Source organism: Mauremys mutica, chromosome 1 (genome assembly GCF_020497125.1).
Source record: "Mauremys mutica isolate MM-2020 ecotype Southern chromosome 1, ASM2049712v1, whole genome shotgun sequence".
Taxonomy (NCBI): domain Eukaryota; kingdom Metazoa; phylum Chordata; order Testudines; family Geoemydidae; genus Mauremys; species Mauremys mutica.
In genome coordinates, this window is record NC_059072.1 from 225,305,235 (window position 1) to 225,427,130 (window position 121,896).

The following is a 121,896-nucleotide window of genomic DNA, read 5'->3' on the forward strand; positions in this document are numbered from 1 at the left end:
GTAAATGGCAGGGCCAAGAATAGAATTTATGAGTCTCAGCTTTCATGTACCTGCTCCGACCATTAAATACCCTGCAAATATTGTACCCTGGGCTCGTAGTGTCTCTAAATATGTGGAACCACAATAAAATGTATAGTGATGCTGAAGTCAGTGGAGCTGTGCCAGACCTATACTTTCAGCATGTGATGTTAATATATGGCTAAATTCTACCCTCTTTCACCAGTGCAACTCATCTCATTTCAGTTTATTTACCTAACTCATGGAGGTGTGAGTCTTAATTAGTATCTTGCACATTGCTATATTATGCTGATTTTAAATTTATACTGTAGCTTTAATTGCATTGCCTCCAGGCTTCTTGTGTAAGCACATTAGCCCCACGTACCTCTAGGTCAAAACTGAAAAGGGAGAATCTTGGTTTTAGACTTTGATTAACAAAGACACAGGAGCAACATTTTTCTCCTTTTCAAATATAAAATGTGGAATAACATGCACTGAATGTCATTCTGAGGAAAGTTGATCAGATAGTCACAAATATTTGCTTGACTACAAATTTTAGATTTGCAGTGGCAGCATTCATACCCTTCGTGTTTACTTTCCATAAATATTCTAGTGAACAATGTCAATGGAAAAAGACTTTTTTAAGTGAATTCACTAAAAGCAAATTTCAGTCATGAAATTCTAATATTTGCTCTGGGAACCTGATATTAAGAGTTATGTTCATCTATTCATGGAACAGAAACAGTCCTCAGTCACCACTCAGATATCTCAATGACCTTCCCATGAGTCATCATGACAATTATCATTGAACAATTAAAAATAATATAGATCTGAGCAACAATTTGTTTGCAGATAAGGATAAAATCTGATAAATTATTTAGTAAAAATGATTCACTCAGCACTACCTCTGAGTTGAGTGAGGCAAATATGTACTCATAACACGAATGACCATTTTTTTTTTAACTAAAATTATTCAATACATTTGTGTATATTTTAAATTTCAGAAAAGGCTGATATTTTTCTATTCCAACAAATACTTTAAATGGCTAAATAATTAAAAACAAAGCAGAGAGTTTAATGATCCTGTAGATTATGCACATACCATACATATTTACATATACGTATCTCCAGTATAATCACACATATAGTGAACACTGCATACAGTTTACACAAAAGGAGTGATTAACATCTCATGCATGTGTAAATCAGGAGGAACGTCAATGAAGTCAGTGCAGTTACACTAGTGTAAAGATGGAGTGAGACCAGAATCAGGGTGTTGAAGTATAAACTGTACAATATAAATACATGTATTTTAAGAGAGATATTAGACCTCCTTATAATCTGGTCAACTGTTAATGAAAAAATATCTACACACACAGTTTAAAAGTTTTATTTCTTTACTCAAGATAATTAAAAATTAAAATGTTACAATGTCAGAATGTAAGTTGGAAGCAAAGTCCAGGAAGCAAGTTCCTGTATTTTTGCACTATAATTACTTTTCCTGTTGCTAAGTTTACTAAATCTTAAGACTGGAGCTTTTGACTTTTTTTGTTTCCAGCTATCAAGTGTGAAAATAAACTCTAATTATTCAGAAGTTCTTAAACTTGAAAGTTTAGTTTGGTCACTCTAATCATATAACAATAGTATAAGGAAAGGAGCTGAAACATCTGCTACCGGGATTAGCAGCGTTACCAGGACCTAAAAAAACCTCTTCTATTATGCTGTCACTAATCCAGTTACTATATTCAAGTTCCTTTAGACTTCAATGGATATCTAATGTCTTTGAACTTCAATTATATTTCTAAGAGAACTCTAGAAACCAAGTACAAGTAAAAGAAACCACATGCATGAGCAAACTTAAAAAAGACTGATTGAACTAGAGAACAGTACCCCGGAGATTAAAGTAAAAGGGTCATGCATGCTTGCTGGTTTTATGAAAAAACCAAAACATTTTTTGGTTTTGAATAAAAATAAAAAGTGATTTTTGTTGACAAAAATGCAACAATTTTGTTTTGAAGAACTGGTTTCACAGCAAAACAACAAAGTTTAGGTGTAAAAATTACGACTTTTCACCTGGGACAAGATGGGAAAATGTGATTAATTCTAGTGTACAATTTCACTGTCATCGTCAGGTGTCTAATCCTGATCTGAATATGAATATACCAATTTTCTCAAAAATATCCCATGGCTTTTGTTTTTTGCTAAGCAGTAGGGCAGCACTCTATGCCCTGGTCAGGGTTTCTCTGTCAGGAAAACAAGTACTCTTCTTCTTTACAAGAGTTTTACATTGAAGTCAGTGTAGCTACACCAACGGACTTTTGACTTACATTGGCCTAAGGAGAAGAATTGAACCATAAGAGTTCCAGGTTGCATATATTATCAAGCACATAACAGTAGCTGCTTTCTTTACAATCACTTCCTTAATCATTTCTTTGTAAATTTTTTGGGGCACCTTTGGTCAAGTTCTTCCTTCACACTGGCACAACCTTACTGATTGCAATAGGGGTTCACTGGCATAAGTGAGGGAAATGTGCAAGGCACTAATCACTACATTTTTGAAGCATTGTGAAGAGTTTAAGTTGTGTCCCTCACTAAAGTCAGTATCAGTTGTATGCAATTAAAACCCACACCATACTTTTTGAAAATGTAGGGATTCCAGAAATTACTTTGTCAAAATAAAATGTTTTAGGAGAAAATTGAAATTAAAATATTAATATGAATACATTGAAAGTCAGAACCCTTGAAGATATGACCTTATTAAATTACTATTTTTAAAAACAAACATTAATTTAACATGACTGGTTATTTTGAACTGGAAGCACATTTCCTGAGCAACATCTCTGCATACTTTACAGAAAATAAAGAAACCACAGTGAACAAAGAAACCACAACTAATGCACAGAAGTTTTAACAAGAGTTATGACAATTTTTCTAATTTTGTATTTTTCCAATTTTATCCTACATAAAACAATACTCATTAAGGTATAAATGCTGCACAGAAAAATTTGACAAAAGATGACTAAGATTATGCAGTAAGAGTTTACAAATATGATTCTCCTGAAGTTAATCACAGGAGAAAGTAAGGTAGCTCTTGTGCTACTGGAGGGAGACTTCTGACATAGGGCAAGATTCAGCTATGTCACATCAAGGACAGTATAGGTAACCTATGGAAAACCAGAAGGAAGAAGAGGCAGGGTGTGGTGATGTCAGAACACAGCTACTAAACATAAAAGCTTTGATTCTATTGTCTCTTATGTCATTCCCTGCAAATCCCCATGCTCGGATTTATTTCTATCACTTTAATGACAACCCACTTGTATCTTGTCTTAAGATAGGAAGGCCACATCAATCTCTTCTTTTTGCAGTTTAAATCACTATCCTAGGAGCCTCACGTCATGCCCAGCAGAACCATTCCTAGCTGTATGTGTGTTCCAGGTGGCAGCTGACATGGTGACCGAACTAGTCACCAGCATTGGTTGGCATTGCAGTGTTTCAGATACACACTGTGTTAGCAATTTGCCCCATCTCACTACTCTTGAGGAGCGGGGCATAGGTATTGTGCTGTGCTAGGCACAATCAACAGTCACCTTTCCTGCTTACCCCTAACATTAGTCTATATCAATGGTCCCCAACCTTTTTGTGGCCAGTAGCACATTCATGTTTTCAGAAGAGTCTGGCGGGCGCCAACAATTTTTCAAGGCTTATTTTGTATTTGTACATTAAATAATACAAAACACATCATATTTAATATTACATAATATATGAATCCAGAGAGAAGTGGCGAGGACAGAGAACACCGGCGCCCGCAGCCCCAGAGTACTCTGTCTCCAGCAGGTGCGGGGCCCCGGCTTCTCTCCCCTGCTGGGCACGAGGTGGGCCCCGTACCTGCCGGGGACAGAGAACACCGGCGCCTGCAGCCCCGGAGTTTTCTGTCCCTGGCAGGTGCGGGGCTGCAACTTCTCTCCGGCTTAAGCGGCAGCCCCGCACCTGCCTGGGACTGAGAACACCAGCGCCTGCAGCCCTGGAGTTCTCTGTCCCCGGCAGGCGTGGGGTCACAGTTTCTCTCCCCTGCTGGGCACTAGGCTGGCGCACATAAATGCCCCGGTGGGTGCCATGGTGCCCACGGGCACCGCGTTGGGGACCACTGGTCTATATCTTTCCAAAGACGGAGGACTGTACAACACTTCTCTTAGAACCATACTGTTCCTTACCCAGCCTGAGGAGTAGATGCTGAATACTCTCAGCTCAGCTGGTATGTGAGTGAGAGACCCAGACTGAAAATCAAATCTGGGTCACCTGAATGGTGGTAAAGCATCTGATCATAACAAAGATGGTGCACACCAGGCAGGATTTAACCTGTAATCAGTAATCAAAGGGAAGAGGGTGATTTAGTGAAAACATTTTGTGATGCAGAAGTGCTTAGAAGAATTCTGTACAAATTGAAACGTTCAAAGAGATCTCTCTGTGTTTATAAAGAGAAACGCCATGTACTAATCTAGACTTGCAGTGCATGTATCACAACCTGAATGTCAGAAATGAGAGAGTAGAGAAAATTGAAGAGATTCCTGCCCCACTCCAGCAGAACAGGGGTTAAAAGCAGCCCTGGAGAGGGCTATGGCTAGGATAAAAGCAGTGAGAGCAGCTGAGAGAGTAGCTGACCACAGATGTGGCCAGCTCAATTAGGGCCCAGCTGGTCCTGATAAGAGGGCTGGGGGCCAGGAGTTGGAAGAGTTTCACTCTAGCCCTGGAGTGGGAAGGGCTGGCTGCCTCGGAGCAGGGTACCTGAAGTGGAGCAGTGCTGGGAAAGGGCAAAGGGAGCTGAGGTGCTCCTGCCTGGTAAACCTCAGGCTGCAGGCCTTGTTGAAGGTCTATGAAAGGTACTGGGGCTGCAGAGGGACAGCCCAGGGATAGGCAAAGGCAGCAGGTCCTACCCACTTGCCGGTGATGCGTGGCCAGTATAGACTGCAGTCTGCCCCAGGGAAAGGGGGCTAGATGATGACAGATAGTAGCCACTGAAGCAAGGTGGGCTTAGAGGGTTGGGGGTTCCCCTGGGAGGGGGGAGACAGAGCATGGGGTACTGCTGGGACAGAACCCTAGGGTAAAGGGCACTGGGGTCTGGGAGGGATATTGGGGCGGGGGGGCTGAGGCAGGTGAGACACTGACTGGCAGAGGTCACTCTAAGCTGGAAAAGTGAGTGTTTGACCTGTTACGTTACCCTGAACACTAAATAGGTGTACTGCAGGGCCGCCCGGGGGGGGGGGGGGGCAAGAGGGGCAATTTGCCCCAGGCCCCACAGGGGCCCCCATGAGAGTTTTTTGGGGGCCTTGGAGCGGGGTCCTTCACTCGCTCCGGGGGGCCTGGAAAACTCTTACTGTTCCAAGGGCAGGGCTGGGAAGCTTCCTAGGCAGCAGGCATCCAAGAAGGCCTGGTTTCAGCAGGCAGTTTCCCAGATACTGGCTGGAAGCCTGGCCTTGCCAAGGATCACCTGCCATCCCTGGAAGAGTTGCAGTGGCTGGACCTCTCTGGACCCTTGAATCCAGAGAAGGATCTTACTCAAATACAGGCAAGATGTCTAATACCAGGTGGCAGAGACTGGAACTGCCAGAGGGTGCTCCTTAGCATCTCACGATCTGGACCTGCTGATACCAGGGAGAGGGGAAAAATCAAGCAAGGGCTCAATCAAAACACCATGTTCACCTGCAAGGGGGCATGCTGGGTCAGCCTGGAATGATGACATCTACCCAGGACTGAAATGGTAGGCAGTTATCCTCAGTTTTGCTGTAGGTGTGAAAATGTTCACTTAGCTTTACCCAAGACTTTCTTTTTTGCTAGTGCCAAAGCTCAGGCAGATGTTTTTAATCATCTATCCATGATCACTTCCAAACTTTGTCTCGCTCAGGTTCAGAGCTGGATGTCACATAATTTTGAAATATAATACCTCCAAGCCTAAATTGATGCTGGTTAAGGAGCTAGGTTCTTAGAGTTTTTGCCCTCTTTTGCAATATTCAGATTGAGAGACATACAATTAATTATGCTAGTATAGTGAAATTCACACTTTGGTGGAAGTCCTATACACTATTTATTTGCCTATTTTGAGAGCTGAAGTAGTGCTTAAATGGTGCATATTCCTCAAAGTTTTCACACAAACATCTTTTTCTCTTACAGTGAGAGTGGCAAATTTCCTTATCAATGTTGTCTTGGAGTAATTCACGATTTTGCCATTTTTCACTGCAAACAGCTATGCTAACCAGCAAAATAAAAGATGGCTTTGCTGTGCATACATCCTGCACATTATCAGAACTAAGAAACTCAAACTGGGACACTCATAGTCCAAATATAGCAACTCCACCAAGTCAGGCAAAAGGAATTCTTTCTTTTCATAAGCTAGTAGGAATCAGCTAATGTTGGTTTCTGCATATCTAACTGTTGTAGCCTTGTAAACTGTTCGCTAGTAATGCTGTAGTTGTAAAATTCAATGGCCTATGACAGAACACCTGTGAAGGTAATGTTCAAAACATGACCCATAAGAATTCTTCTCATCTTTGAAAGGATGCCCCACGGATGCACTATGAAGCATTTCTTCTGCATGCAGTACACAAACAAGTCCTTTGCAAATACGTAACTGCAATGTTTTCACCACAGTGCAGGAGTTACAACACTAAGCTGGGACTCAATGTAAAATACGGAAATTTTACGAGACCTACTTTTTAAACAAGCTTATTTGGGAGCAATATGTGTGGTGCAAGCAATTATGAACTATTATCTTTGTTTTCTCTGTACTGAATCTGACTGTACTGACAGTAATTGTTCAGTGTTGCTGCAGCCAGATAAGTAAAATACACCTTCTGTGCTCTCATAAAGATTTTACTTTTATTCTTTCTTCTTGTTCAGTGCTTCAGAAATAAAGGTAATTCGAACTGAAAGCATATGGTTGCTCTATTATTCCATACTCAAAAAGCAACAATATTATCTTTTTGTAATGTATAGAATAGTCTGGTCATTGCACTATGGGAAGGATATTGCTAAGAATGGAAAGATGCTGTGGAAGACAAACAAAGGCTATTTTGCAAATGGATGTGCTGGTGTGGAAACTTACCCTCAATGTAGTGGCCCTCTGACTTCAATTAATGTGTTTGTTAGCATAAGGGCTACATTAGCTTATCTATTTGCAGACTGAGTTGGAAAGTGAAGTCCATTTAAGCAATGTTCCTTTCAAGCTGATTGCGGGGGAGTAAATCAATGACAGAATTCATGATCTTCCAACAGGTAGCCAATCAAATTATAGCTGTTCATATGAACAGCAATATTGGAAGTGGGAGAAAGTGGTGGTGGAACTGGGTGTGTTAGAAGTGGTCAGGAAATAGTATACAGCAAGCTATGCAATCAAGCCACGGGAGCTAGCAATGTTTCAGTAGTAGGACAGGTGTGCAGAAGAGAATCAGTGGAGCTACTCCCATTTACACCAGAGGAGGATCTGGACTGGACAATGGTATACAGTGAGTTTTTGAGAAACAATTCTAGTAGCAGAGCAATAAAGTCTGGAAGAGGAAAAGTCAAAGCCAAAAATACACAAAATGTAATGAGAATTATAAAAATGTTTTATTAAACAGTCATTTCTACTGGAAAAAGATATGCTTCTATAAAAGAATATTTCATGAAAAATCTAGAATTGTTTAAAGATGTCCCAAACTATTTTAGGTAATAGACACACTGGAAAAAAATTAAATGTTGGTTTCCTGGCATTTGAGGTATGCTCTTTTTCTTTTTTCAATCTCAACCAGCAAGTATTAGGTACTGTTTAAAAAATCAAATACATATTCAATAAATATTTAGAACTGCAAATTATTTGGGCAGAAACAGGGATTCCACACCTGGATTATCATAATTTATCATTCAGATAGACCATTTTTGGTAGCTTTAAATTGTCAATCATCATGAAGTCTGCGTAGGACATTGGTCAGCTGACAGCTAATGTGCAGCACTGAGGTTTATTAAAATTCCTGTGGTTCACTTAGCCAAAGAGCTTTCTGGCATCACAGAAAATGACACATTATGACTTTCAGTTAGGACCACCATCACTTCAAAACTTTAAATAATAAATGTATACAAAAAAGGTTGAAAAATTATCTTTAGATAGAAAATAATAAACAAAATATTTTTTATACCAGAAACTAACTGTTTTTCTTCACCAGATAATAGGCATCTCACTGGCAATCCTGATCCCTCGCACTCTAACACTGCTAGCAATATCTCATGTCAATGGGGGGGGGGCTCACACACAGCACAAGGTCCGCAGCCACTTATATTTAGGGGCACCAGAGCATTGCTGGAAACTAGGCTGACTTCAAAGTTCTACAATATGCTCTCCAGCCATACACAGCCTCACTGAACAAAACCTGCTCAGGAAGCAACCAATCTCCATTTTGAAGAGCGTTTATTTGTTAAATCTATATTAAATTATATGGAAAGCTTGATCTTTCTTTCATACTAGCTCTCTCATAATATAGCAATGTGGGGAGGGATAGCTCAGTGGTTTGAGCATTGGCCTGCTAAACCCAGGGTTGTGAGTTCAATCCTTGAGAGAGCAATTTGGGAATTAGTCCTTCTTTGAGCAGGGGGTTAGACTAGATGATCTCTTGAGGTCCCTTCCAACACTAATAATCTATGAATACTGCTAATGGGCTCTGTTGCCTCTGCTTCTTTCCTTTTCCTCCCTCACAGACCCCACAACTGGCACCAGGGAGTGCATAGGAAGCTACAAACTCTCTGAGCTGCAAACACTCGCAGACCCTTATTCTTCTCTCCCTTACTCTTGTGTAAATAAGGAGTCATTTCATGGGAATCAGTGGATTCACACTTATCGGTGGTAAGTGAAAGCATACCGTAATTACATCCACAATACACAACAGCTGATCTAGGCCCACTCTCCTTACTTCCAGACCACTCAAAGACTGCAAAAGGGATGGGGATGAAGAGGAAATTGTCCACAGGATCAAAGTTGCAGGGCATAGTTGGTCTGTTACAGCTGCAGCTGGAAATTCCCCTTACGCTACTACAAAGCAGGGGCGGCTCCAGGCCCCAGCACGCCAAGCGCGTGCTTGGGGCGGCATGCCATGGGGGGCGCTCTGCCGGCGCCGTGGGGGCGGCAGGCAGGGTGCCTTTGGTGGCATGCCTGCAGAGGGTCCGCTGGTCCCGCGGCTCCACCGAAGCCGCGGGACCAGTGGACCCTCCGCAGGCACACCTGTGGGAGGTCCACCGGAGCCGCGGGACCGGCAACCGGCAGAGCGGGGGACGTGCTTGGGGTGGCGAAATGTCTAGAGCCGCCCCTGCTACAAAGTTGTAAGATTTCTTTAGTTTGCTCTCAAGCGACACTGGCAGCCACTTATCCCAGCTAATGGACTGCTGAGAGGATTGGGGAATAAAAGGATCCTAAGAGAACATAAGTTGCTGCAGCATGTCAAGCTATCGTATATATCCAGATACCCCAGATAAATATTCTAAGGAGATCCTCAGAACAACTCAGCATACTCTCAGAGAAATGTCACCTGCAGCTCTTCCATTCCACTCAAAAGATTGCATAGAGCCAGGAACTCCTCCAGAGTACTTCCATCCCCTCAAAAGGACCATTTGGAGAATTAGGGGCCTAAACAATCATCTTGGATCAGTTGGGAGCTAAATGTGGCTGGATGAAAGCTTCACAATGAAGAAAGAAAGGTCACTTAGGAGTAACTGTGGGTCTTAAAGTAGGTTTTGTTTATAAATATATACTTCTGGATACACATACACCCTTGGCACCACTCTGAAAAGCTGTGAGCATTAGGGTCAGCTGCATGGTCCTATATGGGGCTGAATGTTTGATGCTAGGCTACATAAGAGCCCTGATTCCCTCAAATCCTTCTCTTACTTAACATTCCAGGGTGAGGAGTGAAAAAGTGGGAATGGAGAATGGGATGTGTGGATCTATACAACTTCCTCAAAGAACCACAGTTACTGGTAAGTAACCTTTCTTTCTCCTTCAAGTACTTTCTTTATATTATCTCCACTTTTGAGAGATTAACTAATACTAACTCTCAAAGGTATCAGTTAAATAAAGACTGCAGACTGATTGCTTCCCTGGTTGGAAATCAGTTTTAGCTGCCAAGTCAAGTAAGTAGTGCCGTGAAAAGATATGAATAGAATGCTAACCTTGTATATCTCTGTAACAGAGACATTTCTGGAATGTGTAGATGCTGGCTTGAACCTCATGGAACGGGTTCTAAGACCTCCAGGGGATGGGACTGCAGCAAGGTCTGAACCACTTTCATTGTTTCTGAGCAGAGATTGTCTTCCTCCTCGGATTTATCTCAATAAATGGGTTCAATGCATCTTAACTAGTATCTAACGGCTCTTTTTGCATCTAAACTAATAATCTTAGGCCTGGTCTACACTACGCGTCTAAACCGATTTTAGGAGCGTTAAACCGATTTAACGCCGCACCTGTCCACACTAAGAGGCCCTTTATATCAATATAAAGGGCTCTTTAAACCGATTTCTGTACTCCTCCCCAACGAGAGGAGTAGTGCTAATACCCGTATTACCATATCGGATTAGGGTTAGTATGGCTGCAAATCGACGGTATTGGCCTCCGGGCGGTATCCCACAGTGCACCACTGTGACCGCTCTGGACAGCAATCAGAACTCGGATGCAGTGGCCAGGTAGACAGGAAAAGCCCCGCGAACTTTTGAATTTCATTTCCTGCTTGCCCAGCGTGAAGCTCCGATCAGCACGGGTGGCGATGCAATCCCAAATCCAAAAAGGGCTCCAGCATGGACCATATGGATGTGATCGCTGTATGGGCAGACAAATCTGTTCTATCAGAGCTCCGTTACAGAAGACGAAATTCCAAAGCATTTTTAAAAAATCTCCAGACAGAGGCCACAGCAGGGACTCAGCACACTGCTGCGTGACAAGTGTAACGGAAAGCCAAAGAATCAAATGGACGCTCATGGAGGGAGGGAGGGGGGACTGAGGACTCCAGCTATCCCACAGTTCCTGCAGTCTTTGAAAAGCATTTGCATTCTTGGCTGAGCTCCCAATGCCTGTAGGGTCAAACACATTGTCCGGGGTGGTTCAGGGCATAGCTTGTCAATTTACTTCCCACCCCCACCCCCAGAAGGAAAAGGGAAAAAAATCGTCTCTTGACTCTTTTAAATGTCACCCTATGTCTACTGAATGCTGCTGGTAGACGCGATGCTGCGGCAGTGAACTGCAGCATCCTCGCCCCCACTCCTTGGTGGCTGATGGTACAATATGACTGCTATCCATCGTCATCATCAACCTGGTGGCAGATGGTACAGTACAGAAGGACTGGTATCCATCTGCATCATCAGCCCATGAGTGCTCCTGGCTGGCCTCCCGGTCATTCCCAATAGATGGTACAGAACGGCTGGTAACCGTCTTCATCATAGCAACAGGGGGCTGAGCTCCATCAGCCCCCGCCCTTCATGTGTAAAGAAAAGATTCTGTACTGCCTGGACTATCATAGCAGCGGGATGCTGGGCTCCTCTCCCCCACACTGTTTAATGTCCTGTCTGGACTATCATAGCAGCTGGAGGCTGCCTTCCCCTCATTTTATCTCACTAACAAGTCACTGTTTCTTATTCCTGCATTCTTTATTACTTCATCACACAAATGGGGGGGACGACACTGCAACGGTAGCCCAGGAAGGCTGGGGGAGGAGGGAAGCAACAGGTGGGGTTGTTGCAGGGGCACCCCCTGTGAATGGCATGCAGCTCATCATTCCTGCATGATCTGACACGGAGCGGCTGTGCTCTCTAGTTCTCTGATACACTGGTTCTCTAGTACACTTGCCCCATATTCTAGGCAGGACTGATTCTATTTTTAAATACCAAAAAGGAGGGATTGACTTGGGGAGTCATTCCCATTTTTGTCTTTTGCGCCCCCGGCCGACCTCAGCCAGGGGCACCCATGACAGCAGCAGACAGTACAGTACAGAAGGACTGGTAACCATCATCTCATTGCCAATTTACAATGGAAGCAGATGGTACAGAATGGCTGATAACCATCTCTGCTATCATGCAAAAGCAAATGAATGCTGCTGTGTAGCGCTGCTGAATCGCCTCTGTCAGCAGCATCTAGTACACATACGGTGACAGTGACAAAAGGCAAAACAGGCTCCATGGTTGCCATGCTATGGCGTCTGCCAGGGCAATCCAGGGAAAAAGGGTGTGAAATGATTGTCTGCCAGTGCTTTCCCAGAGGAAGGAGTGACTGACGACATTTACCCAGAACCACCCGTGACAATGATTTTTGCCCCATCAGGCACTGGGATCTCAACCCAGAATTCCAACGGGCGGGGGAGACTGCGGGAACTATGGGATAGCTATGGAATAGCTACCCACAGTGCAACGCTCCAGAAATCGATGCTAGCCTCAGACCGTGGACGCACACCACCGAATTAATGTGCTTAGTGTGGCCGCGTGCACGCGATTTTATACAATCTGTTTTACTAAACCGGTTTATGTAAAATCGGAATAATCCCGTAGTGTAGACGTACCCTTAGACTCCATTGCTAAAAGTGGAAAATACAGATAAGAGAATAGATTTGTTTAGATAGAATCTCTTTGACTGCTTTAGTAATGAGTCGAGGATGTGGGCTTTTAACCTCCTTATCCTCATGGGACACTATACAAAGAGGGTCAACAATTGGAGCTTGGATTTCACTGACTATCATTTCTTATTAGGCGTGCAGTCTTCACAGATTGATGGCATAATAAACAATCTCAGAAAAGTTCAGACAGGGAGTATATTAACTTGGTAAAAACTAAATTCAAGTCCCCAAAAGATTATGGTTCACCTGTGGAAAGACTGTCCTTTTCCTCCTCTGCAGCTCTTGATAGTCTACTTCATTGCAAATAAGTCTATCTGAGGTATTCCCCACATGGTAGAAATTGCTTTACTCACTGTGTTCTTCAGTGATCATCTATGCTGGAAACTGCAATACCTGTCTATTATCTTCCAAAACATTGTCCTTCCTTGGAAGATGGACAACTAAAGATTTGCTAAAAAGAAGGTCCACCACTTCCAAAACTGAATCACTTCCTGCCTCACAAGGCTGGACAGCATCCCACTCTGCCAACCAATGCAATAAATGCAAGGGTTGAATTGGAAAAAACAATAGTAGTGGTAAGTCTTAAACTCCTCCCACAAACAGAGCTCCACCCATCTGAGACACTATTCACAGTAAATCTTCATAATATGATTGTACCCCTCTTTTCTCTTTGCCCACCATTGTCTACCTCTTCTATATCACAGCAGGTTAGCACATAATTTGTTTGAAGGATGTTGCGAAGCACCGCAGCAATAGAGCTCAATAGGGGCAGCCTCTATCCCAGTCTTTTCCCACAGGGACAGAGAGAATTTTGTTGCTTCCAGATGGACCAGATATTCCAAAGGGATTGTGGGTGGAGCCATGGCACCCCTGTCATACTCTCAGGAAGAATGAAATAGGCACAATGGAAAGCACACTTTATACACTGAAAAAGTACCCACCACTGAACACATATGTGCCTGCCAGGACTCTGCAGCCCACATATGTCTAAGAACTGCCAGTGATGTAATGACCCATATGGCCTAGCTCCACAGCATGATTTATCTAAATGTTATGATAAATCCCTAGATATGAGATATGCACAAATATTTTACTGAAGCCATTGTTGTCAGTTTGTTGGCATTTTTGGAACTTAAAAATGGAAATTGTTTTGTTAAATTTAGTAAAAAACAAAGCAACAACCTCCTCCTGCCCCACCCCTCACACACATGTTCCCCTGGATGAGAAGCTGCATGCTAACATCCACCCTGAGTGGATTTTTATGGACAAGTTACAAGTCCTTGAAAATACATTTGTATAATGGAAATATAAGTGCTGATAGCATTTTAAAGAGAATTAATGCCCTAAGTAGGGACTTGAAAGATTTTACAATGCTTCCAAGGTGCTGTCTTCAAGGCTTCTTTTCCATGGCAGCTCTTCTTTTTAGCTTTCTTCAGTTTTAATTTGCACCTTACTTTGGGCTTTGGGTGATAGCCTTTTACTACCTCAGCAGTTGTACAGTTTTAGGAGCATTGCAATCTGCCTGGCAGAGAGCAAATAAATACACATTCATTTTGGGATGATGGGGAATTTAGCGGGTTTTAACTCCTTAGGTTACCTTCCCAAAGACAGTGTCTAAGGATCAAACTCCATAGGACAGAGCACATCTGTACAGCAGCTTGGGTATTGGCAGGTTGGTCATCCAACAGAGCGGGACAACTGTGTTGCCAGATGCAAACGAACATCCTCTGTATAGAAAGTTTAAAGCTGTTTTGCCGAAGACAAATAGCACTGAAGATTTCACTTTTGAAATCCCAGTATTCTGAGAAACAGCATCTCACTCTTTATTCCACTGTGGTACCTGCATTTAGCTGGGGTTCAACCTCATTATGGGTCTGAACAACTGGTGCCTCAGAGGACACTTGTCTATGGAATTTAATAGTGTCAACGATTAGAATGAACCAAAATCTTGCCACTTTAAGAACACCATGCAAGACTAATTTCTCTGAACAAGACTTCTCCTAAAATCTAGTGAAATGTATTTCCTTGGCAACTTGATACTTAGATACATATTATATCTAGGTGGCTTCTTGCTATCTTTTATCTGTTGCACAGAGGATGTGATCTCTGTTAGTTTTTCTTGAGGAAACTGATATATCGATATACTTCTAAAAGCAGTTCCTTCCTCTGAGTGCTGGATTTTGCATTTGTATCTCTGTGTCAACTGACACATAAAAATGACACATAGACGAAAGTTCCTTTTTTTCTTGACTACATATTTAAGGAAGCTCCTTTGCATTGTTGATTTCACCTAATACTTGGCAAATATTGTGCTCATGAAATGTACTCATATATGCCCGCTTCTGGTATTAATTGGGATAAACTCTGACTTTTAGGTAAACCTGTCCCCATACAGCAATCTTTGAGCACAGAAGCATTAGGTGTCTTTTATAGGATACCAGTGTCCTGGACAGGCAAGTTTCCTCTAGTTACTCAAATCAATTCTTGTTCAACTTTTTGGTGCTCAATATGCATGTTTCTAAAATCAGACTTGAGCCCTTACAGTTCAAGTCCTTCTTCTCTGAATGCGTTTAACTTCTGTCAACTTCAGTAGGAGTTACACACTCATACTTATAAAAGAATGGATCCTTTATGATGTGCATTCCCATAACTCCAGTTAGCAGGGCTAAAATAAAAACTTCTTGTCTCCTTAGTTGTAATCTTCAAGAGTCACCATCAACTAAAAATCACACTTTTGTCTGATTTTTTTTACCTAGTATCACTGTAAGTAAAACCTAAGATTATTATAATTTTCTCTATTTTAATTTGTTATATGTATGCTTTTGACAGTGCTTTATGTCTTGCCAATTTTACTGCTTTTTCTGATAGTCATTTGCAGTGTTGTAGCCATATTGGTCCCAGGATATGGGAGAGACAAGGTAGGTGAGGTAATATCTTTTATTGGACCAACTTCTGTTGGTGGAGAGTTCAAGCTTTTGAACTATAGAGAGCTCTTCTTCAGGTCTGGGGAAAGAAGCAGAGTGTCTGAGCTAAATACAACTGGGACACATTGTTAAGCAGAAGGAGGTAATGCATGTTGGAGGAGGTCACTTGAAATGAAGTGGGCAATTGGTGATTAGACTATTATGTGAACAAGTTATAGACAGTCCATTGGCTGTGTTGTTTACATGGTTCTTTCACACAGCAAAAGAAGAGAGGAAAAACCAGTAAAATGTCAAGCCACATAGCTTGTCAGGAGGACTATGGAGCAGATATATTACCTGAAATTATGTATAATTTTTAATTAGCTATTTTTTAAGAAAACTGATTCCTTTAACTTTTAGATATAGCGGTTTTTAAGTAGATAAAGAGTGGGGTGGCACAATAGATTATTTTTTCAGATTTTTATATTTGTTACAGCAGGGTTGTTGCAAACAGTGATTACACTGCCTTGAAACAGAACCACTTGGAGGAGCTAGCTTGTTATATCAACTACACCACTTCTAAGGCCATGTCTACACTTACTAGGATTCGACACTGCTGTGATGGATGCAGAGGGGGTCAATTTCTTGTGTCTAGCAAAGACCCCTAAATCAATGGCAGAGCCGCTCTGCAGTCAACTCTGGTACTCCACCAGAACGAGAGCAGTAATCTAAGTCGACAGGAGAGCATTTCCTGTCAACCATGCACGGTGTAGACACCACAATAGGTTGACCTAAGTTACATCGACTCCAGCTATGTTATTCACGCAGCTGGAGTAGCTTAACTTGGGTCGGCTTACCACGGTAGTGTAGACAAGACCTAAGACGCGAGCATTCAGCATAGAATCATAGAATATCAGGGTTGGAAGGGCTCACAGGAGCTCATCTAGTCCAACCCCCTGCTCAAAGCAGGACCAATCCCCAACTAAATCATCCCAGCCAGGGCTTTGTCAAGCCTGACCTTAAAAACCTCTAAGGAAGGAGATTCCACCACCTCCCTAGGTAACCCATTCCACTGCTTCACCACCCTCCTAGTGAAAAAGTTTTTCCTAATCGAAGGACATAAATCCACACCGTGTAGAGGTCAAGCATAGGAGTTTATTACATACAGCACTGGCAGAGTATTACCTTACTTAGGCTCAGAGACACTGTCAATCAATTGATTACAATGGAATATATAGATTTTCCATGGGTGCGAAAAAGTGATGGGGTAGGCAGTTCCACACCCCAGGATAGGTTTTGCAGCAAGACACCGCAGTAGCCAATGGTTAACAGGTTACAAAATGTCTCTACCCATGGTCTCAAGTTAGCAAGTTAACATTTAATTAATACTTTGATAAAATGTTGTTAGTATAAAATATATATGTTGAATTCTGATTTGGGGTCCATAGGAATGGAGAAACTCCTTTGATTGTCCAACAGGTACATTCCTAGGGGTTAAAGCAAAGAAACAGTGAAAGCATATGGCAATAAAGATTGTCTTCTTTGTGTCTTAAGGCAGACATTGGTCCCTTGGAAGGGGAGGTGGGAGGATGCCATATCTTATATTGATATGTGCCAACTTTTCATAAACTCAAGGTTGGATCTGTGGGAAGAATGTCTCCCTATAGAAGAAACTAACACAATAGGAACAGGGATTCTTTGTTCAATTTGCAACTCTGAATAAGACACAGTTATTTAGTTCTTAGCTCCAACACCTGGCAATTTGCTGACTAATCTTATTTTAGCAAAACAAGAGTATCTGTTTACCCCAGCTTTCTCTTAGCTGATCACTATTTGCTAGGCCTTCGGTCTCTTGACCAAACTCTGGACTTTGGGTCTGGAAAAGAGCTGGCACAATCCATATATCAGGTTGTTATATAAAATGCACATGGATTTTAACCCTTCACTAATATCCAACCTAAACCTCCCCACTGCAACTTGAGACCATTACTCCTTGTTCTGTCATTTGCTACCACTGAGAACAGTCTAGATCCATCCTCTATGGAACCCCCTTTCAGGTAGTTGAAAGCAACTATCAAACTCACCCTCATTCTTCTCTTCTGCAGACTAAACAATCCCAGTTTCCTCAGCCTCTCCTCGTAAGTCATGTGCTCCAGCCCCCTAATCATTTTTGTTGCCTTCCGCTGGACTCTTTCCAATTTTTCCACATCCTTCTTGTAGTGTGGAGCCCAAAACTGGACACAATACTCCAGATGAGGACTCATCAATGCCGAATAGAGGGGAATGATCACGTCCCTCGATCTGCTAGCAATGCTCCAACGTATACAGCCCAAAATGCCATTAGCCTTCTTGTCAAGAAGGGCACACTGTTGACTCATATCCAGCTTCTTGTCCACTGTAACTCCTAGGTCCTTTTCTGCAGAACTGCTGACTAGGCACTCAGTCCCTAGTCTGTAGCAGTTCATGGGATTCTTCCATCCTTAGTGCAGGACTGCACTTGTCCTTGTTGAACCTCATCAGATTTATTTTGGCCCAATCCTCTAATTTGTCTAGATCCCTCTGTATCCTATCCCTACCCTCCAACGTATCTACCACTCCTCCTAGTGTAGTGTCATCAGCAAACTTGCTGAGGATGCAATCCACACCATCCTCCAGATCATTAATGAGCATATACCTCAACAATTAAATGAGAAACAGAGACCTCATTCACATTAGACAATTGCTTTTTCTATTTTTCATTTCCTGAGGCTTGTATTTCATTGCTGGACTCTCTCACCTTTGAATGCACTGGTTACAAATGTGAGATGAATGCTGTAATTTGATAAATCATAGAAACTTTGTCTGGTTAGGAAATATAAAAAAGAGACAATTTTTTAAAAGAAATGCAGTTTAAAAAGCAACTCAAGACTTGTGAAAATACATGGTGTGAAATCTTGGCCTCATTGACGTTAATGAGTGTTTTGCCATTGACTTTACTGGAGCCAGGATTTCAATCATGGTGGTTATAAGTGCAATTTTATTTTCAGAGCATTGGTGAGAAATAAAAATGCTTGGAATATTGTCACATACTTGAAATCCAACATCTCTCTACTAGGAGAATATGTAAACTTCATAATAATAATACCAGTCTGATATGGATGTCACCCTTCTCAAACTTGTGGTCTTGTAATCTGCTGTTTGGGAGGAGGAGTTTTCTGAAGGTCCTCAGTCTCTAGGACTTAGCAGTTTTATTCTGCATATTATTATTGTGATAATGAAGAAAAGATATACTGTGACCATATGTTGCTTTCATCCTTTGTAGTATCACTTGTTAAGCATGAATGTAGCCCATTCCAAATTGGTTCATAAAGGCCCATGAGTGGCATGGCAAATCAAAGCTGGGTACACACTTGGTTGGGTCCATTATAAGAGACTGGTGTCTGATGTCAACTACAGACCATTCTTCATGCCACATCAACATTGTAGAGAAATCTGTCATAAGTTAGCAACCCTCAGACTGCTCTGATTTATGTGAGGGATTGCCCTTTGCACTTGTGTAAATGACTATACAAAGTAAAACTTGTGATGCTAGCAGACCAGGTGCCTGCTCTTGCCAAGACTTTAGGCCTCAGCTGAGCAATGACAAATTCATTACTGGAAACCAGTCTGTTTCACCTGTGTGTTAGTATGGTTAAGATGTGTTTAGGCTTTACAAAATGCTTTAACCTCACTTATAATATCTTTATGTAACTATAGCACCCTGGTGGCCAAGAAGGAGTCTGCTTTGCAGGCAGCTCTGGCCAAGAAAAGACACAAGCAGGAATGAATCAGGAAAACTTCCTTCCACCCCAGATGCACCTGTTCTAAACCCCCAGAGTAAAGACACACACACACTGGAATAGTACAATGAATATCATCATCATCATATTCTTATTACACATCGGGCGTTTAGGGCAGCGACGAAGCTCCTCCACTCCTATTTGTTTCTGGCAAGTCTTTCAATGGTTCTCCAGCTGTGCCCCAGGTTTTTCAGCTCAGCTTCCACAGATCTTTGCCATGTTGTTTTTTGGGCAGCCTTGTTTTCGCTTGCCTTCAGGTGTCCATCTTATTGCTACTCTAGTGATGGAATCAGTTTCCATCCAAAGCACATGACTGATCCATCTCCAACACCTCCTGGCAATGATGGTGCTCAGATCCTCTTGGCTGCACTGTGTCAACAGATTGTAAGTTGTATGGACTGAAGACAATTTGGATATGTCATACTTTCTCATTCCCCAGCATTCTGCACTATAAAGTAGTGTTGAAAGTACATATCTCTGATAAATCTTGAGTTTGGTTTTGGTGTTGTATTTTGATGATTTCCAGACTGTATTTAAGCTCCTGAAGGTGTTCCTGGCTTTATTGATTCTGTTCCAGATGCCCTGGCTTGTTCCACCATCCTGGCTGATGGTGCTGCCCAAGTATGTCAATGTTTCTACATTGTCGAGAACATAATCCTCTATCCCTACTGGTGATGGTGAGGCAATATTAAAGGTCATAATATCTGTCTTATTGCGGTTGATTTTCAGTCCAATTTTCTGGCTGAATATGTCGAGTCGATTGTTTTTTCTTGTATATGGTGTTGGGTATGTGATAGGAGAGCGACATCTGTGAAGTCCAGGTCTTCAAGGGATAAGAAGAGTGTCCATTTAATGCCTCATGGCATGTCTTCTGTTGTACACTGCATTACCCAGTCAATGGCAATGTTGAAGAGGATTGCAGACATGACACACCCCGACGTACTCCTGTTTTGACTTCAAAACTGAGCTCATTGTGATCAACACTGCATGTAAAGTTGAAATAGAAGCTTTTGATGACATTGATTATATGGAAAGGAATTCCATATGCCTGCAGAATGTACCATAGGCTGGTCCTCTGAATGCTATCAAAAACCTTCTCAAAGTCTATGAAATTTATGTAGAATTGCCGTTGCCATTGTAAGCACTGTTCTATTATGTTTCATAGAGTGAAGATCTGGTCTGTGCAGCCATGCCCTTTCTGAAAACCAGCTTGCTCTTTTCTGAGTACGCCATCAACTACCTCTGATATACGCAGGGCTATGATCTTACACAATACTTTGCTTGGCACCAATAAAAGTGTAATACCACACCAGTTATTACAATCACTGAGAGTTCCTTTCTTTGGTATCTTCACTATAACCCCATTGGTCCACTCACCTGGTACTTTTTCCCTTTACTAGACTGATGTAAATAGAGGGGCCAGGATAGATGCTGCTAATTTAGGATTTACCTTGAAGAATTCTGCATTCAAGTTATCCTTGCCAGGAGCTTTCCAGTGTTTTAAGGATTTGATGGCTTGGATGATCTCTTCCTTAGTTGGGGCGTCTGTGTTGGTATCAAGATCTTCTTCTGCCTCCTGGATATTAGCTTCCTCTTTAGGTGGCTCCCTGTTCAGCAATTCTTTGAAATATTCTGTCCAGCGCATTTCTTGTTCTTTTTCAGTTGTTAGTCAGTGTTCTTGTTTGTTCCTGATGAGAGTGTTTGTTGGTGTCTGCCGTTTCCCACTGATAAGCCCCGTCATTTTGTAGATGGTTCCTTGTTCACCACGAGCAGCTGCATCCTCTGCTTGTGTTGCCAGATTATCAATCTAATGCCATTTGTCTGCTCTCACAAGGCATTTGACCTCCCGGTGTGCCTTGCTATACTGCTCGTGGTATTTGTCCTTTAGCTTCTGGGATTTTGTGTCTAAAACTTTTTTTTTTTAGTGCTCGTCTGGTTTCTATGGTGTTCCATGTGCTAGGTGTAATCCATTCCTTCCTTCTTTTCTGCCTACAGCCTAGACAGGCTTCACTGCTCTGTTTATAAATTCCTGTTACTTTGTCTCACTTCTTGTTGATCTCATCTGCATTTCCCTCCCCAAATGAATACAGGAGAGGGAAATAGTTATTTACAGAGGGATGAATGGAGAAAAACAACAGGTGGGAATATAGGGGGAGCAGTAAGACAGGGTTACATCAACACAAGGCCCCACAGGCCCAGTGGTACCATAATATGAAAGGGCAGACACTGAGCGCTGCATCTGCACACAGAGTTCAGGAGGCCTGAGCACAGTTCCAGTCCAGTGGTGAGTCCTGGGTGCTCCTGGTCGTCTTTAGCACCAGTGAACTTTTTCCAACAAACCTCTCCATGCCCTCTTCTGCCGCTCTCTGCAAACCCACTCAGAGCGACCACCTCCCGACTTAGCTGGCTACAGCTTCCCTCTTCATTCCCAGTGCAAGGTCACAAGCCCCAGTACCCATGGCCCCATACAGCTCTGGGCAGCAGTGATCCTGGGTGCAGCTCCAGTTTGTTCTTCTGGGATTCCACCCTGGCACAGTGCTCCTCCTGGCTCCTCTCCTGGGACATCCCCAATCGGCCGCTCTGTTCCTCCCAGGCACTGGGCAGGTTCTTGGCTGCTTCACTATGGCCATGTCTACATAATGTTGACGTTGGCAACTTAGCAACTTTGTCACTAGATTTAGTGATGTTTTGATTTCCCTAGCAAGAAAATAAGTATCAAAGTGACCAGTGACATAAGAACATAAGAACGACCGTACTGGGTCAGACCAAAGGTCCATCTAGCCCAGTATCTGTCTACCGACAATGGCCAATGCCAGGTGCCCCAGAGGGAGTGAACCTAACAGGCAATGATCAAGTGACAAATCTAGAGACTTTCACTGCCAATTACAGTGACATTCAGAAAAAGAAGTCACCAATATGCATAGTCACAAGCAGCTCAGTAGCATTAATAAAATCCATTCCATGCTCTTCTTACTACATTTTGTTGCACACCAAGTTAATGTCATTATGTCTCAATTGAGCATGTCCTCAGAAGGAATCACATTCCAGGGCTTCTTGGGCTGAGATCACTATAATCTGCAGGCGAAGAAAAGAAGTTTGTGGGGGCTAATTAAATACTTTGCTAAAGCCAGGCGCACTTTGGAGAGAGCAGCACATTAGCCAAGGCTTGTTTTTATCCAGATGTGTTCTTTCTTGCTGTTCCATATTAAGTAGTACACCCGGTGATCAGGGAAAGATGGCTAATGAAGCGGGCTGGGCAGGGGAGGCAGGTTAGCCAGTGAGGCAAGCCACATAGATGGAAGGTCGGGTGGGATGAGACAGGGCCATGTGCCCCAAGGGGGTCAGGAGGGGGCACTATGCCTCCAGAAATGAAGCCCTTACTATAGGATCAAATGTGGGACTAGCTTGATTTCAATTCCCCTTTACTCCTTGGCCTGGGATTAGCTGCCAAGCTGTTTTCAGAAACAAAACCCTGGAAGTGTGGGGAAGGGGTCTGGCTAGTGGATTTTTGTTTTAAAATCTTCTTTCTTGGCTCCCTGCAGTGCTGAGCTCAGGTCAGGTGAATGCCCTCTTCCCCCTAGTTCTGGACTCTCCCTTTCACTACCCTGTCGGTTCAAATCCAGGCTGAAGGCTCAGCTGAAATTAACCAACCCCAGCCAACCAGGGCTGCAATGTACAGAATGCCCTTCCCAAGGAGCAGATGGCTGCAGTTTCCTTCCCAATGAGCAGAGGGCACCCTCCTGATACTGACAGTGTACTGGTGTAGTTGCTTCTGGTGCGCAGCAGAATGTAGTAAGAAGAGCATGGAATGGATTTTATTAACACTACTGAGCTTCTTGTGAATGATTTTGGCATTGTACTCGCCTGTGTGTGTGTGTATTTATGTGTATATATATGAGTGTGTATATATGTATGTATAATCTGTTGAATTCTCTGGAAATTTTGTTCGGTGACATTTTTGACTACTTTTGAGTGCTTAAACAACTACATCTAGTGACTTGTCACAGTTTGATGACTTCCTGCTATGTGGAGTCGGCAACACTGTCTACATTACACAGGTAAATTGACATAAGGCAGCTAATGGTGACCAAACTGTGGAGGTGTATACAGTGCAATGCTTCTCCTGCTGATTTAACTCTCCTGTTACGCTGACATAATAAAACCACCTTGACAAGAGGCGTAGCACTTAGGGCGACGTAGTTAAAGTGATGCAGCGTCAGGGTAGACATTGGTGCTTATGTCGCCCTAAGTGGCCTCCATGCAGTGGTGCAAGTAAGCCAGTAAGGTCAGATACGCCATACCATTAAGACATTTATTGCCAGTATGCCTTACCCGAAAGATACATTTTCAAGAATAAAATTGTAGAGCCCGGTGTGGATATAAATTTATACCTGCGGATGCGGATATCCACAGATAGAAATCGGTATCCGGTGAACCATAGAGCTCTCCTGGGAATCGCAACGGTGAAAGGAGCAGAACATGGGGCCACCACTTCCAGGATCCTGGCAAGGAGGAGACGGGGCACGAGAGGGACATGCAGCAGTGCTATGCTAAGATCAAGGAGCTGAAGCTGGCATACAAGAAGGTAAGGGAGGCCAATCATTGGTCTGGTGCATCACCGAAGACATGCCACTTCTACAAGGAGCTGCACACCATCCTCTGCAGAAAGCCTGCCTTCACCACCAAGTAGCCCATGGATACTTTCAGGGGACTGGAGACAGTGGCCAGCGGAGTGAACCCCAAGGAGGATGCAGTGGATGAGAAAATGGAGTTGGAGGAGGATGGGGGACAGGCAACAGGAACATCCCATGGCATAGTGAGGCAGGGCCTCTTTAACTCCAGAGGGGTCTAGCACTCCAGCTCTGGCATGCCTGATGCAGGAGAGGGAAGTTCCGGTAAGTACTCATTGTGCTTTGATACTGCAGGATTACATGAGGTAGTGCTCTGCTTTTTTTAATCAAGGTAGAAGAGAGATTGAAATAACCAACTCAGGTACAGTTTGTATCTTCTTCTCATTCCCCTTTCTGCAGCTGTGGAAAAGTTTGTTTATGCACACCGGAATGTCCCAGGAATCCTCTATAGAGATCTCTAAGAAACTTTCCTGGAGGTGCTCTGTAATCTTCTGCTGAAGGTTTCTTAGGAGGGCTGCCTTATTTCTTCCCTCCTGGTAGGAAACTTTTCTGCACCAATTAGCAATTATTTCTGCAGGCACCATAGCAGCACAGAGGTGAGCAGCATAAGGATCTAGTCTGCAGCTGCACTCATGCAGCACCAGCACCCTGGCATTAGGAGAGAGATATCAGCTACTATCACCCCTGCCTGTGGAAAATGGAGCCAGTATTCCGAATAGTGCTCCTAGGCACTGGTAGAGATACCCATCCCACCCTTTGTCCCATCTTGCCCCTTCCCCCCTGGACTGAGCTCACAATAACTGGGGCTCTCACTGGGCTCCGTGTGCATGCCAAGGAAAAGTGAGAAAGTGATGTCTCTAACTTGTTTGGATCAAGGCTGTGAGTGCCTTCCCAATAGTGTCTCTGTCTATTGTTTCTTTAGCTTTTGCAGATGTGTCCTGGAGCGTCTCCTCCTGCACACTGGCTGAGTGGCTCCATCTGATAAGAAAACGAAACAGGAGGAGTAAGGAAGAAATGTTCCAGGAGGTTCTGCAATCCTCTGATGCTTTGGATTGTGAGTACAGAGTATGGAGAGAGGCTATCAATGAGAGACTGGGAATGGAGAGCCAGGATAGGAAACAGGGGCAGGAGTGGAAGATACAGCTACTCCAGAACCAAACAGACATACTGAGGTTCCCTGAATGATCTTCAGGTGCAACATATCTGTGATCGCTTCCCCCTGAACCCCATACAGAATTGCCTTCCATGCCCACCCCACACTCTCCCCCCCCTCCATTTCTCGCATGTTCCCAGCCCGTCACAATACCCCATGCACTCCATCCCAAGGTACATGTTTCACAATGACAGCTGGACATACACCCAGCTGTGAGATCTTCATTGGCAAATGTTCTCTTGATTTTCATGTCCCTTGCAGAACATAGTAATGTTTGCATTAGTGTTTAATAAAATGTACATATAGAAAGAAAAGGCATCTTTATTTGTCTTCTACATATGGTGGTTGCTGTTGAAATTCATACACAGTGTTAATTGGTGTATTTGCATTGTAAAATTAATGCACACACAGTAATCATTACAAGATTGATACTTCCATGCAAGAAAACAATGCTTGGCTCAATGCATTACAGAAACCCACATTACTGAGGCTCATTGTCAAAATGCTCCTTTAAGGCCTCCCTGATTCGAATAGTTTCCCATTGAGCCTCTCTGGCAGCCCTGGTATCTGGCTGCTCAAAAGCAGCAGCCAGCTGATCCACCTCAGTGCTCCACTCCTACGGAAACTTCTCCCCCTTCGCTTCACAAATGTTATGCAGATCACAGCAGGCTGCTATTACCATGGGAATATTTTCCTCATTGAGGTCTAACCTGCCAAAAAGGTGGCACCAGCTACCCTTTAAGCAGCCAATGGCACATTCAATAGTTACTCTGTACTTGCTGTCCCTGTTGTTGAAGCGATCCTTGCTACAGTCAAGGTTGCTGGTGAGCCATGGGAGCAAGGGGTAAACTGGGTCTCCAAGGATCACTACTGGCATTTCCACATCCCCAATTGGAATCTTCTGGTGTGGAAAGAAAGTTCCTGTCTGCAGCTTTCAGTACAGGTCAGTGTTCCTGAAGATGCGTGCATCATGCACCTTCCCTGACCACCCCGTGTTGGTTTCAGTGAAATGACCTGGGTGATCCACCAGTGCTTGCAATACCATTGAAGAGTAGTCCTTTCTGTTGAGGTACTCCATCACAAGGTACTCTGGGGCCAAAATGGGGATATGCTTGCCATTTATTGTTCCGATGCAGTTAGGGAACCCCATTGCCACAAAGCCATCCACTATTTTCTGCACATTGCCCAGAGTCACAGTCCTTCATAGCAGGAGGCAATGAATGGCCCTGCACACTTGCATCACTGCAACTCCCATGGTGGACTTCCCCACTCCAAACTGATTCATGACTGACCAGTAGCAGTCTGGAGTTTCCAGCTTCCTCACAGTGATTCCCACTTACTTCTACACCATGAGTGCAGCTCACATTTTGGTGTCCTTACACCACAGGGCAGGGTGAACTCTGCACACAGTTCCAGAAGGTGGCTTTGTGCATCCGAAAGTTCTGCAGCCACCGCTCATCATCCCATACCTACATAATGATGCGATCCCACCCTAATCGCACTGTCTGCTGTGTGCAGCTGTTCCATGAATGCCAAGGAAAATCTTGAATTGTTTCTGTCCCTGGCACACAGCAGGGCAGACACCATGGTGTCATCATCAGATTTGAAGCTCATGAAGTACTGCAAGGTAGATATCCACGGTGCACTGCTCTCTTTGTTTATGTAAGAGCACCAACAGTGGACGCGTTCTGTTGTCAAAGGGAGCTTTGTGTGGAAGGTGCAAAAGTGTTTTAATTACAGTGGTGGTTGAATGTCGATGTAACTCACCATGTTCATGCACAGCACTTCCTGCAATTGTTGCAGGGTTTGTAGAGTGTTGCATGTATCCCACAATTTCCAGCACAGCTTCCAAAGATATATGCATATGTATGTGACATATAATGCACATTTTAGTTCACTGGCAGGATTAATTGTACCACTGCAACTGCACCACTTTCATTTCTTCTTCACAGGAAACTGGTCCTGCAACAGTGCAAGGTGATATAATGGTGCTTAGACTTGCTCATTTTATAAGCATTATAAGCATGCCAGGGCGTTGCAACAAGCTAAATGTTAGATCTAGTGCGAACAAGCCTTCAGAAACAATGAAGGCACACACCCCTTCCAAGCAGGTGAAAAAGTCATACTTCTATCTGTGCTTACCACCTGGCAGCCTCTGCACAGAATTGTTTAGGAGTCTGTGACACTCCTTCCAGTGCTCAGTGAATCAATCTCTCCCTTCTCCCAAACGTCTTGGCCCAGCTTGGTATCCAACCCACAACTGAATTCCCAATACAAAGGTGGATATCCTTTGCCTTAGTGCATCTCCATCAATCTCATGGGGGCCTTCCAGACTTATGTCCTGTTTGTCTCTCTCCTGGGGATTGTAGTTGTTTGGGGATTATCCCATCCCATATATTCATAGACTCCCTGCCCTTCTCCCTAAATGTACTGTTTTTATTTGGTACAAAACCCAAGCTTGTTACAGGCAGCAATCCAAAGAAGCAACAGAGCTGCTGCCCTGGCAACAAAATTCCTCACCAGTCTCAGTACAGTGCCATAGCTCCCCTTCCACTGCCTGCATACTAACTCCACCCACCTGCAGGAGGCCCAGAACTTACAAAAACAAAAGTAATTAAAAAAAAACTTTTAAAATTAAAATAATTCCCTTCCCAGTCCCTGTATATGATTGGTCATTCATTTCTCTCTCATTACATTGGCTGGAACATCAGGTTGATAGAATAATTTCTAAAAATCTGAGATTGCCAGGGCCAAACTTGTTAGATATTATCTAATTATGTCACTTTTGGAACTTCAGGGCGCCTGAGTCTACCAAATCCAACTGCATGGAGCAGTGTGGGGGTCATGGACTGGGAAAGGGAAAAGACATCAACACTGAACTGAACAAATACTTCAGTGAACTTTCTTCCACTCTGAATGGAAATGATCTATGAGGAAAAACTGAAAAAACTGGACATGTTTAGTCTAGAGAAAAGGTGGCTGAGGGGAGACATAACAATCTTCAAATATATTAATGGCTACTATAAAGAGGATGGTGATCAGTTATTCTTCATGTCCATCAAGGGTATGAGAAGAAGTAATCAGCTTAATTTGCAACAAGGGAGATTTAGGTTAAATATTAGGAAAAAAATTTAATGATAAAGATAGATAAGCAATGGAACAGGTTACCCAGGGGCGTTGTGGAATCCCCATCATTAGAAGTTTTTAAGAACTGTTGAGGGAAACATGTAAGAACATAAGAATGGCCATACTAGGTCAGACCAATAGTCCATTTAGCCCAGTATCCTGTCTTTCAACAGTGGCCAATGCCAGGTGCCCCAGAGAGAATGAACAGAACAGGTAATCATCAAGTGATCCATTCTCTGTCGCTCATTCCCAGCTTCTGGCAAACAGAGGCAAAGGACACCAGCCCTGCCCATCCTGGCTAATAGCCATTGATGGACCTATCCTCCATGAATTTATCTAGTTCTTTTTTGAACCCTGTTATAATCTTGGTCTTCACAACATCCTTTGGCAAAGAATTCCACAGGTTGACAATGTGTTGTGTGAAGAAACATTTTCCTTTTTTTTTTAAACCTGCTGCCTATTAATTTCATTTGGTGACCCCTAGTTCTTGTGTTATAAGAAGGAGTAAATAACACTTCCTTATTTACTTTCTCCACACCAGTAATGACTTTATAGATTTCAATCATATCCCCCCTCAGTCGTTTCTTTTCCAAGCTTAAAAATCCCAGTCTTATTAAATCTTATTAATCTTTTCTCATATGGAAGTTATTCCATATCCCTAATCATTTTTGTTGCCCTTTTCTGAACCTTTTCCAATCCCAATATAACTTTTTAGAGAAGGGGCGACCACATCTGAATGGGTGTACCATGGATTTATAGAGAGGCAGTATATTTCCCGGGTTATGCAAGCCCCGACTTATGCAAATTTGCACTTACGGAAAAAGTTCCCTAAACCAGATATAGGATTTTCGCATTGCGGAAATTTTTGTGTAACGTACGGGTATACATTTCCAACTTACTCAAAATTCAAGTTATGTAAGGCTTTCTGCAATGGAACGATTGCATAAGTTGGGGGGCGTCTGTATTATCTATCCCTTTCTTAATGATTCCCAACATTCTGTTCACTTTTTTGACTGCCGCTCCATATTGAGTGGATGTTTTCAGAGAACTCTCCACTATGACTCCAAGATCTCTTTCTTGAGTGGTAACAGCTAATTTAGACCCCATCATTTTATATGTATAGTTGGGATTATGTTTTCCAATGTGCATTACTTTGCATTTATCAACATTGAATTTCATCTGCCATTTTGTTGCCCAGTCACCAAGTTTTGAGAGATCCTTTTGTAGCTCTTCGTAGTCTGCCTGGGACTTAACTATCTTGCGTAGTTTTGTATCATCTGCAAATTTTGCCACCTCACTGTTCACCCTTTTTTCCAGATCATTTATAAATATGTTGAATAGGACAGGTCTCTTGGGGGACACCACTATTTACCTCTCTCCATTCTGAAAACTGACCATTTATTCCTACCCTTTGTTTCCTATCTTTTAACCAGTTACCAATCCATGAGAGGACCTTCCCTCTTATCCCATAACAGCTTACTTTGCTTAAGAGCCTTTGGTGAGGGACCTTGTCAAAATCTAAGTACACTATATCCACGGGATTCCCCTTGGTCCACATGCTTGTTGACACCCTCAAAGAATTCTAGTAGATTGGTGAGTCTAGGTAGTCTTAGTCCTGCCTCAGCATGAGGCGGCTGGACTAGATGACTTCTTAAGGTTCCTTCAACTCTACATTTTTATGATTCTATGACATGTGAGAATACCATCTTTCAATATCTCACATTGGAGGATGGATTTTTCAGCACCTTTTCTAATTGCCAGGTCCTTTTTGGCTGTACCAAATCACATCTCACATACCTCTTGACCTCCATGTATATCAAAGATAATATTCTCCCTACCCTTTCATCTAACTCTTGAGCTATAGAAAATACCATAATGCCATAAATTATGGAAACATTGATTTAACATGCTGACCTTGTTTCCTCATGACTTTAGATTTTTTTTCATTTTCATATGAACCTGAGCCATTTATTTAATAATGCTGATATGATTATATGTATGAGTCCAGTTTGGATACTTTTATATTATCAAAGCATCTGCCAGTTCAATGAAATAACATTTATGTATCAAATTTTCCTACATAATTTCCTTCCCTTAAAACAACAACAAAACTAAGGCTTACAGGGGAGACTGCCTTTATTTAGAAATGTTCATTAACATTAATATTCATGTTTTATATGATGCATATAACCTAACCCAGTATAAAACCAGTTCTTTTACACAGCTAAGATTTTTGCATGTTCATTACTTCAGCCTACACTAAATCACACAGGCATTTAATATATTGTATTGTGTCCCATGTGGTTTATTTGTAAGGATATTTCAATATCGTAAATTCAACGTTTACAGTAATGAGCGTCTAATTTTAAACTGGGTCATTAAGACTTTACTGGCTCTAGAGCTTTTTATTGCTGCCTCAAGCAAACTGACCTGCCAGCTTAAGTGTTGTAGCCCTGTGGGTCCCAGGATATTAGACAGACGAGGTGGGTGAAGTAATAACTTTTATTGCTCCAACTTCCCTTGGTAAGAGAGACCAGCTTTGGAGCTTATAAAGAGTGTTTCCCAGACCTAAAGAAGAGTTCTGTGTAAACCAGGTGTTCTTAAACTGCGGGTCAGGAGCCCTCGGGGGTCACGAGGTGTCAGCCTCCACCCCAAACGCCGCTTCCCCTCCAGCATTAATAATGGTGTTAAATATATTAGAAAGTATTTTTCATTTATAAAGGGGATCATGCTCAGAGGCTTGCTGTGTGAAAGTTTGAGAACCACGCCAAAGCTCGTCTCTCACCAACACAAGGTGATTCAATAAAAGATATTGTCTCTCACCCACCTTGTCCCACCAATATAAGGCACTTCTGGTGGGAGACTGGGAAGGGGGTATACAGATACCTCTCTTGCTATGCTCCTGTCAGAGCTTCTTTCCTGGCAGCAGCGGTCACTAAAGACCTGCCAGTGATTTAGGAGACCCTTGATCAAATTCCCTCAGAAAAAAATAAACAGGATTCTGCCTTGAGCTGCGCCCAAGAGAATTGGACCCTAAGGAATGAGCACCGCATCCTGATGAAGTGTTCCAGTGGGCACCGTGCTGTCCTGAGACCGGAGGCGCAAACTCCTTTGAGGGGAGTAGCCCCGCTGAGAAAGCCAGCCAGTGTCTTGGCTCTGCCCCTCACGTCGCCCCCCCCCCCCCCAGCTGGAATGGAAGCTGAGGTGGTTTGGCAGCCGCCTGTACACCCATGATTTGTGTTTCCTCGGCAGCTTTTCAAGTCAGCCAGATGCGGGGCTAACCGTGCGAGAGGCGGCGCCGCTGCTCTGGGGACAGAAACACAGAAGGGCCACAGCCTGCGGGCGCTGCCTGGCGAGGACTGAGGAGGGCAGCAGGGACTGAGCCGCCTGGGCGTGCAGCCGCCCGAAGAGCAGCGCCCCCAGGGAACCCGCGGCCACCGCCGCAGCCTCTGGCGCCCGCTGCTGGGTTTCCTCCTCCCACGGGCGGCGGCTGCTCCAGCTGCCGGGACTGGCCGCGCCGCCCGCTGCCTCTGGCTCAGAAGCGGCCCGGGCAGCAGAGCGGCCGCAGCGCGCAGCGAGGGCTCCCCCGCCGGCCGGCCGGGCCAGGTGAGTGCCCGTCGCCGGGGGCCGGAGGAGAGGCACAGGCGCTCGGTGACGGGCTGTCCAAGGGCTGCGAAGTTGGGAGTCTCCCGCCGGGGTCCGCCCCGAGCGGCTGGGCTGAGGTGGGCGAGGGGGGACTCGCTGGGGATGAAGGGACCTGGCTTCCTCCGTCTTGCCCCGTGCGGTGGCAGGGCAGTGGGGGAAAGCGGGTCCCGCCGGGTGGGCGGCGGAGAAGTACCTGGGGGAAAGTTGCCGGCTCAGGCCGGTGTTTGCAAGAGGAGGAGGCTGGTGCGATGTGTCTGGGGCTGGCCGGGCTGCGGCGGGGGATCACGTTTAGCAGCCCGGCTCCTAGTCCTAGGTGAACGGGGGAGACGTGCAGCCCCTTCCCGCGGGCAGCAGGCTGGATGTACTGTACATCTCTTCACCTGAGCTGGGAAAGAGCCTGGCTATTATCCTTGGGGCCAAAGCCCAAGGCTCCTCTTCAGCGTTTCCCTCACTTATTGCCTGGGAAATGTGACTTTTGCCAGGCTAAAGGAAGAGAAATTAAGTAAGAGCCCGGGGATCTGGCCCTGAGAAAAGAAAGACAAAGAAAGTCTTCTGCGAAAGAGGGCTCACAGGTGTAAACACTGACAAAGAGTCCTGTGGCACCGTATAGACTAACAGACATATTGGAGTATAAGCTTTTGTGGGTGAATACCCACATGTGTCTGAGGAAGTGGGTATTCACCCACGAAAGCTCATGCTCCAATACTACTGTTAGTCTATAAGGTGCCACAGGACTCTTTGTCGTTTTTTACAGATCCAGACTAACACGGCTACCCCTCTGATAAGGTGTAAACACAGCTCTCAACCTGCCAAGGACCCAGCTTTAAAATATGCCACTGACCCTCCCATAAGAAAAAAACAATCAAAATAGCAAAGGCAGAAAGTGTGGGGCCATTGATCTACCTGAGTTCAGTGGGGTTGCACAAGTGTAAGTACGGACAATGTCTTGCCCATGCCTTCAGTGGGACCAGGACTTGATCCAGTGTCTGTAATAGGCATCATGTTTGGTTTAACCACTGCTCCGGGGTTGTGTTTCTGATATCAGGAATAAACAGTGAGATGGCAGCAAGTTTCATTATGATGTGGACATAAATATTGGTTTTGAAATGAATGGCTCCCCATGTAATTGAGCATGTTTGAGAGGCACTGCTGCAAGGGGTTCTTTCTGACTTTCCGTCTAATCAAGAGTGATAAAATGATTAACTTCTCTGAAGTAGCCAGTGTGTTACACAGTAGCGCAGTGGTTCTCAACCAGCGGTCCAGGGGCCCCAGTTTCAGGGGGTCCACCAAACAGGACCAGCGTTAGACTCGCTGGGACCCAGGACAGAAAGCAGAAGTCACACCACATGGGGCTGAAATCTGGGGCCTTGAGCCCTGCCACCCGGGCCTGAAGCCAAAGTCTGAGCAACTTAGCTTTGCAGGGGCCCCAGGCAATTATCCTACTTGCTACCCCCTAACACTGGCCCTGGCTTTTTTATGCAGAAAACCAGTTGTTGTGGCACAAGTGGGCTGTGGAGTTTTTATAGCCTGTATCAGGGAGGCAGCAGGGACGGCTCAGGAAGAAAAAGGTTGAGAACTCCTGCAATAGAGAATGCCTTATTTCTGTAATGTTTTGACTGACAGGTTTTTAATGTTTCGGTAGATCATACTTTTTAATACCTGCATCATGGCCATGTTTCTGTATTAATCACAGTAGGCCAGTTTTGCTCTTAGTTCTACCTGTACTTGCTCATTGTTTTCTATGGGGATGAATGGGTGTAACTGAGAGCTGAATTTAGCCCAGATATTTTGAAAGTCATCTGTGTATGGTGAGTCATTTGATACCCTGAGGGCATTCTGTGCCAAATAAATAAATAAAAAATCCTCCACACAGTATTTTAAAATTCTGCAAATTTTATTTGTCAAATAAATCTGGTGGTTCCAGCATGGCATTGGGGAACACAGAACACTGACTGCAAGAGGTGAGAGATCACTGGGCAGCACCCCCCACCCCAGACATGGACTCAGTGATGAGGCTGCACCCAACCCTGACACAGTGCAAGGACCGGGCCTGTCCCAGAAACACCTCAGGGCCCTGCCCCTCTGTGCCAGGTGCACCAGGTGTGGGCAGGCAGGCTCAGCAAGGCAGGATCCAAGTGTGGAAGAGCTTAGTTTTAGGGGATCCAGGTGTGGGTTAAGAGGATTCTGTGTGGGCCAATCTGGGTGCAGGCGGCTCACTGAGGGATCCAGGTGTGGGTGGGTGGGGCTTGTTGGGAGTTCTGGGTACAATGATAATGGGGCTCTGCAGGGGGGATCAGGTGAAGGTGGTTGGGGCTCAGCAGGGTGGAGGGTCTGGGGGCAGGGGCAGCTCTAGACATTTTGCCACCCCAAGCACGGAGGGTCCGCTGAAGCCGCGGGACCAGTGGACCCTCCGCAGGCAAGCCACCGAAGGCACCCTGCCTGCCGCCCTAGCGGCGACCGGCAGAGCGCCCCCTGCAGCTTGCCGTCCCAGGCATGTGCTTGGAGCGCTGGTGCCTGGAGCCGTCCCTGTCTGGGGGAGAAAGAGCTTGGCAGGGAGATATGGGTGTGAGGGGCTCAGTGGGGGGATCCAGATGCAGCTGGTTGAGGCTTGGTGGGGTGGGGATCTGGGTGTGGGTGGCTTGTTGGGGTTGTCCAGGTGCAGCAGGAGTGGGGCTCGGCGGGGTTCTGAGTGTGGGGGGGGGGGAAGAGGCTCAGCAGGAGGGTCTGGGTATGAGGGGATCTGGATGCACAGGGGTTGGGTGGATGGGGGAGCAGCTCCCTGTAGAGGGATCCTTTCCCCTGCAGCTGAAGAGTGATGGGTGCTGAAAGCGGCAGGGGGTGGGGCCTTTGCAGAGCTTCCTTCAGCTGGGAGAGAAAACGGGGAGTGGATCTGACCTACCCCCAGATGCCATGCAAAGAAAGAGGAAGTCCCATCCTCCCAGTCCAGCTGGGACTAGCAGCTGAGCCTGGCACAGGGTAGGAGCCACCAGCTAGGTCTTCCCCAGTCCTGCCTACAGCCCCACAGTGATTTATCTCTCTGATGGGTGCCTTGGGCCCCTGAAACATACTGCTGGGGAGGGTCGCATGACTGCTCTTGTGGCTTCCCTTTGCTTCCCCATCAGAAAGTCATTTTTCTGTGGGGAAGCAAAGAAATTTGTGGGGGACATAAATTCTGTGCATGCCAAGTAGCGCAGAATTCCTCCAGGAGTAAAAATTTGAAACTGTATCTATTGTAGCCTATCCTCTTATGTTGCCTTTCATGAGGAATGATGTGCATGATAATTACTGAAACCATCTTTCCCTGAATTTAGAGAGAAAAGGTGTGTAAGTTCTTCAGGAACTTACACAGGTCCTGAAGAAGAGCTTTGTGTATGCTCAAAAGCTTGCCTCTTTCACTGGCAGAAGTTCATCCAATGAAAGACATTACCTCACCCACCTTGTCTCTCTAATATCCTGGGACTAACAAGGCTACAACATCACTGCATTTCCCTGATTTTGTCATTTTATTACACTGAATTCAAAGAAAATGTTTCTCTCTTTCATCAGAGACTGTATTTATAACTGGTTTTTATATACAATATTTTTCTTTAACTCTTTTTATAGTGCACAGTTTTACATTCATTGTTTACAGTTGCTGGCTGCTGTATGTATGGGGATGTTGTTTTGATTTGTGCAAAGAACATTAAACAAAACAATTGTAAATTAATTTCTTAGCTTTCTGTATGTCATCTTGCATATTCTTAAGGTGGCAGATCTGCTTAGATTCCCTTTACTGTTTTTATACCCTAAAATTATGGGCCAAATGCTGCCTGTCTTACTTTTGTCTTTAATGACATCACTGGAACTATCTGCATGAGTAAGGTATGCAGGATTTGGTTCTATGCAAGGTGACACTGGTGGTGTTTTTGTTTGTTTCTTTGTTTAAAATTTTTTGTCAATAAAGAGTTGGAAACAGTCATTGAACTAAACCAAAGATCAGAAACCGCTAACTTTGCCATGTTATAATTCAAATATTACACATTGCTAAGAAAGCACACATATTGTAATTTATGGCTGAAAGTCATTTAAAGAGTGAAACATTTGAAAGTGGTCATATAATTATAAATAATGTGTAAATCAAGTTTGCTTAGCTGTGAATTGTAGCCAATAAAATCTTTTCTCATACATGAAGTGGCAGTAAGATTCTAATATTAATATTTTAACTGGCTCTCTATAGGTCAAATGGAACCTATGAGCAAATTTTTCCTCCTAAGTACATTCCAAATAGAATTTCAGGATTTAATATTTAATACCTCAATATATGTGGCTCTGGTTGGGTGAGTGGAATGAAGAAGGGGCTCAATTCCCACTCTTAAATTAATTAGCTTCATTTATGCCACCTATACTGGGGGTTGTGGGGTTGTTGGCAGAACTCCCCTTGAATGCAGTAGTAATTTTGCCTGACTAAGAATAGAATGGCATGAGAGGAAATATAGGAAGAAGAGTTACCTTTAAGTTCTGACAGTTTTAGCATGTATGAGACATGAATAGTAGCCTCCACACATAAGTTGCTTTTAATATTAAACACCATATTTGAATTATGAATGTTGTATTTTCAGCTGAAAGCTAGACCAGAATGTATTTGAAGGGCAAAATCCTAATAAATAATTTTAATGTATAGAAATATGTCTAAGGGTTTCGCTCTTACCTCAAACACATGTACTCAAAAATATTGCTTATTTTGTAAAATCAATGTTGTGTACACATCAAGAGATTGATTTTTATAAAATATACAGTAATAAATCTCTTATATGAAATTATATATTAATTCTGTTCATTTGGAAATCAGTCCTGCATTTCTTATGTGCCAAAAATTCCTTCAAAGTAAATTAGAGACAAGGTAGGTGAAGTAATATCTTTTATCGGACCAACTTCTGTTGATGAGAAAGACAAGCTACAACAATTTGAAGTAAATTTAAATTCTGGGTGCTCAAGGAATACCGGATTGATTATATCCTTTGTGCAAAGACCAAGGGACAAATCCTGTTCTTCGTGCTCATGAGCAGTACCACTCATGTGAGTGGCTGATCAGAATTTGCCTCCAAATGTAAAGTAAGGATCCAATTCTGAAATTCTGCAGGACTTTCGTGTGAGTGTAATCTGCATCAGGACTATGGGATTAGGGCTGAGTTTTTCACTCACTCTATATACAATTTGTAGGCATTTAAAAGGTTGAGAGATATTGGACTTTTCATGTGTTTATTTTAGTCCCCACTTCAGGCTTTTCCATACATCTTAATGGTTATGTGAGCTGTATCTACACAGACAATTCAGGTATCTGGTATATGAGCAACTCTGTGGAGTTGTGCCATTGTTGTTCACTCTTTTTTGCAACAGGTGGGACTCAAAATAGTGCCTTATTAAAGTGCTGGTCATCTTTTCTGATTTGATGGTCCTCTTGTGTTTTTGTAGACAACTGCTCAATTGCAGCCTACTGACTATTACAGAAAAAAAATCCTATCATCACAGTAGTTCGGATCATTTTGTAACTTAAAAAAATTGTTTTTGAAGAAAAGAGACAGTAAACCACATGTAGATGAAAGAGCAGATGGAGAAAAAAAACATACTAGAGTTTTGGAAAAGTCTGGTCAAGTTAAAATACTTATTTACTTCATGGCCTTCAGAAGAAGTTACTAGAATTTGTACTTAATATTTATATTAAGTAAAATTAGAATGACATAATTTTAGTTAATTTTTTAGTCACCAAAACACTAACCACAAATGTAGCAATAGACGTGTTCTCATTTATAGAGTTCTTTAGAGGATATTAATTGAAGAAGCAATCCTGCAAGATGTTATGATGGGCGAACCTGAAGTTGTCACACAAGGTCAAACATGAGTGTTTAGGAGCAGTGCAGACTGCATGTACCAGAAAAAGTGAATAATGTATATACACTGATTAGGAACATATTATTGTGGACTCATTCAAAAACAATATCCAGTTACTGGTATCTATGGATATTTTAAATATTAAAAATCCACACGTTGTACTCTGTAGAGAATAGTTTAGGTTGGCTCTCTGCCTGGATTTGAGACTTCTGGGCATGCTGGATTATGGATATTGCCAAATTCTCCATTTTAATTTGTCTTCCAACCATTGGATTTTGGATTGTTCCATGTAGATTTTGCACTAAATTAATTCCAGGTGTTATTGTTGTTATTTCAGTGGAGTTAAGAATAAACCTGGCCCATTATATCTGAGATTTTTTAGCTTTTGTTCTGTCATTACAATAGTTATTCTGTGCATATGCCATCTTTTTCACAATGACGTGAAAAAGTGAAGTTATTATATTCATGTTAAACTAAGTCAGTACTTTCCTCAGTGTGACTCATTACTGAGGAAGCTACTCACTTTATAACTGTTGATGATGAGCAAGAAGGAAAGAACCCAGATTGAGTGTCAGGTTCCAGACTGAGTTTGCCAAGCTGACACTTATGCCTGGCCTACACACAGAAATTGAATTGGATTTCACTAAGTTTTTTTCTAAAACAGTGACTCTCAGCCTTTCCAGACTATTGTACCCCTTTCAGGAGTCTGATTTGTCTTATGTACCTCAAGTTTCACCTCACTTAAAAAGTACTTGCTTACAGAATCAGACATAAAAATACAAAAGTGTCATAGCACACTATCACTGAAAAATTTCTTACTTTCTCATTACTACCATATAATTATAAAATAAATCATTTGGAATATAAATATTGTACATACATTTCAGTGTATAGTATATAGAGCAGTATAAACAAGTAATTGTATGAAATTTTAGTTTGTACTGACTTCACTAGCGCTTTTTGTGTAGCCTGTTGTAAAACTAGGCAAATATCTAGATGAGTTGATGTAACCCCTGGGAGACCACTGTGTGCCCCCAGGGATTTGCGTACCTCTGGTTGAGAACCACTGTTCTAAACTGAGTTAGTTAAAGTAGCCTAATCTTCTTGTGTGGACACTCAGACTGATTTTAAAAGTGGCTAATATCGATTTAGCTTAATTCAATTATATTAGCCCAACCTCAACACCTAGTTTGGCCTGACCTTTGCCCTTCCCTTTCTCAGACAGCTTTTTGTCAAGCCTCTCTGTCATGTATTCCTTCTACACCCTAGTTTTGCAGGACTGCTACTGGGAGATCAGGCTTCTGTACTATAATATGAACTGGCTACAGAGTTTCCTTCCCAGAGAGATACACCAGATGCATTCCCTGTTCAGATCCTTTAATAGACTGCCAAGAATGGCTGTTGTGAGTTTAAGTATATTATACACAGCACCACTTGGGGGCTGAATAGTATAATACAATTTTACATGCTGTTAAACTCTCCTTGTAAGGGAGCCCTCCATGTGCCACATACTGCACCAGCCAGGAGCAGCACTAGTGCGGCCAGGAGCTCTCCTGAGACAGTGTTTGGTGCGGGAGAGGCAGCATGTGTCTGCCCCTTCCATAGCACATACACCAAAATTTGTGTAGTTCCCAGTGCAATATGTTGCTTAGGCCATGCTCCTCCCTCACGTCAGACCAGAGCTATACTAAGAGTGAATCACTCCCTCAAAATGAAGAGGCATTAACTTCTGTGCTTACTGTTCATTTGGCCATCGGGATACAATAAAAGTGAACTTTGATTTTTATTTTTTTAAAGTCTGCTAAATATTGCACCTTGCAACTCCTAAGGAATTCCAACAGCTGCAAGGATGGGAGATAAGATACCTGCTGAATCCATAAAGTGAGGTGCAGGATGAAATCACATCATCATTTTGCTTTCTTTGCTTCTGCTTCTGCTGCTGTATGAGCCAGGAGAGCATGGAAATGAGAGCGGGGGAGACTGTTTCACTACTCGCATGCATGCACACACACAGGAAGATGGAGGAAGTTTAAGCGTGAGTTTTCAGGAGAAGGCCAAGTAAAAGTGTTAATTAAGTATTCTTCTCTCTGGCATCCGTGGCTCTAACTTCAGTTTCTCCAAGATGGTACTGTGAAAATATCTGCCTTGCTCACTGTTCTGACTGTGTACATCTCCATCTTCAAAACCTCTTAGGGTATGTCTACAAGGCAGCTGGTAGTGAGCCTCCCAGCCTGGGTAGACAAACTCATGCTAGTGGGGCTTGAGCTAGGAACTAAAAATAGCAGCATGGACATTGCGGCTTAGTCCCTAAGGCCTTGGAGGTCAGGTGGGCTTAGGAGCCTGAACTTCAGCCTGAGCCACAACATCCAGACTGCTAGTTTTGGCATGATAGATCAAGTCTGGCTAGCATGAGTCCATCTACCTGGGCAAGGTGGCTTACTCCCCACTGCAGTATAGACATGCCCTTAATGGTTCCTCTTGCCATCCACATCAAATTCCAGCTCAGTAGCTGAATTGCAAGGCTTGGTAAAACTTTGCTTTTCTCACTTGCCACTTCTTCTCTTGTCCCTTCTACTGAACTCAGACTACATGCCTAAGTACTTCCCTAGTCTCCATCTTTCACTTACCTCCTTGACAACTTGCATGAGGCCCCATATGTTTGGAATTTCCATCCTGACTGTCTGCCATGCAGTCACACTTTTCATGAAATCTATAGCACTACTTAGAGTAGAGTTTAACAACCTCCCACCCCTGAGGCACTCAGACATAAAAGCAAACATAGATACTTTGCAATCCTTCCTCCTCATCCTCCATCCATATTTTGTCTATTTAGTTTGTAAACTCCTTGAAGCAGAGACTGTGGCCCCAATTATATGTTGCCTTAAGGCTTTTATGTTGATCCAGTCTTAAGGACTCTTAACAGATCTTTCTCTGGGGGATAGCCCCTGTGTAAGGTGATTTCTTGGTCAGTGTAGATCTTTGTGAAACAGCTGTAAGATTCTCCCTTTCTCCTTCCCCAGCATATGGGGTATGCAAATTAGGGGGAAGGGAGAGAGTGAGGCTGCTCTCACTTACTATAGACTGAACTATTTCTAGAATGGCCTTGGAATAAAAGGAGACACAAAGCTGACTTAAGGCTATAAACTGCCCCATTTCTGTACTAGATGCAAGAATTCAGGAACTCAGAATTGGGGTCTTTGTCTCTGGAAAAGCACTAGCTGCACTTCTAGTATTATATAAAATAAGTCAAAATAATGCAAAATCCAACATTAGTTCCATATTAAGGTTAAGATTTACATGCTCCCAAAGTCAGGAAATACAAAAGTTAAGGCTGAATTTACAGTCTTTTGGATTCAAATGAAACAGCCCTTATGTTTCATTATTTTTTTATTGTGTCTGACACCAGTCACTCAGGTTGACACTAAGTTTAGGTTCACGAGAGTCTTAGTCACTGAGAAGATGCTTATTGGAAAAACACCCAGTAGGCTATTACACTCATGAACTGCACATATGAATTTTATATGAGTTTGTTTATACTATGTCTCAAACTTCCACAGAGTTACATGAGTGTAACTCAGGCAGAATTTGGCCCACTGTGCTTGGCTTCTTTGCATTTGTAAGAGACCATCCAATACCAATAACCTAGAATAAGTCAAAATATATATTCCCTCCCAAGGTTTTTCCCCTGATTACCACTAGCAGCTGAGTCAATGTTTTGAGATGCTTTGCTGTGGTGTACATACAACATTTTGCTTACTGTGAGCAGCTGAGAAGTGTTAGGATATAGCTTTCTTTAAAATGAAGTATTAAACATCTTTTGAAGTATTAAACATTACTTGCATCATTTTTAGCCATTCACAAAAGGCCTACAAAAGGGGATGGAGGAGGGGGAGTTCTCCGAAGCCAGGGAGGACATGGCTGCTCTAGAGAAGGACTATGAGGAAGTTGGCAGGGACTCTGCAGATGGGGATGAGGCGGAGGAAGGAGAAGATTATTAAACACTTGTTCTACAAAAGCTTAAAAGTGAAAAAAAATACATTGTACTTGTAGACAAATTGAAACAAGAAATATCAATTAAATTAAGCTTTATTTGTTACATGTTGGATAGACTAGCTGAAACACACATTCAGGAAATATAAACACTTGTGGCAGCCAAAGGAAAAGGTGGTATTCTATCAGAAGATAGACTGATTTTTACAGACTACTTGTATGTCTCAGTTTGCAATCTTAGGCCTTGTCTACACTACAGGTGAAATTCGATCTAAGCTATGCAATTTGAGTTACGTGACTGGCATAACTCAAATCGACGTAGCTTAGATCTACTTACCGTGGGGTCCACACTACGCTGACTCCCGTTGTCTCCTGTTGACTCCCCCTACTCTTCTCGATCCGGTGGAGTACAGGAGTCAACAGGAGAGCATCATCTGCGGTCGATTTAGCGGGTCTTCAACTAGATCCGCTAAATCGACCGCCAATGCATTGATCACCATTTGTCGATCCCCCGGTAAGTGTAGACATGCCCGTTAGAAAACACATACACAGTATCATTCAAATAATTCTTTTACTGTCTTCTGGAAAAAACTGATCGCCTCTTCCCCCCTTTCATCCCCCCACCCCAAACTTAGGACAACTTTTTTTGAAGGATGGTGTTATTTCTGCTGTTAAGTCAGTGTACGTTGTATGTGCCAGATTTAACAGTGACATAGACTTTCCAACATAAGCATCCTCCCCATTACATCTCTCTTACTTCAGCCAAAGTTTAAAAATAAACTAGAAGTTTTACTACTTTCTGATGCCAATCTGGAAAATAAGGGAGCGGAGCTGATGGAAGAAGCTGATAGTCTTATTCTTATCCTGGAGAAAGCAATGGGAAGCACTGAGAGAGAGAGAGAGAGAGAGAGAGAGAGAGATACCTGCGCAGTCCCAGCCATCCTTCCTGTGTCTTGCTCCTTACTTACTTCTTGCAGCTGGCATAATATAGGCTGTCTGTTGTCACAAAAATGCAACAGAAAAGGCTTACTATTCCAACACTTCCAACTTCAACAAAGAAAATATATCAAATTGCAACATGACACCAGAAGAATGAGAAAAATATCCCCAATGTAAGAAAGTGCTAAATATGTCTATATATGAGTGATCTTTTGGAGACATACTGAAGTACAGTATGGTTACTAAGGGTGAAATCCTGGCTACAGTGACTTCAGTGGAGCCAGGATTTCACTCCAGGTCCTTTTCATATCACTGCTAATGTTCTGCTTTTATTTTTAAACTGTGTTGAGTTAATATAATATGATTGTTTTCATGTGGCCTCTTTTTGATCCAGTTATGTTTTTAACTTTAGATAAAAGCTAACAAAAATTAATATTAGAACAATTAAAACAGAAAAATAAATAAAAATATTAGATTAACCCAATTTGTATTAGGGTTGTTTGCTAGAGGGAGCTACAAACTTTAACATTACAATAATTCTATTTTAAGGTATGCAAAATACTGTCTGGAGTTTTTAAATAATTCTGTAATGTAGGAAAATATTTGTATTAAAGCCAGAGGTCTTTAATGGGGCTCTCTCTAAGTAATAGATGCATGATTAGAACAAAAGAGAGTAAAGTGCAACAGTAGACAACATACCTGGTAGTTAGGTATGAATGAATGACAATTAAGAATGTCTGAATTTCAAATGTTTGCAATGATTTTAAATGGTGAAAAGTTGTTCTGGATAAAGCTGGACATAGTATAACAAGATCCCAGTAGTTTATTTTTTAAAGTGTAAAAAGTACAAAAAAGAGAAACACTTACCGGTTTTCATATTCTTTTTGCTTATAGTTGTATTAAAAAAGAACTGTGGAGGCTTTATGGAACTTTTAAAATTCAGTTTCACAAAGAGTACAGTACAGTGCAGGACAGTAATGTTCATTGTAAATACCATCTGTTTCATCTAGAGAGACTCAATTGGTCTTAAACCCACTCAAAATGTACTTTTATCAAAAAAGCAAATCCTCTTTAGAAAATTGCTATTCTATTTCAAAAGTGCTGGCACAATATGGCACATGGTTTGGAAAAAGTAGTGGATGGCACTATTGCACCATAATAAGGCAATAACTAATAAAGGTGTTCTCTAATTCAAACAACTTGCACGTTGTAAATAATACTAACGATCATCTTAAATGTCATTACTTGAGAACACCAGCGAGCTGTAATTTAAATATATTCAGCTATATCCATAGTGATCCTTCCAGAGTTTTTTAGCTCTAGTTGTTGCAGCACTTACAGAGTATAGTTTTCTCTAACACATTTGGGCTGCTCTGCAACTGTGCATAAGAAATATAGGGAAGTTCACTCACTGCAGATTAGATGTGGCATAGCAGATGTTCCCCCCGCTCCCTCTACTGTGGTCTGTTTCTTCTTGTGCCTCATCCTTCTAACCATGTTACGTTTAGTCTCACCCCTTCTGGTAACAGAATGCAACAAAAGCAAGCATCCGATCCCTCCATTCAGTCTGCTGCCCTCAATTCAGGGCCCAGTTGTCCATATGCCCTTTTCTCAGGGCTTACAGTAGACCATATGCCCTTCACAGAGGCTTTATGCCACCTTGCCAGTAGCTGGTAGGGGAATCCAGGCTCATCTTCTACACTGGGTTCTAGTTCAGAGACTCTAGGACAGGCAGTCAAAGTTCACACTTCCAGACTCCCTGCTGCCACTTCTCTGGACTTCTTCCTACCAAGGCTTTCCCTGGGGGTTCTTCTCATCCTGCAGGATTCTTCCTGTTCCTTATAGGTCTCTTTACTCCCTGCTACCATCAGAGTGACAGCAGAGTTCCTCCCTCTCTCCCTGCAACCTCTCAAACTTCAGTCCAAATGCCCCATAGACTTTATCATCACTCTTGGGCTTCACTGCCTCCAGCTGCCTTTCAGTTCAAGACAGGGCTCCTCTGGACCCATGTTTCACTGTCCTCAGCCTATCAGGTTTTCTCTTGGCGCAGGATCCACCAGTTCTTATTCCAGGCCTCCTGGGCTCTCTCTACCTTTAGCCTAAGAGAGGAAACCTCTCTACTGATAAGCTGGGTCTCCTCCATGGCCTTCCTTTCCCACTATCTTGTGCTCCTTTTTTTATAAAGATCCAGCACCAGCTTAGCTGGGCTTGATCACCAGTTATGCTTAATACCCCTCCAGGTGCCATCCAGTGGCCTAATTGAGCTCAGGCTCCTGTTACCCCATGGTTAACCAGTGTAGAGTTTATAGATCCCATCACAAGAAGCTTCTGTCTAGTGCAGGGGTCGGCAACCTTTCAGAAGTGGTGTGCCGAGTCTTCATTTATTCACTCTGATTTAAGGTTTCGCATGCCAGTAATACATGTTAACATTTTTATAAGATCTCTTTCTATAAGTCTATGATATATAACTAAACTATTGTTGTGCCTAAGTAAATAAGGTTTTTAAAATGTTTAAGAAACTTCATTTAAAATTAAATTAAAATGCAGAGCCCCCCAGACCGGTGGCCAGGACCCGGGCAGTGTGAGTGCCGCTGAAAATCTGCTCGCGTGCCGCCTTCGGCACCCATGCCATAGATTGCCTACCCCTGGTCTAGTGATTCTGTATCATATGTGCTCCGTTTACAAATGAAAATATTCTGTTCTAACTGCCAACTCTGCAAATTCAGCCTGGGCACTGAGAGTCAAGCTGACTTCTTTCCTTCTCCTACATGATCACAAATACTAAACTGTAGGCCAAATTCTATCCTCACTTATTACCTGCAACCCTGCTGTCTCCAGATTATGTCCTCAATTATACCTTTGCAATACCATTAACTTTTAGAATCTTTATTACTAGTAATGATGCACAAGCCAGAACCCACATATGTTCTCAGGCTGCAAATTTATTGTATTCTTATTACTAGAAAACATGGTTTCCAAATGATTGAATTATCATATACGGTACAAATTGTATTCCAGTAGTTAGTCATAGCTATTGGAATACTATTTGTATACTACTATACAGTAGTGTGGTGTTTGGTTTGGTTTGGTTTAAATACATGTCTTAATACATTATCTTAGTTGTCTAGTTTCTTGTAGGTACTATATCAGGAATGATTTTCAAGGAGGGAATTAAATGAGGATAAGGTGCCTTGTGCATCAGTATTGTATGTGACATAATAGGAAATTTGCTCTTTAATCTTCTGGATGCTACTTCAGACATTCCTAGGGTTCAGGGAAGTTCACAATTCAACTCTTGGGTGCTAAGTAGTACAGCCGATTGATGGTGCAATCTGTATGTGTTGAGTTTGTTGTCTGAGAATATCCCTATGGGTAAATCCCTTGCCTTGCAGAGGAAGGAATTTGCCTATAAAACTGAGGAATTGGTTTACAACTTGATTTTTGTCAGGGGGAGAAGTAGTCTGAGGTCTGGGGAAATTTGCTGTATCTCAAGGTAATGGCTGCATACCTACACCTTTTGAATGGGCACCTCATTTATTTATGAATCAAAATAAACAATGATAAAATATATTATGGCACCAAGACCCTGAGAGTTTAACAACTCATATTCCCAGGTTACATACATAAAAGCATTTAAGCACAGGGGTCTTCGTAATCAGTCTTGGGACAATTAAAGTAATTCTGCAGTTCAATCAAATGCAAATATATAGTTTTATTTTTAGAAATTGGAACAGAGGTGAGCTGAAGACTGACTTGGAATACATTTCCTGTGAATCTCTGAGGTGCTTGTTTGTCTTTAGATTCTGGTGTTTCTTTAATTACTTTATTTTTTATCTAGTTTCAACTCATCCTTGCTAAGACTCATGATTTATGTTAGCTAACTCTTCCATTCTAATGTGATATTTCTGTTTGTTCAATTTTATCCTTTGGTCAACTGAGTTTTCCTCTAAAGGGCCTTTCTTTGAGGTGTTTAATTTCTGTAGCACACATGATAACATTACCCATGATATGCAGTACTTAACTTCTTCCAATTGATAAAAAATATTGGTACATTTCTTCCTTCAGAATTATTTCAGAAGGTGATGATATTCCAAATTATAGGCTGCATACTGTATCTCCAAAATACATATAATATACTAGTTTCATCATCTCAATAAATCTACCTGTACCCATTGTTCCCAACTACTATGGGATTTCTTGGTTATTGTATAGCTATTGGAAGCCCTGGCTGATGTTCATGCCGAATTGCTCTTATTTTGGGTTAATGTGTATTTTCTGTATTTACATTTGATACATTTGAGTGATGCATACAGATTGCTTCCACACTTTTCCAACCACTTTTTTCCTGCTCATTTCTTTTGTTTGGTCCAACCCTTCTGCAGTGCAGTTGGCCCTTTTCAATGTGGATACATTTGATCTTTCCCTCTCAGATGATACAATCCTATTAACACATTCTGATAGACCTTTAAATATCAGCACCTTCTTGCAAGTACCTGCAAAGTCACTGGCCAAGATTTTCAAAAACAAGTGCCTAAAGTTTTAAATATCTAAATAGATTTTCTTGATTTTCAAAAGTGCTGAACACTCAGCAGCTCTCACTGACTGGTATAGCTTTGCACTGCTCCCATCTCCTGATACCAGCACTTGTCTGTCATAATATATCTGTAGTAACTATTCATTTTGTATTAATAAAATATTTTCATTAATTTGAATGCTTGCAATGGTCTATTTTTCAGCTCCAACTTAAAGATAAGTTTACAAATGTGCACTTTCTGCAAATAGGAGGGATCCTATCACAAACTAAAATAGTAATTGCAGAAATATGGTACATTGCTGGATATATATATATATATAATTTTGGTGTGTCGCAGAGTCCTAAGGTCTGTAGAGTATCTGATATATATATATACCACATGTATTAAAGGTAATGCTTTGAAGTTTGTTTTAAATTGTAATAGAATCCCTCCTAATTGCAATAAGTGCACATCTATAAACTTCACTTTTGGTTATAGCAGAAAAAGAGAAGCTTAACAAGAATTTCTGGGTCATTCCACATTCTAGCCCTCTACAGGAAGAATGTAAGGCCCATTTGGGTAGAAATACCAGAGCTGAAAAGATTTACATCCATATCTTGGAAGTATCATCTAATGTAATATCTACAATCCTGTCCTTTTGCTGATCATTGTTATAGAATATGATTTTTTTTCCCCTTGTGTGTTCTAGAATGATTGCCTGTGGAGTGCAGCACTGCTATGCTGGCAGAGTCCAGGAGCTTTTACTGAAATTCAAGATTTCTCTAGCTATCATTTTACTTCACGTGTTTCTGGCTACCTCGGACATAGGTAAGATATCTTTTTCCTTACTCATCCAACATTGATAGAGTGTGTGTGTGTGTGTGTTTGTGTGTGTGTGTGTGTGTGAGAGAGAGAGAGAGAGTATATAATCATTATTAATTTTATGGGTGGGATTTTTTTCACATATGCTTATGATTGGCCAAATTCCACTCCCATAGAAATCTATGGTAATATTCCCATAGCATCAATGGGAGCAGTTAGGTCAAATCTGAGCATTTTTGAATATCCTACATCTACATTCTTTCTTTATTGTTAATAAGGACATCAGGTATAAGTAATTTCTAATTAGTTATGGGTGAGAAAAATAAAATACAACTTATATAATAGTAATATACCATAAAGGTGGTTTAACAGCTTCTTTGCCACTCTTTGGCTATTGGGCGTAGCGCAGAGAAAGGAGGTGAGGAACAAAATCATGTATCAGAATTTGGCAATTTTATGCTGCTTCTGGTAATAATAATAAACTATTTTATGGATATTCTTCACAGAGTTATTTTGTTTCTAATAAAAATAAGGGAAGCAGCATTGTTTTGTGCATGTGGTACAATAGACATGGGAGACCAGTGATTTGGGTTTTATTCCTAGCTCTGTCACTAACTGACTGTATGACCTTGGACTAGTGATTTCACACCTCTGTGCCTCAGTTTCCTTTTATAATGATGCTTGTGTTCCTTTGTAAAGCATTTTGACATCTAAGGATGAAAAGTGATATATATTAGAGGTAAAGGTTAAATGTTTCATACATCATGTATTTTATAACGCCTTATGCTTAATTTTAGAAACTGATTCCTATGCTGTGTCATGTATTTACACTCCAGGAAGTAAGAGTTTTTAGAAATTTAAACACATTTAGCAAATGCAGCAAATGGTCTGACAGCATTGACTATAAAAAGCGACAAAGAGTACTGTGGCACCTTATAGACTAACAGAAGTACTGGACCATAAGCTTTCGTGGGTGAATACACGCATCCGACGAAGTGGGTATTCACCCATGAAAGCTCATCCTCCAATACGTCTGTTAGTCTATATGGTGCCACAGGACTCTTTGTCGCTTTTTACAGATCCAGACTAACACGGCTGCCCCTCTAATACTTAGCATTGACTATAGTGGGTTATAACAGGGGGTGGAATTTGGTACAATGATATGATGGACTAGTTCTGAACATACTGAAGTTCTCCAGATGGCTCTTACTCACGCACTCAGGCAGAGGTGCCTTGAACCATTATCTTTATAAAAGACATAATATTTCTAGAGCTTTGGAGGAGCAGGTGGAGGTGTCTCCCTTCCCACACCTACACAACAGCTGTAGCCAGTGTTCCCTCCAGTGCACCTAACTTGGCAAATGGGGTGATCAATGTCCCTAGCTTCACACCACCCGGAAATATTTCCATTTTGGCTGCCAGCACTGCCAGCAGCACTAGCTGTTCTTCCCTACCTCATATCATCCCTAATATAAGGTGCCAAATTATGCCTTTTCCCTGTCTGTATACACTAGGAGAGAAGGTTGAGAAGGACTTCTTGCACTGTCTCTGACTTCTAGAATACCCACACCAGGTGGCATAATTTATCCCCAGATATACAAATAGATCTGGGGGCAAAAAGGAGGGACAAAAGTAACTTTAAGCAAACAAATTTTATTTTCAATTTTCCCAGTCATTCAAGAAAAATGTATGTGAACCATTTAAAAAAAGTACCTTGATTGTCTTTTTAAACTCCAGTGAAGAAAAATTACAAGATGCAGAAGGTATATCATAAGGGTTGGAAGGGATCTTAGGAGGTCATTTAGTCCAACCCCCTGCTCAAAGCAGGACCAATCCCCAACTAAATCCCCAAATGGCCCCCTCAAGGATTGAACTCACAACCCTAGGTTTAGGAGGCCAATGCTCAATGACTTCATTAGTTATAATGGCTCTTGTCAGATGTGTTAACAATTGACAAGCACTTGTAGGTAAATTAATGACTTCTCTTGCTACTTACATGCCAGATCCCGGCAACATATACACACTTGATCAACTTTACTCATGAGAGTAGTCAGTTCTATTGCAGCCTTACTAATGTAAATAACTCAGGTGCTTAAATATTTACAGGATCTGCTCCTGTGTTTGTTGTTTCTAATTACTTACTAATAGATATTTACATTTGCTTATACATGCCAGTTATTATGCACTTAATTATCTGTGCAGAAACACGAAGAGTATGCATGTATTTAATATGTAACACAATTTTTCACTTAACTAGTAAGTCATTTAAAATAATATTTTCCTTTGAAAATATCTGCATGTTTCCAATAGTTTTATTGGTTCTTGGTACAGCACATTTAATTGCTAATTCCTGGTTTGGGAAAATACTGAGAATCCAAGCTCCTGTGTCAGTTAGAGATGATGAATATATTGAGAGACAGTGCTTCACACTCATGAAAGATGTCAAGTGCAGTATTATTACAGTAGAAGCCATTGAAAAGTCATTTTTTTGCCAACCATTATTATTACACAGATTTTAAGTATAGGGAAAAACTGGTAATCTCAGATATCACTATTTAACAGGGACAATTCAATTACCTTTCTGCTTATTCATTAAGATAAATGATCAAAGCACAGTAAGGGATTTTTGTGCAAAAGTCATTATAAAAGAATTTATTTAAAAGTTACCTTTTTTAAATTTAGCTCAGGATGGTTTTCTCGGAAAATAAAGAACTGTTTTTAAGACTGTATGTGAATATACTTGGTCTCTGTCACCAGGAATTCATGTGCCTGCTCTGAAAGAATTCACAGTCTGTGTGTAACTTAAGCTAGTGATTTCTAGTAATCCCTGGACTGCTTTTGTATATAATATAAAAAGACCTGGTAGTACTATTTCTGCAAAAAGCTATGAACTTTGATTTATGGGAGATCATGACAATTGACAGTTTGGATGTTTGGGGCATGAAACAAGCAAGACAGAGAGTCTTTTCCAGATTGGGACTGAAAAAAGAAGTTAGTTCGTCATTCCTATTACTATTTTTTCTTGAATTTAGAAATTTAAAAACCTATAGAAACGTTTGTGTTTCAACCAGATGACTAAACATGGGGAAAATTCTGTGACTTTAATGTCCCTGTTTGCTTACTCACATAGCTTGTGCTTTGTATCCATTAGAAGAGCTTAAATTTGACCTTTCTCTTTCTCTTCCTGCTTTTCATTGTCCTCTCTTTTTTGTGATATCAAAGTGATCTTTGAAAATCAGCCTGCCAGAAAAAATGAGGTAATCAGCTTCACCACAGCCCCTAGGCTATATCAGAGGTGCACTCAAATGGGGTTTATTTAAATGATAAGTCCCTGCATTTACAGGGAAATCTTGAAAGGTCATGTAATGTCAGAGCAGGGGTAAAGATATTATGCCTACTTTTTCCATGTTTGCCTGGTACAACTCTCAAGGGCGTCTGAATTAGCTGGCCATTTTCACTGCTAATTTGTCACGAGAAATGGGCCCCTGATGAACAAGCACCTTTGTGGTTGTCTCCCATTGATTTTTCCCCAACAGTCAGTGACAAGTGTCACCGTGCCTCAGTAGGTCACAGCTGAGGATGTCCAATTCAGGACAAACTGCTGAGAAATAGGGGCAGACTCACCCCAAACTGGTGGTTATTCTATCATTAGATTATACCAAGCCAGTAACAAAAGTAAACTCACTATGAGCCCTAGATGTAAAACTAAAACTGCTCTGAAAATATCATATGCACCTGAGGATCCAATCTACATGGAAAGTAAATGGGAATTTATGTGTGTGGAAGAATTTCAGAGTTGGGTTTTTACTCCTCACCATTATTGTTATCTTGTGTGACAGGATGTTTTACTTTGACAGAAATTGTGGTAGTTTATTCATTGTTAGCAGCACTTTGCCTTTTTACCAGAAAAATTGGCTTAAATATGAATCTGAGCATTTAATATGATGTTAAGTGTACCTGTTTTATATCTATATATGGCTGGAGTGACTATTTTAACCATTTAAAATAGTATCTTAATTGGTCTTTCTGTGTTAGAGCTGTTCAGTTTAGTTCATGAGCAAAGCTTCTGAGATTCAGTCATGGCAGAAATTTCCACTCAGTGGTAGTGTCATAGTAACACTAAATACAAATACAAAGCCAAAAAACCAAAATGACATTTTATTTCTATTTGAAATAAAAATTTTCATTTTGACAGTTCTTGCTGGAAGATAGAATTATTTTGTTGGAATTGACATTTCTCCACAAAAACAATTCAATTTTGATTAAACTGTATTTTTCAGTGGAAAGATTTTCAGCACAATTTTTTTTATCAGATCTTGTTTTCTAAGACCAATCTATATTTGTGTTCCTAACATAATATACCTGAGAGCCTAAATGACCTTCTGACACTAGGGATCTGCCTTCAGGAATTGGTTCTTGGCCCTACACTGTTAAACATCTTTTCTCAGTCACATGATACAGTGGTGGATTAGCCACTGGGCTAACGGGGCCCACGCCTAGGGGGCCCGGCCAATTGGGGGCCTCCAGAAAAATGCCCCTCTCCATGCCCTGACCCGCTCTGCCCACCTGGTACTCCTGCTGGGGAGCAGGATCAGGGCGTGGGGGCTTGCTCTGCTCTGCCTGCCCAATGCTTCAGCCAGGAAGCAGCATCGGGGTGTGGAGCTTGCCCTGCTCTGCCTGCCTGGTGCTCCAGCCGGGTAGTGGTGTTGGGATGCGGGGCTTTGCCCTGTCCGCCTACCTGCCCAGCAAGCCCCTGTGCCCTGACCCCGCTCCCTGGCAGGAGCGACAGGGAATGGGGGAGGGACTACAGGCAGAAGGAGTGGGGAGGGGCCCCCACTTGCTCTGGCCAGGGCCCCCTCAAAACCCTAATCCGTTCCTGACCTGATATCTCAACCTAAAATCATCACTGTTAAAGTTTGCAGATGACACAAAATTGTGAAAGTGGAAAATAATAAAGAGGACAGGTCAGTGATATAGAGCAACCTGGATCTCTTGGTAAGCTGGGTGCAAGCAAACATGCATTTTAATATGGCCAAATGTAAATGTATACATCTAAGAACAATGAATGTAGGCCATCCTTTCAGGATGGGGGAAACTCTATCCTGGGAAGCAGTGATCTGAAAACAACTTGGGATCATGGTGGATAATCAGCAGAACATGAGATCTCAGTGCAACACTGTGGCCAAAAAGTATAACACAATCTTTGGATGCATAAACAGGGGAATCTCAAGTAGGAGTAGGGAGGTTATACTACCTCTGTAATTGGCACTGTTGTAACCACTGCTGGAATACTATGTTCAGTTCTGGTGTGCACAATTCAAGACAGATGTTGATAAGTTGGAGAGGGTTCAGAGAACTGCCATGAGAATGATTGAAGGACTGGAAAACAAGCCTTGCAGTGATGAGCTCAATCAATTTAGCTTAACAAAGAGATGGCTAAGGGTGTCTTGGTCACAGACTATAAGTATCTACATGGGGAACAAATATTTGGGCTCTTCAGTCTAGCACAGAAAAGTATAACAAATGGCTTGAAATTGAGGCTAGACAAATTCAGACTGGAAATAAGTCGTACATTTTTAACAGTGAGGATAATTAGCTTTCCCAAGGTCATAATGGATTCACCATCACTGTCAACTTTAAATCAAGATTAGATTTTTTTTCCAAAAGGTATGCTCTAGCTGAAACAAAAATTATTTCAGGGAAGTTCTACAGTCTATGTCCCTTCAGGCATTAGAATATATATATCTAAATAATGTACAGTCTTGATCAGCTAGATTTCAGTATTACACAACACCGAACTCACTAACACCATTCTGTGGCATTGGCCAAATATAAATCACAGAAGACTGTGTTCCCTGTTCAGTTGCCAAGGTGTACCTTGGAAAACTTCCATCCAAATCCTGCCCCAGCCTAGTTTGTAAAATAGGACACGAACAGAGGATACAGTGATATGGCTGAAGTAGTCCTGTGTTGTATTATAAGCTGTTCTATTCAAGCTCTATTCAAAATCAGAAAATTTGTGTAGTTCTCTTTTTGGATACAGACTTTTGCAGTGGAAATTTGAAATTTTTCACTTTAGCATGGAGCTAGAAGAAAATTATGACTTGGAAAGTCAAACTCGAAAGGTTAGAGCTATGAAGATGACTTCAGTTTCTTCAATTAAAATGAATAGGAAGCAAAATAAGACAGGACAAAAGCCTTTAGTATGTCAGTATTATCTATTTAGCTAGGTACAGTAACTCCTCACTTAAAGTCATCCAGGTTAATGCTGTTTCGTTGTTACGTTGCTGATCAATTAGGGAACACGCTCGTTTAAAGTTGTGCAATGCTCCAGTATTACGTTGTTTGGCTGCCTGCTTTCTCCACAGCTGGCAGCCTCCCTACACCCCCCGCCCCGCACTGCGCCTCCCGCCCACCGGCAGACCCTGCAGGTCAGCGCCTTCCCCCTCCTCCCCTCGCCTCCTGCCCATGGCAATCAGCTGGCTTGCAGCATTTAGGAGCCAGAAGGGAGGGGGGAGGAGCGCGGACTTGGCACAGCTCCCCCGCTCCCTCCCCTGCCTCCTGCCCACGGCAATCAACGTTCAGAAGGGAGAGGAGGGAGGGCGGAGGAGCGAAGACGCAGCATGCGAAGTAAAGGGGGAGGAGGTGCGGGGGGAGAAGAGGGGGGTCAAGGATGGAGGCTTGTGGGGAAGGGTTGGAGTGGATGGGCCGAGGGTTGAGCCCCCTGCCCTGGCACAGTCAGTGCCTGTGCTTGCAAGGACAGCAAGAGGAGCAGCCGGACAATCCATCCTCTTCCACTCTCTGACTCCATCACCTCAACCAAGCTTCATACTCAGCAGCGATGATTGTAGTATTAAATTGTTTCTTTAAAACTGTTTAAAACTTATACCTGTATTACATTTCTTGTTTAAAATTGTTTAAAATTTATATAATGCCTTTTGTCTGGCAAAAAAAAAATTCCCTGGAACCTACCCCACCCTCCCCATTTATATTAATTCTTATGGGGAAATTGGATTCGCTTAACATCGTTTCACTTAAAGTCGCATTTTTCAAGAACATAACTACAATGTTAAGTGAGGAGTTACTGTATTAAATGCCTCACCAATATTAACAAATTTATCCTCCCTGCAACTCAGAGTTGCTCTAAATTATGTTGTTTACCATTTGCTTTAAGGGGACATTATGGAAACTGGGTGCTGTTGTGATGCAAGGAATCTTATTCCCCAGGAAAACCTTATACAGTGGCAGCATGGAGGATAGTGGTGTAAAAACTGCTAAGCTTGATTTATACCTCAGAAAGCCTTCTTCCTGTTCTTGCACATGGAGGTAATTCTCCTGGAGTGGGTACTGTGGCTTTAGGGCCTGTCTGTGCAGGAGCAGTGTGAAGTGGTACCAGCACAGGCTAGGAGTTACTGCTTTTGTTGTTTAATAAGGAATGGTATTGACCATAACTCCATCTTAACTCAGTTTGTGATATTGACTCTTCTTAAAAAATCCCCTGGAAATATGCTGTTTTTTCTTTTGTACAGAGGGAGAGACTTACCAGTCTGAAGAATGCTCTTTTCTCTTTAGACTACACACAGCTGATGAGAGCCTCATGTAGCAATCTCTGCTAGTTGAAAATACGAAAATCCACCATTGTAAATTCATATTGTGGTGTTCAAGATAATTATATTTTTTTACTCTAGAAAAAGATGTGAGGAGATGATGACATCAGTTATTTATATAAGGATTTTCTCTTTCCCTAGCTCTACAAATTAATAACCTGAGAGGAAAATCCTCCCTCCTTGGCACTAGTACAGATTTTGTTATCGAACACTTTGTGTGTCAGCCATGGGGAAATCTTAGACTCTACTTTTTAGCTTTCTTAAAATAAACTTTGGCTACTTCTTTGCCTAGAATTTAGGTCCAACAATGTGGGAGATGATCTGAAAATTTTAGGAGAGTTTGAATAATGCATAGATTTTATTTTATTTTTTACACAGTCTTAAACTGATATTCACAAATCTGATAATGTAAAAAGTATTAGTTATGTTTATCCAGAAAGATCTGCTTGTTTTATTTCTGTTGAGAAATGGCAAAAACCTGATCAACAAAGAAACGGTTTTGCATCTAGTGATTATGTGGCAAATTAGAATATAAAATACTAACAATGGGCCTAAACTTGCACTTTGACAAATAGAAAACCCCACTCGCGGTAATAATTCCTACCCATACTCCTCACACTGCTGTCGGAGAAGTGGAGGCAGGCTTGTGATCCAAAAGAAAATGCTCTGTCCCCTTGCATGTGGTGCCTCCAGATCTGCAACTGGCTTATCGTTTATTACTTCAGGAATAACTGGCTCTTTATGTATTCTATTGCATTCAGTGATTAATGGGGCTTGACCTGATAAACACTAAAAAATCCACACAGTGGGCTGAATGAGGAGGAGAGGTGAAAGTAGAAATTTGTTCATATGGTTGGTGTGACCTGAGTAGGGGGCCTTAGTCCTAGAGAATATGAATAAGTAACATTTTGTTTTTATATGAAAGGGATGCTGCTGCTCATCTGTTTGCTCCTCCCACGCATGTTCCCTTCACACAGTTGTTTTCATGCTAGCAAAACTATTGTAGGGGGCAGAAGAGGTGTGAGTTCCATGGGCCCTATCCTGCAAGATGCTGACCGTTTCAAGATGTGGGATGCTTTAAGGAACTTAGTATGGTCAATGCCCATTAATTTAATTGGAACTGAGGACCTTGGCAAGAGGTACTCAGCACTTAGCAAGATTGGGCGTGTGGTGAGCAAGCCTATGCAGGACATGGATTTTACTTTTTGTGCTAGTTTGCATGCACACTGGAGCATAATTCTCCTTTTCACCCACTTAAACCTCACAGATTGATTCCAATAATGCCTATTTACAGGGGCGGCTCTATGTTTTTTGCCACCCCAAGCACGCAGATTCGGCGGCGTTTGTGCGGGTGATCTGCCGCTGCTGGTCCCCTGGCTTCGGTATACCCACTGCCGAATTGCCACCGAAACCGCCGGACTGGTGGACCTCCCGCAGGCAAGGCGCTGAAGGCAGCCTGACTGCCGCCCTCACAGTTACCGGCAGGCTGTCCCTGTGGCTTGCCGCCGCAGGCACGCGTTTGCTGCGCTGGTGCTTGGAGCCGCCCCTGCTTATTTAGCTGTTTCCATCTTAATCATTAATTTACATATTTTATAATTTTATATTGAAAAGGTATGGAAGTAGCTGATGGTAAGGAGAGGTATCATGTTCTGTGTCTACAGGAGACAGTGACAGGGAACACAGCAAAGGAGTTGGGCTTAGATTGCAAACTTTTCCATGTGGGTGACAAAAGAGGGCATAACTGAATCAGGGTGGTTGTTAGAGGAGAGCTGAAGAAGATGGTGTTTGAAAATTACTAGAGTAAGTGGCAGACTGATGGCTGTATGAGTCCAAGTTAAAGAGTGAGTCATGTTTGTGATATTAGCATATGCACCTCAACAAGGATGTGATGAGGAAAAAAAGTCTCCTCCAAGACTGGCAGACAGTAGTGGACACAGCAGCCCCCGAGGCTGGGAGATCTGAATGCACACACAGCCAGAAACAGATGGTACTGTGAAATGTGTTTAGGAAAAATGCAGTCTACGCACTATAAATAGGAAGGGAAAGTGCTACTAGACATTTGTATCTTCAACCAATGGATGATAACCCATACTTGGTTCCAAAAGAGAGCGAGTCATTTGTTTACATACATCAGTGGTGGAAACCAAAGCCAAATTGATATAATGTTGGTAAGGAAATCTCAGAGGAATTGAGTTGTGGACTGCAAAGTGATACCTAACGAGATGGTAGCACTGAATACAAACCTCTTATGGCAAAAATTCCAGCAAAGTGTTGGACAAGGAGGGAACTAAGCTCAAAAGAAATGAGATTAAAGTACGGGAGTTAAGGGAAGTCCGTCAGAGAACTTTGTGCAAGCAGTACAGGATAAATGTCTGGTTGAAAAGGAGTGGAACCACCTCAAAAGAACAGGGATTTTGTAGTGGAAGAGGTTTATGGACAATACAGATCAGGAAAAGGCAGGGAAGGAAAGGAGTAGTGATGGATTAATGACATGCAAGTAGCAATCTGAAAAAAGAAAATGTTATGTAAAGAAAAATAAATGAATACATTGAGAGTAAATGGAAATAAATACAAAGAAGCAAAGTGAGCTGCCAAGCAGGCAATGAAGAAGATCAAAGAGAGTGCCCTAGATGATTTGTATGCCAACCTTGTAAACAATCCCCAGATGGCTGGCAAAAAGACGTATAGCATTGCAAAAATAAGATGCAGAGGGAAGGAGGATGGTATTATAACACCATTTGTAAATGATGATCGGGGAGACTGCTAGAAAACACATGAACAAGTGAAGTTGCTGTGGAAAAAATACTTTGAGAGTCTCTTAAATGAGGCTAACCTTTTTAGGGCAGAGTTGCCAACATGTGGTACTTGAGCTTGACATAGCAGAGGAGATGAGAAATGCAGCCCAGGAAATGAATAACAGTAAGGCAGTGACAAAGGACCTGGTGAAAGTCTTGGATTAGAGAGGCATAAGATGGATGAGCAGGGTGGTTAAAGCTGCATGGCGAGACAAGAGAATTCTCAAAGGCTGGTGCAGGTCTGTCTGGGTCCCAATACACAAGAAGGAAAGCACCCATGAATGTGGAAACTACCAAGGGATAAAGCTATTGTTACATGAGATGAAGATACTGAGACACATCTTGGATGCTAGGATTAGGGCAATAGTGGAACCCCTCCGTGAACAAGAACAGTTTGGCTTTAGGAAAAAATGAGGAACTACAGATCCTGTGTTTGTAGTTCGGCAAAGGATAGAGAAGCAGCTAGAGTACCAACAGGAGAGCTTCTGGGCTTTTATAAATCTAGGAAACTCACACAATAAAGTAGGATTGGAAATAAAGTAGACAGAAGAATTCTGACACCAGTTCTGAGGAAATATGCAGTGTTGGAAGATTTAATAACTATGGTGAATGCACTATATAGATTACCTAAAACAGTGATCTGAAAATCTTTTGAAATGACAAGTCCCTTTGAAAGTGGTTGGTTATAAGGCTACTGCTGTTTATCATATTGATGGACTATATAAGCAGGAAGATCCCAATGGGAAAAGGTGAGAAGCTGCTATATGCAGATGACACAGCAAGAAGGGCACCTTCAAAGAAGACCTAGCAGACATAACAAGCCAGTTGTATGACCATCTAAACTGGCGTGACATGAAAATGAACATGAATAATACTGAGGACCTGTGGGTTATTTGAGGTGCCTCAGGGAAATGAACATAGAGATTAACGAGTAGACTGACCAGTTCAAGCACTTTGGCAACTGGGTCACGGAAGATGATGAGTTTGAACATGAGTGGGGAGTGTGTGGAATAACAGCTCAAGGTTTGTATATGATAAGCATATGCCACTGAGACTAAAAGCCCAACTGTATAGAACAATGTTGCACCCTGCAATGCTTATGGTGCAGGATAGACGATAAACGGATCATAGGTTCAACGCCTATGGTTGTTTTGAGATTAGACGTCTTTGCACCATAATAGGAGTTACACGAAGAGACACATTTCAAAATGAAAGTATTAGGATGGAAGTCAAAATCCATGATGTGGCTGACAAAATCTAGGAAGTGTGACTTCACAGGTTTGGACACAGGCGGAGGATGAATGAAGGGGACCTGGTGAAAATAGCATGGCAGGTGAGGGTGGTAGAAAGAGACCCTGAGGAAAGCCAAGGAAGCAATGGTTGGATTGCATCAAAGAAGATAGAAAGCAGGTGAGTTTTAGTGCTGCTTTGGACAGATGAGGATGGTGGATGCTTGCATGGAGGCAACCCCAGTTGATGGGATAAGTAGAAGAAGATAATTGATATAGTATTCCATTCACCTTCACAAGCAGCTGTTTTGTTTAGCATCTCATCATTATTATTTCCACAAAGTTAATTATACATATTACTTAAATAATATTACATCTTAAAGAACCTCCATAAAGACCAATGTGGAGTTAGGAAGAGTTTTATAGATGGCATAATGCCTAATCACAATAATATTTAAAAACCCAAACATTTCCACAGAACAACTCTAGAACACAAAGTTCTAGAACACACTTCTTATGGGATTAAATATTGTAACTTGACTTTGATCCTATCCTCTATAGGTCTTAAAACTGATATCTGCTTTTTTGCACTCAGGAACATTGTGGCTGCTTGATTTTAGTGTAAATAAATAGTAGATCTTCATACTTCATATTGAATCATAACAATTTGGCTTACACGGCAATTTTCACTATGCCCCTTTTCATGGCCTCCAACTTGGCCATGGTTGTCTCACTCAGATAGTCCTACAGACAAAATTAATCCCTGGTGTAACTTCAGTTAAATCAATGTCTCCACTGAAGTCAGTTTGACTTCAATAGGATTACTTATTTGTGAGACTGAAGTGATTTGGCCCTTATGTTGGATTTTTTCCTTGAGAAAATCCTTTTATTTATCAATAGGACAGAATATTAGCTAAAACTAGCAAGCAATGTGGGGGAAAACGGCCATAAAACATAGATGGATGCTTTAATATCTCTCAGGAAATTTTTCATCTAGATATATTTCATAATTACTGCTTTTAGTTTAGCTCAACATATCATGTCCAGCAAAAATGAACTGAGGTTTCTTTACATTTTGTAATACAAATTGTCTAATTTCCATAGAAAAGAGACTCTTTTTAATAGTATGTGAACCTCAGAGTGATCTCTCTATATTACTAAGATTTTTTCTCTCTCTCTTCTCTTGGAGCCAGAGAGGTTCTGCTAAAGTCCTTTTAACAGTTAGGTATTGCCCTCTACTGGTGAATACTCCCAGTTAACACAGTTGAATGGAAGACTAATAAAGACGGTTATATTTTTATCTGAATAGATTCAGCTTCCCCTAACAAACTGTGTTAATTTTTTCTCTCTACAGCAAATGATGTAACTTCCAGATCATCAGCTGCAAAATCTTCAGAAACCATATCTGGTAAGAAAATCACTAACTGTAACACTCTGATTTATTGAAAATTCATGGCAGAAAAGTGTCTGCCTCATGATAATTGAAGTAATGCAAAGAAGCTACTGTGTAAATAAGTTCCTATAGTTCATCAGTCTAGTTTTATTTTTTCATACGAATAAAATTGTATATACCATCTAGACAAACTCTTCTATTCTTAGTGCAATCACTCCAATTTAGCAGTAACTCTCTCAGGAATGGAATGATACATTCAAGTTGCCTGGCCCATAGCCTTTGACAGCCCACTGAATAGTGAATAATTCGTGGGGGACAGAAGGGAAGGTGAAGACAACATGGAGATTTCCTCCCACCACACATACACAGCTGGTAGAAATACCAAAAACACATTTCAAGATGTTCGGGGGATAAACATTATCCATAAAAATATTATTTATAGCAGAATGTGGGTGGACAAAATTGATACACAAGCACACAGCTCGCTGTTTACTGTTTAACACTTTATTGAAACATTTTTGGCATATTGTTACTTTTTAAATAGAAATAATTGTATATACTCATGTATTTTTATTACAAAAAGCCTTGCTGTGCAGAATGGTCCCCATCTGCCACATTTTCAATTAACGGAATACCCATGCTAAAGAAAATGCTGTAGGTAAGGCCAAGGTGCAATTTCCATACTAATGCCTCATTTATTGGTTGCTCACAGAATATCCTCTGTCCCACTGCCAGCTGAGACAAAATCTATTAGCAATGTACACTCATTCTAATCCCTGCTTTTGGGTTCCTCAATTGTCCTAGAAAATTATTTGTAATCATAATAGTCCATCAGAATCCTTAAAGTTGAAGGATTTGTGCCTAGCTGTTAATCCCATGAGCAAGAAGTAACGGTGTACTGAACAAGGGATTTTGTAAAACGGTAGGCCAAAATAAATTTATTTCCAAAATAATCTAACCTATGAATCAGAAGCTTTTTGTCCTCCTTTGCATCATGAAATAGGTTGCTTATGTCTTGTGTGCAATTCTCTCTTAACTGATGTAATCATTATTTTTAGTACATTTATCATGTTTGTTTCTTTGATGACAATCGCCTTCTTAGCAACACTTTGGAAAACATAGTACTGGTCTTTTCTGACAGATTGACAAACAGTTGTTGACAAACAGAGCCCTTCAGAGTTGTCACTGAGGTGTCACATGGTGCATCTGAGCTAGGCTGCCCTCTGAACACTATTTACTTCTACACTATATTGTATGGAAATACTTTTAACATGTGTGTGTTCATGAATAAGCTTTTGCATACATCCCTGACTTTTAAAAAAACCCAAACATTTCTGCATTTCTGTTTCATGGCTTGTATTAATATAATTTTATTTTGTTTCATGTATATAGCTGAAGTATTTATTTACATCTTTTTTCATTTGTTATCAAACACAGCTAATTTAAGGTACAATAAACAATCCATATTACGTATAGTTTGCCACAATCCAGTATCATTGGGAATCTTTTTTTCAAAATTGTCACAGGACTATACTGGCAGGGCTGTATTCTGCAATAAAATAGTGGTGGGGAAATTAATTGCTACTGGCCAGATTAATCTCTCTCTTTTATGAGTACTAAACAAAACTAAGGACAAAATTATCAAAAGAGCTCAGCTACTAACAACTTCAATTCAGGCACTTAATCAGTGGCCAGGTGTTTAAAAGTGCTCAACATCTATTGTTCTGAATGTCAGCTTCTGGATATTGAATAGTTTTTAAAATGTGGCCATCTCTAGGTACTTAAATTGGATCTTGAGCTCTTGTATTCTGTCCTGAGTTATAGGTGCTGAGCAATTGAAAATCTGGGCCCAGATTCTTACAAAAAAATGAAAGCACTAATTTTAGGCCTCTTCCCCAACCTTCTTCCCCTTTGGCAGAATCAGTACTATTGGTACTTTTATCACCTACTCTATTAACGCTTCGGGCAAGATTTTATTAACATATCTGATATCTAGATGTATCTACCCTATATTTTGCCTTTTTATTTTATTTTTTTATTATTATTGTTATATTTCTTTCACAGATACAACTTCATTAGAAAAGACAAGCACTGCCGGTGAGAATTATTCTACCCACTATGAACTGTAGAATTAGGGACAAATTCAGACCTGATGTAAGCAGACAAAACTCCATTATGTTCAGTGAGGTTTTGTGCGTTTTTAACCAGTGCTGAATTTTGCCTTAGGACATTTTTTCAAAACCTCAAAATACTTTGTTGTTATTTTATTTATTATTTGTATTACCATAGCATTAGGAGCCTGGGGCAAGGACCCCACTTTGCTAGCAGCAATTTAGCAATTCCGTAGTTACGATTACATTGGAATTTGGAGATGTGAGAATGAAGGGTTGGCTTTTTAAAAGCTCCTGAGTAATGTCCACACTGCATTTGGGAGCTAGCACAGATTTGTGCTAGCGGGGCTAGCTCTAGTGAGCTAAAAATAGCCTGGGCTCCTGCCCAAGTCACAATGTCAAAGCAATGTCTACACAGCTATTTTTAGGGTTCTAGCATGAGTCTGTAGACCTGAACTGGGAGGTTTGCTCCCAGATGTGGTGTAAATATACTCTGAGTGACTTATGAACATAAGTCATCATAGGAAAGATGGAATGGACATCTTAGGACTGATGGTAACATAATAAAATAATATAGAGCCTTTCACCTCTAGATCCCTGGTTCTGATCTGGTCTACCTGAGTAATGTTAAAATAATATTATCATGTGACTGCCATGCCCTGGCCTATGTGACTTCTTTCTGGACAATCAAATAGATCATAAACTTCACTTCAGTTTGCTGTGATTGACATCCTTCTTGGCAGCATCAGTGTAGGCCAAGGATTGAACTGGTAAAGAGATTGAACAAGCCTGTCTCACTTGCAGTGGCGGATTAGCCACTGAGCCAATGGGGCCTGTGCCCAGGGGCCCCGGCCAACTGGGGGTACCGGAACTGGCCACCAAGCAGGCAGGGAGGGGAAAGCCCCTGTGCCCTGACCCCACTCCCTGGCAGACACCAGAGGGCAGCGGGAGAATCCCCTAGCATTCCCCAACCCTGGCAGAAGCCGGGGGGGCAGCAGGAAAAGCCCCAGCACTGGGACCCCCGCTGCAGCCCTACGACTGGAGAAGTTCTTGCTATCTGTCATGGCATATGGGCTGGGGGAGCTTTGACTCCCTGCTGTGGTCTGGGGCTGTGGCAGGGGGACAGAGCTTTTCTGGTCTTGGGGCTGCAGTGAGGGGGCAGAAAGTAGCAAACAGGTTGTGGGGGGGGTGGAATGGAGGGGACCCTGAGTGGAACAGGGGTGGGCCCCAGGGAAAGGACAGAAAGGGGTGGGGCCATGGTAGGGCTGAAGGTGGAAGGGGTAGGGAGGGGCCCCAGGAAACCTTAATCCATCTCTGCTCACCTGCCGGTGGTCCCCACGAACGTAGCAGTGTATCTGTTCTGAGAATAAAGGGAATGAAGAGAAGATTTCACTTTCCATGGCTGGCAACACACAATTCTTCCAAGTACCAAACAAATGTAAAAACAACAATATTTAAAAATAATCTCTATGTAAAAATAGTCACACTTGTAATTAATAGAACCTACCCTAGCTGGTTGACAGTGAGAGATGCCTTTTGCATATACCGAAGCTATTAGTTTGACATTGCTCGGTCATTTACAAATGACTGTCATGTTTTGAGACCTGAAGAAGAGCTCTGTGTAATTCAAAAGTTTGTCTCTCTCACTAGCAGAAGGTGGTCCAGTCAAAGATATTGCCTCATCCACCTTGTCTCGCTAATGTTTTATAATGTGGGTTGGGCCTCTTTTTTTACTTTACCAGAGGATAATAAATGCCAGAAATTTTTGACACTGGTTAGAGGAGTCATATTAGAAGCTGAAGAAACAAAGACTGTTTTTATGGAGGTGGTTCTATACTGTAAATAATACTTTAGGTAAAATGGGGAACAAAATATATGCCATCCCGAGTTATGGAATTATTGTATTTTGCGTTTATGCTCTATTGCCAGATTATATTAGAAGAAACTTTGTTTGAGGAGGGAAGTGTGGCTTTAGGTACAGATGTCGGATTAGTTTCCTCAGAAATTAGCAGAATATAACATCAAAAAAGAATATTTGACCCATTTTGTAACAACAGTTTAATGCATAAGGATATATTCTGACCTTTCAAGCAAATTGCAGAACAATTCCCATTTAGTGTACAAAATTATATTTTATAGAAATGACATATTATGAAATTACTGTAATCATCCATAGAAAGTTTTTGTACCTAACATGAAGTATCTGCACTTGAAATAAGGTACCAAAGATGCCTGGGAAAGTGCATTTGTTGAAATATTAAATTAATATTCTATTAAAACAAAACAAAACTTCCCTTCCAGAATGTTAAGTGAGTTGCCTGAGTTAAACCAAACAGACTCATGCTCATTTTTGCATAACTTTTTTTTGCATTTCTTAATTTGTCTTAGAAAATATATATGTTTTTCCTCTCTTTCGTAATCCTTAAATGTAGATGATGTAGGACCTGATTTTCCTCCCAATTACATCTGTTTTAACTCTATGTCTTCATTGTAGTTTTACACGTGTAAAGGGAGATTCAAGCCAAGAATACCTAGGATGGGAAATAGACTAAACAGTGGCAAGAATCTCTCTATTAAGAGTATAAAAATGTCTGAGAATTCCTGCCCATTAAGAGTTAACCAGGGACAAATAAAGAGCAAAACAAGTTTTCTTTGTGATTGTGTTGAGATGACTCTTATAAAGGCTGTATTACAGAGTATGTGCATTTTATTGTTAGCATTGAGGGGCATTTCCTTTTCTTCCTTGAATTTCAGGTTACAATACCAAAAAACCTGACTCACATCTGTAATTCACAGTTAAAAGCCATGAGTAATAGAGTGAGAATTTTTTTGGCCATAATTCAAGCAAAAGTATCATCAGTCACTGGTTTTATCTCCAACTGATAGGAAAGAACTGTAGAGGATTTTTTTTCTTTTTACATTAAAAAAAAATCACAGTAAAATAGAATGTGTATTAATGTATACATGCCATAGAATCTGACTTGCAAATTTCAAGCATGCTCTCTACCCTGTGGTATACCCACACCAGGCTTTGAGGTTGAATTTGTTAATAGTTCTGTAATAGATCTTGTAGTAGTTTCATGGGTCTTCCCACTAAGTGGTATTACAGTTCAATAGATGGGAATCAGTTTTGTTTCTGTGATGACAAATCACCTTGTTAGGAAGCCCTTCAGAAAAAATCATAGTACTGGTGTCTACTGACACTTTGACAAGCAGTTGTGTAGAGCCCTTCAAAGTCATCATTGAGATATCACAAGTTGTACCTGAGCTACATTGTCCTCTGAGCTACACTGCACTTTGAACACTATTTACTCTTGTATTGCAATGTGGGGAAAGACATTTTAACTGTGTGCATTGAAGAATAAGTTGCTGCACATATTCCTGATTTTTTTCCTGTATATCTTTGTTCCTGCTTCTACTGATATAATTTTCTTTTGTTTCATGTATGTAGTTGAAACATTTATTTACATCCTTTTTCATGTTTAGCAAAACCAGCTAATTTGACGCAAAATAGATAATTCATATTACTTACAGTTTTCTATATTTCAATAAAATTGGTGATCTTTGCTCAGCAAAGTCACAGGACTAGACTAGCAGGGCTGTCACAGCTCAAGGTTGAGTTGAAACAGAAGAAAGGTGAGGAAGTTCATTGCTACTGGCCAGACAGTACAAGACTAATCTCTGTCTTTCATGAGTATTAAAAACACCAAGGGCAAAATTTTCAAAAGAACTCAATTACCAGCATCTCCCATTCAGTAACTCATTCAGATTTTCAAAAGTATTCAGCACCCATTGTTCTCAATCTATACTGAGTATTTTTAAAAACCTAGCCACCTTTTTTTAGGTGCTTAAATTGTAGGTTTAGCTTTTTGAAATTCTGTCCCCATTTACTAATCTTGAGAGTTTGAAACTCTGGCCCTGACATTCTTAGAAAAAAATAAATGAATAAAGCACTAACTTTATGTTTGTCTATTTTCTTTTCTTTTCTTTCCAGTAGAATCTTCTATTGTTACTTTCATCACCTACCCCATTAATGCTTCAGGCAAGAAATTAATATTTCTCATATCTAGATCTATTTAGCTTGTTTTACTTTTTATTTTGTCATTTTTATAATTTTTTAATATTCTTGTATTTTTCAGCTACAAGTTCAGATACAAGCACTGCAGGTGAGAATTATATGTATTACACAAATAAAAATTGCAGAATTAAGGCCAAATTCAGATATGGCATAAGCAAACAAAACTCCACTGTGTTCAATAGGTTTGTGCTTGTTTAAACCAGGGCTAAATTTGGCCAACTTTGAACTTTGAAAAAAAGGTTCATTATACTGGCTGTTTAGCCACTCCACAGTTAAGGTTGCATTGGCTGAGTTTTAAAAAAAAACGGTTAAATTGATATTTTACAGTTATCCAAAATATACTCCTTTCCCTTTCAGCCAGAACTTTAGGTGTGTTGCCAAAGTCAAACCATACAGGTACATGCTTATTTTTATGGAGGTTTTTTACAATTAATTTGTACGTTAGAAAATATTTAGGGATATTGGTTCTATTTGAAAAGTGAATTCAGTGAGCTTGCTAAAACCACTTAAAATATTTCGGAATTATTATTAAATATCCAACACATTCATTATTCACATTTGTATTGTGTCCACTATTGTGGTATATGGGCACACATTTCATGGTTTAAATTATGTCAGTAATGTTCCAGACAAGAGGTGCATAATTTACCCACTCTCCTGATCTCTGAACTTAGAGACAGATGAGCTAATTCTCCTTTTACTTGCAAAAGTTTGATTCTGAAGTAACTCAATCATCTTTTATAACAAGTTATTATGGATTAATACTAGTGCAAACAGGAGGAGAGTCTGAAATAAAAATGGGAAAGAGACCTGGCAGCTCATTTAAGTGACCAGTATTATATAGGCTTGTTATCAGAAATTCTTACATTTAAATTATTTATTTTTTCTACAGAAACTACTAATATTCCTGAATTTAACTTCTCCACAACAATAGGTAAGCCTTTATATTGTGTTAAGTTGTATTTTGAATGGCATAAAAGCATGGTTTATGAGCTGTGGGAATCTATGTTCTAATATTTTAAATATTTTTTTTACTATTGTATTTCACATTAGCAATCAGTCTTACTGTAGGCCAAGTTCATATGATTTCATTGTATATATACATTAGAACCGAGATTGTAAACCTACAGGGTCCTGTCATAAAACATTCAGTAATGGAAAGAAATGGATTTAATGTTACAGTTTTGTCTGAATTTCCCAACTTGTGTTTGATTAAAATTTTCACCTCAACATTGGTTTTCTCTGTTCCTGCTTCTATGGATACATTTTCTTCTGTTTCATGTATATAGCTGAAGCAATTATATGCATCCTTTTGTCAATTTTTAGTAAAAATGGCTGTATGTAGGCACAATGGACAATTATATGAGCATGTTACACATAATTACCACAATTCAGAACAACTGGTTATCTTTGCAAGAGAGTCACAGGACTAGACTGGCAGGGCTGTCACAGCTTCAGTAGAAGAATGATGGGGAAGTTCATAGCTACTGGGCAGGCTGCACCAGACTAATCTGCTATACATGGGACAAATATCCAAGGGCAAAATTTTCCACAAAAGCTCAGTTACCAGCAGTCCCCATTCAAGCACTTATTCAAATTTTCAAAAGTATTCAGTACCTCTTGTTCTCTGTGGGTTCTAAGTATTTTTGAAAATCTGGCTACTTCCTTCAGATGCCTAAAGTGGAGTCTTAACTTTTTTGAAATTCTGTCCCCAGTTGAGGGCGTAGTGAGCTTAAAATCTGGCCCCATTTTCTTACAAACAAAAATTTAAGCACTAATGTTATGCTTCTCTATTATTATTTATTTATTTTTTTATTTTGCTGCAGAATCCTCTATCATTACTTTTATCACCTACCCCATTAATGCTTCAGGCAAGATTTTCTTAATATTTCTCATATTTTGATGTATTCAGCTTTTGTCTCACCTTTTTATTGTGTACATTTTTACTTTTTTCTATTTTTGTTCTATTACTCAGATACAACTTCACTAGAAAGAACAAGTGCTGAAGGTGAGAATTATTTTACACAAGTATGAAGTTTAGAATGAGAGCCAAATTCAGATCTGGTGTAAGAGACAAAACTCTCTTGTATTCAGTAGGGTTGTACTTGTTTAAATTAGTGTTAAATTTGGCCCATGATCATTATTTTCACAACCTTAAAATGTTTATCATTTTGGCTGGTTAGCCACCCTCTTCCATTAAGTTTGCACTGATAGAGTTTTGAAAATATGAAATTCGTATGATACTGTTAATCAAACAAAACACTTTTCCTTTTTAGATAGAACTTTAAGTATATGGCTGGAGTCAAACCAGCTTATCTTTACATAGTATTTTTCTCCATTTTTTTGTATTTTAGAAAATATGTCGGAATGCTGGTTCTGTGTTGAATAGTGAATTCAGTAAGATTGCTGTGACCAAGGTCCTAGGGGCCACGCTGAGATTGCTCAGTTAGGACAAGCTGCAAAGAATGAGGCAGATAATCCCCCAAACTGGTGGTTATTCTGATACTTAGATTTTCCAAGCAACAAAACAGTTTCTACAGTAACTTACTGGTTACCCAGAAGCCAAAATCACAGTTCCCTTAAAGTAAACCAGACCACCCAGACCACCAAGTCACATATGATGAGGATTACTGAAAATCTTGTTCATCATATGAAAAAGTTCTACCAATCCCAAAGAATCAGACACATTACCCATCAAGTTAATGAATATCTCAGATCTTACCCAAATACACGCTTACAGCCAATTCTTATTAACTAAACTAAGATTTATTACAAGAAAAGAGAGAGAGAGTATTGGTTAAAAGATCATTATACATACAGAAATGCATTGAGCCCTTAGGTCAGTTTCATAGTAGAGATGGTGAGCTTCAAAGTTACAAAGATTCCTTTCCAGAATCAGTTTATCAGGTTATAGTCCAATGTCCATTTCCAATATCATGGTGATCCAGAATGCACTGGAGACCATAGTCTTGCGACTCAAACTTCCCCTGACAAAGCTTAAGCAAATCTGAGGTGAAAGGATCAGGTCCCAAAAGCCCTTTATATATTTTCCGGACAGCATGCAGTCCTTAGGTAAAGAATATTTGCTTTGAAGTAGAATTACCTATTTCCTGTGTATACACAGATAACTAGTCGCATTCATCAGCATAAGGTAATTATCCGTTAAGCGGTTCATAGACAGATTACTACAAGCTTCAAAGAGAAGTATAGACAATGAAATTATTACACCCAAGTTCCATCTAAATGTTAATATTCCCTTTTTATCTGTGCATCAGTAAATATAGAAACAGACAGGAACCATTTGTTTAGATGGTTAACATCTAACAAGATATAAGTAAACACATATAATTAGTGCTACCTCTAATTCTCTAACAATACAGGTTTGTGTTTCAAAGCTCTAGTCTATTTAACATAGCTATGTTAGTTATTTATAAGGAATAGCCCTAATTAGCATTTATATATTTCTCTAATATGTCTTTAATGAACCATATGAATTTGGGTCATTTAGCCTGCAAGTTACTTAACCCTTTTTGGCCCTGTGTCATAATTGCTAAAACTACTCAAAATATTTTTGAAACAATTTTAAATATCCACCTCCTTCATTACACACATTTAAATGGTGTCCATCATGGTGGAATATGGGAATATGTTTAATGGTTTAAATTGGGTCAATCTTATGATAAACAAGAGGGGCATAATTAACTCACTCTCCTGATCTCTGAATTTAGAGACAGAGGCCTAATTCTCCGTTCACTTGCAAAAGTTTTATTCTGAAGCAACTCACTCATCTTTTAAAATAAATTATTACTGATTCATGAAAGTACAAACAAGAGGAGAGTCTGAACTAGAAATCAGAAAGTGACTTGGCAGCTCATTTATATAACCAGTATTTCACAGGCTTTTTATTAGAAATTCTTGTATTTATTTTTTTTCTGCAGAAACTTCTAATATCCCTGAATTTAACTTCTCCACCACAGCAGGTATTGGTTTTGTATCGTGTTCATATGATTTGATTGCATATACATTAAAGTTGAGATTTTAATCCTACAGGACCCATCACAAAGCATGCAGTAAATGAAAGGGATAAATTTAACATTGCTATGTGAACCCTATCTCTGAATTTCCTAACTTCTGTTTGATTAAAATGTTCCCATTAATGTTCTGTAGTTTTAGCAGCTACTATCTGCTGCACAGATAATCCACAGGCTCCTAAATACCTGAAAGCCTCCAATCCAGCTATTGACAAGGCCCAGTTTGACTCAGTTTATGGTATTTGTCAAGATCTTACAGTTTGTTTTGATTGGCTGCTGTTATCCAGTGAAGCCTTTAGGATAAGGTAATGGGAGCGTGAATTGAGGCCATGATTCAGTAAAGCATAAATCCATTTATCTCACAGAGTAGAACAGGAAGTATGGAACAATATTTCAGAACAAGAGAGTGCTGTGTGGCCACAGAACCCGTGTGGTGCTGCTGTACCTATGCATGAAAGGGGTAGTATCAATATGATGGGTCATACATCTCTAACACGGTGTGCAGCTCAGACCTGCAGTAGCAGCACACAAAGTATTCCTGGTGGTTGGAGCATCAGAGTGTGAAGGGGCAAGACTGTAGGATATGTTGGACCAGGAACCATCTTTCCTGAAAAAAAACCAAAATGTTTTAAAATTGTTTGAGGATGACATCCTCGATTTAAAAACAGGTGTTTTTTTTTCAAGAAACTGACTCTTCAAACATAGTGTTAACTGGCCAAATCAAATGTACAAGGTAAAACTGAGTTCAAAACAAGTTTGGAAATTAATATCTTCTAACATATGTATGAATCCAACAGATTGGTTTAGCCTGAGTGGGATAGGCATTGGCTTTAAACTATTCAGTCAGACACAATTTGAATCGCAGTGTGAACACAGAATACAAGAAAATCACAATGATGATGGCCAGCAGTTTTTGCAGGGTTGAGGCATAAAAGCATGTAGATAGTCCCTAAACTTGCTCTATGGCATTTACCGTATCCTTACTATTTATTATTTCCATTGTGGTAGCACATACAGACTCTAAACAAGATCAGGGCCTCATTGTACTAAGGCACAACCTTTTCTCAACCTAGTCTCAACCGTTTCAGACTACTGTACCCCATTCAGGAGTCTGATTTGTCTTGTGTATCCCCAAGTTTCACCTTACTTAAAAACTACTTGCTTACAAAATAAGTCATAAAAATACAGAAGTGTCACAAGCACTTACTGAAAAACTGCTTACTTTCTCATTTTGTCTATGTGAAATTAAGTTTGTACTGACTTCACTAGTGCTTTTTATGTAGCCTGTTGTAAAACTAGGCAAATATCTAGATGAGTTGATGTACACCCTGGAAGACCTTTGCATACCCCCAGGGGTATGCGTACCCCTGGTTGAGAAGACTAAGGCACTGTACCAACACAGAGAAAGAGACAAGTCCATTCTTGTGAGCTTTGTGCTACTATCTAAATAATCTAAACTGAGTCTTTCTAATGTCTTGCTTTTAATACAGTGTTAACTATTTTAATAAATTCAGTTACCTTTATTTCTTTTAGAGAAATTAGCTACAAATAGAACCTTCAATGTAACTGACAGTGTTACTCTACCAACCATTGCCAACATAAATGGTAAGGCAAACTTATTTTAATTTAAACAGTGAGCTGAATGTATTAGTATTTTTGTAATACTGTATAATGAAGTGAGTTTATAAAATAATTAGAGCTTCAAACAATGTTTAAAAAATGCCCCACAGGACTGGCTTAGAACCTTTTACTTTTGTAAAATAGGATTCAAAACTGGATCATCCAACAACCTAAAGTCACTGCCTTCTGATGGCTGTCCAGCTACTAAAGTAAAAAAAAAAAGTGCATTAGATATATTAGCCCTTTTTATTGTGTAGCACAAAAAACATAAACCATGCTTCACATTTGGCATGAGATGAAAATCTCAGCAGAGAAATCAGGAATTCATTGGGAATGAAGACTGAACTACTGGCTCACCCCAAGAAATGGTACCAATACAACAGGATTGAGGAGGGTTGGCTAAATAAGGTGTGAAAGTTTGCAATGCTATTGGCTGAGCTGACTATTGTTTGATGGACAAATGAAATAGAAGTATGTTTCAATGCTACTGTATTGGATTTATGCAAGAGAGCTGCATGTGTACTGCAACCTTTATTTCTGATCATTACTTTTCTTTGTAGGTATAAGTCATTGTAAAAATGGTAAGTATATGACTTACTGTATATATAAACATAGAATCATAGAATATCAGGGTTGGAAGGGACCTCAGGAGCTCATCTAGTCTAACCCCTTGCTCAAAGCAGGACCAATCCCCAACTAAATCATCCCAGCCAGGGCTTCGTCAAGCCTGACCTTAAAAACCTCTAAGGATGGAAATTCCACCACCTCCTTAGGTAACCCATTCCAATGCTTCACCACCTTCCTGGTGAAAAAGTTTTTCCTAATATCCAACCTAAACGTCCCTCACTGCAACTTGAGACCATTACTTCTTGTTCTCTCATCTGCTATCACTGAGAACAGTCTAGATCCATCCTCTTTGGAACCCCCTTTCAGGTAGTTGAAAGCAGCTATCAAATCCCGCCTCATTCTTTTCTTCTGCAGACTACATAATCCCAGTACCCGCAGCCTCTCCTCATAAATCATGTGCTCCAGCCTCCTGATCATTTTTGTTGCCCTCCACTGGACTCTTTCCAATTTTTCCACATCCTTCTTGTAGTGTGGGGCCCAAAACTGGACACAGTACTCCAGATGAGGCCTCACCAATGCCGAATAGAGGGGAATGATCACATCCCTCGATCTGCTGGCAATGCTTCTACTTATACAGCCCAAAATGCTGTTAGCCTTCTTGGAAAGAAGGGCACACTGTTGACTCATATCCAGCTTCTCATCCACTGTAACCCGTAGATCATTTTCTGCAGAACAGCTGACTAGGCACTCGGTCCCTAGTCTGTAGTAGCGCATGGGATTCTTCCGTCCTAAGTGCAGGACTCTGCACTTGTCCTTGCTGAACCTTAGCAGATTTATTTTGGCCCAATCCTCTAATTTGTCTAGATCCCTCTGTATCCTATCCCTATCCTCCAGCATATCTACCACTCCTCCAGTTTAGTGTCATCTGCAAACTTGCTGAGGATGCAATCTATCCCATCCTCCTGATCATTAATGAAGATATTGAACAAAAGAATACTGTGGGAGATTGTATCAAAAGCTTTGCTGAAGTCAAAGAATAACATGTCCACTGCTTTCCCCTCAGCCACAGAGCCAGTTATCACATCATATTGTACCATGTGAAAGAAAAAAAATTCATATCACAATAGGATAAAATAATGGGATGGACCAAATAGAATAGTTTTTGAATCTCATGTGTTCGTGAAATAAATAGCCAGAGTAATACCATCAAAAACACATTATAGTTTTTATAGTGGTTGACCATGGCAGTATGTTAAGAGTCTGTTCATGATATGCTGATTTATATTACATGGTAGTGCATAGTATATTAACCTTATTAGCTTAACCATGCATGTTTGTTTAATTTAATATTCAACAACAAAACTGTCCAGATAAATGGCCCTTTTCCTCACTCTTTGTACCTGGAAAGTTGTAATATGAATTACAGAAATGAACGTCTTATTTCATTTGTCTGTCTGTCTATCTAATATGATACTAAATTAACTTCCCATTCTAAGTATATGGAAACAGTGGCACATTGTCTCAGATACTAGTTTGTGGAAAATATAATTGCTGCTTTGTTTTCTTTTTTTAAACAGTGACCACTAAAATATGTTTTTATTATATCTAGAGAGAGTATGTTTATGTATATGTGTGTAGATATACTATGTAGTTATGCTGGGGGAAGAGTTACAGAACAATTTAGATAGATATACATTACATCTGAATACTGGGACTTAGATACCCTAGTGACAGGTGCCTTACAAACACCAGTAAAGCATAGATAGAATGTAAAATATTTTGCAAACCTGAAGACATTTAAGTTTATACAAACATTCATCATTTAAGAACATAATATTTAAATACATATCCTGGGTGCTGGCTGGTGAGTCTTGCCTACATGCTCAGGGTTTAACTGATCGCCATATTTGGGGTCGGGAAGGAATTTTCCTCCAGGGCAGATTGGCAGAGGCCCTGGAGGTTTTTTGCCTTCCTCTGCAGCATGGGGCACGGGTCACTTTCTGGAGGATTCTCTGCAGCTTGAGGTCTTCAAACCACAATTTGGGGACTTCGATAACTCAGACATAGGCTAGGGGTTTCTTATAGAAGTGGATGGGTGGGATTCTGTGGCCTGCATTGTGCAGGAGGTCAGACTAGATGATCATAATGGTCCCTTCTGACCTTAAAGTCTATGAATCTATGAGTCTATGAGATTACATTTGAATTCAACTGGATTAATATTTTTTTGCAGAAACAAAACTATCTGGTAACAACTTATATAATTTATCAGCCATATGTAATAATTCAGGTTAGTGGGTTTTTTTCCTTAAATGTATCATCTCCAAATATTTCTCTCTTCTGAGTAGTGAGGTATACATGCTGTACTTTTATAAAATCTCTAAAATATCCTAGGTTTGAAATTCTTATATCCTGGTTGCCAACCTAGAAAAAAATATGTAACTTTCTCTTACAAAATCATGTGCAATATTAAAAATAATATCTAAGAAAATATTTTCTGAGTTTGTATTTCACAAGTTTCATACTGAAGGAAAATATTAAATTTATAATTTCTCTCATCCACATGTAAATGTAAAGTTTATATACTACTAGTACCTATCATTATCAAGCTTAGGAAATGCAAATAATTCATTTAAAATTGTATTATAATAATATCATTAATGTTATTTTAAACAGTAAAATAGTGTTATATTTAAAAATAAGGATAAAAAGGAAACAGTAGAAAGCATATGTAAGTATTGAGGGAGCACTGTAATAGGATCAAAGTTTGATGTATTACACAATACAATATGATATGAAAATTAAAAGTAAGGAAACTAAAATTGACAGACTCATAATTAAGAGAGCTAAGAGGGATTTTGAAGAGCGAAGACATAAAAACAAATAAGAGATTTGTTAGGTATATTGGCAACAGAAAACCTCTTGATGGGTCAACTGGGCTATTGGGAAGTAAAAATAGAAATTAAAGAGGGTGAGGACTTTGCAGAGAAACTAAATGATGTCTGTATCATTTCTGATTCAAAGAAATCATTTAGCTTCTCTGCAAAGAACACACAGTATGCTGGGAAGATATCTTTATTACCTTTAGTGACTTTTTTTCAAAGATTGTGAAGTCAAAAAGGAAGATGCTATGAAAAACTGATAAATTAAAGGACAAGGACCAGTTGGTGTATGTCCAAGAGCTCTGAATGAAATACCTGAGCATCTATTAGAAGTATAAAATGTCTCATTAAAATTAGCTACTCCAAGCGAAGTTAACAAATGTTGTACTCATTTTTTTAAAAGGATCTAAGGGTCATCTTGGAATTGCAGACCAATAGGCTTTACTTCAGTACCAGGAACAGAGGTTGAAATATTGATTAGAAAAATACTTATAGAACTCTTAGATGAAAGTGGACAAACAACATGGTACTTCTCTAATCTACTTTGAGTGTGTCAACAAAAGAATGGATAAAGGAGTATTTGTTGGCACATATTTGGACCTTCAAAAATCAAAAAGTTTTGTTAAGGAAATTATGTAGTCATGCAGTGAGAGGGAAAGTACCATCATGGATTAGACGGAAACAAAAAACATAGCCATTCCCCTGGTACAGAGCTGCCCTAAAGATGACATAGCAAGCTGTATATGGTGATCCTTGAGTGGTGCATAGCTGATGTAGTGACTCTTATATGACATTCCCTCTGGCTAGAGCAGTCCCAGTAAATCATGACTGGTCTAAGAGCCTTTGGAGCCATTGACTGATGGTTTTAAATTAGAGTAGCCTAAAGGCTGCTCTAATTTACACTGACACTGGACCAGTGCCCAGACTGCCCTATTCCCTTCAGCGACACCCCCTGACTGGTCACAAGGGAGGAATCATATAGGAGTCACTACATCATCAGTATGCCACCGGAAGATTCCCCCTATACCAGTCTGAAACATATAGAGCAGATTAAAATTGGGGAAGCAGTATAATGCTGTCCTTATGCAGATCAAGGTCTGGGTCACTGTGTGTGCAGTCTAGTTTTTCTATCTTGAAAATGATACAGGAGAAATAGGGGGAGTTCAGAGATGGGCAGCAAAAATTATTAGAGACCTGGAGAAACTAAAGATATTGGGAATATTTAGTTTAGAGAGGAAATGAATAAGCATGGCAAAAGAATACAGAATAATGAATGGTACAGAGAAGGTAGATTGAATACTTTTATTTATCTTCTCGCATAATACAAAACAAGTGAAATGTATAGTTCTCAAAATGGTTCTAAATCAAGCAATTAACCATGAACATTATTATTAACTTTGTTTGTCTTTTTGTATTTAGTTTTCTACCTGGGCTATGTAAAATTTCAGTACAGTGAAAAAAGCAATAATACTTCAGTAAGTGTTGAAATAGTAAGTCCTAAGAATTTTTTATCCATTATCCATTCTATCCATTTAAATTAATCTTATCCTAATATGATTTTTTAAATGTTTTGTAAATTGTTAACTCTTATATCACAATTTGCTTCATGATCGCTAATGGTTCCTTTGGTAACATATCAGTGTACTAGATGTCCGCTGTCCATTTCAGCAAAATGTCCGCTATGTGCAGTAAACAGAGAAATATCAGTTGTTTGTGTGATGCTTCATGGGGGTACCCAGGGCTGTGATGTACCTTGTCCTGACCTGCCCTTAGTGTGAGGAAGTCTTGTCTGTGCCTGTTGTGTATCAGCTCCCTTTCTCCACTGACCATGGGTCGCACAAGCGCTGCCCACGAGGTTTCACAGACCCCGCTGTTAATTTATAGGTTAGCAAATGGTACACCTCAGCCCTCAAGTTTCCCTGAAGTGTCCAGCCCTGGTCCACGGCTTCCAAAGAAACAGTACACCCCAGCTTACCAGTTCCACTTTAGATCACCACCACGCTTAGTACAGAGCGGTTAGATAAGTTTGTAGTGAAATCAAGTATAAGTTTATTTAACAAAGCGTAGTGATTCAAGTAATAGCAAGTAGACGTATTGGAAACAAATAGTTACATATAAAATAAAATATAACACATTCTAGACTAACCAAGTATTGCTCACCCAAAGTTCCTCAATGGTTTAGATCCAGGCTTGGATGACCCTCCTTATACGAAACAAGTGTGCTGTCAGCTTGCCTTCGCAGTGAAGGATTCAGTGTGGTTTTTTGAGATATATCAGTCCTATCATTCATCTTTATTCATAAACAGGACCCCCTGTTGTTTATTTAGTCCTGTAGATTTCCTCTCTAGATTTCACAGTCTGTTGTTTTGCCTGTGGCTCAGTCTGCAAATAGACCTACTCTGGGAAGCGTACAATAGACAAATGGCCAGACAGAGAGATAGGTGTCTCTTAGCTCCTTGCTGAAAGGAGAAATTCTGGGGTATGTCATCTCCTGGTGAGAGGGGCAGTGGCCCATGCTCCCCCCAAAGCCAGCAGAGACTCAGCTCCAGCTGTGGCCTGGAGCTCAGGCTCAGCCAGCAGCTAGGGGCTGGGGCAACCAGGGGCAGCTCAGGCCAGCTGGCAGTGGTCAGGCCCACCAGTGTGACCCAGGGTGGCCAGCGGGGGTTGGACCAGCCAGGACGGCGCAGGGCAGCTCAGGCCAGCCAGTGGGGGTTGGGTGAGCCGGCATGGCCCGGGACAGCTCAGGGGCCAGGTCCGCCAGTGGGGGTCGGGCCAGTTGGGGTGGCTTGGATCGGCATAGCTGGGGCTGGCCCAGGGGTTGGGTCAGGCTGGCCGGGGTGGCTCTGGCAGCCTGGAGATCAGGCTCGCCAGTGTGGCCCAGGGTGGCCAGTGGAGGTTGGGCCAGCCAGGGTGGCCTGGGGCAGCTCAGGTATCTGGCCCGCCAGCAGGGGTTGGGCCAGCTGGGGATGTGGGATGCTTGGGGCTCCAGCTGCAGGGAGAGGAGGGAATCAGGCAGGTGGGGCCTCAGGCAGAAGGGATGAGGCCAGTGGGCTAGCCTCCCCAGTGGGTTCGCCTGCTGTCCATACCTGGTCACCTCCCTTAACTCCAAGACCATAAGGACATTGTTTTCAGTATAGTTATATAATTCTGTAAATATTCTCCATACAGAGATTTTACAATGATTATGAATACCAGTGGGTTACTGGTTTTCGGTAGACACCTCACATGCCAGCCTTTGGTGAACTATCATGCATATATCTGGCCCAGAGGATCCCTGAAAAATCCTATATATCCTCTGTGCTCTCTGCCAGTTGGCATCCAGCGGTTCCTGGGTCACAGTTGTTAAGATTCTGTTAAAACATGTTTTACGGTGTGCTCATGATGAGTGCTTTTAACCTTTGCAATTTCAGACTGTTGGGTTGAGTAAGATGTGCATTTTTTAAAATTATATAAGAATTATAATTTTTAATTATTATTTGAATCTGTGTTTCTAACAGATTGATGATGTAACCAGTAGCCATAAAGTTACAAAATTAATTCCATTTACAACACCTACTCTACAAGAATCCCAGTAAGTAACTTATAGTTATCATCATAAATTGACTTTTCCAATTCTGCTGAATACTGGTTGTATTTAAGATTAAGTGAGAACTGTTATGTCATCAGCAGGTTCTTCACTTCTCATTATTCCTGTATTTATTCTAGAATTAATAATATTTAAGGAACGTATAAGGAATTTCAGTATTTTCTCACAGCATGGGTAAAATTTACATTGCTTAGACTATTCTTAGTTTTAGTTTTATTTATTGGTGTTTTGATATTTTACAAATAGTATTATTTGCTATCCTTATTTAGACTTTTATCCTGCAACTTCAGTGGGGCTCCACACAGATGCAGGGGTCTATCTTTGCAGGATCAGGGCCTTAGTAAGAAAATAACAAAGTATGTTGAAGTTGTGTGAAATTCACCATGTGTACTGGCAGGCTGATTAAAGGGGAAATATCTGATCACTTATCTGTTGTCAGTTGTGAAATCAAATATGGGTGTTCATCAGGAAAGCATGGTTGACCCAGTTTTGGTCTCATTCTGCTTAGAAAATTAAATATTATTGTGGTTATGATTGCCTACATGCATTTGTCACATTCATCTTGTTCTGTTTTGGACTCTGGTGCCACTTCTTCTTTCATAATATTCCAAAGATAAGTACTTTGCTTTCTTTGCAAACATCTAAAACTCTTGGTTAAGCAAAACAAAGCTGATAAGATCATTTTCCTAGCTCATTACTCTTTGACTCTCTCTGCTGTCTCTTCCTGTTTCACTGCATCAAATTCAAAGTTGGAGTGGCATAGGTTTGAGCAAAGTTGAAGTGGTAAACTATAGATTGGAATTCAGAAAATTACCTTGCAAGTTGGTGCTTATTCTATAGTTGAAGGAGCCTATACGTCTCCTCTGTTCCCATGCCCTGCTTCAATTACAAGTTCTCATTGTGTTCCACATACTTGCTTGTTAGCAGAACATGAGTCAGAAATTGTCTATTGCTCAATATTAAATTACTTTAAAATAAGTGAATTGATAATAAAATATGTTTATATGGGTGTGATGACAGAGGATTAAAGTTAAATTCCTCTGACATTGGCAAGTAGCAAACAGGAATTACAGGGCTTCATCCAAAATGCCAACCAATTATTTTGTTAACAAATACTGTTTACTATAATATTAGACATTTGCATCTTTAAAGTAATTATACAATTTTAAAATATGATTTTGAGTTAGCATGTTAGGAAATCTTTGCCAAGTAAATTTCAAAGAACATTTGAAGAAATATTATATATCTTAACATTCCTTTAGTTCCTACCATTTTAACTTCTGTGAATATCTTCTTTATAAACATAAGTAGAATCCACCATTTATAGTTAACCTTTGCTTTTAAAGCATTTCAGAATTCAACAAAACATTGCAAGAACAAAGTGAGGTAAGCACTTTTATTTGTGTGCTTATTTGTTATTATAGCTATTTGGAAAAATGCACTTCCTATTTATTTCTGACATTCTCAGTAGCTGATGATCAAACATGTTTTCTATTGAAAGAATATTTTACTTTTATTTTATTTTTCCTTACAGTCTTCTTTCATGGAGTGTGCTGCAGAAAACCAAAGGTCTGCCATGTTAAAGTTTTAAATAATAATTTTATCCCTAAAGTCCCTGTACTGTATTGTGTACAAAAAACAGATATGTAGTAGAACTGAAACAAACTAGCTAGGAAATCAAATGTGGGGCTGATCCTGCCTCAAATGAAGTAAATATAAACAGGATTGAGGCCCCATGCATACAGACTCAGGGACAGACAGAGAAACCCTGGATCAAATCCATTATCATTATCCATAGTCCCCACTGAAGTCACCTTGGATTCAGGGCCGGCTCCAGGCCCCAGCACGCCAAGCGTGTGCTTGGGGTGGCATGCCGCAGGGGGCACTCCGCCGGTCTGCGGGAGGGCGGCAGGCGGCTCCGGTGGACCTCCCGCAGGCGTGCCTGCGGATGCTCCACCGGAGCTGCGGGACCAGCGGACCCTCCGCAGGCACATCTGCAGGAGGTCCACCGGAGCCACAGGACCGGCGACCGCCAGAGCGCCCCCTGCGGAGTGCCACCGAGCTTGGGGCGGCGAAATTGCTAGAGCCGCCCCTGCTTGGATTTACTCCAAAGTGTCAGAGAAGGGAGGAAGATTGGCTAGAGTACATCTTTAGGGACCATTGCCAATTAGTGCAGGTTAGGATAGTTGCCCGGATAGGCTAATCTGCAACATGGTGGGTAATAGGGCAGAGGATCAAGGAACTGTAACTAGCTCCTTGACAGCTTTGTTCCCCCGCCGTCCGCAGCTTTGCTCATGCAACATAAAATGCCCACCCTTTCTCAGTGGAGAAGAGGATTTGGCCAAGTCAGGAAGGAGGAAGACTAAAGGGATGGCACTGAGGATAGAACAGGACATTTCTCTTTCCCCCTCCCCAACCCCGATGCCCAATTTGCCAGTTTGCAGGGGGATAGCTGATCATTTTTGGTCAGCCACACATATCCCCAGCCCTGGATTATCATGCTTCTTCCCTGGGCATGGGCACCATCTTTGCTGGCACTTAATGACTTTCCAGCCTCCTTCTCTGTGAGTTATTTGTCTTGAAGTAGGGTTGCCAACTTTGGTTGGACGTATTCCTGGAGATTTAATCAGATGACAAACTTTAATTAAAGATTAATCTTTAATTTCTGGAGACTCCAGAAGAATCCTGGAGGGTTGGCAACCATATCTTGAAGGTGGCATAATTTTGTCTTATGGTGTATTGTGGGCCTAGCCAGAATGCCCCTCTGTGGGATCTGGAAGGATTTTTCCCTCCAGGCAGAACTGGCTGATGTCCTGAGGGTATTTTGACTTTTTCACATCTCCTGGGAGGCCTGGACTGGGAGGAAGGACATTTGAATTGTTTCCACTGTTGCTCAGTGTGAGGTAGGGTAGTTGCTGACTGTCATGCTCCTGGGGTAATCTGATTTTGCTGGGGATTAGAAGGGAAATCTCTTAAATCTAGTGCAGATCAAAGAATTCCTAGTCTCTACCTTCATTTGCATGAGGGGAGCAACTGGTTGGATCCCACAAATGACAGCGAGGTCAGGCAGAGGCTGACTGATTTCTTGTTTGGGGTTATGATGTAAAGCCATGATCTCTTGCACTGGCCCCTTATTTTGAGTGGTAAGATTTGGGGTACTGATCTCATCAGTATTACTTTGGTTAAACAGAAGTTTCAGCCTGTCACTTAAACTCAGTCACTGTGTTGTGTCTTCATTCACCTACTTGTCTGGCTTAACTGAGTGCAGTGGAGGATCTGGCCTTAAGTCTTAGTTGGTGTCCGTGGAACAAAGAGAGAGTAAACCAACACAAAGTGATACTCTTGTTCTCTCTATTTTTAAATTGAAAAGGGTAGGTGGTTAGCATAATAATAGTCCTCAGATTTGAAAATAGGTTGGGAAAGTGGTACTTGAATTCAGATATTGGCAGTATTTCTGTATACAGCATATAAAGTTAAATCTGTTTCTTGTTTACAATTCATTTTCTTCTCATTGCAGTATATCAGTCTGCAAGTTTATAGTAAAGCTGGCCAAGATTGTTAATATAAGCAGTTTAATAGCACGTTTTAAAAGAGCAAAAGTAGGACAAATTGGTAAGTTGCCTTTAATATTTAATATATTTTTATTACAGTGTCCCTCTTCAGTCTAAGGATAATAATTTTAAAGATGACCTGTAAATGTTTTAACAGAAAAGAAGCAAATGTATTTTTAAAATAAAAGAGTTAATTAAAGTTAGTTGCAGTATATGTAAAGTGTTTCTCTGCCATGTTTCCTATTTTGGATATTCAGACATGGAACATATTTAGTGTTTGTATTTATTGGGGAGATTTTGTGTTAGAAAAACTGCTGATTATGTTTGTACAACAAATTAAGGAAGGACAGACTGCCACACTACTTGATAAGGTAGAGGTATTTTTATGGTAGTGGGTCATGCTATCTTTTTTTAAATCACAAGTCATGAATTGTGCATTCTACACTCCATTTGTTTGCAACACTCCAAAAGAGCCATCTCCACTGTCTGTGACAAATTGTGCCACTCCACAAAGATGTGATGGTGTACTAATATTTATATTAATTTATTACATGATTATGAATGTGAAAAAAGCTTGACACAAATTATCTCAAAATGCCTTATGGAATTTAAATGGTCAAAATATGATTTTCAATAATTGTATATAATGGCTACTGGACAAATCAGGATAATGCTTTTTCGTGCCTTTGTCACCATAGAACTGTGCTGCTGTTCAGCTCTGCAATCTTGGCCCTCAACTGCTGAAGAGTTACAAATGTTGCAATGGTAAGTATAAATAGCAAAGACTTGCTTTCCTATTTAAGGAATATTCTGATTTTTAGTCTGTGATGCATTAGCAAACACCCCAGCCACAACATAACAATTGGGAAGGGAATCTCCATAAGTAAAACCCATTGGAATTTTCCTATCCTTTTAGCTCTCGCACATGGGTTTTCCCACATGCTATAAGGTTCAAAGTCTAGCTATCATCCACAAAGTAGGCACCCAACATAGTGTTGCTATTACAATACCTAAATTACTGGTGAGCGTTTAACAAAATAGAATTCAGAATTTCCATCCTCAAAATGTGACAAATTAACAATATTTGTTGCCAGAGTACCACAGGCATCTGATCGGATGCACTATTGTAATGATGTCATTTAAAGGTTTCCTTTACTGAAGCCTTATTAAATGGTGTTCTTTAATATATAAACAATGTTAAGCTTGCCACAACTTTCATACCATTCTTTTATTTTTTTTAGTTATGGACAAGACACAGTTGTATGTGCTGCCCCTAGCAAATGTGGCCCTCCAGCTTCTCCTGCTCCTTCTTCCAGTAAAAATTCTATTGACAAACGTCCTCCTAATATTCATGCCCCCAAACATACCACTGTTTTTTCTCCTCATCTTTCAACCAAATCTAGTACTACAAATAATCTTTTGACTAAACGTATTGCTATGCATTCCACCACACCTACCACAGTTTCCCCTACTACTCCTCCTCCTACAAACACCACTACAATTCCCCCTGCTACATCTTCTCCTACAACTACCATTACAATTCCCCTTCCTATGCCTTTCACCAAATACTTCACTACATCTCTCACCAAATCTACCACAATTTCTCTTCCTATGTCTCCAACCAAACCTGCAACTGTAGCTCCTTATGCCATTCCTTCAACCAAACCTATAAATGTGTCTCCTGCTTCTTCCACTGAACCTACCATCCTCTCTCCTCCTGGTATTCATTCGACCACTGATAGCCAAGCTACTGGGGCCAACGGTACAACAGGTAAATATGGTAAGCTGATAGATTGGCATCTTTTGTCTGAAGGAGTTTTTTCCCTTCACAGAACTGAGATTTTACCTGTTTAATAAAGTTTCAAAACTGATTTAAGTAACATAGTGCTCTTTCAGAATAAACCTAATAGAGTACAGTACTCTCTTTGGAACAGGTTCTGCCACCCTTACTCATGTTGACTAGTGCCTTACTCTACAAGTAGACCCATTGATAACAATAGGAGTTAAGGCTCTATGTGACCTGTTTCTAGCACCACACATTGGACAGGCAAAATGCAGTAAACAAATAAGAGAGTGACAGAACTGGGCAGAAGAGTCTTGAAATAAGTTTGAATTTAAAATAAGTCTTTATGATTTTAGAGGCTTTTATGTTCAGTGAAAAAACATAGCAAAAAAACAGAAGAGGGATGGGAGGGGGGAAAAGAGACTATAGTTGCATGATTGAAAATAAATGTATTCTTCAGATAAATTACCAACTACTTTCATATATTTCTCTTCTTTTTTTCCCTGAAAAGAAAGAGATTCAGAGTAATGGGAACGAATTCTCAGTTGCTGTCATAAAAAAGAGCTTTGTGGAAACAAAGCAAAATTATCCATCAATACTAGATCCTCCTTAAAAAGTTGTAACTGGGTGGGATTATCCTCTGAGATTTTAGATATTTACATTTGTGTGTGTATGTGTGTATGTTGTCTCTGAAATCCTTACTCTCTGGATCTTATCCTACTCCCACTGAAGTCAAAAGATAAAACTTCCAGAAAATAGTTAATTAGAATGTCATTAAAGGCCAGACATCTCATCAAATGTGCCTGGTCTACTGAGGACCACTGCGCCAGCCAGAGTGACCATGGCTTTTGGTATCATACCAGACATTGTAGAGAGAAGTTCTCAAATCTGACTCAGTCCTGTGAATCCATGAATCTTTGGGGTGGCCCCTCAGGCAACATCAGGTAGGATCCAGGCATACACCTCTTTGTATGTTGATGGAGAGTTTGAGAGCCTGGTGTGCTGGGATATTTTTGTCCATCCTAGCGACATGGCAGAGGAGCATGCAATGCTGATTTTGAATGCAGTGAATGACTGGAGGAAGGGCAGATCTCTGCAAGATTATGGCATTTTGCACAAGTCAAACCACTTTATGCTCAGGATTTGGTGATGACAGTGCATATGGACTGCCTCTAGGTGCTCCAAGTCTGCCTGTAAGAGATTCCAAGTTTCTGACCCATATAGCAGTATGGCAGTACACAAGTTTGATAGATCCTGAACTTTGTCTCAGCCCAGAGATGTTTTTGCATCCATAGGCAAGGCTTGGACTTCATGTAGGAGGTGGTGAGACCTATTTGTCAGAGGACATCTGGTTTGCTGTGACAGTTTGACCTTGGCTTGTGGCCCAGGTAGATTAACTCATTGGTGCTCTCCATGGCACTTGACCCCACCTTTATTGAGGATTCTGGTCACCCAGCTCCAAGGTTCTGGACATTGGTCTTCTGTCATGAGACATTCAACTCTATGGTGTGGGCAGCATCTTGGAAACTTTAAAGGGCAGGGTGGAAATTCTCTGGCTTCCCCACAAATAGGGCAGCATATTGGTCAATGAACGTGGCTTGACCAACCTTGATTCCGATGTTTGGAGTGGGAAATCCTAGTATTCAGTCAAAAGCTCAGCAGAAGGCTGCCAGGGAGAGAACACATCTCTGCTGCACAGCTGACGTTGTGCAGAAAGCCATGAACCAATGCATACTTTCACACTGGTACCAGCGTGAAGATCGTGCACTTGGAACTCCAGCTCCTTTTAGTGTGAACCTGTCAACCAGGTCAAAAGCTGACCTGTGCTGAAAGTGCTGACCTGACAACCAGATCAAAAGCCATATATTGATGTCAATATATGCCATGTGAAGTGGGTGGTTAAATTCTTGGTGCATCTCAGCTGGAGGGTAAAGGACAGTCCCATAGTGAAACCTGATTGCTGTGGAAGTCTATTAAGAAGTGGCTGCATCCTACCAAGCAGAATGTGAGCAAAGATCTTTCTAGAGACTGATAGCAGTAAGATCGGCCTGCAGTTGCTACCCTCAGTGCAAGATCCTTTACCCTTGCACAGGGACACTATGATGTAGTCTTTCCATTCTGCTGGTTCTCTCCCTGATGCCCACTTTTAAAAACAATTGGTGCAGACCAGTGCACCTCTTGTTATGACCAGGACATGGGCGATCTGGCCTAGTGGGTAGGACCAGGGCCGCCCAGAGGATTCCGGGGGCCCGGGGTCTTCGGCGGCGGGGGGCCCCTCTTTGGTGGTAAGTCGGCGGCGGGGGATTCTTCCGTTCCGGGACCCGCAGCCAAAGTGCCCCAAAGACCCACGGCGGGGACCCCCCTCCGCCGAATTACCGCCGAAGCGGGACCCACCGCCGAAGTGCAGCCCCCACCGCGGGTCTTCGGGGCACTTCGGCGGCGGGTCCTGGAACGGAAGGACCCCCCCCCCGCCGCCGAATTACGGCCGAAGACCCAGCTGCACTCCGGCGGTGGGTCCCGCTTCGGCGGTAATTCGGCGGCGGGGGGTCCTTCTATCCCAGAGAGGAAGGACCCCCCGCCAGCGAAGACTGGGAGCGAAGGAGCTCCGGGGGCCCAGGCCCCATGAGAGTTTTCCGGGGCCCCCGGAGCGAGTGAAGGACCCCGCTCCAGGGGCACCAAAAAACTCTCATGGGGGCCCCTGCTGGGCCCGGGGCCTGGGGTAAATTGCCCTCTTGCCCCCCCTCTGGGCGGCCCTGGGTAGGACCAGGAGACTGGTCTAGTGGTCAGCACAGGAGTAGGGCCTGATAGCGGAGCAGGAGTTGGGATCCAGGAGTCATATGTCAGAGCCGGAGTCAGAAACCAGGAGTCAAGCTGAAGGTCAGAACCAGAGTCAGGAATCAGAGGTAGAGTCAGAGACTGTAGCTGGAGTCAGGGATCAGGGTCAAGCAAAGGGGCAGAGCTGAAGAACAGAGACAGGGTCAGAAGCAGGGAATTGAGAGTGGGGTCTGTTATAGCAGCATCCCAGGTACTGAAGGGTTGCACAGACATCTGTCTGGAATTTTCTTTATGCTTAAATAGTGAGTCTGGACCAATCAGAGGTAATGGAGAGGTGTAGCCAATCAAGTTTTCTGTGGAAAGCACTTCCTTTTGTGCTTAGTCTCCTGGGGTTTATAGTACATTGATCGTGGTTCTGCTATGATTGCTGGATGGGTGGTGGTATAGCAGAGGCCACCCAAAGCTCTGCAGACCAAGATGCTATCTTCTGGATCCTTATACCTCTGCTCAGCTGTGCCGGATGTAAAGACCATTGAATTCAATGGAAAGATCCTCTTCACATTGATACAAGAAAAATAGAAGAGTAAAAATAGATAAATGTCAGCGTTACACTTTTTATGGAATCAATATTTTTTGAATTTGACATTTTAAAATAGGAATGCATCTGTCACAGCCTGGCCCAGTACTACACTGTACAGATACCAGTCTGTTGTGAGTGGACCTAAATGCTGGATCTCAAGTGCTGGGCAGGGACTACTCACTGTTTCTTGCTCTGGAACTCTAAGGCACATACATAGGTTCCATCCTCTTAACAGAGCCCTTCTTGGGATGTGGGACTCCACAGTCCAGGTGCTCCAGACCCTGTTCCAGACCTAGTTCCCAAGTTGCTTATACACACTCCCTCAGAATTCCACCTAAACTGTGGGAACTGTGGCTTCTTAGTTTAACCCCTTCAGGGACAACATGGCAGGAAATCAGGGAACACAGACTTAGACAAGGAATTTCTTAATCATAGTCACTTTACTCCTAACAAGCACAAGAGAGTCACAGATCTTTTCAAAAGAGCATCCTCCCCTTGAGTAGTCTCACTGCTCCAGTGAGTTTGAGGTTTGTCAGCCCTTCAGACTAGGCAGAGTGCCTCCTGCCTTCTTTCTCTTCAGCCAGTCCTCCTTACATGTAGGGCAACCAAGATTATACCATAATCTTGAGAGGCTGAGGGAACTGGGATTGTTTAGCCTGCAGAAGAGAAGAATGAGGGGGGATTTGATAGCTGCTTTCAACTACCTGAAAGGGGGTTACAAAGAGGATGGATCTAGACTGTTCTCACTGGTAGAAGATGACAGAACAAGGAGTAATGGTCTCAAGTTGCAGAGGGGGAGGTTTAGGTTGGATATTAGGAAAAACTTTTTCACTAGTAGGGTGGTGAAGAACTGGAATGGGTTACCTAGGGAGGTGGTGGAATCTCCTTCCTTAGAGGTTTTTAAGATCAGGCTTGACAAAGCCCTGGCTGGGATGATTTAGTTGGGTTTGGTCCTGCTTTGAGCAGGGGGTTGGACTAGATGACCTCCTGAGGTCCCTTCCAACCCTGAGATTCTATGATTCTATGATAACTATAAATATTTTACCAGTTAATGCATATTTTCTAACAATAGCTCTCAATTTAAGGATATAAAATTAGAATTAGCAGGCTGAAAATTAGAGACTAGTTTAAATAAAACAGGGTCCATTAACACTGGTGCTGAATTTTCATCTTCTTTATATATGTGAATAGTGTAATTCCACAATGATTTAATTAGTGATGAATGTCTACCTTCTGGGCTAGGCTTGCTGTGTGAAAACAAGCTGGGTGAGGTAATATCTTTAATTGGACCAACTTCTGTTGGAAAAAGATACAAGCTTTTGAGCTTACACAGAGCTGCCCTTCTGACCTGAAGAAGAACTCTGTGTAAGCTCGGAAGCTTGTCTCTTTGTCCAAGAGAAGTTGGTCCAATAAACAATATTTTCTCATTCGCCTTGTCTCTCTAATATCTTCGGCAGGTCTTCAATGACTCAGCCAGCTGAGTCACACATGGTGGAATAGAAAAAAACCCTTTCAGGGTATACAGTCTTTAAATTGTCCTGGCCCTGGTATGGGGCATACCCCCTGGGCTTCCTCCCCAAAGACATTGTCTTCCTGGAGCCCTCCCTGATCTCAGTACTTGCTTAGTCCCCACAGCCAGCCAGGAGCTTCTTCCTATTTCCCTCATTCCCTGCCACACTGAGCTGTCCATGGTCCTGCTGCTCTTCCATCCAGCTAGGAAAATGGTCAGATCTCTTCCCACTCCAGGCAGCAACTGACTCTTCTGTTTCTGCTGCTGCTTTTTATATGGCCCCCCTGGGCTCTGACTGGCCACTCCAGCAGCCCCTCTGACTGGCTACTTCCCCTGCAGCCATTGTAGGCTGCTTAGAGGACTTTTCTGCTCTTTTCTGGGGCTGAGTGAGGCAGGGCTATGCAGCCTCCAGCAGGGGCCTCCAGATGTAGTCCACCCTTTCACAGTAACCCACCAGTAAGTGTGTGTTATGAGTCTGCCTCTGTGCCAGTCTGCAGAGAATAGGAATCTGTTATAGCCTTAGCTCTAAAGAGCCTAGTCTCTTTAATTCAATCCTTAATAACTCATACTTTTAATTCTGTAGGTCTATGGGTTCAATCCCTGGTATATCAGCCTAGATCAGTGATCTCCAACCTTTTTACACCCAAGATCACTTTCTGAATTTAAGGGCAACCCAGAATCTATCCTGCCCCTTCCCTGAGGCCCTGCCCCTTTCCCGAAACCCCACCCCACTCACTCCATCCCCCCTTTTCTCTGTCACTCACTCTCCCCCACCCTCACTCACTTTCACTGGGCTGGGGTAGGGGATTGGGGTTCATGAGGGGGTGCAGCTGAGGGATTCACGGTGTGGGAGGGGGCTCCGAGCTGAGCCTGGGGCAGGGGGTTGGGGTGCAGGAGGGGGTATGGGCTGCTAGCTCCAGGAGGGGGCTCAGGGCTGGGGGTTGGGGCATGGGCTCCAACCAGGAGGCACTTACCTTGGGTGGCTCCCAATCAGCAGTGCAGCGGGGCTAAGGCAGGCTCCCTGCCTGCTCCAGCCTCACTCTGGCACATCGGCACCTCCTTCCCATCACAAGCCAGGCCACCATCCCACCCTGCCAGCCAGTAGTGCATCACATGGCCACGATGCTCCCGGAAGGGACCAATGCGCTCTTGCGGCCCCTGGAGAGGACACATGGCTCTGCGCACTGCCCCTCTCTGCAGGCATTGCCCCCAGAGCTCCCATTAGCCACAGCTCCCCATTACTGGCCAATGGGAGCTGCAGGGGTGGTGCTTCTGGGCAGGAGCAGCGTGAAGAGACCCCTGCCCCCTCTGCCCTGCGGGGATGCTGGGATGTGCTGTCCGCTTCCGGGAGTGGCTTGGGGCCAGAGCAGGCAAGGAGTCTGCCTTAGCGGCAGGCAGCACCACTATGCTGCCACTGCTAGAGATCATGATCGACTGGGAGAGTCTCCAGGATCGACCAGTCGATTGCAGTCGACAGGTTGGTGACCACTGGCCTAAATGGTAGCCATCACATAATAGCTCATTTTTCTCCTCAGGTTTCGTCCCTTTGACATACACAATATTCTGATGGTTTTCAATTAATGTACACTATTTTTCTTCTGTCATAGGAAACACTTTGGATAATCCATCAACTATCACAAATACCATGATTAATGCCTCTGACGTTGACAGCATAATATCCAAAATGGAAAGTGCTCTGTCAGCCCAGGAAATAGAGCCAAAAGTTGCAAGAGAGATGGTCAACACAATTAGCAAACTCCTAAATGTTCCATTACTATCCCCAGCGTCTAAAAAGTATGCATTTTTGTAAACAGATGAACTGAATGTTGTGTTTGTCATCTTGGTAAAGTGATACACTATAGGTAGCTCCTCAAATGATGGGCAAACTATCAGCCTGCACTTTTTTTCCTCACACAAACCGAGATTTTATATCAGAGACATGATTCTGATTCCACTGGTTTTACACTGATGTAACTCCATGGCCTTCAGTGGAGTTCCTTCTTATTTACATTGGCATAAGAGAGATCAGAGAAAAGCTCTGATTGTTTTCAGAATATGCTTGGTTTGTTGTTTCACAACCTGCTTGAAAATGAAGTGATAGGCGCATTGTAATACTAAGCATATTTTGTCTTAACAGAATAATAAAAATAGTGGATGCCATTGGCTTAAAACTGAACTTTTCAACAGAATCCATTAATTTTACCTCTCCGGCCTTGGCTCTAGCAGTCACCAAAGTCCACAGCAGCAACTTCAGCAAAATGTCATTCGCTGTCCAAGATTCATCAGATCTTCAGGTAAAGCCACCTATGATTTTAATCCTTAAACATTTAAATGCAGACTCTTTGTGGATAAAGTGCACTTGTTATATTGAAAAATAGAGAGAGAGATTTAATCAAGAAAATCTGAAATCCAGATCTGCCGTAGGATATTTGTTAGGCGTGTCTGCTGTAATCAGAGGGGCTTTATTAACTATTTTGTTTTTGAAGTCTTCAGAAGATTTTTTTTTATTCTTCCACTAAGACTTATAGGAGAAAAATTCTGTATCGATAAGAAGGGTGTAAGCTACTGTCCTAGCAGAAGCTGATATTTCACTAACAAGCTGTTAGTAAGGGAACAGCCAGAACACCAGAAGGATTTGGCAAAACATCTCCCTACTCCAGCAGCCTAAAATTATGAATAGTTTTATTATCCACCCTCAGAGAATTGAAGAATTTCAAGGAGTATTGCCAGATGGCCTCACCTGTCAGAAGTGGTATTAGAATTACATTGGCAGCCTGGAAAAGAGCTATTAAGTTGCTTAATTGATGGATTTCATATATATTTGCCACTCGCAGCCAGTTGGCCTTGCCAAGAAACAAGCGCTTGGAAAGGTTTAACACCACTTTCTCGCCTTTCCACCCCCTGATTTTGGGATAACGCTGAAGAGCACACTACAAACCTTTAAGGCTTTTTCTGTGAGAGATCAAAAGTTCTCAACAAATATCAGAGCACTGTTTGTCTTCCCAGGCAAGTTGGTAACAGTCTGATTTGTGCAATAAGGGTGCTTGTACCCTTCTAGAATATTATAAATAATGTGAAATAATCACAAGATCTAAGTTCTGTTTTGTTTTCCTAAGAATGTGTGAAGTATAAGTATGTGGTGAGACTAGGAAGGAGGTAGTAGTGGAAGCTCGACATTTGCTACTCCTGGAGGAATCCTGTACCACTGTGCACGCACAGAATTCATGTGTCCCCCCCAGATTTTTTTGCTTCCCCACAGAAAATGATGGGGAAGCAAAGGGAAGCTGCCAGAGTGGTCATGACCTCCTCCCCAGCAGCGCAGGTGCACCATTTCGGGTGCCTGGAGCAGCGGGTGGAGAGGTAAATAATCAGAAAGGGGGCAGAGCTGGGATGCCCCAGCGAGTAGTTTCTACCCTGCACTGGGCTTAGATGTTAGTCCAGGCTGGGCTGGGGAGGACGGGACTTCCTCTTTCCCTGCAAGGAGTGGCCAAGGCTGCGTCAGACCCACCCCCGGTTGCGGGAAGCTCTGTACCCCCTCCTGCTTCCTGGCCCAATGCTCCTCAGCTACGGAGGGAGGGAACACTGTACGGGGAGCTGCTCCCCTGTCCGCCCAACCCCTGTGCATCCAGAGTCCCTCTGCACCCAGACTACCCCTGCTGAGTCCCCCATACTCGAATTCCCAGCCTGATGGGAACCGTCCCCCTGCACCTGGACCACCCTGACAATCCCTCCACACCCAGATCCCCAACCCACCGAGCCCCAAGCAACTGCACCCATACCCCCACCCCACCAAGTCCTACTTCCCCAGCACCTGGACTCCCTCACCAAACTCCATCCCCCCCACTCCTTGCTAAGCCTGAACAACTTTCACTTGGATCCCCCCTGCAGAGTCCCATTCCCCCTGCATCTGGGACCCCTTAATGAGCCCCTGTGCATCCAGATCCACTCCTCACCCGGACCACCCACCAAGCCATCTGCACCCAGATTGCCCCACATAGAACCCTCTCACCCCACATTAAGCCCCTCCACACTTAGATTGTGCCAGGCTGAGCCTGCCTGCCCCGCACCTGGGTCAGGGGCTAAGGCTGGGCGTGTGAGACTTTGTCCCTCTTTCTTGCTCTCTTGGTGCACCTGGCACAGGGGGGCAGGGCCCAGGATGTTTCTGGGGCAGGCCCAGCCCTTGCACTGTGTCAGGGTCAGGTGCAGCCTCACTATCCAGTCCGTATCCAAGGAGTGAGGGAGCACTGCAGGGTGATCTCCCACCACTGTGCAGCCAGTGGCCTGTGCTCCCCACTGCCGTGCTGGAGACTCCATATCTCTTTATGGACAATAAAATATGCAGAATTTTAGAATATTGTGTGAATAATTCTTAATTTTTTGGCACAGAATTCCCTCAGGAGTAATTTGCTAAGTAAATCTCATGATGTAACTATAAGAGACTGGTAATGAGATATGCAGAGCTTTTCAACAAATTTGTATCTAGTCTGGATTAGAGTGATGGAAATGCCTTCGTAAACTTAACTGGGGTCTCGGTGCTTACAGCCTGAGAAGTGAGAGACTGGGTTCTGGAGTTTGAATTACCCTTGAACACTTAGAAGTTACCCCTCCCTGACCTCCAGGGCAGGACTGATGAACATTGTTAGGGCACTGCTGGGAAGCTTGCGCTGCTGTTTCTCGGCTGTGACTGTTCTTTTGATTATACATATGACTTCTGTCTTGAGTTCTGAGAGTCTCTAACACCTTTCATGAGCTCTAAACTATTACTCTTTTTTTAAGTTGTACAACTACAGTATCTTAGCGATACTAGTTACCTCAGAAGGCTAACGAGACTAAAACATACTTAATCTTAAAGGTATACCCCAAAAGTTTAGCTAAAAGTTAACATCCTGTTCGTATGATGTTATATCTTTAAGGTCTTGAGAAAATTGAACTACAGTTTATCTGGTTTATCCGCTAGAATGAATGACGTCACCAGTACTATAAACAAGGGAATAAAAATAAGCAGTTTAAAAAGGAATAATTATTTCAAACCTTTGCTTTATATAGTTGTAATTAAAGATGAGCCCACACCAAGATCCTAGCTCTGAGGACACCCAAATTTTGAAGGAGTTCAAATTATGATCCTAGATTTAAACCCAAATTTTACAAAATGTCCTTAGTTTTATAATAGGCCAAAACAAAATTCTGATCTGCAGACCTTTAACTACAGGGCTTGATCTCATCTCCTATGGCGTCAGATGTCTGGCAACAAATGATATTAAAGTTGGGATAATTGTCTCAAATTTTGTTTAAGATTCAGTGTTAAACTTCAGTTACAAACAGTGTCTATGTAGAGCTCTTTTGGATTCATACAGAAAGGGTTTGGGGATTTCTTTTAAAAAATAAAAACAATTTTGTAGTAAATCTTTAATAACATTGTCATCACTGCCACCTCCTTCCTGATGTCTGGAATTTAAGTAGTTAAATACTTCTGTAAATGTCTGTGCTACAAAATACCAACTTTGGATAAACTTAAATATATGCGGAACTATATGTCTGTTTCCCAACTCTCTCCTCCTTACCATCTCAGTGTTTCTTATAAAAGCAAACATTGTTCCCCACTCTTCTCTCAGCCCTGGAATGACTCCTTAAGAGCTAGATTGTTGCTAGCCCCAGTACAGCTGTGCAATGCCCCACCTCCTGCATAGCTCCTATATTAGATCTACCCAGAGTATGGCTCTGGGTCCTTTGCAAAGCACCGTTAGCCACAATGCAGATGCTCTGTCCTCATGAGCAAATGGATGGAGCCATAGCTGGGTGCAAGAGCTGAAGTATGCTACACTCTTTTCAGAGCTGTGGTAAATTATTTCTCCCCTGGAGCTAAAGAAGAGCAGGGGATGCAGCTGATAGGGAGGCAAGGTGTGCAACATGAATTTTCACATAGGGCTGGAGAGTGAGCCTGCCCCACATGCACCTGGCGGCAGCAGCTCCTGGGCTGCAGGGCTTGGCCCAGCTCCTTGCTCTGGGCATTGCAACATGACCCATTGGGTGGGGTAGTGCTGCAACCCCACGCACCAGGTTACAATGTCATTCACTCAAATTTGGCTTGGCCACCCTTCCATCACAACAGGTGGGTGGCTGGGCCAAACCTGAATGGCCCTGCAACCACATGCACTAGGGCTCAATGCCAAGAGTGGGGAACTGGACCAAGCCCGGTGGGACAGGAAGCACCGCTGCTGGGAGTGCATGGGCAGACTTGCTCTCCAGCCCACGACCAATGGTCCATCAGCCCCCACCCCCAAGTTGCAAAACCTGGCTCTGCCACTGAGGGGAAATAGTTTGATTCTGAGTCATGGTTCCTTCCCAATGGTGCTCCGGGGGTGGCACAGCTGTATAATAGGCTGCTCCTATATTCAGGATTGAGCCTAAGGCACAATCTAATCTTCTGTTAGCAACAAAAAATATTGTACCTTTTTATGTTTAATTTTCAGATTACTCTAGGCACCCAAGCACCTATAAATAGTGTTGGAGCAATTGCACTGCCTTCCTCATTGCTGACAAACTTGTCTTCTGAAGATATGCCTCTGGCTTCTAGAATTATATTCAACTTTTTTGAAAAGACAACTCCATTTCAGGTAACTTTTTGGAACCCTGTACATGAGGGATCCTTCATAATATTCTTTAACTCCATGTTAGAACTGATCGAAAAATGGGGTGGTGAGAGGGAAATGAGCATAAATTTTCACAAAAAATCATTGTTTCTCATCAGAAGATTTTAATATTTCAGACATTTTTGCCCAGCTCTAATCATTGTGATAACTGAAATTGTGTGTGTGTGCTCTATTGTATTTAATTTTTTTCTACTCTTAGTTACTTTTTTGTTGTTTCAGGATTCTTCACTCGAGAATCTCTCTCTAATCAGCAATGTCATATCATCAAGTGTAGCTAACCTCACACTTAGCGACTTGAAGGCAAATGTTACTGTCACTCTCCAGAACACCAGGCCTATTCAGGTATGACTTAGGTTTTAGCAGTTTACAAAATTCTATTTTACTGACTCACTTAGAATTGTTTTAGCACTTATGCTATGCTGAATATGCAGGCTGCTTCATTTGCTCTGTGGTTCTTTTGTGGTTTTCTCATCTAAGTTCATTGGCTTCAAAATTTCCAACAGATCTCATGTGAACCAATAATGTTTATTAATTAACATTATTCAAACCATTGAGTTGCAGTTATTAGGGATTTCTCACTATTCTATCAAATTCCTACCCAGCCAGCATTATTTTATGTTGTTCCTCCTCAGATGAATGAGCATCTCATGAGTGGGGTTTAGGCAGTTACGGCTAATAGCGAAACACTGGCAACATGGCTTTCACAGAGGCAATACAGCCAGGAAACAGCATTTAGCATATAGTCTTGGCTTGGCCTGTGTGGTTGTCCTTAGATCCACACAGATTTAGGTAATCTATACATTTTGGGGGCAGATATCCCCTGCTTCTTCATGGATGGATTAAAATCTCCCCGTCTCCCAAGAAACATTCTGGGTTGAAACTGGCAGAGATTCCAGTCCCTTGTGCGGGATTTTCCCAAAGCTAGCTCTCTGTAATCAGAACTTGCACTGGTAAAATGTTGAGGCCAATGCAACAATGTAGTATTGTTGTTCATAACAACATTATATATCACTTACTAGCTGCAGTGTTCTAGGATCCTCAAGAAAAATACAACACCTTTTACAACTCTAACATTGCAATACTAAAACATGACCAAAAAACCTTTTCAAAAAGAACTAATTCCTTACCAGAGGCAAACTTACAGATATCACGTATTCTGCCCTTATCCTAAAATGAAAAGTTCCATTCCCTCCAAACTAAGAGTTTGATTCTGCAGACACTTATGAGTAGCTTGTATTCAGATGAGTAATCCCTTTGAAACCACAAGTAAGATGTGCAGGGTTGTGGTCTGTCACAGGCCAGTACTCTCTCCCCTTGGATTTCTTAATGCAAACTGTCCTCTCACACACTGATAACTAGCTCAACACTATGTGCTTTATTTATAACGTGCTCTGCAATGCTTTGTTCCCCACAGCATAAGGCAGTGGTCCCCCAACCCTTTACCTAGTACCCAAGCACAGGGAGAAGAGAGATCTCACCTCTCAAGCTTCTCTGACCCTTCCTTTCAGCCTTACCCTCCTGTCTCTGCCTGTCTCTTTTTTAACTGTCCTCAGCTGAGGAACTAAATCGTCTTAACTGGTTAATTACCTGGTGTTTAACCAATTATCTCAATTTGGCCCTTGTAGGTACCCTTGCAAAGTGCACAGAGTGATGAGTCAGCCTTAGGTGACTCACACTCTGTCACATGGTCCAAGAGGTTAAGATAATATTTAGGATGTGAGAAACTTGGAAAGATTAAAATAAAACCTTCAATTCAATCTACACTGTCCATACAGACAACAAAACAGCAGGTAGTTAGAAAAAGCCCCTATTCCTACCACCAATATAATCAATCTGCACAAGCTAAGGGCAATAGATCTACTCATATAGCCAAGTTTAGTTTGTTGTCTATATCCACATTTGTGTAGATGTCCTCATCCATCTACAGTCTGGTACACCTTATGCTAACATAGAAGAAATAGCTTTTCCTTATTATGTTGTATTGCTATAGATACTTCTCTGTCCATTTTACACTCATAACTGCCTTACTCATCAACTTATAATTCAGTAAAATGTGTGTATTTTTTTCAAACAGGATAATTTAACAGTTAGATGTGCATTTTGGGACTTTAATGAAAATGGTAAGTATTTGATATCACCATTTCTAAGTGCCATGCCATCTCAGCTGTGTTAAATTTTGTTAACAGTTTTAAGAGATACTGTAAATATTATCCTTAATGGAATCTTGTTCTCTGTAACAGGTGGCAAAGGAGGCTGGTCATATGAAGGATGCATGGTTAAAGAAAGGAGAGCAAATGAAACCGTTTGTACATGCAACCACCTCACAAGTTTTGGAGTTTTGCTGGTAATTAGTTATAAATAATATCCCAAACTGGTGCATTTGGATCCCTGATTCAGGAAAGCACTCATGCACATGCTTAACTTTAAGCAAATGAGGCTGTTGAACTGGGGGCATGAATAGAACCATTGAAGTCTAAGGGTATGTCTACACTGTGCCAGCTGACTTGGGCTCACCGGGCTTGGGCTAAGGGGATATTTAACTGTAGAATAGATGTTTGGGCTTAAAGATAATTTCTGTTTTTTCTTTTTAGGACCTGTCCAGAAATCCTACTTTACCACCCATCCAGACACTGGTTCTGACTTTTATCACCTATATAGGCTGTGGCTTTTCTGCAATTTTTCTTTCTGTTACTCTTGTAACCTACGTAGCCTTTGAGTAAGTACCTGCAGAGTTAAACTTACATTATAAACTTGATCATGATTGTCCATAACCACCACCCTGAAGGACAATGGATGAGTTCTTTCTTCTTCAAGTGATTGCACATGTCCATTCCAATGTAGGTGTGTGTGTGCCCCAAGAACAATCGCCAGAAATTTCTTCCTCCGTAGTACCCATCAGGGTGGCACTGGTGCCGTCTGGTGCTGTGTGTTCATAGTACTGGTTTAAAGGGCCAAACTGACCCTGTGCCCCTCAGTTCCTTCTTACCACCTGTGATGGTCGCTGGAATTGTTCCCCTTGCTACGGTAAGCTTTTCAGTTGACTTCTTTTCTGATTATTGTACATAGTTTGTTTCCAGTTAGTTAGCAGAGTATTCTCTGTACCCTTCAAGCCCTGTGTCGCCTGCTATAAGACAATGACCCTGAGATGTTTGAAGTGGTTGGGTGTGGCTCACACTGGGGACTGGTGCCAAATTTGCAGAGACTTTAAACCCCGTACCAAGAAGGACTGGCAGGCTAGATTGAAGTTTTGCCTAATGGAGGCAGCACTGAGACCTTCCTCTGAGCTGAGATGGTCGAACTCGGCACCGAGCACCTCGGCGTCACTAAGGAGTGCTTCTCCTATGCTGTGGCAGTCCCGGCACTGTGTGCTAGCCTTGTTGCTGAGGAAGAGGCACATGGGGCAGCCAGCCAAGAGAGGATGTTCCCTGACTCCTAAGAAGGCCAGGCATGGAAAGCAAAGCAGAGTGCAACCTAAGTCAGGCCACTTCTCTGTCTTGGTGTCAGTCAGCACTGTTGACTGTAGGCCTTATGTGGGTACTGTTGAGCCTGGTACTGGACAACGCAGTACTGGCACCACTGAAGTGCTGTCCACGCCGGAGGCATTTGCTGCTGACAGAGATCTGCTAGTGCTCTTCGTACCTCTGTCACCGGCAGTACAGGAACCATTGTTGTTGGTGCTGGTGGCCAGGTGGGAGCACGTAGCCCCCAGTGGCCGCTTGGTTCTGGACCCTGTGGTACCGTCTAGAAGGAAAACAACACAAGCTTCCTCACCTTGGCACTGATATCCAGCACTAGTGAGAACCGCACCTCCTTGGTCCCCAGAAGGAAGCTCATCGTTGGAATTGGAGGTTGGGTTGTACTCCTCTCAGCAGAGGAGTCACCCCTGTTACCCCTCCAGTCATCCCTTCCCTGCCGTGGACCACAGCACAGGAGTGCCACTGAGTGCTTGGCCTAGTGGTCACTTACCTATGCCAATGCAGTGGACCTTTTGGAACCCATGGGCATTGCTCTTGATCTTGGGGCTCCATTCGAGATGCTCATACTTGGTGGCCTCTGAGAGAAGAGCACATCCATCCCATCGGGCAGCACCTGATCCGGACATTTTGGGCAGGAGTGTCCTGGTGCTTATGGACAACACTGCAGCTGTGTTCAGTCTCAACAGGCAGGGAAGGACTCGCTCTTCCTCCCCTCACACACCCTGTATCAGGAAGCAATTCACTTATAGGAGTTCTGCATAGCCCAAGTAATTTGTCTTGAGGCTTCTCACCTTCCGGGAGTGCAGAATGAACTGGCAGATTGCCTCAACAGCCTCCAATCCTCATAAGTGGTCCCTTTTGCTGGACATCATGAGGGATGCTTCCCAGTGGTGGGGGACTCCCCAGATAGACCTATCTGCAACTGGGCTCAAGTTTTGCTCCCTGCGAGGCCACAGCCCAGGTTTGCTCACAGATGCCTTCTTGCTCCCATAGACAGTTCACCTGTTCTACGCTTTCCCCTCTATCCTGTTCGTGCACAAGGTTCTGCTAAAAATCAAGCGGGATCAGGTGTGGGTCATTCTTATAGCCTCACCTTGGCCCCGTCAGCACTGGTTCGCCACACTGCTAGGCCTTTCAGTGGCTGCTCCAATTCCACTCCCTCTATATCTGGACCTGATCTCCCTGGACCACAGTCGTCTGCTCCACTTGAACCTCAGCTCCCTCCACCTGATGTCCTGGAAGCTCTGTGGGTATGTCCTGGAGAGCTGGCTTGCTCAGAGCAGGTTCACCAGGTCCTATTAGGGAGCACGTAGCCCTCCACCAGGGCTATGTACCTCTCAAAATGAAGGCAATTCTCCATATGGGCTTCCCAGCAGGGAGTCTCACCCACACAGTTGTCTCTGCAGGACATGCTTGACTATTTGCTATGCTTGAAACGGCAAGGTTTAACAATTTCCCCAATTAATGTCCTTTCATCATTTCATCCCCCGGTGGAAAGCTGGTTTGTTTTTTCATGAGATGTCCATCCATTTCGTCAAGGGCCTGGAAAGACTATACCCCCATGTACAGGAACCTGTCCCTCCATGGGACTTAATTTGGTCTTATCAAAACTTATGGGTTTCCCATTTGAGCCATTGGCAACATGTCCCTTGTCATATCTTTCATGGAAGGTGGCTTTCTTAGTGGCCATTACTTCGGCCAGAAAGGTCTTGGAGATCTGCACCCTCATGTTGGAGCCTCCATACATGGTTTTCTTTAAGGATAAGGTGCAGCTGTGTCCTCATCCCAGCTTCCTCCTGAAGGTGGTTTCCCAGTTTCATAGTAATCAGGCAGTCTTCCTACCTGTTTTCTCCTCAAAGCCACATGTGAGTAGGAAGGAGCAACATCTTCATACTCTGGATGTTAGATTGCCTTAGTGTTGTACACAGAGAGGACTAAATCGTTCTGTAGATCCACCCAACTCATTGTAGCGATTGCTGAAAGAAAGAAAGAAAGAAAGAAAGAAAGAAAGAAAGAAAGAAAGAAAGAAAGAAAGAAAGAAAGAAAGGTCTCCCTATCTCGGCTCATAGACTTTTCTCGTGGATTACATCGTGCATTTGTACGTGTTATAAGCAGGTGGGTGTTCCACCACTAGCTATCCTGACTGCCCATTCCACAAGAGTGCAAGCATCATCATCAGCATTCTTGGCTCAGGTCCCTATTCAGGACATTTGCAGAGTGGCGACTCGGATGTCAGTGCATACATTCTCTAGTCATTATACCTTTACTCAACAGGCTAGGGATGATGCCCGTTTCGGTCAAGCTGTTTTACGGTCAGCATGTCCATGAACTCTGATCCCACCTCCTATGCAACTGCTTGGGATACATCTATATCCTTACATTGGAATGGACATGTGCAATCACTCAAAGAAGGAAAATCATTTAATAACCTTTCTGTAACTGTTGTTCTTCGATATGTGTTGCACATATCCAGTCCATAACCCCCACCGTCCTACCCCTCTTTTCCGGAGTTGGCTGGATAGAAGGAACTGAGGGGGTGCGTGGTCGTCTGGGCCCTTCATACTGGCACTATGAACATGCGGCACCAGAGGGCGCCAGAGCCACTCTGACAGGTTCCACTACCACTGAGGGAAAAAATTTTCATGACTGTGCTCGAGGCGTGCACACACCTACCTTGGAATGGACATGTGTAACACATCTCGAACAACAGTTATGCAGAGGTTAGTTACTATTTTTCTAGTAGGTTTCATTTCTACCTCAATAGTAGTACACAGAATGGGTAGACTTTAAGGGGGGTATATCAAGATTTGATTCTCATCAGGGGAGAGTATCTTATAAATAAAATAATTACCATGCAGTTTTGTATAGCTGGAAGCCAAGGAGCTGGGAAGGTGCTACTACAAATTGTCCTAATAAAGTGGAATGTACAAGGAATTATTTTTTTTATTTTTTTAATTTTTTTATTTTTTTCGGGGGGAGGGATAGCTCAGTGGTTTGAGCATTGGCCTGCTAAACCCAGGGTTGTGAGTTCAATCCTTGAGGGGGGCCATTTGGGGATTGGTCCTGCTTTGAGCAGGGGGTTGGACTAGATGATCTCTTGAGGACCCTTCCAACCCTAATAATCTATGATTCTATGATAGGAATCTTTTAAAAATAAGGTACATATATGCACAATACATTTCCAAAATATTAACATATTGTTAGACCAGAGGTGGGCAAACCCCTTCTGCCCGGCCCCTGAGCTCCTGGCCCTGGAAGCTGGCCCCCAGCTCCACCCCTGCTGTTCCTCCTTCCCTGCTGTTTCCCTTCCCCCACAGCCTCAGCTTGCTGCGCCACCAGTGCAATGCTCTGGGTGGTGGGGCTTTTGCAGAGCTGCGGCCTGACCCGGTGCTCTGTGCTGTGCGGTGGCGTGGCTGGCTCCAGCCGGGCGGCATGGCTGCCTGTCCTGGTGCTCTGGGCAGTGTGACTGTAGTGCCGCCAGCCACCGATGCTCCAGGCAGCGCAGTAAGAGAGCAGGGGAGTTCGGGGTGGTGGTCAGGGGGTGGGGTGTGGATAGGAGGCGGGGGGTCAGAGGGTGGGGAACAGGGGGTTGAACTGGGGCAGGGTCCCGGGGGAGCATTCAGGAAGGGGAGAGTTAGATGGGGCAATGGGGTGCAGTCAGGAGCAGGGGTTCTGGGGGCAGTCACAGGACGGGTGAAGGGGTGGTTGGATGGGGCAGGGGTCCTGGGGGGGGCATCAGGGAATGGGGGGCATTGGATGGGGCAGGAGTCCCACGTGGGGCTGTCAGGGGGTGAGAAGCAGGGGCGGGGGTTGGATAGGGGTCGGGGGCTGGGCCATGCCTGGCTGTTTGGGGAAGCACAGCCTCCCCTAACTGGCCCTCCATACAATTTCAGAAACCCAATGTGGCTCTCAGGCCAAAAAGTTTGCCTGCCCCTGTGTTAGACTGTGTGGTTTTTGTGCAATAAAATGCAGTTACAGTACACTAGCTTTCCCTGTAAGTTGTCAGAACCTTTACATTACTAGAGTCTCAGTTATTCAGTCCTTTAGGCTAATTATACATCTTGACGGAGAACCCCTGAGCATGATTTATGAGCATCCTTTTATAGATTATTATTTGCCACTGTCAAAGTTTCCAGATACCCCGTAAAAAGACTTTCAGGCCTAGTCTAACCTCTAATAATAGAGAATGCGATGAGTGTTGTTGTGGTGAAGTACTCCAACAATAAGAAGTCTAATATACAAAATAGAAAAATATGGACAAAAGTAATAAAATATTTAAACAAACATTAAACCAAGACAACTGAAATTCAAGCAACAAAGTTTATATTTATAAGAGTTTAGAACCTGGTTGTAATAAGAATAGTGATGTCACAAATATTAACCTTTTCATTCATAAATACTTCTTAACCATATGTAAAATGTGTTATCTTAGTGTCTCTTCTGCATTAAGGACCAATGAACACAGAATCAGTGTGGAATCTACAGAAATGCTCGTAGAATGATGAAAGCTTATATCATCTCACTAATTTTCTTTTTAGGAAAATCAGGAGAGACTACCCTTCCAAAATCCTTATTCAACTGTGTGCTGCATTACTTCTACTCAACCTAGTTTTCCTCCTTGATTCATGGATTGCTCTGTATAACATACGAGGCCTGTGCATCGCAGTTGCTGTATTTCTTCATTATTTCCTCTTGGTTTCCTTCACTTGGATGGGCCTTGAAGCATTCCACATGTATCTTGCCCTTGTCAAAGTGTTTAATACCTATGTACGGAAATACATCCTTAAGTTTTGTATCGTTGGCTGGGGTATGTATATTTTTCTGGGTTTGGAATCTAAAATAAATATAGTTTCTTTACAACAATTTTGGATGGAAGACCATTTAAAAGTAACAACAGAGCCAGTATCAAATACCTGTTGCCTGTCAGAATCCTCAGATGCATTATCAATAACAGGGTTCTATTTACTTCACTATTCTGTGACTTCAGCATATTGTTGCAAAGTTTTTCAGACTGTAAATTCTCTTGGGGCATACACTATATATTGTGGGTGCTATTGCAATTCAAATGAATAATAAATTGTTTCTATTGGAACTACAGTTGCAGCTGTCTGAGAACCAATTACACATTTGACTATTTCCATTTCCAACTCCCAAAGCAGATGGTATCTCTTCCATTGGGGAAATTAATGTTATTGCTCCAGAGTATCAACTACATATTCTACCTCTTAGACTGCTACTGTTTCTAACAAAAGGTAGCAAAACAGTGCCTACGACTTAAGTGATGAGAAAACCCTAGGCCTTCTCTTCTCTTACCCATTATTGTAAATCAAGAGTAACTGCACTGAAAACAACGGAATTAAACTAGTGTAAAGCACATATGAGAGGCAAAATCAAGCCCATTTATGTCCTTAAATCTGTGATATCAAAGAGCATATGCAACACATGTTGCTAGTTTAACGTAGGTTGCAAGTGATATAAGTGGATCAAGTCACAGAATATATAGTCTTGTTCAGAAAGATTAAAACTTCAAATGTGTACTAGTTTATTTTGCTTTTTACAAAGTAAGTTATCCTGATATAACAGTCTCCAACAGCCTTCATAACCTGGCCCTAGGTTTCATAGGAAAATATAGTAGTTTCATCTCATCACAAAACTTTCATTCAGAATTATAACTATTATCTAATCTTTCAGGTGTACCACTTTTAGTGGTAGGCATTGTATTGGCTATAACACCAAATAACTATGGGCTTGGATCATATGGAAAGTTTCCTAATGGCTCACCAGATGAATTGTAAGTTAAAAGATAGGCATGTTTTTAAAGTGAATGCTAACAGAATGCTTTTATCCAATGGTTATGTGTAAGTGTGTATGTGAGCTTCTTTCCTGAAAGTGACACTTCTGTGAATAAATCTCTGCAGGATATATTAAGTTAAGTCATCCTGAAACTGTTTGCAAGGCTCTGATCCTGGTCACAAAAGAGGGTATGCTCCAAAACACTGGTATGGAACTAGAGCATGAAAATAAGGTGAAGGCAAGACGAGAGAGAGAAAGAAAGGAGATGGGGGATGAAGAGTAGAGTGTAGAGGAAAGCAAGACTAAATGTAAAAACAAAACAAACAAAAACCACCATATTGCCTAAGGAAACAGGAAACCTAAACCTAATCCATTGGTGTATTTATATTTTTATCTTTTTTTTTTTGCTTTAGCCCTTGGGATTCACTCAGATAGGATGATGATAGACACTGTTATAGACACCTAGATAGACAGATGAAAACTTGAATCAGTGTATGTGCCCTTGAGTATTGCAGGATGATGTATTTTCAACAAAATATAGCCATGCCTAATACTATTCTTTACCTAACATCTATTACTAATAATTAATGTCTGATAATATGATCTTTCCTCCTTTGTTTTTGTATTCTAGCTGCTGGATCAACAATAACATTGTCTTCTATATTACTGTTGTGGGATACTTCTGCATGATATTCCTATTGAACGTCGGCATGTTTATAGTGGTGCTGATTCAGCTTTGTCGAATCAAAAAGAAGAAACAACTTGGAACTCAGAGAAAAACCAGTATTCAAGACCTCAGGAGTGTTGCAGGCCTCACATTCTTATTGGGAATTACTTGGGGATTTGCCTTTTTTGCATGGGGGCCAGTAAATCTGATATTTATGTACCTCTTTGCCATCTTTAACACTTTACAAGGTAAGTTTATGCTTTGTTATGGCCTTTTGTATAAAAATGTAATGGATAATTCAGTTCTAAGAAATGCTTTATTATGCACAAGAGTTTACCAAAATTATATCTGTACTGTTACATAATATGAAAAATAAAACTACCTTGAAGATGACCCTTCTTAATTGTTGTATTACATTTAAAGAAAATTAATGCAAAGCAAACACTTTCAGAAGTGACATGATGTCTTTTTGAGTGCATTGTAACGAAAATTGTCATCTTAAGGTCCATTCATAGAATCACAAAAGCTACAGGACAAAAGACCTATTGGGTCAGTTAGGCTCTGATGTAATTTATTTGCTTTTGAAAATTTTTACCCTATGTTGCATTTTCAAATGTGAGTTAGGCATTTAGGACCTGATTTTTAAAAGTGCACGTCTACCCCGATATAACGCGACGTGATATAACACAAATTTGGATATAACGCGGTAAAGCAATGCTCCGGGGGGATGGGGCTGTGCACTCTGGTGGATCAAAGCAAGTTCGATATAACGCCGTTTCACCTATAACACAGTAAGATTTTTTTGGCTCCTGAGGACAGCGTTATATCGAGGTAGAGATGTAATTTGGTGGTGTTCCACTCAGCACTGCAAGGTATAAGTGATTTAGATGGTTGAGTCCCATTTTCAAAAGTTACTTAGGCACTTAGAAGGCTGATTCCCATTGGCTTTCATTGTGACTTACGCTTCTCAGTGCTCAAGTCACTTCTGAAGATGGGACTTAGCTGTCTAAGTCACTTAGGCCCAGATCTGAAAATCCCACTGATTTCAATGGAAGTTAGATGTCTAAATATCTTTGAGGATCTGGGCCTTAGGCCTTGTAACAATGAGCAGAGCAACATCTAAATACCATTAAAAATCTGAGCATTAGGGCCCAATTGAAGTGCCCAAAGATGCAGATTTTCAAAAGCATCTAGGTGCCTAACTCCTGTTAAACACAATGGGAGTTAGGTGTCTAATTTACCCTGAGAATTGGTCCAGAAAATGCTAATCTCTGTCTTCTCCAGTCCAAACTTGTAGCTTCTCCTTTATTTTTCATTCCCTGTAATCTAACTTAAAGAATTGCACGACCACATTCTTCTTTGATACATTGTAGCTGGTAGGCAGTGTAAATATTTCTGACACACTTTCTTTGAAAAGTGGAAAGTTTGGAAGCAAGTACAGTCCCACTCTGTATGGGAAGCAGTGAGAAGTGGGTGGATCTGTGATAGGGTGACCAGATGTCCCAATTTTATAGGGACAGTCCCGATTTTGGGGTCTTTTTCTTATATAGGCTCCTATTACCCCCACCTCCTGTCCTGATTTTTCACACTTGCTGTCTGGTCATCCTAATCTGTGATCTGGCACAGTTTGAGGTACCCAACATGTGTGATTTGCATCCTTCCAGGAAAAGATGTGGCTTTGAATTTGTGGTGAAGAGGGCTACAATTACTGTTATTTGAGCATGAGCTGTTAGCCCATGTGGGCTTTCACTGTGACTTAATTGTGACTGCGGGGGGGGGGGGAGGGGGGAAGCAAAAGATGCCTGGTAATCTTAAATTTGTATTAGGTTTAATAAATTTGCCCCAATGGCCTATCAACACCAACACTGGTCTGTAGGTGTTATTGATTCCATCACAAACAGCAGCAGAAATATATAAACTCCAAATAAAATATGGAGAAGTTCCACAAAGTATGCAGAGAAAGCCAAATTCAGTTGATTATACCTCATATTTGAAATTGTACTGCTATAATGAGGATGTGTTATCTCGTCTTGATTTCTGTACTGAAGGTTCTAATAAACTTGCAGCTCCACACAGATCTTCATATTTTAAACTCAGTTACTTAATGTATTTGTATTTTTGGTACTCTGTATCCTCCTTATATCTAATACATATCATGCAAGTGTAATAAGAAAAAGCATTTCAGGTAATGGCATCAGTCTATTGTTTAGACTATCAGTGTCTCTACTGAACAAAAGAGTATGAGAGCATTTGATTGGAATCAGTTGACTTGAGAAGAAACAAAAGAAAAATGATACATCCATTTTAAAAAGTTACAAAACGGCAAAAATTCTATGGCTTGAAGTAATATTCTGACATTTGGTACTTTGCAGGATTCTTCATTTTTATCTTCTACTGTGTGGCAAAGGAAAATGTCCGCAAACAGTGGAGACGATATCTGTGTTGTGGAAAATACAGGCTGGCTGAAAATTCTGGTAAATATTGAACAATGTTTTCTACATTTGTAAATTATATAATTACTGTCAGGTGTAAAGTCCCCATTCCCCATAGCAAATATTGTTACGCAATAAATAGCATAGCAATATTTCCAGATATATCTACTACTTTGATTTATTTTCCTGATGCAAAAAGATTGCGTTTTATTTAATTGCAAAATACTGCTGTATAAAGTATTCATTTTGATTGGGACTCTGCATATGTGTAAGGCTGTAGCCTTGTGGAGTCCTTTGTATGACTGGGACCTAAATCAATCCCCAAAGATCTGCGTTCTCAAAGTCAATGGTAGCCTTAGCAATGACATCAGTGGGAGCAGGGTCAGAAGCAGCTTTGAGAATAATATGTCTTCCTAACAATTTTGGGGGGGTCTTTCATTGTACCATAATTGTATTTGAAAAGTTATACATACCCTTACACAATCTAAACTCAAAGGTGAAGTACTGCGGTTGCAGTTACTGGTAATCTCTAAATGGGCATACAGTCACAAAAGTATGATTAGTGACTTTTTAAAACTAAGAAATTAAAAAGAAAAAATGTAAATTCTTACACATCTAGAATTATGCAATTCCTATGAGAATAGTTTTCTATCTGAAATACTGGGAAAAGATCTTTGCTAGAATTTAAGTTAAATTGCATTATTAACTGTACTCTTGCATTTATTTGTGCTTGAATGTACTGCACTATTTTCTGTAACACTTATTCTACTATAGATTGGAGTAGAACTGCTACTAATGGTTTAAAGAAGCAGACTGTAAACCAAGGAGTATCCAGTTCTTCCAATTCCTTACAATCAAACAGTAACTCTACTAATTCCACCACACTGCTAATGAATAATGATTATTCAGTACACGCAAATGGGAATGGTATGTATGTTGCAGAAGAGTACTTCTCAAACTATATCCTTTTGTTATTTTCAAACAGTTTTAGGCTCTCTTATGGCAATTTAAAGAGGGCAGTGAACCAATTATTATTTATGAATACAGAATCAAAATGTTTTAGTGTGGTCTTATAAATAATACTAAAATTATCCAGTTGAGGGTAATATAGTAGTACATTTTTAAAAAAAATACTCACTTCTCATACTTAACGTGAACTGGTGATTATATGCAAAATTGTAAATGGTATATACATTACTCAAATACCCAGCAGAAGTGCTATTTATACCCTACTTGTCAGCTGAAGATAGAACTAGCAGTGGAAAACTTTTAAGAACATTTTAAAATAGCTATCAACTCTTAAAGAAAACACACTTTACTGATGAAAGAAATGTGATGACATCCAATAAAATAATTTTTAAAAACGTGAAAGCTATCATTTGGGAGTGCTATTAGTGTGTGAGGGCTTGATCTGCAGAACCCCTGCTATCATTACCAGGACATCCACATGTAAACCCCTTATGAGGCTGGGGAAGCAGAGTAAGAAAGGGAGACTAGGACAACAGAGGCCATAAAATCTTCTCACTTAAGAGGTCACAGCCAGAGAGCTGCATAGCTGTTGGCTACTGGGTAAGTAATGGAGCTCAGTTACAGTATTTTTTCTGTGACTTCCATGGCCAGTCTTCCCTAATGGAAATGTATTTATGTGTTGCAGAAAATGGTGCTTAAGGACAAAATGCTTCATGACTTCATAGAATCATAGAATATCAGGGTTGGAAGGGACCTCAGAAGGTCATCTAGTCCAGCCCCCTGCTCAAAGCAGGACCAATCCCCAACTAAATCATCCCAGCCAGGGCTTTATCAAGCCTGACCTTAAAAACCTCTAAGGAAGGAGATTCCACCACCTCCCTAGGTAACCCATTCCAGTGCTTTGCCACCCTCCTAGTGAAATTTTTTTCCTAATATCCAACCTAAACCTCCCCATTACAAATGTGCATGCTTCCACTTAGGACAAACATAATGCTCCCCATGAAGTTGTTGTTCTCTGTAAGCAATGTGGACATACTCATTCCCTATCCATCTCTCCCCTTTCCTGGCTCATGGAAATGCAGGTGTTCAAATGTCACGTCACTCCATTTCAGATGCAAATTGGAATGGCTAGTGAGAAAAATTAGATATGCACATAATTTGAATGCACCCACAAAAAATGAACATCTTGTGGCTGAAAGTAATCTAAGTTTTGCATCTTTATGTAATGACAGCACAAAAAAGAGAGCATGATTTATGCCAGGGGTGGCCAAACCGTGGCTTGTGAACTGCATGTGGCTCTTTTACAGCTGAAGTGTGGCTGGCAGAGCCCCCCCCATTTCTCCCTATTCTCCGCCTATCAGACTGGGGGAGACAGGAGCCTGGGGCTTCAGCCCTGCAGCAGGGTGGTGGGGCTAAGGACTTGTGCCCTGCAGGGAGGGGTCTCATGGCATCAGTCCTGTGCAGGCATGCCGCAGGGCTGAAGCGCTGAGCCCCAGTAGGCGTGCCCCGTGGGGCAGGAGCCTTGAACCCCAGCAGGCGCCTCCCACGGGGCTGAAGCTCCAAGTCCTGGCAGGCGCACCCCGGCTCTCGAACTGCTGAAGATTGTTTTATATGGCTCAGATGGTCAGTAAGTTTGGCCACCCTGACTTATGCTTTGGCCATGCTGGTTGTGCGCTCTGATGGTGCAGCACTTCCTCTTTCCATGTTGAAAATAAAAGAGTAACGATTCAGGCTATCCCACATTGCGGAGCACATAGGTCATCATATGTTATAAGACATAAATACTGTACTCCTGGATGCCCAAAGGCCAGTGTTTCTTTCCCTCAGTCAAGGGCTGAGTCTCAGCACTATTGTTATTTCTCAAATTGTTTTATATGCAGTTGATGAACCTCACAGACTGGCTACTTTGTCTGTATTGTTGGTACTGGGATGTTTAAGATAATGGCTGTAGTTGTCCTTTAAATGTTATTTTTTAAGTACGTCTGAAGCAGGAAGCCTGCTAAACAGCCAGTGATGCCATTGAATGATCGAGATGCTAAAGGAGCACTCAAGGAAGGCAAGGCCATTGTGGAGAAACTAAATGAATTCTTTGCATCAGCCTTCACTGAAGAGGATGAGGGAGATTCCCATACCCGAGCTATTCTTTAGGTGACAAATCTGAGGAACTGTCCCAGATCAAAATGTCATTAGAGGAGGTTTTGGAACCAGCTGATCAATGAAACATTAATATGTCACCTGGACCAGATGGTATTCACCCCAAAATTTTGAAGGAACTCAGATATGAAATTGCAGAACTAAAAACGGCAGAATGTAACCTAACACTTAAATCAACTTCTGTACCAGATGACTGGAGGCTAGCTAATGTGACACCAATTTTTTAAAAAGGCTCCAGAGGTGATCCTGGCCATTATAGGCCAGTAAACCTAACTTCAGTACCAGGCAAATTGGTTGAAACTATAGTAAAGAACAAAATTGTCAGACTCATAGATGAACATGATTTGTTGGGGAAGAGTCAACATGGTTTTTTGTAAAGGGAAATCATGTCTCACCAATCTACTAGAATTCTTTGAGGGGGTTAACAAGCACGTGGACAAGGGGAATCCAATGGCTATCATGTACATAGACTTTCAGAAAGCCTTTGACAAGGTCCCTCACTAAAGGTACTTAAGCAAAGTAAGCTGTCATGGGATAACTGGGAAGGTCCTCTCATGGATCTGTAACTGGTTAAAAGACAGGAAACAAAGGGCAGGAATAAATGGTCAGTTTTCAGAATGGAGAAAGGTAAATGGTGTCCCCCAGGGGTCTGTACTGGGACCAGTACCGTTCAACATATTCATAAATTATCTGGAAAAGGGGGTAAACAGCAAGGTGGCAAAATTTGCACATGATACAAAATTACTTAAAATAGTTAAGTCCAAAGCAAACTGCAAAGAGTTACAAAGGAATGTCACAAAACTGGGTGACCAGGCAACAAAATGGCAGATGAAATCAAATGTTGAGAAATGCTAAGTAATGCACATTGGAAAACATAATCCCACTATACATATAAAATTATGAGGTCTAAATTAGTTGCTACCACTCAAGAAAGAGAGATCTTGGAGTTATTGTGGAAAGTTCTCGGAAAACATCTGCTCAGCGTGCAGCAGCAGTCAAAAAAGTGAACAGAATGTTAGGAACCATTAGGAAAGATATAGATAAGGCAGAAAATTTCATAATGCCTCCATATAAATCCATGGCATGCCCACATCTTGAATACTGTGTGCAGATCTGGATGCCCCATCTCAAAAAAGATATATTGGAATTGGAAAAGGTTCAGAAAAGGGCAACAAACATGATTAAGGGTATGAGGAGAGATTAAAAAGGACTGGGACTTTTCAGCTTGGAAAAGAGATGATTAAGGGGGGATATGATACAAGTCTATAAAATCTTGACTGGTGTGGAGAAAGTGAACAAGGAATTGTTATTCACTCCTTCACATAACACAAGAACTAGGGGGTCACCTAATGAAATTAATAGGCAGCAGGTTTAAAACAAACAAATGAAAGTACTGCTTCACACAATGCACAGTCAACCTGTGGAACTCTTTGCCGGAGGATGTTGAGAAGGCCAAACTATAATAGGGTTAAAAAAAGAACTAGATAAGTTCATGGCGAATAAGTCCATCAATGACTATTAGCCAGGATGGGCAGGGATGCAACACCATGCTGAGTGTCCCTAGCTTCTGTTAGCCAGAAGCTGGGCGTGGATGACAGGTGGTGAATCACTCAGTGATTGCCTGTTCTGTTAATTCTCTCTGAAGTACCAGGCATTGGCCACTCTTGGAAGACAGGATACTGGGCTAGATGGACCATTGGCCCTTCTTGTGTTCTTATTTTATGTTCTTATGTTCTCATATCCTGACACCTTATATTAGAAAAATAAGTAAACATCTCTCAGATATAACAATGCTTTTGGATAATAATGTTAGATAGACATTTGAATTCAAGCTATAGATTTTACTCTACCATTTTCACATATTGTCCATATATGTAGGTGAACAATGTGTTGTGAAGAAATCATGAGACTTCAGATCAATCCTTAATGGCATTTTGCCATATTCTCATTAGCTTTCCAAATTAAATGAGTTTGTGAAATAGTTCATTTTGCCCCATCCCTCTCTAGAACCTTCCTTCACTGTTTGATACTAGCAGGATTAATGCTCTTGGTACCTGACAATTCAGTTCACAGGTAAAAAACAAAACAGTAATTCTCACTGCCATTAAGACAGTGTGGGTGAGGTAACATCTTTCATTGGACCAACTTCTGTTGTTGAGAGAGACAAGCTTTCGAGCCACATATAGCTCTTTTTCGGGTGTACCTTCCCCAGACCTGAAGAAGAAGTCTGTGTGGCTCGAAAGCTTGTCTCCCTCACCAACAGAAGTTGGTCCAATAAAAGATATTACCACACCCACCTTGTCTGTGTAATATCCCGGGACTGACACAGCTACAACTACATTAAATAGAAAGACTTACAATGCTCACCTAAGCCTTTGCTGTATTTGTGCATTGTGGCAACTAAGCCACAAATCCCAGCACAGCTTTCCAGAGCAGAGGATTTTTGGTCCTCAGTGGTATTTTGGAATTATAGACAAACTCCAATGGTTTTAATAGGTGAGCAATTCCATTGATTTGAGGTCATCTTCCTGTCCTGTCCAATGCTAGCCTCTCAGATGACAGTGAGTCAATGGTCTGCTTCTGCAACGAGGTTCTCTTCAGGCTGAGGATCTCAGCATATGTCCTGAGTTGGTACATCATCTTCCTGCTGATGCACCATTGCAGGTGGAGGTGATGGACCATCACTTCCTAACCCACTTGGAAGTTTGAAAGACTTTTATGATAGACACTCCCACACATGCATGGAGGTAAGCCACTTATTTTTACTTAATTTTTAATTGATTGTTTTGAATGCTGTGAGCCTGCCCTTGCAGCCTCCACTCATACCAAAAAAGAGTTTTGTTGAGGAGGTTGGATGAAGCTTTAGAACCTGTATTACAGAGGTTCTCAAACTGGGGGTTGTGACCCCTCAGGGGGTCACAAAGTTATTACATGGGGGAATTGTGAGCTATCTGTCTCCACCCCAAACCACACTTTGCCTCCAGCATTTATAATAGTGTTAAATATATTAAAAAGTATTTTTAATTTATAAGAGGGGGGTTGCACTCAGAGGCTTGCTATATGAAAGGGTCACCAGTACAAAAGTTTGAGAACCACTGCTGTATTACATATGCCCTGATGGTTTCCTTCCTTTTTCTTTCCTCTTAGGATTTCGGGGAGGAGGGTCATCTGGAGACAGTGGGTCCTCCTGGCAAGCCCTTTGATGAACCAGTTTCTTCCACTCATCTGGCAGTTGTACCTGAGGAGCGAGAGATATGCTGATGGAAGGACAGGAGTGTGCTGATGGTGGATAGAGTGACCCAAGATGGTAAGTTTGGAATTTTGGATGTATACAGGCTGTGGCTTTGCTTACTTAGTGGATCTCTAATTTACAATTTTATACTGTCACTTCACACTAATGTCTCTTCTTCTGCCTTTCTCTTGCAGATTTGCAGAGTTTGTGAGAATAGGTGGCTCCCAGATGAAAATGCAAATCCCATCACTCAGCTTTGTTTTTCAGTCTTTCTGTTACCTCTGCTTGTTTTTGCAGCCTTTATTTTATTACAAGACATGAAGAGGAATAAAACTCCCATTTATCTTATCTGTTTATTTGTATAAGTGTTTCAGTGATTGACAGTTTTGTGCATTAAATTGTGTATGTTTGGGTTTTGTGTCCTGTGTGTTTTTTCCAGCTTTCTTTAGCAGATCCAACACCAGCCCAGCAGATTTACAGGGAATTGAGAATTACCACTGGATAATTTGCTGTCATCATTTTCTAAAATGATGAGAAAAAAACTAACAGATCTAGTCCTCATCAGAGCCAGATCAAGGCATAGATATTATAGGTCTGAACCAAGAGAGCCCTAGCTCCTGAAGATATGTGATTTACATCAGAATCTGAGCTTTAAATTAAAATTAATAAAATAAGTTTCATTTTCTGATTGCAAAGAAAATCTTGAAAATATGACACAAGTGCAAATGATACACTGACATCTGCTTGAGTCTGTAGGGAGCCTGGAACAATAGCTCTGAGACACGTACTCCACATAAAACCTCCCCCCAACAGAAGACCATGTGGTAGGAAGAGAAGAGAGCAGCAGTTCAAACCCAGCCACTCAAACAGGAAAAACCCTGTTTGCTGGGTTAAGTACAGGGCCCCCACTGCTGGGACTCCTGGGAACTAGAATACAACCCTATTGTGCTGCCCCTGCCTCTTTGGGGCAGAGCAATGGGGGAGTCTTGTGTTCTGTTGTGCCTCTGCCCCTGGATGGTCTTAATCTAGCTCTGGTCTTGGCTGGATCAAACCACAGTCCCTTACATGGAAGCACATCTTGTGGCCACTACACCAGTCTCTGATGTCTTCTTAAATAAACAGAACTGTGAATTTCTTTTCCTGTGTTAGTCAGAAGGATATTTTCATGCACTGGATTTATGACCTCAGATTAAGATATTCGTAAGTGTTATTTTTTTTTAAAAAGTTTTGCCAATACTCTTACTAATAGTAATGTTTTTATCTTTAATGAATACAGTTCCCCGCATAAATAACTGCGCTGAACTTCTGCTTGTGAGCTCATTCCCAAATATTTGCTTAACACAAAACACTCTGTCTCAAAGGAAATGTTTGTTCATTTTTTGTTTCCCTTAACACCATATTTTTCATCACAATCAACCCACATCCTTTTTTTGTTCTGTTTTCATATCTTGTCACCTCCTCTGGCTCACTAACAATGCATGGAGGAAAATTGTTTTAAAATGCATTCGTCATTTTCTTTTGACTTAATTAAATCAATTATAGTAACTGTGGTGAAATACCCTAGAACTTTGAAAATCATTTGAATACAACACATAACAGTCCTTAAAAGGCCTACCTAAAATATTAGCAATCATATGTATGCTATGGCTAACTTCTGACAGCCCTGTCAAGTTGACCTACTTTACAAGAAAGAACTGCAGAAACTCTACTTTGAAGTGTTTACACAGCTGGATTTTGTTATCAGAAAAACAAAATAAATTGAAAAGAAAGAGTAAGAGTTAAAATACAGCTGAAGTATCTAGCATGCAATGTATAGAGATAAGAGATCCATACCCAAGGATTTAGGACTCTTAGAATTTCAGGAATTCTGGAACCCTTTAAGTTTTCTCGAAGCTCCACTGAGCTGATAAATCACAGTGAGTGCAAGTATACTTGTTCATAGCTGTGGTGGCACCAGAAACACTCAAACTTTCTATCCATATGTGGGTTTGGATGCACACTGTGCAAGGCCTGTATTTCATATGCTTCAAAGAAGCAAATTCCACAAACAAGAAATGTTTAAAAGAGGTAAAAGCTCAGTGCTCCAGATGTCTTGCAAAGCAGGTAAACTCTTAAAAAAAACATTAAATTAAAAATTTAAGTTTTCATTCAAAATTGTTTTAATTATTGTTTTCTGGGTTCCATTCTAGTAATTAATCTCATTTGATGTATTCTGATTATTTGAATTTTCTTGTTATACTGTATTTTATGTACTGCTAATTTAGCACATATATTTTTCATTTTGGTGCAAGTCAGTTGGTTCCCTTTTGTTTTGTTTGTACGTTGGAATTAGACACTATCAATATATAAATTATATCACATATTGTTTGACTAATATGGGGACAAGATATCAGTGGGAGATAATTGTATGAGTAAGGTGAGAAGGATTTGGCCCTGTCTGTAATGATCTATACAGTTTAGATCAAATTCTGTCCTCAGGCCACATGTGAAAATTATTATATAACAAATTAATTACAGAAAAATCCTTACTTAAAACTCATCCCAGGGAGCAAAGAAGAATGAAATATGAATGTTCTCAGTATACTCACTGAAATTTTTAAGAAATATGCATGTCTTTGGTGACTTTTCACTATCAATCATTTCTGACTTGTGCCATGCTTTTATTTTCACAGGTAATGTCTCCAGTGAGAAGAATGGTGTTTCTTTCAGTGTACAGAATGGCGATGTGTGTCTTCGTGACTTTTCAGGAAAGCAGCTCGTATTTCATGAGAAGGATGATGCAGACCACAAAAAAACCCGTGTCTCACTCAGAAGGACTTCAAAGAGGGGAAGCCTACATTTTATTAAGCAAATGTGATTTTTTTTTTCAAAGCACATTGTTTTACAGTGTAAAACACAGATTTTTACTTTAACTATTTTACATAATGTGAGAAGACCAGAAACTGATCCTTGTTTTATAGACAGTACCGGAGCCTTGAGGCAGTCATATACTGGGTTGATAAGGAGAGTTATAATTATTTAAAAAGTCATTGCTACTATTTGACAAGGTACTTCAGATACTACATCACAACTGGCACAATTTCCAATTTGATTTTCCATTCTTTCTTTTCCCCCCCCGCAAGGTTTAAAGGAAGATTTGGTTTTAGACTCTTATTTTCTCAGTATAACTACAATTAGTATATCTGAATACAATACATAGTATTGTAAATGTAAATGTAGGTAACTACAAATTACACTTAAACAAGATTCTAAGTTATCTTTCAAAATGTTAGTTTCAAATTGTCTACTACAACATTTTTAAGATTATAGTTGCAGATTTTATAGCATTGTAAATAAGCAAAACAATATCCACCTTTAAGCATTTTTATATTTATTTCTTATAATATAAATTTACAAATATTCCTTTGTATAGAAAAATTGATATTTTGTTTTAACTTTATTGTTAGAATGTAGTTAAAGTTGATTATTTCAATTAACTTCTGAAGCATTCTACATTATATATTTATAGGTAATTTGTTCAGTATGTGAAATAATTTACAGTGGTTACAGTGTGAAGATGTTCACAAGACAGAGAACTATAAATATGAACACTGTCACTATAGAACCACTGACTGGGACCCAGGAATACAGTGCATGGGTGTCTTGTCAAGGGATAAAACTCCGCAGGAGGGAGTGATGGATAAAGTAGGCAATAGGCTACTAGCTATATACTTGGAGTGAAATCCTGGCCCCATTGAAGGCAATGGGAGTTTTGCCATTGATTTCAATGGGGACATGATTTCACTCCCAGTGGTTGTAACAGAAATAAATACGCAGCCAGTTCACAACTGCAATATTTAAAGAAAAATAATTATCATTAAAAAAACCAGTACCTGTTATTATTTAGTAGCCAAGCGTTTGTTTCATTATTAAATTTTATAAAAGATCAGTTTCTCTCACATCCTGAGCTATAATGCAGGTTTCTATTTGTTTTTGGTCTCTGCTGACTGTCAGATCCTGAGGTCCTTACTCAGTGTTTACTTGTTACCTACTCAACTAAAACTTCTAATGATCTTCAGTGCGCATTTATGAGGAGAGACTAAAAAGACTGGGACTTTTAGCTTGGAAAAGAGATGACTAAGCGGGGATATGATAGGTCTATAAAATCGTAAATGGTGTGGAGAAAGTGAATAAGGAAGTGTTATTTACTCCTTCACATAACATGAGAACCATGGGTCACCCAATGAAATTGATAGGCAGCAGGTTTAAAACAAACAACAGGACACAACACAGAGTCCACCTGTGGAACTCATTGCCATGGGATGTTGTGAAGATCAGAACTATAATGAGGTTCAAAAAAGAATTCATTGAGGACAGGTCCATCAATGGCTATTAGCCGAGATGGTCAGGGACACAACCCCATGCTGCGGGTATCCGTAAACCTCTAACTGCCAGAAGCTGCGATTCGATGATGGGATGGATCACTTGATAAAGTACCCTGTTCTGTTCATTTCCTCTGAAGCATCTGGAACTGGCCATTGTCAGAAGACAGGATGCTGGGCAAGATGGACCATTGGTCTGACCCAGTATGGCCATTATTATATTCTTATGCTTGCCTGAATAAGGACAGCAGGATTAGGCACTGTATGCATATCTCATAATAGATAGAGAATGCCACCTTCCTCCTTATGTTCTTGCACAAAGTCTGGGTGTAGCTGGAGTCCTTGGGTCCAGGAGTGCAAAGACTGCTACCAGCTAGTACCCACACTAGTACCAGCCCCTATGTTGGCCCCCTACAGGGGAGGAACAAATGCTGTACTTCCTTCAAGGTTGGTGCACTTGCAGCATTCCCTGGGGAACCCTGGAAACACTGTTCTAGAGTGTTGAGCATTGGTACTGCCTCCTACTTTGGACTCTGTTGCAATGCAACACTTTGAACTCTTAACATTCTACAAATGTCAAATCCTTCTGTATTGATACAATACATGGGTTCTGTTTGTCACCTATTTCTGAGATTGCCCTGAGCACATTTGTATAGTGACAAATTTAAAACATTTGTTCTATTTACTCACAAGAGTTGTAACTGCATGTGAACCACATGTAAGAATGATCATGGTACCACAATACAAACATTAATAATCTAGGCATGCATTTCAGTGAATGCTTTGGCTATTTGGCTTAGGGGCCTTTGCACTGTTTCTTATAAATACAAGAAAACTAAATAATTTTATATTTTCAAATGTAAAAAAAATAAATTTGTAGTAAGTAATGGGCATGAGCTATGAAATTTATTTCATTTAGATAATATGCAATTATAAATTTTCTATTTACATTTCTCAGAATAATATGATCCACGCTACCTGTCCTATTGGAGGAAATTCTATCAGGCCCTCTATATTTGTTTAGGTTCCACCTTTCATGGTTTTAGCAGCCCTACTCTTCATAGAGGTTTGAACATGAACCCACCCAGAGCTGGTGAGTGCCACCCTATGAGTCTGCTGGAGGCAAGAACATGGTATGAGAAGTACCAAACAGCTGTTTCTGTCAAGTATTCTGATTCCCTGCAAAAAAAGCTTGTTACACCACCATTAAACTGCTTGGATTCTTAACTTGGTTTTATTTTTGCATCCAGTGTGTCCTCCTTGCATTTTTCATCCTTTTCATTTGATTTCTTGCTTGTAGGAGTTGTCACCTACATACCCCTCTCTATTAAAATAAGTAAACATCTCTCATATATAATAATGCTTTTGGATAATAATGTTAGATAAAGTAAAATCTATAGCTTGAATTCAAATGTCTACCATTGTCACATAATATTGTCCAATATACTGTATCACTTTAGCTCAGTGAACAACCTCCCCCTATTACCCCACTTGAGAAAAATGCTTGTACAACCACCTTTGTAAGAACTCATTTGGTAGTGGGTAAAGAGATGTTCTGTGTAAATTTTCATCTGAAATGTCTCATACTGCCTCACAGAAAACATGTTAAATGCCAGTGCATTGCTTAAACATTTTAGGGCTGTATTAATCAAAGTTTTAAGTAATACAAATTACTAATCATTTGCTCTTATACAACCACTTCAGATGTGTGCCTGTCCAGGAACATGCTGGACTCTCCAGTTCTCCCAACAATAGCACTGCTATTTAAATGGCATCTTCTGCTAATCAGAATTTCTTCTAAACAGGGATGAAAGGCCGTCCACCAGGGCTGCTTGGCTGGGAGTCTACTGAATTGGCAGAGGGAAACACTTCCCTTGGACTGTTTGTTATGTCTACACAAGTCCAAAGAAACAATTGCTTGCTATTGAAGTCAAGGTGATTAGAAAACATGTTACAATGCCCAGTAAGACACTGCTTGTTGTATTGCCAATGCCTGTATTTTATAGAAGTGGGCAGGTGGCTGGGGGGGGGGGAGAAAGAGGGGAAGAGT

General features: G+C 41.5%; 1 protein-coding gene and 1 long non-coding RNA gene across 2 annotated transcripts in view; both read left to right on the top strand.

Moving 5' to 3' along the window:
* LOC123348215 overlaps positions 1-10,352 on the top strand; it is an 11,837-nt gene extending 1,485 nt beyond the window's left edge. The window contains exons 2-4 of the long non-coding RNA XR_006573188.1: positions 8,719-8,863; positions 9,914-9,990; positions 10,203-10,352. This is a non-coding gene — a long non-coding RNA (uncharacterized LOC123348215). The remainder of the gene's footprint in view (positions 1-8,718; positions 8,864-9,913; positions 9,991-10,202) is intronic.
* A 37,553-nt stretch (positions 10,353-47,905) lies between these two features.
* Positions 47,906-119,637, top strand: ADGRG2 (adhesion G protein-coupled receptor G2). The gene is given in 35 exon segments (XM_044998758.1): positions 47,906-48,023; positions 50,700-50,936; positions 61,003-61,056; positions 63,106-63,138; positions 67,150-67,194; positions 67,292-67,318; positions 67,588-67,626; positions 68,123-68,164; positions 69,057-69,101; positions 69,206-69,238; positions 69,507-69,541; positions 71,165-71,210; positions 72,795-72,866; positions 73,442-73,462; positions 75,679-75,735; positions 77,747-77,817; positions 79,825-79,898; positions 81,260-81,299; positions 81,448-81,482; positions 83,431-83,525; positions 84,163-84,229; positions 84,706-85,235; positions 91,720-91,906; positions 92,250-92,406; positions 96,583-96,726; positions 96,982-97,104; positions 98,837-98,882; positions 99,003-99,106; positions 99,354-99,478; positions 104,777-105,045; positions 105,930-106,029; positions 106,663-106,946; positions 109,071-109,172; positions 109,905-110,057; positions 118,158-119,637. Coding segments are annotated over 35 exon segments (3,795 nt in total). The 3' UTR covers positions 118,343-119,637.
* Positions 119,638-121,896: the final 2,259 nt, after the last annotated feature.